Source organism: Schistocerca nitens, chromosome 2 (genome assembly GCF_023898315.1).
Source record: "Schistocerca nitens isolate TAMUIC-IGC-003100 chromosome 2, iqSchNite1.1, whole genome shotgun sequence".
Classification (NCBI taxonomy): domain Eukaryota; kingdom Metazoa; phylum Arthropoda; class Insecta; order Orthoptera; family Acrididae; genus Schistocerca; species Schistocerca nitens.
Genome location: NC_064615.1, coordinates 430786456 through 430899676, shown reverse-complemented (window position 1 = coordinate 430899676; position 113221 = coordinate 430786456). Strand labels below are relative to the sequence as shown.

At 42.8% G+C, this 113221-nt stretch overlaps 1 protein-coding gene and 1 non-coding gene across 2 annotated transcripts; one reads left to right on the top strand and one right to left on the bottom strand.

Annotated features, from left to right (window-relative positions):
• Window positions 1-6534: 6534 nt before the first annotated feature.
• LOC126236297 (macrophage mannose receptor 1-like) lies at window positions 6535-76748 on the bottom strand. The gene is made up of 6 exons (XM_049945489.1): window positions 76635-76748; window positions 60076-60234; window positions 38719-38749; window positions 32071-32322; window positions 23800-24192; window positions 6535-6856 (listed from the first exon to the last, which is right to left on the bottom strand). The coding sequence occupies exons 2-6, from the start codon at window positions 60211-60213 to the stop codon at window positions 6690-6692; spliced, it is 981 nt and encodes a 326-aa protein (XP_049801446.1). The 5' UTR covers window positions 60214-60234; window positions 76635-76748; the 3' UTR covers window positions 6535-6689.
• Window positions 76749-103914: 27166 nt separating this feature from the next.
• Window positions 103915-103989, top strand: Trnas-aga (transfer RNA serine (anticodon AGA)). The gene has a single exon. It is a non-coding gene; the product is annotated as a tRNA-Ser (tRNA).
• The last annotated feature ends 9232 nt before the right edge of the window (window positions 103990-113221 follow it).

Below are 113221 nucleotides of genomic sequence, written 5' to 3'. Positions count from 1 at the left end.
AAGAATCAGTGCTCAAAGCAGTCTTATCCTGAAGAACTAAAGAATGAAGAGATACGCTTGAAGTTCTCTGTGGTTATAGGTACTACCATAATGAATAGCTCGGTATGATGTTCAGTTGAAGAGAAACCGACATATCTAAAAAAAAGGCGATCACAGAAGTTTAAAAAAAATGTAGGTACAAGAAATTTAACTGCGAAAAAACCATGGATAACAGAAGAAATGCTTCAGTTGATCGACGAAATAACTAGGTACAAACACGTTCAGGAATGAGTAATACAGAAATACAACTCACTTAAGAACAAAATAAAGGCAAGTGTTGGGAAGCTGAGGCGAAACGGTTTCATGATAAATGTGAAGAAATCGAAAAAGAAATGATTGTCGGAAGAACTGACTCAGAATATAGAATAGTCAGAACAACCGTCGGTGAAATTAAAAGCAAGGGTGATAACATTAAGATTGGAATGAGAATTCCACTGTTAAATGCAGAGAAAGGACGCATAGGTGGCAACAACAATATTCAAGGCTTCTATGAGGGGGAGGATTTGGCTGATGTAATAGATGAAACATGAGTCTCCAGGGAAGAGATAGGGTATCCAGAATTAATCAGAATTTAAAACAGCTTTGGAAGACCTGAGATGGAATAAGGCAGAAGATATAGACAACAATAAATAGGAATTTCTAAACTCATTGGGGGAAGTGGCCACAAAATGAGAATTTACGTTGCTATGCAGAATGCGTGAGAATAGCGATATACCCTGAGACTCACTGGAAAATCTCATCCACAGAATTTCAAAGATAGCAAGAGCCGACATGTGCGAGAATTATCGCACAAACAGCTTAACAGCTCATTCATCCAAGTTGCTGAAAGAATAATACACAGAAGAATGGAAAAGAAAATTGAGGGACTGTTAGCCGGCCGAAGTGGCCGTGCGGTTAAAGGCGCTGCAGTCTGGAACCGCAAGACCGCTACGGTCGCAGGTTCGAATCCTGCCTCGGGCATGGATGTTTGTGATGTCCTTAGGTTAGTTAGGTTTAACTAGTTCTAAGTTCTAGGGGACTAATGACCTCAGCAGTTGAGTCCCATAGTGCTCAGAGCCATTTTTTAGGGACTGTTAGATAACAATCAGTTTGGTTACGGGAAGGGTAAAGGCGCACAAGAGGGACATCTGACCGAACAGTTTATAACGGAAGCAAGACGAAGAGAAAATCAAGACACGTTCATAGGATTTTTCGACCCGTTCGACAACGTAAAACTGTGTAAGATGCCCGAAATTCTGGGGAGAATAGAGGTTAGAGGAAGACACGATATGTGCAGGAACCAAGATGAAAAGATAGATTGCAAAACCAAGAGCGAAGTCCTCTGATTAGAATGAGAGTAAGGCAAGGACGTAATCAGTCGCCCTACAGTTCAATTTGTACATCGAAGAAGCAATGACGGAAGCAAAAGAAAGGTTCAAGAGTGAAAATAAAATGCAAGGTGAAAGGATATCAATGATAAGATTCGCTGATGACGTTTCTATCCTCAGAGAAAACCAAGAATAATTAGAGGATCTGCTGAATGGAATGAACAATCCAGTGAGCACAGAATATGGACTGACTAAATCGAGTAAAGACGAAAGTAATGAGAAGAATAGTATAAATTGTCTAATGAGTACTGAACATGGACTGAGAGTGAAGCGAAGAAAGAAGAAAGTAATGAGAAGTGCCAGAAATGAGAACAGCGAGGAACTTAACATCGGAACTGGAAAGCACATAGTAGAAGAAGTTAAGGGATTCTGCTACGTAGGTAGAAAAATAACCCATGATGGATAGAGCAAGGAGGACATAAAAAGAAAACCAGCTCTGTCAAAAAGGACATTCCTGACTAAGAGAAGTCCACTATAATGAAACATAGGCCTCACTTTGAGGACCATATTTCTGAAAACGTATACGTATGCAGCACAGTATTATATAGTAGTAAAGCACGGATTGTGGGGAAACCGGAAGAGAAGAATCCAAGCACATTAAACGTGGTGCTAGAGACAATTTTGAAAGTTGTGTGGACTGATTAGTGAGGAATGAGGACGTCCTCTGGAGAATCGGCGAGGAAAGGAATACGTGGAAAACCCTGTCATGGAAAAGGTAAATAACTCTCATAATACAAAACGGAGCTGTAAAGGGTAAAAATTGGAGAGAAAGACCGAGATTTAAAGACATACAGCAAATAAATAAGGACGTAGGTTGCAATTGCTACTCTGTGATGAAAAGGGTGGCGTAGGAGAGGAATTCGTGGAGGAGCGCCTCAAACCACTCAGAAGACGGATGACTCAAATAAAGTGCTAACTGCATCGAAAAGAAACTGCTACTGAAAATTTTACAACTCATTTTTATTGTAAGTCTTGTATCTGTTAACTAAAGACTATATTTCAGTAACCAACTCTGTTCGTCTACAGTGGTATCAGGAAATGGCAATGCAGATGTGTCCACTCTGTAGATGTGTGCCTCTTGCGACGATCGCCCAGAGACGGGCTTGCGTTTCGTCATCGTGCAACGAGGCCTGTTTTGTAGCCATAGCACTGCAAAAACGAATCATATCCTTCCTTGTCGCAGGTGGACAGTCAGCAAAGACCCATTTGTCCTAACATATTGAGCTGGTGTGTTTCTGGCACCAGTTTCCATCGGTCGTCATTTTGATCTTTGAGTCGACTTCAATGCTTATTTGTCTTCTGCTCATCTTTGGCGGCTCGGATTTAACGGCAGCGCGTGCGCTCTGCTGGGGAGGTGTGTCGGGATCGGCGGTGAGCGAGAGTCACGTGGGACTGTGTACGTGGGCTGGACGGCAAGAGGACTAATCGGACAACGAAGGAGCGGGGCCAGCGGCTACGGCGTGTTCAGTCGTGACGGCAGACCCACCGCCCATGGTGATTTGGTTTTCCTAGAGGTCGGAAGGACAAGCTCCTTCGAGTCTGCTACAAGCTATGCCGGCCGATTGAATTTGAGTCGCCGAGTTACTTCGGTGGGTTGCGTGCGGCTTAATTGAATGTGCCAGTATACTAAAAGTCCTTTGGAATTGTTTTCGTTGTTTATCACTTACATCGGTGTCGTGACTATAAGTGTGGCTACGCAGAACCAACAGACATGAAGCGTGGTTAAGGACGTAGCTAGAAGTGCAACGAGTAATGAGTAAGTCCGGCTCTGGCGTTTCAAGACACGCCGAGATAGTCCTCTATTCTACCTTGTAGTTCATTTGGTAGTTTGGCGTGTAAATGTGCACCGAGATAATTATTGTCATCTTAACTTTAGGGCATGATTTTTAGCGAGCTTATTAATCAAAACCGGCCTCAGTGGCCGAGCGGTTCTAGGCGCTACAGTCTGGAACTGCGCGACCGCTACGGTCGCAGGTTCAAATCCTGCCTTGGGCATGGATGTGTGTGGTGTCCTTAGGTTAGTTAATTTTAAGTAGTTCTAAGTTCTAGGGGACTGATGACCACAGCAGTTAAGTCCCATAGTGCTCAGAGCCATTTGAACCATTTTTTATTAATCAAAGCTTAAGGCCTGGCACTGGCCAAGTAACTCACGGAGGCTAATTTGTTTCTATTCGGCTGTATTGATCACCTGTTCTCTAGATAAGATTTTGTAGTTTATGTCTCAGAATATTGTCTGCCGTTGATGTGTGTTGTGTTACAGATAATTGGCAGCAGTCGACGCGAGCATACTGGGAACAGAGCACCACGGGGGCAGAGAGATATTTAAGGCCCTGTCCTCTCCTTTACATCTTGGGTTATGTTGTCACTGTTGCGTGATTCCATCTTTCCGGTGGAGAATTACAGCATCTGAAGTTCAATCGCCGTGCAAATTTGAGTACATTTCTATGTCATTTCCTGTCTCGTGGATCTCTCGTATTGATCTGAATCCTTGGTGTGCTCGCGTCTATCGCTAATGCACACGCAATATTGAAGCAACCTCATTTTAGGGGTATTGTCATATGGTCATGTTCTAGTTGTAATCATTCTAAGAATATTGCTGATTAATCAAACGAGTAAGTAAATTTGAAGATTGGTTTGGTCAATTAAACCACCTCCTTAATTGTTTTAGTCATTTGTATATACTTTTGTTTAGAAAAGTTGGCTAGCCAAACCTTAAAAGATCTGTGTTCTTACCCTTAATCTGTTCCTCAGCTGATGGGCAGTAATAAGAGTTCTGATGGGAGTTGTATGGACATTTGTACTATTTAAGTAAAGCTTTACCTAAGTATATTTACCTAGTCATATTCAAATTTCAAGTTTTATGGGTCTTGTTCCGGTTAAAGAAATTTATTTGTTATTTGTCCAAGTGATCTCTCCTTGTAAGGCAGTCTCCTGTATTATTGTGATTGTGATTTTATAATGATTTTGATTGTAATAAAATATGTAGCAACTACAACGGATTACTATTGTGATTTTGGTGTGTCACTACCATTACACATATAGCTGTATTTACACAACTACAAATTTCGTGCTGTGAAAGACTTTCGTGAAGAACTAGCCGCGCTGGATTAGCCGAGCTGTCTTAGGCGTTGCAGTCGTGGACTGTGCGGCTGGTCCCGACGGTGGTTCGAGTCCTCCCTTGGACAGGGGTGTGTGTGTTTGTCCTCAGGATAATTTAGGTTAAGTAGTGTGTAAGCTTAGGAACTGATGACCTTAGCAGTTAAGTCCCATAATATTTCACACAAATTTTAACATTTTTATTAAAATTTAAGTTTTACAGATTTTGTGCAATTTCAGGGCACACCGGAAAGCACTTCGTACAAAAATTTCACAGCAACTAAAGGTATCAGGTGCCTGGAGCTGAAGTGTTTGTGCTAAATAGGGAGATACCTGCGATTTGATAGCTCGGTAAAGGTCTCTTGAAGTCTATTCTAGTTAATCGGTATTGTCCTTGTTGTATTGTTTCTTTGTGTTTCTGATGATATGGTGATATGGGCTGTCGATTTCTTGGTTGTTAGGAAGGTTGTGTAATTGGTCGTATTCTAATTACAGTTTCACGCTTGCCTTCTCTGTGCAGCCACCTTGTAACCTGCGGTTGTCCACCGTTAATGTTCGTTCTTCCTGCTCTCAGAGAAAGTCGTAGTCCTTGAATCTATCATAGCCTTCTGTGGTTAAGGTTTTCGCCGTTGTTACCTGGTGAAACTGCTATCTTCCAGTCGGGCTGGACTGGAATATCTCGATTTGTGCACGATAATATCCAACTGGGGAAATCCTTTATCTTAGGTGCGGAGAATTGGTTATTTAGAAATTGAATAATAAGGATTGGAGGAGTGAATGTCTTCTTACAAGGGGTTTCTGAATTGTTTTTAATTATATACATCGATGGTTCCAAGAACCGGTTATTAAATGTTTTCTCAATGTTGAGCGCCGTTGCCGGCTACGAATTACGATTTGTAGCCCTCCCCAATACAGAATTTGTGCATTTAAAGTAAATATTTTTTCCATTTTGTCACTTATTAAACATTATCAGAAATCGGTGTAGTGCTTAACTAAATTTTCATATTCCCTTATGGTAAATGCGGCTCACCAAAATGATGAAATCGACTGAAATAACTAAATAATGGTACTGCCGCACATGCCTTTGTAGGAACAATAAATACACTCTCAGGAATTAATAGTTTGGCAGCACGTCGCACTTTTTTATTATTAAAAAAAAGAGAGTGAAAGCGTCGAGGACTCGTCACATTACCTCAACAACTATCGCCACTGCTGAACAGCGACAAGTGTGACTCTTAAATGGATTCTCTAAATGTGTAAGTAAGTACTTCATCTAATACTTAAGCACTTTTAATTGGCACTCAACACAACTGTTAGGCAGCAACGAACAATCGGTTTGGATATGGTCCGGCAAAAAAGTGATAGTAATTTTATGAGATGCGATTAGTAGATCTTCAGAGATGATTAAGACAAGGCTATGATAATTTACGTATCTTCACGTAGTAAATGTTAACATCATTGACAGAAATATGTTTAACATAACATCGGTGGTGACATGCAAGTTTTATAAGGAGGAAACTTAATAATGAAAAAGATGAAAGTGAATTTATTTAGTAGCCATTGTTTGTGGTAAGCAGAGACTGTATATGGTTCAAATGGCTCTGAGCACTATGGGACTTAACTTCTGAGGTCATCAGTCCCCTAGAACGTAGAACTACTTAAACCTAACTAACCTAAAGACATCACACACATCCATGCCCGAGGCAGGATTCGAACCTGCGACCGTAGCGGTCGCGCTGTTCCAGACTGTAGCGCCGGCCGGCAGACTGTATGTAAATACGTAAATCATAACTGATATGAGACAGAAAAGTCTGGATAATAGAACGTAGGTTGCATCTGACAGTTTAACACTCGATTTATTCTACGAATTTGTTAAATAAAGGAAAGGAAACAGAAATTAATAACGAAGTTCCATTGCTCATTCAATGGAAAACACTGATGACAATCATCTTGTCAGATGGAATAAATAAAGGTCAGAAACACTAGGTTAAGAGGAAAATGACAACTACTGCTGTTTACAGCGAAATCTTTATTCACATGTCACATACACGAGTTCCTCTGTGCATCAACCAGTTTAGTAATATCGGAGATTAGGTCCGTGCCTTCCGAGTAACTTTCCTTTATTCGTTGTATGGAGGGAGAGCGGCGCTTGCGCCCTCAGCGCTGTGTTCTGGCAACCTGATCGCGTCATATGGGCACTATCTCGCAGATGAAGGGCAGTTCCGAATCACAGCGTACGTCATTTAATGCGCCTATACCTTGCAGAGACAGGCAGTTCTCGGGCCTCCCTTGGTCGTTGTTGTCCGGCTGGTTAACTCCCCACGGGTGGAATTCCATGTCTTTTATGTGCCTGCCTGTAAAAAGTAAACACTACATCACTCTCAGTAGAAACAATTATTAATGCATTGTTAAAGTAAAAAGGGGGTAACATATGAAGGGGGGGGGGGGGTAATATGTAACGTAAGAATAGAAAACTTATTTACAGTAGTAGTAAACTCCATGTTGACTTGTATGCGCTTAAGATGTTCTGTGGCCATAATTCGAGCTCATCACTGGTGCTATTACAAATGACACTCTTCTTGATGATCTCTGCAATAGTGGCAGTCTAGTGTCAACAACGCAGGTACTATGGTAGTGGCTGGAAATGACTGGAAGTGTGATTAAGGAGACTTGGAACGTAAAAATACGAACTCGCCGCCGTGATTACGCTCGAAAGTGGATTTTCATATCCGAAAAGAACATATGGAAGTAGTTAACCCATAACTACAGTTAACTTCAGTCACCGAAAAAATTATTTTTTATAATTCTATCTCAGTTCATATTCCTAAATAGATTTATGTGTAATAGCAATTTCCTTGCCAATATAGCTCTAGATTTTAATACAGGTGCTAAGTGATGGCATAGAACCTGTGAAGTATTGTGACCACGTACTATTGGGAAAGTTTGTATGCGTAGGTACAAATGCATCCGCTACAAGCAAACATTTGGAATATATTATATACGTGTTCGTAGATCACTTTATATTTGGCTCGCACTTCTACGGATAGTAAAAACTCAAACCGTCATCATGTAACGACGTAGTTAGCTCAAATTAAGCATTTGTACGAAACAGAAAACACTGGAGCAAGTAAAAAACAATATTGCGGACACGGCCGAATTTAAAAGGTAAAATCAACGGCGTCGCAAGGGAACTTCAATGTTAGACGAAATTACATACATATTTAAGGCAAATGATACGCTCCAACCTGAAGTACATCCTCGGTTGTTCATCTTTGGCTGTATTCTAAATAAGAACACAGATGTTGCAGGAGGTTGCACCGAAAGTCTGTTATGAGAATTAATTCGACATTGTTCCAGAGTAGACAAAATAAAAATTTCAATATGCGTCTGAAAATATATGGGGTATAAATTCAGCATCCCCCCCCCCACCCCATGAACCATGGACCTTGCCGTTGGTGGGGAAGCGTGGGTGCCTCAGCGATACAGATGGCCGTACCGTAGGTAAAACCACAACGGAGGGGTATCTGTTGAGAGACCAGACAAACGTGTGGTTCCTGAAGAGGGGCAGCTGCCTTTTCAGTGGTTGCTGGGGCAACAGTCTGGATGATTGGCTGACCTGGCCTTGTAACACTAATCAAAACGGCCTTGCTGTGCTGCTTCTGCGAACGGCTGAAAGCAATGGGAAACTACAGCCGTAATTTTTCCCTAGGGCATGCAGCTTTACTGTATGGTTAAGTGATGATGGCGTCCTCTTGGGTAAAATATTCCGGAGGTAAAATAGTCCCCCATTCGGATCTCCGGGCGGGGACTACTCAGGAACATCGTTATCAGGAGAAAGAAAAATGGCGTTCTACGGATCGGAGCATGGAATGTCAAATTCCGTAATCGGGCAGGTAGGTTAGAATATTTAAAATGGAAATGGATAGGTTAAAGTTAGTTATAGAGGGACTAAGTGAAGTTCGGTGGCAGTAGGAACAAGACTTTTGGTCAGGTGATTACAGGGTTATAAATACAAAATCGAATACGGGTAATGCAGGAGTAGGTATAATAATGAATAAAAAAATAGGAGTGCCGGTAAGCTACTACAAACAGCATATTGAACGCATTGTTGTGGCTAAGATAGACACGAAGCCCATGTCTCCCACAGTAGTACAAGTTTATATGACAACTATCTCTGCAGATGATGAAGAAATTGATGAAATGTATGATGAGATCAAAGCAACTATTCAGGTAGTGAAGGGAGACGAAAGTTTAGTAGTCATGGGTGACTGGAATTCGAAAGTAGGAAAAGGGAGAGAAGGAAACATAGTGGGTGAATATGGATTGGGGGAGAGAAATGAAAGAGGAAGCGGTCTGGTAGAATTTTGCACAGAGCATAACTTGGTTCAAGAATCATAAAAGAAGGTTGTATACATGGAAGAATCCTGGAGATACTAGAAGGTATCAGATAGATTATATAATGGTAAGACAGAGATTTAGGAACAAGGTTTTAAATTGTAAGACATTTCCAGGGGCAGATGTGGACTCTGACAACGATCTATTGGTTGTGAACTGTAGATTAAAACTGAAGAAACTGCAAAAAGGAGATGGGACCCGGATAAACTGACTAAACCAGAGGGTGTACAGAGTTTCAGGGAGAGCATAAGGGGAGAATTGACAGAAGTGGGGGAAAGAAACACAGTAGAAGAAGAATAGGTAGCTCTGAGGGTTGAAGTAGTGAAACCAGCAGAGGATCAAGTAGGTAAAAAGACGAGGGCTAGTAGAAATCCTTGGGTAACAGAAGAAATACTGAATTTAATTGATGAAAGGAGAAAATAAAAAAACGCAGTAAATGAAGCGGGCAAAAAGGAATACGAACATCTCAAAAATGAGGTCGACAGGAAGTGCAAAATGGCTAAGTAGGGATGCCTAGAGGACAAATGTAAGGATGTAGAGGCTTATCTCACTAGGGGTAAGATAGATACTGCCTACAGAAAAATTAAAGAGACCTTTGGAGAAAAGAACACTTGAGGCAATACTGACCCTACGACTTTTCTGGGAAGATAGATTAAGGAAGAGCAAACCTACGTTTCTAGCATTTGTAGACTTAGAGAAATCTTTTGACAATGTTCACTGGAATACTCTCTTTCAAATTCTGAAGGTGGCAGTGGTAAAATACAGGGAGCGAAAGGCTATTAACAGTTTGTACAGAAACCAGCTGGCAGTTGTAAGAGTCGAGGGGCATGAAAGGGAAGCAGTGGTTGGAAAGGGAGTGAGACTGGGTTGTAGCCTCTCCCCGATGTTATTCAATCTGTATATTGAGCAAGCAGTAAAGGAAACAAAAGAAAAATTCGGAGTAGGTATTAAAATCCATGGAGAAGAAATAAAAACTTTGAGGTTCTGCCGATGACATTGTAATTCTGTCAGAGACAGCAAAGGACTTGGAAGAGCAGTTGATCGGAGTGGACATTGTCTTGAAAGGAGGATATAAGATGAACATCAACAAAAGCAAAACGAGGATAATGTCATGTAGTCGAATTAAGTCGGGTGATGTTGCGGGAATTAGATTAGGAAATGAGACACTTAAAGTAGTAAAGGAGTTTTGCTATTTGGGGAGCAAAATAACTGATGATGGTCGAAGCAGAGAGGATATAAAAAGTAGACTGGCAATGACAAGGAAAGCGTTGCTGAAGAAGAGAAATTTGTTAACATCGAGTATAGATTTAAGTGATAGGAAGTCGTTTCTGAAAGTATTTGTATGGAGTGTAGCCATGCATGGAAATGAAACTTGGACGATAAATAGTTTGGACAAGAAGAGAATAGAAGCTTTCGATATGTGGTGCTACAGAAGAATGCTGAAGATTAGATGGGTAGATCACATAAGCAATGAGGAGGTATTGAACAGAATTGGGGAGAAGAGAAATTTATGGCGCAACTTGACAAGAAGAAGGGACCGGTTGGTAGGACATGTTCTGTGGCATCAAGGGATCACAAATTTAGCATTGGAGGGCAGCGTGGAGGGTAAAAATCGTAGAGGGAGACCAAGAGATGAATACACTAAGCAGATTGGCTCTGAGTACTATGGGACTCAACTGCTGAGGTCATTAGTCCCCTAGAACTTAGAACTAGTTAAACCTAACTAACCTAAGGACATCACAAACATCCATGCCCGAGGCAGGATTCGAACCTGCGACCGTAGCGGTCTTGCGGTTCCAGACTGCAGCGCCTTTAACCGCACGGCCACTTCGGCCGGCTCTAAGCAGATTCAGAAGGATGTAGGTTGCAGTAAGTACTAGGAGATGAAGAAGCTTGCACAGGATAGAGTAGCATGGAGAGCTGCATCAAACCAGTCTCACGACTGAAGACCACAACAACAACAAATTCAGCATGTGACAGTTTTCCAAGACAGAACCAATGTGCTACGATTAAAATTGTCTAACACATTATAACGTAAAACCGGGTATGACAAGAAATACGACTCTGCAAAATGCAGACATTTGATCACACATAATTGGGTGTCAGGAGTTGTCACTAAAACAAATGGCGAATCAACCCGCTCAAAAATTCTGGTTACTCCAGAACGGGAAAGTGCTTACCCCAAGACAGCAACATTTTGCTTGGTAAATGCAAAACAAACCACGGGACCACAAAAAATAGCAGCTAACCCTAACTAGTCCACTATAGACCATGGCAAGTTAAAAGAAGACCAGGGACTATACAGACTAGAAAATAAGGACAGCTTCCAGACTGTTTAGAGGTTAGCGATTAACACATCCACAAGGGAATAAAATTTGTTGCCCTACAACTGAGCCAGCAGAATGTTACTATGGGCAGTATACCTACATCACATGAGCCGAACTATGTGACTTAATGGGGAACACCTGTAAGAGTCGCTCTGAAGAACCAGAACTCGACAAAGTGTATAAAGATCTTGTACGTGCACTTGAAAGTTCATTTCTCCCATACCAAGACAACGCCTGACTGCGATGTCTTTACAAAATGACCGTCACGAAAAAGAACACTTTATAAAAATCCGAAGAAGTAGGATAATAACCGTAGAATTAACGGAAGTAGCGGCGGAACTCACTGTCGACGTAATTTCTCTCCAAGAACCGTAACCTTATTCCAGAAATGGTCGATTCCCATGGATTCCTCCAAGAACAATATCAGTTACCGGTGACCAAATCCGAATGACTGCCGTTATATGTATAGTCTAAAAATGTTGTAGTAAGTAAAATGAGACAACACTGTAACAAGCAAATAGTAAAAAAATAAAATAGTAACAATGGCACTCTTATGGGGACATACATTTGAGTCATAGCATTATATGTAGAAACGCGGGCACATTACATTAGGAAAGTTTGCACAATCTGTGAGACACAGAAGGTTTTAGAGTGCGCGTACATTAACGCAAAAAACGGTGTAATGGCTCTCCCAACACAACCGACGATAGAGGAAGAATAGTAAACGATACACTACCTGAACAGAATCTACATGCCCTGAAGAATCTACATATTCTGAACAGGGAGGGACGGACAGCCACTAACTTTTCGAGGGAACGCTTGACGGAGACGTAATAGATATCTCTGTCGTAAATAATGAAGCCCTGACACCAATAGGAGATTTAGACCTCCCACGAAGTTTGCACATAAATTGACCACAATTGGATCACAATAAAATCACAGACAGACAACTTAATAGAAGATGTATGCAACGAGAAATTCTTACTCCACGGACCGAGATAGCGAGAAATCGTATCAAATTGTGCTCTGCAAGTCCGCCCATGGTAGCTGAGTGGTCAGCACGACGGAATGTCAAACCTAACGGCCCGGGTTCGATTCCCGGCTGGTTCGGAGATTTTCTCCGCTCAGGGACTGGGTGTTGTGTTATCCTTATCATCATCATTTCATCCCCATCGACACGCAAGTCGCCGAAGTGGTGCCAACTCGAAAGACTTGCACCAAATGAACGGTCTACTCGACGGGGGCCGCGCGTGATTAGCCGAGCAGTCTGAAACGCAACAGTCATGGACTGTGCGGCTGGTCCCGGCAGAGGTTCGAGTCCTCACTCTGGCATGGGTGTGTGTGTTGGTCCTTAGGATAATTTAGGTTAAGTAGTGTGTAAGGATAGGGGCTGTTGACCTTAGCAGTTAAGTCTCATAAGATTTCACACACTTTTTTTTTTATCCGACGGGAGGCCCTAGCCAAACGGCATTTCCATGTATCCTCTGCAAAACGTACAGGAAGCGTGGACTACACAATCCGTAAACTGACCGAAATGATACAGCCAGCACAAAGGACAGCAATACCACGAACAATAAATCAAAACTCTCAAAAATCCCATGGTCACACGAACACTCAAACCTAAGAAAAACAAGAAAAGCTGAAAAATACTACCAACTAGCAAACAATGCCAGAGAATAAGAAGGCAGACTGGATGAAGACAGAGGAATATATGTATAAACAAGTGGAGAGGCACTGTAGAATATTTACTACAAAAACACCTGATGACGCTGAATAAATAGACCATCAGATACATTTCAACCGTGAGCCGGCCGGTGTGGCCGTGCGGTTCTAGGCGCTTCAGTCTGGAACCGCGTGACCGCTACGGTCGCAGGTTCGAGTCCAGCCTCGGGCATGGATGTGTGTGATGTCCTTAGGTTAGTTAGGTTTAAGTAGTTCTAAGTTCTAGGGGACTGATGACCACAGATGTTAAGTCCCATAGTGCTCAGAGCCATTTGAACCATTTTGAACATTTCAACCTAAGCACAGTACACTACAGCTTGACTAGTGAATTGAAATAGTCACTTGCGCATTTACGTGAGAGGAGGTCACGCAAGCTATACCAAGACTAAAGAGAAACCGATGGCATCCACGTGGAGTTCCTACAACATCGTAATGTTGGAACCAGCAAATACAATAATCGTCAAGAAAGTCACGGATTAAGAACCACACTTACTGAATACACTTCCGAAAGGCAAGGAACGCTTTCTTTACGACGGACCACAGTCATCCGTGAGCTAATGTGGCTTAGCCCGCGTCAGAATCAGTTTAGGAAGAAACCAAATCGATTGACGGCGCGACAGGAAAACGTCTCCGCCTAATGGAAAACAAAGATCAGAAATATGTAACTTATAACGACAGACATCGCAGCAGTATTTGACAACCTCTGACGGCTTCAGAAATTTGCGCTTCTTAGGGAGTTGCTGATAGCGGCCACACTGTACCACAGCCTCCGGGATTACTGTAGGGACGAGATTGCTGAGTGGGCAAAAGAGAAACGGGATGGGGTCAAAAGAATTACAAAGGCACACCCACAACCCCAAGCCCATCTTCTGGGGTCTAGCAACGGAACCTCTAGTACATCTCGTGGGGAGCATTGACAGAGGTGACGGAATCCTGGCATATGCCGGCCACCTGCTGGCGGAACTGTTGGTCAACTTCGGAGTACAACTTGTGAGGAAAGCCAGTGACGTACTTCAACGCAAATTAAACTGACGACTGTCCCGGACAAAACACTTCACACGTTACTTAAAGCTAAGACTTGTGACACGATTCCAGAGAATTGCGATAAACAAAGGTCTTTCCTTCAAGACCCACAATACCAACAGTAGAAGACCAGGCTGAAAAATGCTACAGAAACTGGCAACTGCAGGTTACAGACTTCCACTAACACACCACAATAATACACCTCTATGCAACTTCTGATTCCCTTATATGCTTCGCGGTACGCAAATTGTCACAGAAATTGCTGCTGGCGACAATCATGACTGCTGTGAGGTGCAGGTAGAGAGGTGTGCTTCTGCAGCTATGAGGAGCCATTGTAACTATCTCTCTTGAGTCCTCTGCGTAGTCTTTGGCGTCTTTCCAGTGGACATCGCCATATTGAACTGTGATGCGTTTCAGGGACAAAATAAGAGCGTTCGCAGAAGAAAGTATCACCGATAAACCATATCTTAAGATAGGGCGGTTTAATATATAGCAAAGGTAGTGTGACACATGCGAAAAGCGCCGGAGAGTGTAGGATTTTGATCCGAACACCAGGGAAAGATAAGGAATAAAACACGCCACCTGAAGCCGTAGAATGATACATTTCTTAACCGCACATGGTACATTTCCGATGCACTAAGGACGGATGAACAACCGCCAGAACTTAGAACGCGCTTGTAGGAAAATTGGCTCCCTGATCATGTAGGAGTACAGAGCACTGCGCATACAAATGCCAGACGACAAAGTATGATACACAACAACTTGTACAACTCTCTCAGGAATCCAGACCAATGGGCAGACCTAGTCAGAACAATGGACACTATTTCAGTAATAATACAAGAAGAATACGCAATAGACAGGATGTATAGACTGGCACCCAGACAAAACGTAACAATAACACTAAGTGGCAGCGTGATAATAGAGAAAATGGAACATAATACAGTAATACGAAAAGAAAAGATAAACCAGACATGCGCACTAAGACAAGATAATACACAACACAAACGTAGCTAAAAAGCTATATAAACACATAAAATAATATTAGAGACTGAAATACATACAATAACAGCTGCCGGCCGAAGTGGCCGTGCGGTTAAAGGCGCTGCAGTCTGGAACCGCAAGACCGCTACGGTCGCAGGTTCGAATCCTGCCTCGGGCATGGATGTTTGTGGTGTCCTTAGGTTAGTTAGGTTTAACTAGTTCTAAGTTCTAGGGGACTAATGACCTCAGCAGTTGAGTCCCATAGTGCTTAGAGTCATTTGAACCAATAACAGCTCCAAAGACACTTGAAAATGGGGAAACTTCGGGTCAGATACACGTAACTCCATGACCCCATTCCATAATCTGCGTTCCTGACGTGCTCCACGGAGTACTGACAGTAATAATTTCTATAATAAACTACCATAATAACTGTCTTTGAAGTGTATTTGATGCAGTGACCGGCTACTGTTGCATGAGGAAAAATGTAATTGAAAGAGATAAACTAAACAAAGACATGATAATTCATTGACCAAGATATAAAGGAATCGAATAAGGGTCACTTCTTTCCATCTTGAATCCAAACTGCAAGATCTGAAAGAATCTTTGGTGAGTTATTTGTGGATACACATTTATGTGCTCACGCTTTTGAAACGTCTACATCTACTCGCACATCGATACTGCGCAAACCACCATACTGCGCGTGGCGGACAGTACCCCGTACCAGTACTAGTCATTTCCTTTCCTGTTCCACTAGCATATAAAACGAGGGAAAAAGACTGTCTCTATACCTTCGGATGAAATGGAAATGAGCGTTTGGCGTCATTGGCCAGGAGGCATATCGCGGGACAGGTCCGGCCGCCTTGCTGCAGGTCTTATTACATTCGACGCCACATTGGGCGACCTCCGCGCCGGATGGGGATGAAATGATGATGAAGACAGCACAACATCCAGTCCCGACCCAGCCGGGAATTGAACCCGGGCACGTAGGACGGCAATCCGTCACGCTGACCACTCAACTATAGGGGCAGACTATGCCTTCGGGTGAGCTCTAAATACTGGTATCTTATCTTCTTGGTCCTTGCGTGCAATGTAAGTAGGAGACAGCAGAGTCGTTCTGCAGTCAGCTTCGAATATCGTTTCTCTAAATCTTCTCAGCAGAATCCCTCAAAAAGAATATCGCCTGTTCTCCAGGGATTCCCATTTGAGTTTCCGAAGCCTCTCAGTAACACTTGCTTGATGTTAGAACTTACCAGTAACAAATACACTCCTGGAAATGGAAAAAAGAACACATTGACACCGGTGTGTCAGACCCACCATACTTGCTCCGGACACTGCGAGAGGGCTGTACAAGCAATGATCACACGCACGGCACAGCGGACACACCAGGAACCGCGGTGTTGGCCGTCGAATGGCGCTAGCTGCGCAGCATTTGTGCACCGCCGCCATCAGTGTCAGCCAGTTTGCCGTGGCATACGGAGCTACATCGCAGACTTTAACACTGGTAGCATGCCGCGACAGCGTGGACGTAAACCGTATGTGCAGTTGACGGACTTTGGGCGAGGGCGTATAGTGGGCATGCGGGAGGCCGGGTGGACGTACCGCCGAATTGCTCAACACGTGGGGCGTGAGGTCTCCACAGTACATCGATGTTGTCGCCAGTGGTCGGCGGAAGGTGCACGTGCCCGTCGACCTGGGACCGGACCGCAGCGACGCACGGATGCACGCCAAGACTGTAGGATCCTACGCAGTGCCGTAGGGGACCGCACCGCCACTTCCCAGCAAATTAGGGACACTGTTGCTCCTGGGGTATCGGCGAGGACCATTCGCAACCGTCTCCATGAAGCTGGGCTACGGTCCCGCACACCGTTAGGCCGTCTTCCGCTCACGCCCCAACATCGTGCAGCCCGCCTCCAGTGGTGTCGCGACAGGCGTGAATGGAGGGACGAATGGAGACGTGTCGTCTTCAGTGATGAGAGTCGCTTCTGCCTTGGTGCCAATGATGGTCGTATGCGTGTTTGGCGCCGTGCAGGTGAGCGCCACAATCAGGACTGCATACGACCGAGGCACATAGGGCCAACACCCGGCATCATGGTGTGGGGAGCGATCTCCTACACTGGCCGTACACCACTGGTGATCGTCGAGGGGACACTGAATAGTGCACGGTACATCCAAACCGTCATCGAACCCATCGTTCTACCATTCCTAGACCGGCAAGGGAACTTGCTGTTCCAACAGGACAATGCACGTCCGCATGTATCCCGTGCCACCCAACGTGCTCTAGAAGGTGTAAGTCAACTACCCTGGCCAGCAAGATCTCCGGATCTGTCCCCCATTGAGCATGTTTGGGACTGGATGAAGCGTCGTCTCACGCGGTCTGCACGTCCAGCACGAACGCTGGTCCAACTGAGGCGCCAGGTGGAAATGGCATGGCAAGCCGTTCCACAGGACTACATCCAGCATCTCTACGATCGTCTCCGTGGGAGAATAGCAGCCTGCATTGCTGCGAAAGGTGGATATACACTGTACTAGTGCCGACATTGTGCATGCTCTGTTGCCTGTGTCTATGTGCCTGTGGTTCTGTCAGTGTGATCATGTGATGTATCTGACCCCAGGAATGTGTCAATGAAGTTTCCCCTTCCTGGGACAATGAATTCACGGTGTTCTTATTTCAATTTCCAGGAGTGTATATCAACCCATCTCTGAGCTGCTTCGACGTCTTCCTTTGATCCAACCTAGTACGCATCCCAAACACTTGAGCAGAACTGAAGATAGGCTCGCACTGGCGTCCTACATGCGCTCTGCTTTACAGACAAACCACTAGAACAAAGTCGACAATCCTCACATGCTCGTTCCATTTCATATCACTTTGCAACGTTACGCCGAGATATTGCAATGAGGTGATTGTATCAAGCGAGACACTAATAATGCTGTATCCGAACATTACGGGTTTCATTTTCCTACTCACACGCATTAACTTACATTCTTTTACATTTAGAGCTAGCTGTCATGCATCACACCAACGAGAAACTGCGACACCTTGCCGTGCGCCGCAGCATCATCAGCATACAGCCACAGATTACTGCCCAAGCTGTCCTCCACATTATTTATGTATGTAGAGAGTAAAGTCCTGTCGCACTTCCCTAGGACTCTCCTCACGATACCCTTGTCTGTGATGAACACTCACCATCGAGACCAACATACTGGGCTCTATTATTTAAGAAATCTCTGAGCCACTCACTTATCTGTGAAGCCATTCCATAAGTGCATGCCTTCTTTAACGACCTGCGATGGGGCACCGTGTCAAACACTTCCCAAAAATCTAGAAATATGGAATCTATCGGTTTCCCTTCATCGACAGTTCGCAGTATATCATGTGAGAAAAGGGCAAACTGAGTTTCGAAGCAGTGATGCTTTCTAAACCCATGCTAATTCATGGACATAAGCTTCTGTCCCAACAAAATGTATTGTATTCGAATTGAAAGGACTCTGCAGCAGACCGATGTTAGAGATGTTGGTCTGTAATTTTGCGGCTCGGTTCTTTTGCCCTTCTTATACACAAGAGTCAACTGCTTTCTTTACCAGTCGCTTGGGATATTGCCCTGGGCGACAGATTCCCGATAAATGCAAGCTAAATAAAGAGTCAGTGCCGTAGAGTACTCTTTGAAAATTGATTTGGGATTCCATCCGTATTTGGTTACTTATTTGTTTTCAACTTCTACAGTTGTTTCTCTACGCCAGGGACGCTTATTATCATGTCGTCCGCAGCTGAGTCTGTTCGATGGTCGAACGACGGTATATTGTACGATTCTCTTGCATGAACGATTGCTTGAACGTGAAATTTAAAACTTCGGCTTTCGATTTGCTATCTTCAACTGCCACACCAGACTGGTCAACAAGTCACACTTAGCCATTTTGCATAGGACCAGAAGTTTGTCGGGTTCTCTGTCACGTCGTTTGCTAAGGTATGATGTATGCTTCACGCATAGATCTGTTCACAGATGCACGATTCTCTACTAACCTTTGCTTGTCGTCATTTGAGCGTTCTTTTTTGAGGCAAGAGTGCAACGGACTCTTGTTTCCTCAGCATTTTCCGAAACCCGTAATTAAACCAGAGTGGGAGTTTTCTCTCCCTAATCCACTTACTAGGCACATTATTCTCAAGACCACAATACACAATCTTCTTCAAGTTTTACCCATAATTCTCCTACGTCAATTTTTCTCGAACTAAGTGATCTCATTTCACTGTCCAATTGAGATGACAAACACTGCTTATCTACTTTTTCTAGAAGAAACACTCTCATAGCCTTCTTAACTGATTCATTAACTTCCGCAACAATAGTTGCTACAATGACACATTATCACTAATCCCCGTTTCTACACTGACGTTGTCGATAAAGTCCGGCCTATTTGTAGCTACAAGGTATAAGATATATACTTACCCGCTGAAAAGCACATAATTGTATTGAATTCAGCAAATATTAAGCAAGTCAGAATTTGTACAGAATCATTTACTTTGATTTCATTTCCTGCACAAGTTGGAGAGCGAGACTTTGTAGAGCTCTAAGTTCCATTTAGCCACCCACAGCGTTTCGTAAGTGCGACAGCTATGACTACGTTTGGGAACCTCTTAGAGTTGCAAAAATATCCTGGCAATCAAAGAAAGTACTCTGATTGGCCTTAAGCATTTTTCATTCCAATGCGAAGGATCAGGACGAGCCGCTCCACATCTACCTGTCTTTTTTTTCCAGGCCTCAATGAGTTAAGGGTTACGCTACAGGGAAGAGAATAATTATCATGGAACTTAAAACTCCTGCCTTTTGCCTTCAATCAGGATTAAAATCCAAAATAGGTTTTTCTACACCCTATAAAGGAACAGTCAGGGAGTTCAACAGCATCCACTACGGATGAAATTCATTTAACCTCCAAAATCCTTGGTAAAATGTCTTGTTTGTTCGGCTATATGAAATACACTATTTCACTACTACTGTACAGAGTTAAAATTTTACACAAATGGTGTTTTTTGTCAGAAAACAAAAAAGGGGAAAAACCGGTTGGACATTTCTAGTAAAACCACCAAATTAATTTTTCAGATGACATGTAATCTCAAAAATATGAGGATAGTGACGACATTGTAATCAGAAGTGTTCAGCCCGTTAATGAGGTATTATTAAACAGAAAAAGGAAATATCACTGAGGTTGACCATCCAGTGCGTATGCGCGTTATCTGACAACAATTAAAAATACAATTAATTATGTATTACAGTGTCAGAAATTCGTATTTCTGATCAGAAAGTGCGAAATCAACTCGTTATCCATTTACTTACATTGTGTTCATGAAGCCAAGTTTCACCCCATTTTGTTTACTCGAAGATGGATGAAACATTGCTTATCATTAATATTAAGTACTTTTCCTGTTTTAGCTTATTCCATTGACAAGAGAGCATCGTCTTCTGGATAATAAACAGAATGTGTAGCTAGATTACTACTTCGATAGTTGTTTAACATTATCGTCTAGTTAATACGGCTTAAAATTAATGACAAGCAGTATTTAGACACCTGATAAGAAAGTATTTCAGTTCTTTCCAGAAACAGTATTATCCCTACAGCAAGAGGAACAGTATGGTGTTGAATTAATTGACTCTTCAGCAATTCAGCCAGAAATAGGCTTTCTTTATAGTTCCTTCCTGGGCTATGCTGTGATGATTATAGATTTACTTGGTGTCACGTTAATATATATTTCATAACTTTTCTTTCTCAATCTAGATTATTCCTGTTTACGTCCTGTCAATAAATCAATGTTCCTAAGTTTTCAGAAGTGTACTTACAGCGTACACTGATCAGCCAGAACGTTATGTCCACCTAGCAGTATGTCCACCTTTGGCACGGATAACAGCAGCGACGCGTCGTGGCGCTGAAGCAACGAGCCGTTGGTAGGTCGCTGGAAAGAGATGGCATCGTATCTGCACACACAAGTCACCTAATTTCCGTAAATTCCAGAGAGGGGGTCGTGAGCTCTGACGCCACGTTCCATCACATCCAAGATGTGTTCAATCAAGTTCAAATCTGGCGAGCTGGAAGACCAGCAGATCAATTGTAATTCGCCACTGAATTACTGGAACCATTCCACCACACTCCCGGTCTTGTGATGCTGCGCAATATTTTGTTAAAAAAAGCCACTGTCGCCGGGAAACACGATCGTCATGAAGGACTGTACCTGGTGTGCAGCCAGTGTACCATACTCCTTGTCCTCCCATGGTGCCATGCATGAACTTCACTTGCCCGTTCTCCACAGTATAACGAAACCGCCGCCAGCTTGTCTCCGCCTCGCAGTACAGGTATCAAGGAATACACTCCTGGAAATGGAAAAAAGAACACATTGACACCGGTGTGTCAGACCCACCATACTTGCTCCGGACACTGCGAGAGGGCTGTACAAGCAATGATCACACGCACGGCACAGCGGACACACCAGGAACCGCGGTGTTGGCCGTCGAATGGCGCTAGCTGCGCAGCATTTGTGCACCGCCGCCGTCAGTGTCAGCCAGTTTGCCGTGGCATACGGAGCTCCATCGCAGCCTTTAACACTGGTAGCATGCCGCGACAGCGTGGACGTGAACCGTATGTGCAGTTGACGGACTTTGAGCGAGGGCGTATAGTGGGCATGCGGGAGGCCGGGTGGACGTACCGCCGAATTGCTCAACACGTGGGGCGTGAGGTCTCCACAGTACATCGATGTTGTCGCCAGTGGTCGGCGGAAGGTGCACGTGCCCGTCGACCTGGGACCGGACCGCAGCGACGCACGGATGCACGCCAAGACCGTAGGATCCTACGCAGTGCCGTAGGGGACCGCACCGCCACTTCCCAGCAAATTAGGGACACTGTTGCTCCTGGGGTATCGGCGAGGACCATTCGCAACCGTCTCCATGAAGCTGGGCTACGGTCCCGCACACCGTTAGGCCGTCTTCCGCTCACGCCCCAACATCGTGCAGCCCGCCTCCAGTGGTGTCGCGACAGGCGTGAATGGAGGGACGAATGGAGACGTGTCGTCTTCAGCGATGAGAGTCGCTTCTGCCTTGGTGCCAATGATGGTCGTATGCGTGTTTGGCGCCGTGCAGGTGAGCGCCACAATCAGGACTGCATACGACCGAGGCATACAGGGCCAACACCCGGCATCATGGTGTGGGGAGCGATCTCCTACACTGGCCGTACACCACTGGTGATCGTCGAGGGGACACTGAATAGTGCACGGTACATCCAAACCGTCATCAAACCCATCGTTCTACCATTCCTAGACAGGCAAGGGAACTTGCTGTTCCAATAGGACAATGCACGTCCGCACGTATCCCGTGCCACCCAACGTGCTCTAGAAGGTGTAAGTCAACTACCCTGGCCAGCAAGATCTCCGGATCTGTCCCCCATTGAGCATGTTTGGGACTGGATGAAGCGTCGTCTCACGCGGTCTGCACGTCCAGCACGAACGCTGGTCCAACTGAGGCGCCAGGTGGAAATGGCATGGCAAGCCGTTCCACAGGACTACATCCAGCATCTCTACGATCGTCTCCATGGGAGAATAGCAGCCTGCATTGCTGCGAAAGGTGGATATACACTGTACTAGTGCCGACATTGTGCATGCTCTGTTGCCTGTGTCTATGTGCCTGTGGTTCTGTCAGTGTGATCATGTGATGTATCTGACCCCAGGAATGTGTCAATAAAGTTTTCCCTTCCTGGGACAATGAATTCACGGTGTTCTTATTTCAATTTACAGGAGTGTAGTTCCCCTGGAAGACGACGGATTCGCGCCCTCCCATTGGCGTGATGAAGAGAGTGTCGGGATTCATCAGATCATGCAACGCTCTGCAACTGCGCTAACGTACAGCGCCGATAGTGGCGTGCCCGTAGCAGTCGTAGTTGGCGATGTCGTGGTGTATGCAATGGCACATGCATAGGCCGTCATCTGTGGACGTCCACCGTTACGAATGTTCAACACGCTGTGTGTTCAGACACACTTGTACTCCGCCCATTATGGAAAATCTGATATTAGTTTCACCACAGTTCACCGCCTGTCCTGTTTTACCAGTTTCAAATGTTCAAATGTGTGTGAAATCTTATGGGTCTTAACTGCTAAGGTCATCAGTTCCTAAGTTTACACACTACTTAACCTAAATTATCCTAAGGACAAACACACACACCCATGCCCGAGGGAGGACTCGAACCTCCGCCGGGATTTTACCAGTTTGTTCAGCCTACGACGCCCAACATCTGTAATGAGTGGTGGCTGCCCAACACGACGACGCCTGGACGTGGTTTCACATTGGTTTCGCCACGTGTTGAAAACACTCATCACAGCACTCCTCGAACACCCGGTGAGTGGTGCAGTTTCCGGGCCATCGCAGTCTGCCTTCCGTCAAACTCAGATCACGCGCCTTCCCGATTCTACAGCACTCCCATTGATACTACGTGCACCGTGCGTGTGTATGACTGACAGTCACACCTTTCCAGGTGACGCTGCTATCTCCTAGACAGGTTTATATCGATAGCGGAGCGGTAGTCATAATGTTCTGACTGGTTTCGTATTTTCGCTTCAAATTGCAACTGGTTGTTAATCATGCAGTTAGAGGGCAACCAGGGAAGATAATCCTAATATTGCATTCTCCAGACCCAAGAACAAAGGTAGTAGTGAGTTTTACTACTTCTCAGTGCAATGTCTAAAGTCGTCGGGCGCAAGAAACAACTAGTGCATTACTTTTGTAGTATTTACTCTGATCCGACAGCATTACGCCCATTGTGGATGTTATGTTTTGCGGAGCAGTCAGGAGAAATACAAAAAAAAAAAAAATATCTGTACCAACCTGTTTCAGTAACGAAGTCGCCTTCAACAGCCTCATCCTTGAAGCCCAAGAGGTAGCCATTGTAGGTCGGCTCCAAGAGACGCAACACTGTCAGACCTCGGCTCCAAGTGTCAGGTACAGCCAGCGTCGCGTTCTCGGAACGGCAAACTTGGGCTGCCGCCGCATACGCTTTTTTCTCCTCGTGGACCTTGTAGAAGCGCCCTGCTTCCTCGGACCACGTGTAGGAATTGGGTACGCCCACCGTAAGACGGCGCTCGCATAGGAATGGCTCTACACCACCGCATTTTCCGTCGTTCAGCAGTCCGTCGTTGCGGACGTCGACGCAGTCCTCGCCATCGCCGTTACCGTTGCTAGGCTCATTTGGCATCCACGGCAGGTACGACACTGGGCGACCTGATGAAGAGTAAGTGAGTCAATAAGAAACGGGATTTGGTTAACTATATACTTACGTCACGCTGGGAGTCCTGCGGCAGGTATTACAGCGGAACAAGACAAAAGAAACTTCTCGACTGACTGGTCGTAGTCTGTGAAACATTTTTGTTCCTCACGTTTCGAACAAAGCCGCCTGAAAAAAAGTTTTCCATGGACCATGGCCTTACATACCGGAAGACGAACCGGCAACTAAATCATTCGGTTGTGGAAGTCTTCATTTTATGATAGACAAATGAACTTAACCATATTCTAGGAAAAAAGTACAATAGGGCGTAAATAAAACTTCCTGGCAGATTAAAACTGTGTGCCCGACCGAGACTCGAACTCTACCATCTGAGCTACCGAAGCACAACTCACGCCCGGTCCTCACAGCTTTATATCAGCGCACACTCCGCTGCAGAGTGAAAATCTCATTCTGGAAACATCCCCCAGGCTGTGGCTAAGCCATGTCTCCGCCTTTCGCGGGCAAGTGCTCTACCATCTGAGCTACCGAAGCACGACTCACGCCCGGTCCTCACAGCTTTACTTCTGCCGGTACCTCGTCTCCTACCTTCCAAACTTAACAGAAGCTCTCCTGCGAACCTAGCAGAACTTGCACTCCTGAAAGAAAGTATACTGCGGAGACATGGCTTAGCCACAGCCTGGGGGATGTTTACAGAATGAGATTTTCACTCTGCAGCGGAGTGTGCGCTGATATGAAACTTCCTGGCAGATTAAAACTGTGTGCCCGACCAATACTCGAACTCGGGACCGTGGCCTTTCGAGGGCAAGTGCTCTACCATCTGAGCTACCGAAGCACAACTTACGCCCGGTCCTCACAGCTTTATATCAGCGCACACTCCGCTGCAGAGTGAAAATCTCAATCTAGAGCGTAAATAGTCTGAATACTTTTGAAACTAAATATTTGTTGACCGATTACTTTCTTGTCGTCATGTTCAGATTTATAGGAGTTCCATGCGTAAGCTCTGCTGGCGCTGAGCTCGTCGGCTCTGCAGTTTCCCCCTGAGTACAAATCGCCGTTATGTGTATTCTGCGTTGACGTCCGAACCTATGTTTCTGGCCGGTAATGCTGTTTTTGTGCAGTTAGCAATGGTAACGAAAACTGAATTCTTCGTTCTTAGTTTTTCCTATAAACTTAAAGTAGTAGGCCTGGTAAACAAGTGTTAGTGGATCAAGTCAGCTCGGAATATGGAGTTGGAAATGTATCAAAGTCGGACATCAAAAAGAACATTGATCCCATTACCAAATTTGTGAGTCTACTTGTCAACGAAGATGGAAGTTTGCACATAAAAACAATGAAAATATCAAAAAATCGTAATTAAGATACCACAGTTTACACATGGATTATACAGGTATGTACTCAAGGACAAGAAATAAATCGATAATTTCTCTCAATCGTCAGCGCATGGCTTGAAGGGAACAAAATACCGCATCGCTGCTGTGGTATGGGGAAATGTTATTGGAACACACAGGCCACATTTGCTCATCAGAGAAGTTCTCCGTGCAATAATGGAATAAAAATGTTGGTTGTCACAGATAAAATCTAAAGGAATTCATGAATAGAGACAAGATTTTCTATAGAATGGTATGGCACTGTACCTGTTCTCGAACTAAAAAAAGCATCATCTTGCAATCTCGAAATCATTCAAGACAGTCTGGAACAAGATGATGAATGGCAATCAAGTATTTACGGGCGATGAAATAAGTTCGTGTCGTCGGCGACATAGACCAGTGCGAATGTCCGTGATAAAAAGGGACCATCCTGCAAGGAATCACTTCATTGGCGTGAGAAGGCTACGAAGTGCTCATAACAACATGAGTAATGTGAGTCACACCGTCTTTAAAACGCTTTGCGACATTTAGCGCAAAAAGAGACTATTCTCAAGCAAAAACATTTTTTCGAATTATTTTCCTAAATTGTACTGTAACAGCAGTTTTGAACTTTTCAATCTATGTTACGCATTCAGTTGTGTTAATTGTATTATGTTACACACAAATGTATATTCATTCTTTTGTGCTTAACGTAGTATATCTGTTTCATAGCACTAGTACAACATGTTTTAGTAAATGATCGGTTACCCAAAATATCAGTTATCAGATAACCCCCGTCCCAAACTGTTTCTGATAACTGATGCTTTAATCTAATAAAAGGAAACTGGATACACACGAAAATAGTTCAGTAAATGTGTTACTTAAATAAAATATTTCATGATGTTTATTGAACAATTAAAAATACAGCGACCAAAATACCGACCCATATGCCTGACGGAAATTTAAAAGGCACATTCAAAAGAACTTGATATCTTCAGATCGTAATGAAAGGGAAACAGGGTGTCCCATGTCATTGTTAGTGCTATAATGGTGCCCAGATAAATTTTACTTGATGTCGGAAATACGGCAGTGAAACAGAATTTATTTTCAAGTTTTCTTTCGTGGTGGGATTTGTCCAACAGCTACAAAATTTTGCAACAGAATAAACTCACGTAGCGGTAGTCTACGATAAAAGCTCAAGCTCACTAAGAAGTCTCAGCAATGCTCGTAACAATATCATCTGAGGAAGACGCTTTGTATAACTGCCAACTATGAGTAACTGCACAGCCTGACAAACCGAAGCAATCAGATGGGGAGCAGGAAATGAAACGAAACTTTGCAGGTTGAAATGAAATGAACTTTCGGCGTCATAAGCCGGGAGGCCCCTGACGGAGCAGGTCCGGCCGTCTTGGTGCAGGTCCTGCTACAGTCGACGCCACATTGGGCGACCTGCGCGCCAGAGGGGGATGAAATGATGATGAAGACCACACCCAGTCCCTGAGCGGAGAAAATCCACGATCCAAACGGGAATCGAATCCGGGCGCCATAGTACGTCACTCTGTCAAGATGACCATTCAACTATCGGTGTGGATACTTTGCAGGTTGAGAGGATATGTGATCACAACGTGTCAAAGCATATGCTGTCGCATGAGAGGGAACACAGGGACCTCTCCACCATTTGACAGCATACTAGCCGACGAGTGTTGTTCGGGATAGTTAGAACCGAGATTCGTCACTGAACGCATACATCAGCAGTCACTATTCCCAAGTTACGACACCACTCCCAACGCAGCCGTTTGTTTGATGGTGTTAACGCCAGGCTACGCATGGGACTTTATTTTTTTTATATACCCCGATGTTGCCAGTCTCCAACCAATGCTGCGGTATGACGCAGAATTTTACAGGTAGTTCACTGCGTGTTCCTGGTTCGTAGGCGCAAGTGTGATGGTGCACAATACAGCGATACTGCCTTGCGGTGGTGGAACACGATCGACCAGAATCTTGACGAGGAGTATGGCTGCCGTCACGTCTCGATGCAGTTCAACATTAAATCACTCACACACCTCAAGTTCCCACAAATCCGGATATTGCGCTTTTCGACTGGAGGGCCAAACAGAGACCCACACTGACGCTACCTTCAAACCGTCTTCCGGTGCTGATAATGCTGTCTCCGACGCCTATGTGGAATCTCAGCGAGATTAAAAGTGATCGCTGGACATCTTTAGCTGTTCATACTCTTCATATACCCTGTCGGCCTAATAACAGCATTAAAGAGAAACAACATTAATGCACTCAGGTAGCTGCACACCTTTCAGAGAGAACTGCAAATCTTCTAATTTACACACTCGCCGATGGTGAGTAGTGGACGAAGTTACACTGGTCATGTTTTCTAGATGCTTCACTTTTTTTCGGGTAGAATTGTTAAGCTCAACACGTCAGACTTAAGACCACTGTAGAACACAAGATGAGGCCCAAGTAATGTCAGAGTCTCTGCAGAAGTACAGCCAGTGCTTCTTTCTCCACGTCGTCGGATTTGGAGGCCGCTATTGGTGAAGCAGTGAAGTACTGAGTGAGACAGAAAGTTTACACGCCGAAGCTCCTTGATCATCAGTATAATTATGTGTGGATTTAAGTGAACTTTGTAGAGTCTTCAAGATATTATATTCCTCCCTTCGATATTCTCGAACCAGTGGGAAGAAAGTTCCTAACAGACTGGCCATGCCACGTAATTTCTGAAGAATATCCTAGAAGGTATCGAGACGGTGGCTACATTAGTAAACAATGCGATGCATATGAATTGAGTAAGATGTTAGGAGTACATAATTTTCAGTTGTTGTTGGGAAACGAATATCCTAAACTTAACAAAGCACCTTTGTTCAGCCATATTTTCAGAACTGACTTTTCTGCTACGGACAGATTTGTGAATTCAGAAATTAATTCGTTTGCCTATGTTCAGTCAGTTTTTGAGAATCGTACGTACATGGAGAATTATTTCACAATATTCATTCTGTAGTAGGAAATATTTGTATTGTTGGTTCTAGAGCGTGTTCAATATACTCTACAGAAAACTTAACAACTGTGCCGGGATTAACACGTGTCACAGTATATATATTATGTCCATTGTCGTTATCAGTACCGCTCGGCTTTCAAAAAAGAATCTGGAGCGATGGAATATTAGTTGTTGTCGCTAGCCAACAACGCTTTCAATAGAGCTGGGGGCATTTATTACACATAGAAGGGTTTCAAATTCAGCCATGTCTATTTCAGTGGTACCAGCCAAGCATTTCTCTCGCATGATTATTAGAAAAACTGGAGCCTACATCTGGGAAGTCTTACTAGAATTTGAACCTAACTCCTCCCAAATGCGAAATGTTCAAATGTGGGGGAATTCTTAAGGGACAAACTGCTGAGGTCATCGGTCCCTACATGTACACACTACTTAAACTAACTTATGCTAAAAACAACACACACACCCGCACCCGAGGGAGGGCTCGAACCTCTGGCAGGAGGGTCCGCGTAGTCCGTGACATGCCGCCTCAAACCACGCGGCCACTCCGCGCTGCTCCCAAATACGAGTCCAATGACTTAACCACAACACTACGCCACACACACAAGGAGAAGATGAAAGGGCTATGTCTGTTAAAAAGAAAACATTGGCTACTGCCGGAAGTCGTGATAATCGAACCATGATATTATGACATGCAAAACGTGTGCGTCTAATGCCCCAGAGGAACAATTTGGAAACGCTATCTGATTCGTAACTTTAAACAGAAACAGTATCTCTCTCTCTCTCTCTCTCTCTCTCTCTCTCTCTCTCTCCACCCCACCCACCCACCCACCCACCCACACACACACACATACACACACACACACACACACACATACACACACTTTCATAAATTCAACGCGGAGGAAGAAACTGGTCTGCTCATATAGTACTTGCATACGCCACAGAGTGTATTGGTAAGTTAAGGCAATGGACTAGATTGAACGTGTGTCGGCATTCTTTTCACAGCATCCATCGGTGGCGAGGTGGCGGCAGGGCGTCCACTAAATGGTTCAAATGGCTCTGATTACTATGGGAATTAACTTCTGAGGTCATCAGTCCCCTAGAACTTAAAACTACTTAAACCTAACTAACCTAAGGACATCACACACATCCGTGCCCGAGGTAGGATTCGAACCTGCGACCGTAGCGGTCGCGAGATACCAGACTGTAGCGCCTAGAACCGCTCGGCCACTCCGGCCGGAGGCGTCTACTAAAACTTGTAATCCTAGGTCTGGTACAGAAAAACGGTTGAATCATTCGGGTGTGCATCTAAATCCTAACTGACATTCACACGTATCATCGCAGTACTAACAGACGCTACATAGGATAGTGTTTGGCAAACAGCAATCAGCATAACAGAATGCGTCCACGTAGCTGTATCAGCGTTTGAAAATTAATTGCAAAGATACAGCGCTCATTATCATTGAATTATTCGATTGGAGATCATTAACTGATTCTGACTGACTCCGCACTGCGTAGCGATCGTACAAGTTTCAACAAGATGGAGCCCTAGCCACACAACACCCACAAGAGGCTCAGTACAAATAATGGTGACATAATTTCTAGTAACTCTGACAGACTTGGGATGATAAGCAATTATATTGTAACAATATAACGAAACGACATTACAACCTCGCAGGGCCACTCAAACCAGCAGGTACATGATTTAGGTACACAACCATCAACAGTAACATCTTATTCCCATCCCAAAGTTCTTTAGTGGATGAAAACGATGCTGTACTTAAGGAGAGGACAATATCTTCTATTTTACTGTACGACGAAATGAAAAAGCTTCATACCAGACTATAACCAGATTCTATTCAATGAAGTATTTGCAACCTATGAGCTCCCATTTTATCTCGCGGAAGCACACAATTTGATTCCCACATGCGGAGTGACTGCGACTTAGCAATACTAATCTAACCCCGGTACTGAGTAACTACAGAGATAAAAATGAATGCTGCGTATTTATTTCTTGTCAATACTGGACATAACAGGAAGCAACACTTGTTTTTTCCTGTCACATACAGTCATAAGAAAACGAGAATAAAGAAGATAAACACATTCCCACTTGATAAACACACACAAAAAGAATAAAACCCTAAAAAAGATTCCTCTGCAAAGACTACAGTTCCGTCTCATTGTCATCTTGCATAACACACTGTTTATGAAGCAACTGGCTCTCTTCTTAATTGGATACACTTCTGAATGCTTGCAGGCATAATCCTTACCAAATTGTCCAGGTAAGTCTGTAGGATATTGTCTCATTCGTCCACAGCATCCTTTACAAAGCCCTTGGGTTGCACAAGATGACTGCAAACCGATTATTTTAGTATGACCCATTCATTCTCAGTAAAGTTGAGATCTGGAGAATACGGAGCCCACTCCATCCGAATGATTTTGTGCTCCACTAGGAGACTGTTCAAAAGATTGTGACGATGGGGGCATGCATTGAACTCAATTAGGATGAACCCCTCTATTCACGCCAGTCATCATCTCGTGTATCCTGCGGCCATGCAAGATTCCACAGAAAACGTATTTGAACTATCTTCATAAGGGTGGCGTTCTACGACACAGGGTGTAAATGTTGTCCTCGTTGCCTCCATACATGAATATCAGTACTTTCAGGGTGGATACTGATACGGGTCTCATCAGAAAAGAGAGTTGTATATCATTGCTGCCAAATCTACAGACAGTGGTTTCGTGCCCATGCGACAAGAGCTTGTCTCCAAGCCAGATTTAGAGGGGGAGCCTTGAGAAATGTTCCGGCATTCAATTCTTGCTCATGGAGGCTAGTTCGCACCCCTGTAGCTGTTTGGAACTGCTGCTGTTGACGTGTAGGATTGTGTCTGGGGGGGGGGGATTCTGCTTGCTCATATACACAGATATCTGTCCAGCTTGCCCGTTCCTTTGGCTTCCGCGGTCACTGTTCCTGCCTCAAGGCAGGCAAATTTATTGTAGAATCTGCATCGTAGTACGGGTCTCCGTCAGACAAATGCAATTTTCTCTCCAAACACGACTCCACCTAACAAACATCCAACCGATCCAGAATAACACAGAAGCGAATTCAGCTCAGTAATGGCGAACTCTCTTTCAAATAAGGAAGACCTATGAGCAAAAACTCGCGAATTATTTCCATTTGTCGAAAGTCAGCTGACTAACCAAGGACATAAAACTGCTTCAGTGACTGACAACAGCAGACCCCTGCGAAAGATGATAAAGATCTGCTACAAAAAAAAAAAAAATATACTTGGTCGTAATGAAAATGTGGAGTTAACAACCATCATTCAAAGTGTGGGATATTGTTTTCATTTGTGTCATTAAGAACTAATATACAAATAATTTAAGGGTTTAATTTTGAGATATGTATGCAGACAAATAATCAGCAATCTGCACACTTCTTTCCATATTTGATGTAAATAGCGTTTGTAAACTCCACAGAAACAAAAATATAAAAACTCAAATCGTAGGCATGTTACCATCCAGCCCAACGAATACTCCTTCGCTGGCTTGATCGGTGATTCCAAGGAAGGCGTACCATATCCCCTTCTCTTTTGGGAAGATCTGCTTCAGGCCGTCATAGGCGTAGCGGTCTGGTGGTACTGCCAGCTGAGCTCCCTCTTCCTCGCAGGTCTTCTTGGCTTCCAGCCACTTCTTGAAAGTGCGGTGAAGTTTGATTAGAGCGTAGCCTGGTACATAATGGTAGCCTCGTGGGATGTCCGGCACCTCGGCTGCAACAACATAGGTCAAAATCACAGCGGATCTTACGTATCACAGTAAAAAGACGTTAAAAGATGGCCGAATGATTGTTCTACTGCATAGACAAACACGTGGTTCGTGACAACGTGTATTTAAGGTGTGAACGATTCAGCAACTCCATCATCTTCCCTCTCGGTTTCCTTCTCATCTGCTAGAAAGGACTTCACAAACCCACATATGCTCTGTAATCTAGTTCTGAGACTGACTGGGCTTCTATTAACAACTTTAAATTTTAAATGTGACTTTGTTATTGAAGCTCCTACCTTATTTCTTTTAAAAGAGGGCCACAGAGGTGGTTAATTAGAGTGATCTGATACTGCTTTTTGCCTTGCGGAAAATGAGTTTATCATTAGACTCCACGTTCAGATAGACAAATGTATTAAACATTTTTTAATTGCGCAAACTGACGCTTCTGCACCGAATTGTAAAGAACCAGTCAATCGTCTTCAGAAACTCAAAGGCCAGAAAATTTTGCAGACACTATTTTATGTACCATGTGTCAACTAAGAACTTATCCCACTACCCTACTAGAAGGAAAAATATGACTATTTCGCCATCCCGGTGACATCAAGGTCATCAGAGCCTGATATTAAAATCTCTCGAATAGTAATGAGGACACCAACACTCCGTATGTCACCTTATGGTCTGAGATGCAGGGTACTTCGTGTACCACTTTCACTGCCCTCCTTTCCTGTTCCAGTCGTGTATAGTCTGCGAAAAGAAGGACGGCTGGTGAGCCACCCTGTGGGCTGTAATCGCTCTAATTATATATTCTTGGCCTTTTTGCTAGATATACGGAGAAGGAAGCAACATATTGGATGACTTCTAGGAACTTACGCTCTGGGAATTTTAACAGTACAGCTTATTATGATGCAGAATGATTCTCTTGCAGAGCATGCCATTGCAGCTGACAGCATCTCCGTGATGTTACTGCGCTTACCAAGTGAACCTGTAACAAAACGAGCTACTCTTCTTTGGACCTTTTCTACTTCCTCTATCAGTCCTATCTAGCAAGGATCCCAAACTGTATTAATCATTATACTTTACATTTGCTTTTTGTCGAGAGTTAATTGCTACTCCCTGCACCAAGCATCGACTCTCTGCAGTTCTTCCATCACTTCGCTACAGTTTTCTAGCGTTGCAATTTCTCTGTATGTAGCATCATCAGCGAGAAGCTTCATGGAACTGCAACCTTATCGACAAGGTCTTACATATAACGTGAAAAGTGATGATCTTATATCACTTACTTACGTCAGAAGACTTTTCTCTGCTGAGAATGACACACTGTCTTGGTATTATATTACGTACGCTTGATTTTGTTCATCAGGTGACAGTGCGGAACTTTATGGAACATCTTCCGTAAGCCAAGGAACACGGCATCCAGCTTGGTGCCCGTATCTTCTACTTTCTGAGTGTCGTGGACGAACGAACAGAGTTGGGTTTCGGACGATCTGTTACGAATATCAATTCCGCTAGACATATTCACTAGAACACTTCAGAATTGTTCCGACAGAGCAGCGCCGAAGCCGGTTATGATCAGGAGGCCATGCCTCAATGTTTGACAGTGATAACAACCAACAGACTTACAGACAAGGCTACGTAACCGACAGCGAGCAAAACGTTGGGCAGATCCAGGGAGGAGGTTTCCAGATGCAGTCTAATATGATAATGAAAACGTACTGCATACGTGACTAGCCCGAGCTAGTCCGTCACAGATTGTTCTGGCAACATTCCTGTGGTTGTCTACGAGCTATATAAATAGGGGCACTTCACTGTGCAGGACAGAGTAGGGAAGAGCAGTATCCAGACGGCAGTGTGTCTGTGTCACACGTCGCCGGATGTCGAACTTTGGCAGATTTGCTAGCCTCGAAACCCACGGTCGCTACCGGGGTACACTCAGAGCAGGTAATGAAAAACTGAAGGGAAGTCAGGCTTAGTGGTAGTGTCGGAGGAGCCTTCCATGTTGGTTAACAAGGTACTTAGAATTTCTATCTAGCTTCCTCAAAATATCCTCACCGTGTTCCGTACTCTGCACCACTTGTAGCTTATCTCCAGCAGCCCCTCGGTGTTCTAAATGGGACCCACAGCTACTTCCACTAATCATGAGATTCGGCTCATCATTCACAGTTTGATGGTGTGCTGCGACGATTATTGTCTTTGCTTCTCCTATAAAGGGACTGGGAGACCTTAACGCACGAATCCACTCTGCGACTGAAATACTGAACCCGCAGCCGTCTTAGTTAAACATTTTTATCATTCCTACATTACCGCTTAACACTCTGCAGTCAAGTTGGAGATCACAAATCTTTGACATAGTTTGTAAAGTGTTGCACAGTATGACACTCTAATTTGGTTTCTCAGCAATATGTGGAACAAGCCGAAACAGTGTTTCCCCGGACGTGGATTCAGTCTTGGAAAATGACAATGTTATCTTGCTGCACAAAGTAGTAAGCATTCCGCTGGCGATTCTGTGCATCCACTTTACTCTGTTGGCTGATACACTGCGAGACTGATTAGAACACCGAAAAAATCCGAAGAAGATCTGCCGCCACAGTTCTCAAACTCCGACGCCCAGAACATAGGACCTTCCAGGGAAAATATGTTGCATTACGTAATCAACGACTCTCGTGTGTCCTCCATAAGGGAGGTCTGTGCCTCTGTCATACGACAATGTGTTTCTTCATCCCTTCTGCTCAAGTGATTTCTTAAACGCGAAATATAAAACATCAACTCCCTTTTCATCGGCTTCTGTTGCCATACCAGACTGGTCAACTAGTGACTGCATAGAAGCTTTAGAACCGCTTAGCGATTTTACGTAGGACCAGAATTTTCTCCGTTTCCCAGAAAATATCTTTTGCTATGATATGCAGGTGGAAGTATCAATCTGTAACATACGCCTGAATTTGTAACTTTCTCCTGTCATCATTGGTGCTCTTTTTAATTTTTTTTTATTTTTAATTTTTAATCGGGAACGCAACAGCCTCTGCTTCCTCAGCTTTTACGGAAGTTTGCTAATTCACTTGCTCGGCACATACACTGTGCCTGCACGCTCAATTGCCGCAGGCAGAGCCTCCTTCACATCTCTGATGAGGCCTCCCAACAGACTTGCCAAATGCACTTTTGATTTATCTCCAGCTCTGGACGCTATTCCCCTAAGGGACACCAGAATGCCCCAAAGACTGGAGCACCCGGTAACTAGTAAACAGCTTATCCGTGAGTGCTTGCTCGGACCACCCTTGGGAGCGTCCACCTGTCCACTCACTTGGTAAACGGGTGAGGCTAGACAGCCAGCTTCCACACTGACTCTCCACCTCAAATGGTTCAAATGGTTCTGAGCACTATGCGACTTAACTGCTGAGGTCATCAGTCCCCTAGAACTTAGAACTACTTAAACCTAACTAACCTAAGGACATCACACACATCCATGCCCGAGGCAGGATTCGAACCTGCGACTGTAGCAGTCGCTCGGCTCCAGACTGTAGCGTCTAGAACCGCACGGCCACTTCGGCCGGCTCTCCACCTCAAGCCACGCGTTACCACCCTGCGGTGAGGGCGGATCCCTGCTTCGGTTACGATACAAAGTGCCAGACAGACGAGCCCGTGGTGAAACAAGCGACACCTGAAGTATCCCTTGCGTTGCGCCAGATTTTCATCCAACGCTACACTTCGTGGCAGCAGCCTGCTGACAGCTGACCGCATCTGCAACTTTTCTCGAACTGAGGCCAGATCCTCCAGTTTCCGCACAGAGCGTACACACGTCCTTCCTATCCAATTATTGCTAACTGGAGGTGGGCGCCTTACGGAGGTACCTACGGATTACAGTCTATGTGTACGAAAATTTTGATGTAAAGATGAGAATTATATTTAAGGGCTCAAGAGTTCGCAGTTTACTAAATATTATTAGGGCTGAAACATTTCGATTCGTATACTTGTCCTACACTGTCGTTAAGCAAGAGGTCTCTCTTAGAATAAAGTTCCGAGAGTTTCGACGTACAGTGCAGTTTTCCTCCTACGTGAAAACTCAGTATTTCAGAGAGACGGTGTTAGTAACAGAAAGCTTCATGTATAATTGTCATCAGCACTCTGATGTCCCAGTGCTAAAGTGCGCTGTTAATTTCGCAAAACAGCGGAAAATGATACCGTACATTAGAAATGCAATGTTCTGAAACAAAGTATGAGAAAATATTTTGCCTATTACACACAGTGATAGACGCAGATTCGCGTTACATTATGTTAGCAGATAATTTGTAGTTATTGTGTTTACCTTGGTATTATTAAAGTTAGCTGGCAGGATGTTTTATGACAAAATGTTTTAGTCTCAGACTGTGCTGAAAAGGGCTAAGAATAATACTCACGTGACCACTCACATAAATATTGCAATGCCCCGAAAATGATGCGGTATACAGGGTGGTCCATTGATCGTAACCGGGCCATATATCTCTGGAAATAAGCGTCAAACGAAAAAACTACAAAGAACGAAACTTGTCTAGCTTGAAGGGGGAAAACAGGTGGCGCTATGGTTGGCCCGCTACATGGCGCTGCCATAGGTCAAACGGATATCAACTGCGTTTTTTTAAAATAGGAACCCCCATTTTTATTACATATTCGTGTAGTACGTAAAGAAATATGAGTTTTAGTTGGACCACTTTTCTCGCTTTATGATAGATGGCGCTGTAATAGTCACTAACATATGGATCAAAATTATAGAGGAACAGTTGGTAAGAGGTAGGTTTTTTAAATTAAATTACAGAACGTAAGTACGTTTGATCATTTTATTTCGGTTGTTCCAATGTGATACATGTACAATTATGAACTTATAATTTTTGAGAACGCATGCTGTTACAGCGTGATTACCTTTAAATACCACATTAATGCAATAAATGCTCAAAATGATGCCCGTCAACCTCAATGCGTTTGGAAAAAATGTGTAACGACATTCCTCTCAACAGCGAGTAGTTCGCCTTCCGTAATATTCGCACATGCATTGACAAACAATGCGCCGACGCATGTTGTCAGGCGTTGTTGGTGGATCACGATAGCAAATATCCTTCAACTTACCCCACAGAAAGAAATCCGGGGACATCAGATCCGGTGAACGTGCGGGCCATGGTATGGAGTTTCGACGACCAATCCACCTGTGACGAAATATGCTATTCAATACTGCTTCAACCGCACGCGATCTATGTGCCGGACATCCATCATGTTGGAAGTACACCGCCATTCTCTCATGCAGTGAAACATCTTGTAGCAACATCGGTAGAACATTACGTAGGAAATCAGCATGCATTGCACCATTTAGATTGCCATCGATAAAGTGGGGGCCAATTATCCTTCCTCCCATAACGCTGCACCATACATTAACCCGCCAAGGTCATTGATGTTCCACTTGTCGCAGCCATCGTGGATTTTCCGTTGCCCAATAGTGCATATTATGACGGGTACGTTACCGCTGTTGGTGAATGAGCTTCGTCGCTAAATAGAACGCGTGCAAAAAATCTGTATCTGTCATCGTCCCGTAATTTCTCTTGTACACAGTGGCAGAACTGTACACGACGTTCAAAGTTGCCACCATGTAATTCCTGGTGCATAGAAATATGGTACGGTTGCAATCGATGTTGCTGTAGCATTCTCAACACCGACGTTTTTCAGATTCCCGATTTTCGCGCGATTTGTCTGCTACTGATGTGCGGATTAGCCGCGATAGCAGCTAAAACACCTACTTGGGCATCGTCATTTGTTGCAAGTCGTGGTTGACGTTTCACATGTGGCTGAACACTTCCTGTTTCCTTAAATTTCGTAACTATCTGGCGAACAGTCCGGACACTTGGATGATGTCGTCCAGGATACCGAGCAGTGTACATAGTACACGCCCATTGGTTATTTTGATTACAGTAGCCATACATCAACACGATATCGACCTTTTCCACAGTTGATAAATGGTCCATCTTAACACGGGTAATGTATCACGAAGCAAATACCGTCCGCACTGGCGGAATGTTACGTGATACCACGTACTTACACGTTTGTGACTATTACAGCGCCATCTATCACAAAGCGAAAAAAGTGGTCCAAGTAAATCATTCATATTTCTTTACATACTACACGAATATGTAATAGAAATGGGGTTTCCTATTTTTAAAAAAAAACAGTTGATATCCGTTTGACATATGGCAGCGCCATCTAGCGGGCCAACCATAGTGCCATCTGGTTTCCCCTTAAAGCTAGACGAGTTTCGTTATTTGTAGTTTTTTCGTTTGATGCTTATTTCGTGAGCTATTTGGCCCGGTCAATGTCAATGGACCACCCTCTATAGTAGCTGTAGTCGTGCGTAACGCTTATTATACTTATTCGTTCTATGAAGTACTCACCTTTCTCGCAAGAAATCCCAGCGCCACCACCCTGCAAAATTACAAATAGACATTGATACAGTTCATTTTAAACTAAATAGGTTTATATAGCTATGTCCAGTAAACATTGGATGTTTTAAATTTATATCATCCTACATTACTATCTATGGATCAAAATAAACTGAAGAACCTCAAGAAGAAAATTACTCAAAATAACATATCCACGAAAGCAGATGGAAGTAGTACTTTGTTTATCATGGACAAAAGTGATTATGCTGAGAAAGTGAAACAAATCATCACACTCAATTTCTGCCATATCCTCGCCAAAGGTTCCACCAAACCTTTAACGGAGAAAGTATAAACTTAACCAAGACCAGGTCCTGACTCTAAGTAGGCCTCTTTGATCTACATGAACCCAGAAACTCCTAAATTTTGTGGACTCCCTAAACTGCACAAGAAAGGCCAGTGTTTACGACCTCTTGTGCCAAACTACGCCTCACCAAACCACAAAATTAAGAAATAATTACATTTCCATATCAAATCCAAGACAAAATTTGTATCTAAGCTTGGAGTTGTAAATTCAATGGACCTCGTTAAGAAAATTAAAGGCAAAAAGTTACTACATGATGAAGCTCTCAGTGATATCGAATAATGGAACAGATATATGAAGTACTGTGTCTGTGGACTGGCGCTAAAAGACAACTGAACGCGTTCCTAGAACATCTAAACACAAAACACAACAACCATGGAAATTGGTGAAAAATCCGTCAACTTCTTAGACCTCAACATAAATAGAACAACAGTCACACAAATTTTCAGAATTTACGGAAAATCTACCACAATAGCCACAGTAATACTCTCCTGTTTACAATATATGTTTACAATTGTTGGACGCTTGGTAAAACTTCCATTCTCTCCTGTAATTAATGGAAATTTGTGATTCATCTGCTCCAAGACAAAAATAAAATTTTATTCCACTATTAGAAAAGGTATCTGGGTATAAACTGTATGAAAAAAAGTGTGGTTTATTCAAGTGAAGGAATTAAGATTCAGCGATGAAGTTGTTATATGTGGGAGGAGGGAAATGAATTCGACTGCATCTTGTCGAGCAGGAACCAACACGACATCTGCCTTAAGCGATTCAGGGTAACCACAGGAAACCTAAACGTGGATGGTCACTCTGGAAATTTAACGCCTTTCCTCCAGAATGCGAGTGCGGTGACAACAGTGATGCCATCAGACTCCTTGGATGGAAGTGGTTTTCTACAATGGAATAAAGTAAAAACATGATAGTCATTTATTTCAGATACAGTGGTGTATGAAGTAGTTAGCTTTAGCATATTAAATGAATTAAATTTAATCCCGCCATTTTTAAGTATAAATTTACATGTGAGGAAATTTTGAATCCTTCAGTGGCACTAGAAATAACAGCAGAAGAAATCGGTCTGATGAGAGATGCTGGGAGACAGTGCAGAGGTATTTTGAAACGAGAATACGGTTGGCTGAATCAAAGATTCAAACATGTAATAGATACATCACTTACGATCTGGTAAAACTGCTTGTAATATTATAGACATGGTACCAACAGATTCATCAAAATTCTCTAATCTAGTTTTACAATCTCAAGTGGATATAAATCTTGCCACTTAATCTGTTCATAAAATACAGGGCATTTGAAAAAGAACTCCCTAGTCTTAAGTAAAAATATAATGGGGAAATAAATGAAAAATTACATCAACGAGTACATATTATGAAAGATAATTCCGTCAAGTTTTGTTTAATGTTAGTAGACGTCAACGTGGGATCTATTTGTTGCCCCTAACATGTCTAGAGGATATTCCACTTTTCGCCACATATTCACCAACATATCAAGTGTAGCTGCCCCAACCGCCACGACGATTCTTTCCCGTAAATGACTGATGTCTCTGATATTTTCACTGAACACAATATTTTTTATTTGTCCCCAAAAGAAAAAGTCCAGTGGGGCTAAGTCTGGGCTTCGTGGTGGCCAGCCCTGCCTATCCACTTTCCCGGAAAGCCAGTGTCAAGAGCCGCACGAGCATAGTTACAGTAATGAGGTGGAAAAACACAAGCCCCTTTTTCCGCCACCATATCGTCCATTTGGGGAAAGACGTACTCTGTCAACATGTCACAGTAAGCTTCCCCGTTTGTTGTTTCTCCTACAAAAATGAAAGGACCATTCACACGTTCTTCCATCAAATTGTACGAGACATTAACCTCGGAAGAGTCACGTTGATATTGAATAACTTCACGTGGATGCTTTGCCCTCCAATTCTGCAGTTATGACTATTAACTGTTCCACTGACATGAAATGTAGCCTCATCAGAAAAGAGAATCTTTTTTAAAAAATTGACACCATCATCAATTCTGTGTAGAAAGTCAACAGCAAACTCATACCTTTCGATTTTACCATTAGGTTTTATTTCATTTAACAGTTGTAGTTTGTAGGCACGGAACTTATGTCTTTTACGCACAACATCATACACAGTACCCTTAGGCATTCATAATTGTAGACTACGCCTGGCAATGAATTCTTCGGGCTCCGAACATACGAAACACGAATCTGTTCAACAGTATCTTCAGAAGTTCTCGGTCTACCTGGTGATTTTGCTTTTAAAACGCTACCAGTTTCCTTGAAAGACTTTAGCCAATGACGGATAGTTTTTGCTGTAGGTGGTTCACCACCATACTACTACTACTACTACTACTACTACTACTACTACAAATGTCCGTCTGAACAGGTCTTGGAAGACCCAACGTTACCGACCGGCCGCCGTTCCATCCTCACCCCACTGGATGCGGATATGGAGGTGCATGTGGTCAGCACACCGCTCTCCTGGCCATTTGTCAGTTTACGAAACGTGTATATGAACATGACAAACTGCAGGTACAAATGAACCTATAACTATTAACACCTAAGCTATCGACTGCGTTTCTGAATAAGAATTTAAAAGTGGTACAGAATCTGGCTTGTGCAACGGAATTTACTGGATTAGAGTCATGGCATGTTGTCGTGTGTCAGTGTCTTCTAAGGTCATCAGTCCCCTAGAAGTTAGAACTACTTAAACCTAACTAACCTAAGGACATCACACACATCCATGCCCGAGACAGGATTCGAACCTGCGACCGTAGCGGTCGCGCGGTTCCAGACTGTAGCGCTTAGAGCCGCTCGGCCACTCCGGCCGGCCAATGATAATGACAATGACATAGGAACCAACAATGGCTGAGTGCCAGATTAACAAATGATTTCAATTTCAAAGTTACACTAACATTTAATAACCACAGCATATTTATTAATTAGATGTGGAGATTAATTATTATTATTTGGAGGATAAAGAGGCATCTTTAACTGACAAGCAAAACATGGGACTAACAATCACGAGCCTAGTCTTGCACAATTGCGCTTTACGCTATGCTTGCGAATTTTACCTTGAATTTCATCTTCAAGCGTAGTTAATTCTTCTGAATCTCTCCTTAAATCAGGCCTTGAGTGTGGTAAGATCTGCCATCACCGACGTGAGGGCAGCGTGACACGTCCTTTGTCTTCGAGCTCTCGACCGACACTACTGCTTCCACTCTCCCAAACAGACCTCGTCTCACAACAATGCTTAGAATCGCACTCCCATGTTTCACCCTCAGATTGTTACTATCGATATCTGTGTGCTTATTTATTTCGAATTTTACACAATGCGAAGAATATCGTTAAGTTGGCTATATTATTTTCAATATAATGGAGAGTTCTGACACACTCCTTACGCCTTTCAGAAGGATCATGACGGTGTGTCCTGCAAACGTGCACTGAACCATATTCATCTGTCACAGACACGTGAATGAGGCTCAAATTAGGTCAGAGAGGTAGGATAGACATCAAATGTCAACAGTCGAATTCAACCACCCCCACCGTGACTACCCTGTTGTATATCTACCTACCAAACATGTTTTCAAACGGCTGTAGCAGGGAAACGGTACGTTTACAAACACACTTTCCTATCAAAATACACTGCTGACCATTAAAATTGCTACACCACGAAGACGACGTGCTACAGACGCGAAATTTAATCGACTGGAAGAAGATGCTGTGATACGCAAATGATCATCTTTTCAGAGCATTCACACAAGGTTGGCGTCGGTGGCGACACATACACAAACAGCAGTTGACCGGCGTTGCCTGGTGAAACGTTGTGATGCCTCGTGTAAGGAGGAGAAATGCGTACCATCACGTTTCCAACATTGATAAAGATCGGATTGTAGCCTATCGCGATTGCGGTTTATCGTATCTTGACATTGCTGCTCGCTTTGGTCGAGATACAATGACTGTTAGCAGAATATGGAATCTGTGGAATCGGGAGGGTAATACGGTACGTCATGCTGGATCCCAACGGCATCGTGTCACTAGCAGTCGAGAAGACAGGCATCTTATCCGCATGGGTGTAACGGATCGTGCAGCCACGTCTCTATCCCTGAGTCGACAGATGGGGACGTTTGCAAGACAACAACCATCTGCACGAACAGTTCGATGACGTTTGCAGCAGCATGGGCTATCAGCTCGGAGACCATGGTTGCGGTTACCCTTGACGCTGCATCACAGACAGGAGCGCCTGCGATGGTGTACTCGACGACGAACCTGGGTGCACGAATGGCAAAAAGTAATTTTTTCGGATGAATACAGGTTCTGTTTACAGCATCATGATGGTCGCATCCGTGTCTGGCGACATCTCGGTGAACGCACAATGGAAGCGTTTATTCGTCATCGCCTTACTGGCGTAACACCCGGCGTGATGGTATGGGGTGCCAATGGTCACACGTCTCGGTCACCTCCTGTTCGCATTGACGGCACTTTGAACAGTGGACGCTACATTTCAGATATGTTACGACCCGTGGCTCTACCCTTCATTCGATTCCTGCGAAACCCTACATTTCAGCAGGATAATGCACGACCGCATGTTGCAGGTCCTGTACGGGCATTTCTGGATATAGAAAATGTTCGACTGCTGCCCTGGCCAGCACAATCTCCAGATCTCTCACCAATTGAAAGCGTCTGGTCAATGGTGGCCGAGCAACTGGCTCGTCACAATACGCCAGTCACTGCTCTTGATGAACTGTGGTATCGTGTTGAAGCTGCATTGACAGCTGTACCTGTACACGCCATCCAAGCTCTGTTTGACTCAATGCCCAGGCGTATCAAGGCCTTTATTACGGCCATAGGTGGTTGTTCTGGGAACTGTTTTCTCAGGATCTATGCATCCAAATTGCGTGAAATTGTAATCAAACGTCAGTTCTAGTATATTATATTTGTCCAATGAATACCCGTTTATCATCTGTATTTCTTCTTGGTGTAGCAATTTTAATGGCCAGTAGTGTATTATGTACTCACTCCCCTATAAAAGTCCTAGAAGTTCATAGCAGAAATTTCCGAACGTCGTTCACGCAAAATGAGATGTGAAAAACTGCATCCAAACATATTTGATTCATCAACCTTTTTTTTCAAATTTATTATTCCCGATGCTCAACAAAGAACTTAATCTGACTTATCTCAGCCGTGACGCTCGGTTGGAGGTATCGCTCGCCTGCTTCTTCGCGATTTTTGGCAGAGTTCAGCTGGGAAGGAGTGAGCTGTAGCTCGGGATGATCGAAAGGTACGAGAAGTGGCGAAGCAAGTGAGCCCGCTTGCAGACAGAGGGAGCTCCGCGCTGTGGGTGGAAGTCCTCTCTGGAGCGTCAAGCACGGAAGGAGGCCACGTGCGCCGAGCCGGGCAGACGCGCTGTGCTGCTGTCGGTCAGGTGCGACCTCGGAGTTGGCATGTGTTGCGTTTGTAAGCCGATATCACCGCTGTACAGGAGGGAAGTCCGGCAGCCTTCACGTTCTGCCTTTCCATCGTAGACTTCCCCGGATCACAAGTGGCCAATTCCGGCTTCTGAATCTGGAGAGGTGCTTGTCTGATAAGAGCCTGTTTTGTGTTTGTAAAAGAGGACTTCCGGATACTACTTTTGAAGTCCTAGTTGAAATTGAGGACATTGATTTGCTTACTGACGTCGTAAGCCTGCCCTTGACACGGGCAATCTTTTCGAGGCCGGACTACATTTTTGTGGTGGAAACGCTATATGATGGTACTGTTAGGGTGCTTCCAATCTCTGTATAACCCTGTTATTCTATCGATTATCCTTGTGACTTAATTAAAGATTGTGTGTCCAACTACAGTGTTACCGGAAAACCGTGCTCCACACGTGTCCATCTCTCAATTGTCTGTACATCTGTGGCCACTACAACCACGCCTCTGAGACTACCATGCGTTTCGTCATTGTGCAACGAGGCTTACTATCAACCACGTCGATGCAAGAATGATTCACATGCTTCCTTGAACCGGTGAGCATTCAGGGAAGCCAGAAAACATCAATTTACACTGATATATAGCCATATTTACAGAACTACATGTATCTCGCTGTGATAGAGTTTGGTGAACACCTGCCCTTTGCAGGCAGTACTCTTTTTACAGTTGGTGTTTGGTCAGTGATGTATTTATCGTTTTCACACCAGAACGTAAGTAAAGCAAGCTTTTAAGATACTGTTTGTAGTAGAAAAAATCATGATTAGTTTTCTGCAGAGTACTCAATATTATTGCTCGTTTGTTACAAAGCTCCTAAGGTACCTGAAAGATGAGAGTTACAGTAATTGTTCTTAAGCTATGATAAGGAGTACGATACCATTTCTAGGAGAATCTTAAATTTATCCACATAGGAATTCAGTACGAATGCCTCGCCGATATGGTTGCACTATCGCTCGGAGGATGGCACTCACGTATCGTACAGCCGTTACGGTGCCTTCCATGACCACCAGCGGCGTTCGTCGGCCCCACATAATGCCACCCTTAAACAGCAGGGAACCTCCAACTTGCTACATTCGCTGAACAGTGTGTCTAAGGCGTTCAGCCTGACCGGTTAGCCTCCAAACACGTCACCGACGATTTTCTGGTTGAAGGCATATGCGGCACTCATCGGTGAAGAGAACGTGATACCTATCCTGAGCGGTCCATCGGCATGTTGTTGGGCCCATCTGTACTGCGCTGCATGGTGTCGTGGTAGCAAAGATGCACCTCGCCATGGACGTTGGGTGTGAAGTTGCGCATCATGCAGCATACTGAGCACAGTAACACGACGTCCTGTGGCTGCATGATAAGCATCATCCAACATGGTGGCTTTGCTGTCAGGATTCCTCCTAGCCATAATCCGTAGTAGCCCTTGGGCGGCCTGAACGAGGCATGTCATCGACAGTTGCTGCCTCACTGTATCTCCTCCATGTCCGAACGACATCGCTTTGGTTCACTCCGAGACGCCTGGCCCCTTCCTTTGTTGAGAGCCCTTCCTGGCACAAAGTAACAATGTGGACGCTATCGAACAGCGGTATTGACCGTCTAGGCATGGCTGAAGTACAGACAACACGAGCCGTGTACCTCCTTCCTGGTGCAGTGAGAGAAACTGATCGGTTGTCGGTCCCCCTCCATCTAATAAGCGCTGCTCATGCATGGTTGTTTATATCTTTGATGGGTTGACAGTGACAGAAATTTAATCTCCGAGGAAGAGCTGACTGACTGTGATAGTGCACAGTGTTTTCAACCCATAGGAGGCTCCAGATAGAGCGACAAAGAAGAAACGTCTGCAGTTCACGTCTTTTGAGATGATGCTTCAGAAGCCTTGAACACTTGTGAAATTCTTTGAGAGAGCCAACAATACAACGCCTCTTAAGTTATGAGTCTGTACACTAAAGAAAATAATTTGTGTCAAAAAATAGCTCAGTCCAGAACAGAATTTAGTAGTCCTGCAACTTGTAGACAGCGCAGAAGAAAGTATCATTAAACCATCAGTGACGGATACCAGCCCGACATTTTCAACCCTCGACAGCGTTAGATATCTGTTCCACTCCTAAAGACAAGGGTTCCAATTAAACTGCACCAAATCATGCTAACGGTTTTTAATGCTTAGTTTTTTCTTAAGCTTCGCAACTCAGTGCTGGTTATTTTACTTTGTAACTGGCGTTTAAAAAAGTTAGTTATATATATTAATCTTTTCTAAAACTTTGACCCTTCAACTAATTTGACAGAGTAGTACCGTACCCGACTTTTAATTAAATTTCGTTTTTACAGGAAAGTAATACAGAAGGTAAGTCACGTAACAACCATTTCCTGAACGGTGGTAATTTGGTGAGGACTGCGTAATTTTTTGTATGGACAATGCTCTGAACTCTGGTATCAACCTAAATACTAAAATACACTCCTGGAAATTGAAATAAGAACACCGTGAATTCATTGTCCCAGGAAGGGGAAACTTTATTGACACATTCCTGGGGTCAGATACATCACATGATCACACTGACAGAACCACAGGCACATAGACACAGGCAACAGAGCATGCACAATGTCGGCACTAGTACAGTGTATATCCACCTTTCGCAGCAATGCAGGCTGCTATTCTCCCATGGAGACGATCGTAGAGATGCTGGATGTAGTCCTGTGGAACGGCTTGCCATGCCATTTCCACCTGGCGCCTCAGTTGGACCAGCGTTCGTGCTGGACGTGCAGACCGCGTGAGACGACGCTTCATCCAGTCCCAAACATGCTCAGTGGGGGACAGATCCGGAGATCTTGCTGGCCAGGGTAGTTGACTTGCACCTTCTAGAGCACGTTGGGTGGCACGGGATACATGCGGACGTGCATTGTCCCGTTGGAACAGCAAGTTCCCTTGCCGGTCTAGGAATGGTAGAACGATGGGTTCGATGACGGTTTGGATGTACCGTGCACTATTCAGTGTCCCCTCGACGATCACCAGTGGTGTACGGCCAGTGTAGGAGATCGCTCCCCACACCATGATGCCGGGTGTTGGCCCTGTGTGCCTCGGTCGTATGCAGTCCTGATTGTGGCGCTCACCTGCACGGCGCCAAACACGCATACGACCATCATTGGCACCAAGGCAGAAGCGACTCTCATCGCTGAAGACGACACGTCTCCATTCGTCCCTCCATTCACGCCTGTCGCGACACCACTGGAGGCGGGCTGCACGATGTTGGGGCGTGAGCGGAAGACGGCCTAACGGTGTGCGGGACCCTCTCGCAGTGTCCGGAGCAAGTATGGTGGGTCTGACACATCCGTGTCAATGTGTTCTTTTTTCCATTTCCAGGAGTGTATATTGCTACAGAAGGAGCAACAGTGTCCCTAATTTGCTGGGAAGTGGCGGTGCGGTCCCCTACGGCACTGTGTAGGATCCTACGGTCTTGGCGTGCATCCGTGCGTCGCTGCGGTCCGGTCCCAGGTCGACGGGCACGTGCACCTTCCGCCGACCACTGGCGACAACATCGATGTACTGTCGAGACCTCACGCCCCACGTGTTGAGCAATTCGGCGGTACGTCCACCCGGCCTCCCGCATGCCCACTATACGCCCTCGCTCAAAGTCCGTCAACTGCACATACGGTTCACGTCCACGCTGTCGCGGCATGCTACCAGTGTTAAAGACTGCGATGGAGCTCCGTATGCCACGGCAAACTGGCTGACACTGACGGCGGCGGTGCACAAATGCTGCGCAGCTAGCGCCGTTCGACGGCCAACACCACGGTTCCTGGTGTGTCCGCTGTGCCGTGCGTGTGATCATTGCTTGTACAGCCCTCTCGCAGTGTCCGTAGCAAGTATGGTGGGTCTGACACATCCGTGTCAATGTGTTCTTTTTTCCATTTCCAGGAGTGTATATTGCTACAGAAAAATGCTGAAGATTGATGGGTAAATCACGTAACTAATGTGGTGGTATTGAACATAAATGGGGAGAAAAGAAATTTGTGGCCCATCCTGACTAAAAGAAATGAGTTTATAGGCCAAATTCTGAGACAGCAAAGGCTCACCAAGAGACGAGTATAGTAAGAACATTCAAAATGATGCATGTTACAATAGCTATTCGGGGAAGATGAGAGTAGCATGGAGAGCTTCTTCAGACCAGTCTTCGGACTGAAGTTCCCAACAACAACAACAACAAGAACATGATAAAAAAGAAGCGAACTCGGGACAAGATGATTGAAGCACATAGAGGTAGATTGTGCTGTAAGTTAAGTGTTTGGCATCGTGTAGCTTTCCACTTCACAGTCATACAGCAGCCAGTTGACGTGGCGCTGCTGGGTTCCGTTAACGGCTGTAGATCTGATTTGTGCGACCATACTGCATGTTGTGACTTCTTGTTCTATTTGGTAATGGATGTTGATGGTCTATGTAGCGAGTCGATGAGTCACTGGGTAGTTCCAAAAACACTACATATTAAGAGAAGTCGCACCTTGAAAAGACACACGAGCAATATCAACCCGATACTCCAACTCGTTCCACACGCTCTGTAGCATATCAGGCGTAACAGTTTGGATAGCTGCTGTTATTTCTCGTTTCAAATCATCAATGGTGGCTGGGAGAGGTGGCCGAAACACCATATCCTTAACATACCCCTATAAGAAAAAATCGCAGGGGGTAAGATCAGGGCTTCTTGGAGGCCAGTGATGAAGTGCTCTGTCCAGAACTTTTCCCTTTGCACAAACACCCATTCTCTGTAAACTGTTTATACCAACGTTTAATACACCACCTATCAGGAGGTTTAACACCATACTTCGTTCGAAATGCACGCTGAACAACTGTCGTCGATTCACTTCTGCCGTACTCAATAACACAAAAAGCTTTCTGTTGAGCGGTCGCCATCTTAGCATCAACTTACGCTGACGCCTAGTCAACAGCGGCTCAAGCGAACAATTGTACAACTAAATGAAACTTTATAGCTCCCTTAATTCGCCGAAAGATAGTGCTTAGCTCTGCCTTTAGTCGTTGCAGAGTTTTAAATTCCTAAAGTTGTGGTATTCTTTTTGAATCACCCTGTACAGTTACCGTGATATAGCGCTTAGCTTGTTAGCATTTACGTTGAAAGCTTTCCCAAAAGAGTCCGAGATATGCCTTAAATTTAGAAGCAAGGCTCTGTAGTTATATGCAGGAAGACGGGCCTAGGCTACTAAGATTAAACTCATTTTCTATAAAACATAGACAAAGGGTCAGCTACAGTTTTTGTGTATGGGATTATGGCACATGCTAGCTTCTGGAGCATCAGGTGGTGCTTAGGAAAACTATTTAAAATGTGTGTAATTTTCTAGGTTTTTGTGGAAACAACTACAGTTTCGTCAGGCAGTTTTCCATTACCATTTCCACAGCATTCGATATTCGTTGCATGAAAGTAGCGTGTCTAACTTCTCCATATTGGTGTAAATGTCTGCATGCAACAGATGTTGAAGCAGGAATGACATGCCGATAGATAACACCGTTCCTGCTATTTCTGCAGTGGTTCAAATGGCTCTGAGCACTATGCGACTTAACTTCTGAGGTCATCAGTCGCCTAGAACTTAGAACTAATTAAACCCAACTAACCGAAGGACATCACACACATCCATGCCCGAGGCAGGATTCGAACATGCGACCGTAGCGGGCACTTGGCTCCAGACTGTAGGGCCTAGAACCGCACGGCCACTCCGGCCAGCAGTTCTGCAGTGCAAACAGGTAAACAGTCAAAAGGCTTCATACAACAACGTACACTCCCATGAGCGTGTTAATATCACAATAGCCGATTTCGCGCTATTAGATTTTCAGCTTCAGAATATTTCTCTGATTCTTCTACGAAAAGTTCCAACTTCAAAACTAATACGCATTATACCACTGTACACGTTTTTTCAAGCGCTTTTGGATGCCGTTAAAAATATATTATTCTATTTAAACATTGTTCTTGCTTTAATATACTTATCGATACTAAATATAAGATCCTTTCTTGCATATCAAAATATGTTCCTCTTAGCGTACTATTATTTGCCTAAAACCTCGCTGCAATATCTGGAGCCGTTCACGATATAAAATGGGTGACTCACACTGCATACTTCTAATTTTTTATACTGTTTTCTCTACTATTCTGATTAATAACCAACAATTACTTGCTTTGGAGGTTAAAACTATACGCTTTGCTTATATTCCTTTTAATAAAATCAGGTTTTTAAAAATGAATTTGATAATCCTGCATATATGATAATCCTTCGTTGACAGATCTTCGAGCGTCACGATTTTAGTTAGGAGTAGAAACTATAAATCCCCCGAGCCGAATATAGATTTATGACCCGATATGTATATCCCTGAACACGTGAGATTGTCAGTTTTTGATATCTATGGACATACTTTGAAAGGTGGCTACACTGAGTCACAGCGCCAGAGATCGCGCCAAAGGGTTTTATTCCGCCGCCTCCACTGGCAGTTCTTGCTCAGAAGTTGTGGTGGTTAGTGCTTTGCTGAGAGGATGTCGATAGCTGTACTAGTTGAGGCCATGTCGTGTGCAGTTATTTTGATGGGCTAGACAGCAGATGTTATTCGAATGGAGATGTTGTAATGATCAGTGTATTTTTAGTCAATATATATGAAGGTATAAAATATTTTTTTTTTATTTTATTTTAAATTTCCTAGCTAACAATGCCTCTTGGTCACAGGTTCAGTCAACGAGACTTCGTAGCCGGACATACAGCGACTAAAATTAAAAATATTTGCATTATAAATAATTAAGCCCCCATGCACGTGGCGACCGCTGCTTCGGATCGTCCCTTGGAATTCTTTTGATAGTAAAAATAGCAGGCAGTAGTATTGCTGTAGTAATTTGTAGTTTAGTTATTGTAGTCTATATTGCATGTGTAGATTTGGTAATGAACATTTGTAGTTGTCTTGTCTTTCTTCTAATGGTATTTTTGCAGAATTTAATTTCTGATGTCTTGTATACGCGTTTGACAATTTTGTGCAATTATGAAGATTTCAATTGTTCGTTATCGTGTTTTAGGGAAGAATTTCATGTGAATGGTGTTGGTGATAAAAGTGTCATATTGTGTGTAATTTTAGTATAGTGACGAGTTTTGTATGTTCTGTAAATGATTACGCGATCGATGAAAAAGGCAAAAATTGATGGATAGTGAGAATGACGAAATTGTTAACATGGCGAACTCGCCAACACAGGAGAACAGTATGATGAATAATGAAGTAGAAAACAATTTAATAAGCAGGGAAAATAGTCCAGAACCAGTTCAAAACTTTTCACAATTAAAGAATTTTCAGAATACGAGATTACCGACAGAAGATTCTGGAATAGTATCGAACACAGATAGCTTTACAGCTATGACGAAGGAAGCTGGTTTTGCGGGAAATGTTAGGGGCGAAAAGAATTTCGAACCAGTTAATATGGAGCAGTTGATGGATGCTATATTAAATTTGGGATCACTAATGGGAACAATGGAAACACAGTTAAGATCTGAATTAAAAACAGTGGGATCACAAATAAGAACAATTAAAACAGAGATGGAAACAATGGAAACACGGTTAGACTCACGAATAGGGACATGTTTCAAAAACATGAAAGATGAATTAAAGAAAGAAATTAGAGAAGACGTACAACCGATTTTGAATTCTCACAATAATAGATTAATTGCAATAGAAATTAGACAAAAGGATCAGGATAGAGAACAGGAAGAAAGAGATCGCGTGATAGTACAAAAATTTTTCAGAGTTAAATTTACAACGTGCACACGATAAGGAAGAAATATTTGAGAGAATCGAGGAATCCGTACCAAATGACAGAATAAATAACCTAACACAACAATATGAACAGTTAACTACTAAATGTGTCAATACTGAAACCCGAGTCGCGACACTTACGGAAGACGTAAATAAACAGAAAGAAAAAATAGGTGACTTATCGGAAAGAGTTGAGGAGATTTCAGATAAATTGACAAATCTTAGTTTACATGGGGACAGAGATTCAGATGATACAGCTCCATTGCCATTTGCAGAAACCGAAGAGTACCAGAACATAAATAAACATGTTGAAAATCAGGGAAAATTTAATGAACGCGTTAAAAGGGAATTTGAGGAGTTACGAAAGCAAGTCAAACAAACTGAAAGCGAAATCGTAGGAAAGGACAGTAGAAGAAATTTAGAATCACAGATAGCAGAGGGCTATGAAGAAAATAATTTATTTCATTTACGAGAAGCAACAAGAGAGCGCCAGGCGCACGAACTTGATAATCGACATTCGGCCTGGGACAGACGCGGTAGGTCTTTGTCGCCACGAGACGAAAACTTTGACTATAAACACTTTTTAACTGTTCGGAAATTTAAGATCTTTCGCAATTCTAAGAATGACATACATCCATGTTCATGGTTAGATCAATTTATGTACCCACTTCCACCAAATTGGCCAGTAAGTCACAAACTGGACTTTATGTGCGGCTATTAAAGTCCTCAGGGGATTCGATACACTAAGTGAATATGTGCCGTAGCGTGCACAGGGCCCCGAGCTGTAGTGGTGCTATTTCCCTTTAAGTTTTCTGCACCGCTGCCTACTCTTTTACTATTCTTTGTATCTATCAAAACAATTCGTCAACTATCAATATATCTAGAGAGTCGGTAAAGAATAACCGGATATGACTATTTTACCCAAAAGTGATTTCGGAAATTACCGTTTGGACTTACTGTATCTTCAGCAGCATTCATTCTTAGTTTAAACAAAATGTTACCTGTTTATCTTCGTGGCAATATTATTTCATATGTTGACGATATTCTTATTGCTAAACGTTCTGGGAGTGACCATAACAAAATTTTGGATTCATTATTACGTATTTTTGCAAGAGTTGGCATTACAGTGAACTTGGAAAAATCTGAATTTGGTCGTTCTCAGATGAAATTTCTTGGTCAAATTATTTCTGCAGAAGGTATTCTTCCTGATCCAGAGAAACTAGACGCTCTTCGTAATTATGCTGTTCCTACTACAAAACGTGATGTTCGTAGTTTCCTTGGTGTCTAATTTTCTTAGACGCTTTGTTAGATTGGACAATTTGGCCGCACCTCGTTTATGTGAACTATCTGGAAAGAATTCTAATTGGTGTTTTGATGAGGAAGCTCAGTCAGCATTTGAACAACTTCGTGATGCTTTAGTTGCTGCTCCACTTCTTTCACATCCGGATTTATCTAAAGATTTTTGTTTGGCGACGGACTCATCATACGAAGGCATAGGTGCACACTTATTTCAAGAGATAGAAGAAAACGGCGTTATAGTACAGAAAACTATTGCATTTGGAAGTCGTGTTCTCTCTAAATCAGAAAAGAATTATTCGATTACGGAACTTGAAGCTTTGTCTGTTGTATGGGATTTCACAAAATTTCGCATATTTTTGTTTGGCACACATACTAAGGTTGACACAGATCATCGAGCTCTGGAATTTCTTATGTCAACAAAATTAACTCAGGGAAGATTGTCACGATGGGCGCTGTATCTACAGGAATTTGATTTTAGTATTGTTTACATACAGGGTTCTTCAAATATTATCGCTGATGCTTTATCACGTGCACCTATGGGTTTGAAACAAAATGGTGAGGAGGACCGCAAAGAAAATAATTATTGTTTGATGTATATTCAAGGTGTTGCGTTTGAAAATTTTATTTCGTCTTCGCTCCAGGACATCGCTAAGGAGCAAAATAAGGATCCAATCTGGACGGACATTAAGGAGAAGTGGAGGAGAAAGGAAAGCGTAGCGATTAGACAGTATTATTTAGTTCGCAATGATATTCTTTTTAAACGAAAATCGGTCGACAAATCTGTTTGGTTAGTTCGCATTCCTGATGAGTGGGTTAATAAATTGATTTGGTACACACATTTCAGTTATGCACACTTTGGTCCCAGAAAATGCTTTCATAAATTACGAGAAAATTGCTGCTTCAGTAATATGGAAAAACGTATTCCATCTGTTCTTGCCAAAAGCAAATTATGTCAAAAGGCTAAGCCGCCAACTATTTCTCACAGAGCACCGTTGTTTCCTATCATTCCAGCGAAATTAAAGGACATGGCTGCAGTCGATTTGTTCGGTCCAGTGGTTCGTTCTACTAATGGTTTTGCGTACATTTTGGTAGCAGTGGAATTGACATCAAAATATGTGTTTTACACCTTTACGCAAAGCAACAGCTCGTTCAGTATCTAATGCTTTCATCAAACATTTTCTTAAAGAAGTGGGTCTTGTTGATAAGGTTATATCAGATAATGGATCACAGTTCCGCTCTAAAATTTGGCTTCATACTCTATGGCGTCGTAAGATTAAACCAATTTTCATTTCACTTTTTCACCCTCAATCTAACGCTTCAGAGAGATGGATGAAGGAAATCAGTAAACTGTGTCGACTTTATTGTCATCAGAATCATAGAACTTGGGATCAGTATCTTCATATTTTTCAAAACATTCTGAATGAACTCCCTAATGATTCAACTTCTTTACCGCCTATATTGATATTAAAAAATAAAGCACCGACGAATCGCATTTCTGAAATCGTTCCTTTTCCGCCTACACGGAAACTGCGGCATTCTGAAGTTGTGAACCTGGCTCTGCAAAATATTACATCTGCGGCTGCTAGAAGAGAGAAATCAGCTAAACGTCCTGGTCGTTTAAAAACCTTGTCAGTTGGTCAAAAGGTGTTAATTAAGTCTCATCGTTTGTCTCACAAAGGAAAAGGCTTGTGTCGCAAATTTTTTCTTCTTTATAACGGTCCATATAGGGTTCGCAAAATTATTAATGATAACACTGTCGAAGTACAAACTCTTAAATCTCGGCGCTCTAAGGGAATACATCGTATATCGAACGTTAAAAATTTTTGTGGAATGACATACTTTGAGAAACTAACCGTTATACGTAAACATGCAGAGAATACAAGGATACCGCGCCGTGTTCCGGCGGCGGCACATACTTAAAGCAACAGTCAAGTCTGCGCGCCGCACAAGGCAGTCGTTGACCGAAAACAATTACTTCCTACGTCATGCGTACCTACAGCTGATCGAGCGCTCAGTGCGAATGCACTGACAGCCGTAAACAAATATAGTCTAATTTCTCTGATTAAATTCAGTATAAAGCTATAGTGACTTGATAAATTATTCACGTTCAGTATTTTACAGGATACGGTTGTATAAAATATTTAAGGACTTCAGGTAAATTCTGTGAGTGTCCGACGTTAAGAGGACTTGCTATCGAGAAAATTTCAGGTAGAATGTAATTTCGAAGAAGAAACTAATCAACTAAAAAGGTAGCTATTAATTGAGTTTATTTTTCAGGTAACATATTTCCACTTAGGTACGTACTTTAGACGTAATTTGCTGCTCGCGATTACGTGATTTATACTTTGTGTTATCTGATTTTGACAATGTTTTATTAATGAACAGGGTTGTTACTTGTGTATATTATGCATTGCTTGGCTGCTATGCTATTTCACTGATGTCACATTTTTTTTATTATTGCCTGATGTGCCTATTTATTTAAATTATAATTGTCACATGATTAATTGTGCTGATATGGTTATGTATGTAAGTTATACTTTGTGATTTATCTGCTTTCGCCTTCATGTTTACTTATTAAGATTACATATGAACATTTATTTGCTTATGCTGATGTGATGCTAATGACCTGTTTATTATGTAAGATATATATTTGCTGCTTTGCGTATGGATTGCATGTTTACACATTTCTGTTTTGTTGTCATAACTACTCTTTAAGTTGGTATATAGAAATGCTGATATACTGGGTACGACATGGAGTTTAGGTCACACTATGGCATTAATTATAGATTATTCGCTTGGCAGAGCCTCATTGTAGGAATTGTGCTGCATCCACTTGTTGACATTATGTTCTCTACTGGTATATTGTCTCACTATTGCATGTTTTGCTTACGCTCAGTGCTTTATATTTTAAGATAAGAAAATGAAATACTGTAATGCTACGAACGACATTAGTACAAGAAACTTCATTGAAGTCACATGAGTTGGAGGTATTATGGAAGCTGCATAAATTTATGCTAATAGGAATGAAGCTAACGACATGACATATCAACACTAGGTTTAGACCATTGACAGTTATTACACTGCATTCTTCGTGAGCAATTGAAATAGCAAGTGATACTTGTCACAAGAAATACTCCAGATGTTTGCTTCTGTTTTGCCATGATTCTTGAAGTGGTGTACACACTGTGAAATATTATGATCATTCACACTCCGTACTCGTACTTACTTACTGAAAGTTATTCGAACTAAAGGCTGTTAGAGGTAATGTATGCATTTCTTTTATTTAATGATGGACAAGGTAACCAAAATGTATTTTATGATTCACAATAAGTAGAAGATATGGGTCAGATGGATTATACAGAGGTTGTGTGTGGATATTGTGTCTTCGGATTGTATGGGACGATGAATTGAAGTTTGCACTAGAATTTTATCTGTACTTGTTCGAGGAGACTGACTAGAGGAAAGAGTTGTTATAGAAGTGAAATGATATTGGCGATAAGGTTTATATGTATCGACGTATTGAAGAGGTATTATTGAGGTATTGAGATTGTGTGAAGTTGATGATTATTGGAGTTTTAGTGGACAAGAGGTAAGGTAAATGATATTGATGATAAGGTTTATATGTATCGACGTAAGAGGTATTATTGAAGTATTGAGATTATGTGATGCTGATGGTTATTGGAGTTTTGGTGGATAAGAGGTAAAGTAAGTGAGGAGCATATTTTTTTGTTGGTTTATATGGAACAAGGAGGATGAAGATGGCAGACTAGAACACTCAAGTGGAAGGAAGATTGTCTACACACACACTTTGTTAAATCACTAAGCAGTATATACTTTTTTTTGGAGAGAGAAAGCATTTGCATATCTTGGCACACTAACAGTTGTTCAGCAACCGTACATTTGATTTGGCTTGGCAAACATTGGTCTTGACATGATGACTACGACGTTGACTAACTATTATTGACTGTTATACATTGCTGCCACTACTACTTGATACACATGTCGAACATCAAATCTTTGACAGAATTGCATTTACAGAGTTAACACTATTCAATTACACAGTAGCACTTAATGTGGTTGAAAGATGAGTGAGTGTGTTTTGTGTGTTTCCCTTTCCTAATCCCAAATAATTGGTACCGACCTATCTCCTAAATATTATTTTACGTGTTTGTTGTGGCTTGCACTGACACCCACAAATATTATAGGTTTACTGTTATTTGTGTATTGTAATAGTTAATATGACCATTATCTGATACCATTTGTGTGTTTGTTATAATTTGTATGTTTAGTGTAAGAGCATTAATAATAATTTTGTAAAAGCAATTATGTGTGCGTTCAAACTGTTGTTCGTGCTTACATGTATTAACATTGGTGGGTGCCACTTGGAAATGTTTAATTACTGCTGATGAACTGCCTGATTAGTGATAGTGAATATTATGGACTGTTGGTGCCACTTGGAAATGTTTAATTTCTGCTGATAAACTCTGATGAACTGTCTGATTAGTGATAGTGAATGTTATGGACTGTTACCTGCACTTGTTCAAAATGATGGGTGCCACTTGGAAATGTTAAATTTCTGCTGATAAACTCTGATGAACTGTCTGATTAGTGATAGTGAATATTATGGACTGTTTCCTGCACTTGTTCAACATGATGGGTGCCACTTGGAAATGTTTAATTTCTGCTGATAAACTCTGATGAACTGTCTGATTAGTGATAGTGAATATTATGGACTGTTACCTGCACCTGTTCAACATTGCTGGGTGCCACTGATGGAACTGTTTCTACTGAAATAATGTCACTTGTTGCTGTCTGCACCTGTTCAACATTGCTGGGTGCCACTGATGGAACTGCTTCTACTGAAATAATGTCACTTGTTGGTGTCTGCACCTGTTTAACATTGCTGGGTGCCACTGATGGAACTGTTTCTACTGAAATGATGTCATTTGTTGGTGTCTGCACCTGTTCAACATTGCTGGGTGCCACTGTTGGAACTGTTTCTACTGATATAATGTCACTTGTTGCTGTCAGCACCTGTCAACATTACTGGGTGCCACTGATGGAACTGCTTCTACTGAAATGATGTCATGTTTTGGTGTCTGCGCCTGCTCGCCATTTTTGGGTGCCACTGTTGGAACTGTTTAATTACTGCTGATGAAATGTTATGAGACTGCTATTTGCACCTGTTGACCATTGCTGGGTGCTACTGTTGGAACTGTCAACTACTCTGAGGAGTGCTACTTGTTTATTGAACTACTGAAAGGATTTTATGTGAATATTTGTATAAACTGATTTTTTGTGTATTTACTGTTTATGAAATGTTATGAGACTCTTACCTGCACATATTCGTCATTGCTGACGCTATTGATTGAATTGTTTAACCACATGATACTTGTGTAAACTATTATGTAAAATCACATGTATGTAAGCATTTGTATTCCTTACTGTATTTTATATATTAGGTTATTGAAGGGTCAGTGCAAAGCCAAAATTTACCTCGTTATGTGATATTTACTTATTAATATTATCTTTTATTTTTGTCTGTATTTTTATTTGGACGAATTTGGTGGTATTTTCACCAACAATGCTGGCAAAAATACCATCAAATTCTAGCTCGTGGAGGAGGGGCATATGAAAGGTGGCTACACTGAGTCACAGCGCCAGAGATCGCGGCAAAGAGTTTTATTCCGCCGCCTCCACTGGCAGTGCTTGTTCAGAAGTTGTGGTGGTTAGTGCTTTGCTGACAGGATGTCGATAGCTGTACTAGTTGAGGCCATGTCGTGTGCAGTTGTTTTGATGGGCTAGACAGCAGATGTTGTTCGAATTGAGATGTTGTAATGATCAGAGTGTATTTTTAGTCAATATATATGAAGGTAAAAAACATATTTTTATTTTATTTTAAATTTCCTAACTAACAATCCCTCTTGGTCACAGGTTCAGTCAACAAAGCGTCTGGCTTGTGTTCATGTATTAGACTGTAATTCGGGTTTCTATGTGCAATTATAGTATTTCAGTTTCATTTAATTAATTCAGTGTAAATGGTATTTAAAATATATTGTCTTATTGAGGAAGAACCGTGCCAGATGTGTACGTTGAATCACACTTCCACACACAGAACAGTTACACTTGTGCTTTGTTGTTCCGTAGTTTTTGTTTCGTAGCTTTTATAGTTGCTGGGGACTTAATTAATTGTGGTAACGGAAATTTCCTTTCATTTTTTGTTGTTATTCTATGCAGTCAGATTGCGTACTAATTCTAGTCAGGGCCAACCGGTTACGAGACTTCGTAGCCGGACATACAGCAACTAAAATTAAAAATTATTTGCATTCTAAATAATTAAGCCCCCATGCAACTTGTAATATTTCAAACGATAAACGTGAGCGCGCGCAGTACATAATTGATGCATGAGCTCTTCACCTACTTACTGTTATCTATGAGGAAATAGCTGTACTGTACGGTACAGTACCTGCTCCCTGGTGCAGTGGAGGGCGTACTTCCAGTCCTGGTGGTGGTTCACTCGGCAGCCGCAGAACAGGTCCACATCGGCCAGGGCACTCCACACTGCAGCTGCCGCCAGCAACACATACAGCGCCACCAGCTGCATCTCACCCACTAATTCCTGCCGCTGCAACAGCACACGTACTCTTTATCATCTCATCTGTAATTTTACTAAACTAACAGCCAAAACCATCAACGAGTGCAAAACGCTAATTTTATTTACTTATTTAAGTTACAGCACACGGTACGGGACGAAAGCAGGTCGTATTTGTTTATATTTATAATGGGATCTAGTACCAGGAGGAGGGGAAGAGGAGCAGCCCAAGGCGCTATTGTATTGATTCGTAGACTACATACATCAAATTCTCCTCAAGATTAGGATCGTTTTATTTTTTTTTTAATTCTTGTAGATCCAATTCGCTTGCGTAACAGTTGCAATCAGAGGGTGAAGAGTGCCAAAGATGTTGCTGCCATAGGGGCAAGGCAAATATCAGTGGAAGTAAACCTGCAGTCAGGAAACCGAGCGTCCTATTTCCCATTTGCCTTAAAAGCAAACAATTCTGTTGGGAATTTTTCTACATTTGTGGACTCAAACCTTCCTATTACGTTTGATATGACATCAAGTGCTAGTTACCATGTCAACTTGATCCACTTGCACTTCAAAAACACATCACGAACGCTGATAAAAATAGTTCTCCTGCTCTCTTAGGGTAATAATCTGTCGGTGTTCATTATACTTGGTTCCATATGAAATACGATATGATGCTTTATAATCCATCTTCATTCACTGTCAACCACTGGGTGGTATGTGCTACCCGCATTTTACTCTCTGAACTGTCGTTTAATATTATGTTCACCTCTAGCCACGTTGGATACATTTCTCAGGTTCTGTGCTCTTCCCGACATATGTCTCTAACAGGGCTTCATCTCTCAGCACGTAAGTACACTACGTTTCTTAGTCCCCAAAGGTAATTGCAATAATTTTCCCTATCTTAAAATATGGTGTGCACTTGGAAAGCCACTTAATGATTGCTGTAATAGATGTTGCGTATTTCTTTGGATTCAACATTTTGATACTATGGCATTTTATTGTCTGGAAGTTTCTTCAGGTACAGACTGATTACTTACGAATCCTTAACAACGTGTAGTTTTAAGAGAAATCCAATGTAATCAGTGACTAATTACACAGCATTCACCTTTTTACCATTACTTAGAATTAGCTCACAACATGTAATAATATTTCTTGCAAGTGACAGAGTACTTCTGTATTCCGCTGCTTACAGGTGAGTCAGTTGCTATTACTCGTAAATTCACCTCCGGAAGCATTTCTTCTTGGATACATTGTAGCTTTCGCCATTCCATTAGTAAATTTTAACTCTATCCACTACTACTTTCGTATCATTTCCAGATTTTAGACTAAAGTCTGGAATTTATAATAGAAAAAATATTTTGTAAATTACAGTAATCGGGTAGTGGGGTCCTCGATTCAATTTTGATATCAAATTGATATGCAAATTAATTAAATTGATCAATTCATCACCCCCGCCCCGACCACTCCTGCCCCTGTCCCTGGATGACATAACTTGTTTTCTCAGCTGCACCTGTGCCCCAGCCCCCTCCTCCCTTCCTCCCCCTCCCCAACCAACTAACTGTTGGGAATTTTGGCGGGAATTTCTTTGTCCCAGGGCTGTGCTGACACCCCACCCCACCCCTAACCCAGGAATTGATGGGAAATTAAAAATGGCGATGCCCTTCCAGGACTCGAACCCTGACCCTCCTGCGCAGAAAGCCCATGTGCACCCCCTTACCACAATTATACCACCAGAGGTGCTTGGAATGGATGGGAAATTAATAATTGACGGTGCCCTTCTGGGACACGAAGCCTGGTGCTCCAGATGAGGGAGAGGAAGGTTGGTCCGGAAACTGACGCAAAGATCGATCCTAATTACATAATTAATCACAAAGATTGGGCCTAATTAAACAACTATATGCATAGCGCTACTCAAGGACGGCATAAAAGCGCAGTACACCACAAAAACAGACAATACCATGCAACTGGTGTTATCCTGCTGGGAAAAAAATTTCGCAATGCCACCCGAAACTAGCGACAGACACACTCAAACTCTACCACACCTACAAGCCGGTGGGAAAACGGTGCGGCGTATGGTACTATCTTATACTTTTTGGTGGGAAATACATTCAACTGACGAGATGCTGGTGTTGGACAGAGAGTAGTTTGAAAAGTGTATTACTTGTAAGCATACAGTATCTACCGCTTTTTGATGTCAGAGTTCGGTACAGATGGCTGCCCAAAAACCATCCAGCAGCCCAGGTAATCGAAGCCAATACACGCTACCACAACTGATGGAAAAAAATTGTGTCAAAGTTCTAATTACATTTCGAAATTGTCATGAAAAAACTGGCACTCGTAATGAACGGGTCATAATGCAGCACATATACTAGGGAATATCGTCGTCTTAAAAGACTGCACAGGAGGTGGTAGTTGAATGTGCATTCTCCCCGATAGACGTCCACAAACTGCCGAAAATCGAGGCCCCCTTCCTCTCTCCCTCCACCCTTCCCTCCCTCCATCCACCTATGGTGGGGGAACACATGCTCCTTCAGACGGCCAGCTGCTCCGCCGACCGCCTTACGGTGCGGGCAGGCCACCACTATCTACCGTTTGCTGCCACCCTCTGCGCTCGCTGGCCACACTTGGCTTTCCACCACCCTCGACAATACAAAAGGGAAATTAAGTAGCATAACTGCGCCCATCCGGAGGACGCTCCAGATAGCTATTTCAAAAGTTGGCTGTTTGCGAAACAGAAAGCCGCTCCCGCAGTGCCTTCAGTACAAAGCGCGACGCCGCCATCACTCAGAAGCGTGATAAATGACCGCTGTCCCGACCAAGGGAGAGCCACGGCCTCGTACAGAAGTCACCCGCGATTCTGCACTGGACTATTTAACATCATCTCGACTCTTATAATAAAGCAACTATTAAGAAAGGGAAAAACATTTGCAAATGGTTCAAATGGCTCTGAGCACTATGGGACTTAACTACTGTGGTCATCAGTCCCCTAGGACTTAGAACTACTTAAACCTAACTAACCTAAGGACATCACACACATCCATGCCAGAGGCAGGATTCGAACCTGCGACCGTAGCGGTCACGCGGTTCCAGACTGTAGCGCCTAGATCCGCACGGCCACTCCGGCCGGCGAAAAACATTTGCGTCGATAGTAAATGTCCTCTTTCCACGAAAATAGGCCAAGTCCATTTTCTTTCAGATTCGTGAGAGCAAAATAGGTATAGTTTTTACTTTCGGCTGCAGTTGCATCTCATTATTTTCTGACGTCCAGTGAAGTGTACCAACACCGATCACAATGATCAGCAGGGACATGCCTACCCTGCGTAAAATCATGGAAATAAAACTACAACTATTTTGATGCGACAACTACCGGTCACTGCAGAATGTCCTCCTTATTTCGAAACCGTCATCAGACTAAAGAAAAAACTGGAATTTAAACAACGAAAAAAAATCGATATTTAACAATTTCTTCCAGTTTGTTGAACAAATTACACGATCTGAGAGCGTCTCTCACAGTCAGTGTCTGGAAATAAACTCTCGTGCACATGTGTATTAAAACATTTGAGACAATCATATACATCATTGGCACACATATTGAAAAAAAAAAAAACACATTCATTTAGCGTTTGACAACAAGAAGCTATAATTCGAGAGCACATACCTGTTTTGTACACTACGACAGCTACACTTCTACCAATGCGATGCTATATCATACTAGCATTTACGAAACAAATCTTGAGAGCCTATTTCGCGATGTGTATAAGTGTGAGATTGAAATTTCATTAAAAGATACCTCCGCAACGAAAAAAGAGAAACACTTGGCAGGAATCATTCCATGGTGCCCTAGCCATCTCGTCCACCCACCACGCGGCACGTCATTGATATCAATTTGATAGACTAATTAATTAAATTGGTCATGAGAATCACTTTGCATGGCGAGTAATTTTTTTTCAGCAGTCGTATTACACTCGCCATGTAGGACAACTGGGAATCCATGGAGGGAAAACGATGGTATTTTCGAGGAACGCCATTGAGAAATCACATCTGAAGCTGACCACAGAGGAATTCTACAACCCACAACATACATTTCGAATAATAACCACGCTATTAAAAAACACGATCGTAACGTCTATGTTACCATCACCCTGCATAAAAAGCGGTCTTCAGTTTACAGCTACATACGGTCGCTGATAGTGTTACACTTTCAGGCAGAAATGCGGTCCGCAATTTGGAATCAAGTCTATCCAATCAATCACATATTTGCATTGGATCCTGTAGAGATTTCTTTTAATGATTACAGGCACTGGTGAATCATATTCGTGCCACTCTCGTGTCTCGAAACTGGTCACCTTTTCTTTTTTTGAACCTGTTTGCTAAGGATTCCATGGACCAAGAACTCCAGCGCTGTTTTTAGACAGTCCCCCTGCATCTTGCAAATGCTCGTAAGTCTCTGACCCGCCGCCCCTGCAGCTTAGACCATGTGATCGTCCCAATTTATATCTGATCTGTGCGGAAGTTGGAGAGCGATATATCTAACAGCTTCTGCATCCTGTGGGGAAACAGGACGAGCTGAGTTAATCCGACAGGAGCGCGTTTCGACCACTCGGTGGAAAAGGGAACGTGGTGTCACAGCTCCGCCAACCGTGTACAGTGTGTAAGGCCAACGTCAAACGAAGCTTTCCCCTGCAACATGAGGTAGTAGAAGAGGTAGTATGAGCAGTTCGGTGGGGTTTCTTGTTGGGAAAATTAGGAAGACTACACATAATACTTGGTATGGAGGAAGGACAAAGATTTTGCAACACATCTCCGAACTACGTACAGGTAGTCCAAAGAAGATCTGTGTCTCTCACGGTGCATTCATGTCTATCACCCAAACACATATGGCGATCCTATTAAATATACAGGTACTGGGTTCATTGGAGCATGTGGTTTGTGACTGAAGTCGCTTCCACAGACCGGTGTAAAGTTTCATCACCTGTACTGTAGGATGACCATATCCAACAGACTATCATCCACAAGAGAGGGTTCCCGTATTGCTCCTTCATAAGCAGTTTTTTCAGTTGTAACACACCCAATTAGTGTACACCGCCATACACTTTATCTTTGCTACCATGAGCATTGTCAGCTTCTGCTAAATCGACATTAACACGTTTCGACCCTCTGGCTGTCACAGAAAACTGAACCCGCATGGCATAAACTATACAGCAACCACACCACAGGCTGGTAGAAATAAAACACAGATGCATTGTTTCTCGTCGACAAAAATGTGGAAGACATCGCAACATTTGGAAACTGGAAGAGTTTGTGGTATTGTAGAGCGCTTCCAACAACTATTCGAAGGTGATTACATCTTCCCATCGAAAGGGTAGTGGATGTCTCGGTGCTCCGTTTCGAAAAGCATTGTTCCTTCATTTTGCAGTCATGTACATGACTTCTGTTACAGTGTTGACCATTGCCAGAAGGTGCTATTCACAACACGCGAGATGTGGCACAAATAGGAAGGGGTACTTTTATCTTATTGGTGAAAAACAAAATACAAACATGTGTAGGGTATCACAGCATATGGAAATAGGATGACTCTGTAGCAATGAGGAACACTTCCAAACAACTGTAATCCCATGTTCATCAGCGACAAGTAGCAGATATCCAGTGTTCCGTCAAGGTTGCCTCCATCTCAACGGAGTAGTGTCAGTCAATCATTATGTGGTAATCAACAGCGTACCCAGTGGATAGCCAGGACTAGAAAGACACCATTGATATGGAGCGATGTACATTAATACACACCGCAGTTGATAGGGAGATCAATTTTAGCAATTTTACCCGGAAGTAGGAGAGAGCAATATCCACCACATTCTGCAACCTGTGTAGAAACAGAGTGAGCTGAGCTAATGCTGTAGGAGCATTTTTTGGCCACTCGGTGGAAGTGGGAACATGTCGTAGCTGTACCACCAATGTAAGATGGGTAAGGTCAGCGTCAAATGAAGCCTGCTCCTGCAACACGACGACAGTACGAACAGTTACGATGGTGGTTTTTGCTAGGAAAATTAGGAAGACTCAACATCGAAGCAGATCCGTGTCCCTCAGGATGCATTCTCGTCTATCGCCCAATCATTTTATCATCGTTATTCTGTACTATCCAGCAGAGAAAAATTACGAACTACACTCCTGGAAATGGAAAAAAGAACACATTGACACCGGTGTGTCAGACCCACCATACTTGCTCCGGACACTGCGAGAGGGCTGTACAAGCAATGATCACACGCACGGCACAGCGGACACACCAGGAACCGCGGTGTTGGCCGTCGAATGGCGCTAGCTGCGCAGCATTTGTGCACCGCCGCCGTCAGTGTCAGCCAGTTTGCCGTGGCATACGGAGCTCCATCGCAGTCTTTAACACCGGTGGCATGCCGCGACAGCGTGGACGTGAACCGTATGTGCAGTTGACGGACTTTGAGCGAGGGCGTATAGTGGGCATGCGGGAGGCCGGGTGGACGTACCGCCGAATTGCTCAACACGTGGGGCGTGAGGTCTCCACAGTACATCGATGTTGTCGCCAGTGGTCGGCGGAAGGTGCACGTGCCCGTCGACCTGGGACCGGACCGCAGCGACGCACGGATGCACGCCAAGACCGTAGGATCCTACGCAGTGCCGTAGGGGACCGCACCGCCACTTCCCAGCAAATTAGGGACACTGTTGCTCCTGGGGTATCGGCGAGGACCATTCGCAACCGTCTCCATGAAGCTGGGCTACGGTCCCGCACACCGTTAGGCCGTCTTCCGCTCACGCCCCAACTTCGTGCAGCCCGCCTCCAGCGGTGTCGCGACAGGCGTGAATGGAGGGACGAATGGAGACGTGTCGTCTTCAGCGATGAGAGTCGCTTCTGCCTTGGTGCCAATGATGGTCGTAGGCGTGTTTGGCGCCGTGCAGGTGAGCGCCACAATCAGGACCGCAAACGACCGAGGCACACTGGGCCAACACCCGGCATCATGGTGTGGGGAGCGATCTCCTACACTGGCCGTACACCACTGGTGATCGTCGAGGGGACACTGAATAGTGCACGGTACATCCAAACCGTCGTCGAACCCATCGTTCTACCATTCCTAGACCGGCAAGGGAACTTGCTGTTCCAACAGGACAATGCACGTCCGCATGTATCCCGTGTCACCCAACGTGCTCTAGAAGGTGTAAGTCAACTACCCTGGCCAGCAAGATCTCCGGATCTGTCCCCCATTGAGCATGTTTGGGACTGGATGAAGCGTCGTCTCACGCGGTCTGCACGTCCAGCACGAACGCTGGTCCAACTGAGGCGCCAGGTGGAAATGGCATGGCAAGCCGTTCCACAGGACTACATCCAGCATCTCTACGATCGTCTCCATGGGAGAATAGCAGCCTGCATTGCTGCGAAAGGTGGATATACACTGTACTAGTGCCGACATTGTGCATGCTCTGTTGCCTGTGTCTACGTGCCTGTGGTTCTGTCCGTGTGATCATGTGACGTATCTGACCCCAGGAATGTGTGAATAAAGTTTCCCCTTCCTGGGACAATGAATTCACGGTGTTCTTATTTCAATTTCCAGGAGTGTATAAAAGCTTCGTTAATTTCATCCAATAGATCTTTTACCGCATCTCTCTCTTCCGATATGTCGAAAATGAATACCGTCTTCATGCCGGCATCGAGCATATGCGGTGATCCTATTGAATATACAGGAATTTATCCATTGGAGCGGGTGGCCTGTGAACGATATCGCATGCACACACCGGTGTAAAGCTTCATCCTCTGTACTGTGCGAGAACCTTCTCCCATACGTTATCAGTCACAGGAAAGGGACCCTGTTTCATTGTTTGATACACCGCTTTTTCTGCTGTAACACGCCTTGTACACTGCCATTTTTTTTTTCCTAAACGACTTCGATCGCTGTACCAGATTCTTTACTGACATTAACACGTTTGGTCCATTGACTCCCCCAGGAAACTAGGCACTGCACAATGTAAATCACATTATGTGGTAATTAACATTGTACCAGTGGACTGTTGGGATGGGAAAAACACTGTCGCTATACTGTAATAATAAGCCTCGTAGTTGATAGCGCGATCAGTTTTAGCAATTTTATCTTAATTTCAACACCGACAATGACAGCATGCTTACCAATTTCTGTATCATCACTAAACAGCCCCCCACTACTTTGCGAGTACCATCGCGATTGTAAGTAGATGACTGTGCAGTATGTTCATTCATTATTAATTCTCGAACATATACACCAAATTATACCAGACAGCGACCTACATACCTCTAGCACTTCGATCACAGTGCGTAACTTACGATGGAGTCACAGGGCATTCTCGCATTCTTAGAATAAAGTTAGAGACCGAAAGAGCTCTTCGAATTGTCTTTGACCAACGCTCCCTGCAGCTAACCAGAAGCAGATAGCTACATTCCACGTTTCGTGTACGAACAGGGCGAACCGGGGATGTAATTGCTGTCCCATGCCCATCCAAGAGCACAAGAATTCTCCAGATGCGCGAATGTCGAGGAGGTTAGCGCCCCTTATCGGTGTACAGTAGATATGAAACTGTTTTGATGATAAACAGACGGTGAAGAACAAGAAACAGGTGGCTTTTATGCGTGATGGAGCTCCAGATGGACGGAGTTTGTTGTGTTTTGCGTAAATCAAATTCGCTAGCAATTTTTAAGTATTGTTCTAGTGTCTGGGGTCATTACCAAGAAGGTACTGGTAAGAGAGAACATAAACACATGCACTCCTAAGGCTTCAATGTTGTGCACTTAAAATACGCTTTAATGTTAGATCTTTGCGGTTTCTGAACTATTAGTCGTGTGTAATGCAACACTGTTACTATCCCAATGTAAGGAACATATTTCCAGCGCATAACAAACATTAAAATGAAAAACTACCTCCTTAAAACACCGATTCCTTGTGATACACGTTCAATATAGCTTTACAGGGGTGTATAGCCCCCACTATTCACATGCGATCACGGTTCAGAAATTATACTATGCTCGTATCAGTCCTATATAAAATGATCGTTAGTAACGGGGAAGGCCTCTTACGAAGAAAGGGACAAACGCATATCAGCGGTGTCTGAAATGAGAAGTATCACGTCATTCCGCCACTAACTCCGTAAACAGGACACCTGTCAAGCAGACTGTAGTAACTCACAGACACCTATCGCTTAGAATCACCGTACTTATGAAACTTAAGACTCGAGTTTATGCCCAAGATGCGGCAGGGGAATGGAGTACGCCGCATAAATCTTCGTTCGTCTTGAGGAATGTGTCGAAACAGGTTGGAAGTCCTCTGATGACCGAGAGGTTTGCTGTTAACGATCGCAAGTAGACAGTGCTCCACGTCACACACAAAACACGCAGTTGTATGCGAGTCGAACGCAGGTTATGTCACACAACAGATGCATCCCGACAGAGCAATGGAAAAAAATGGTCAAATGACCTGCAGCGACATTTCCCTCTCTCTGGAAGGCATCATCAGTCTAGCATTAAATCCTACCTCGTTACAGCTCAATCTCACCCTATCACTCCATCCACGCTCTGTCATCCTTTAACGCATATGCAAGCAAGTTTAGAGGCAGATGGTTCTCATTTTTCCAGGAAAGCATCGAAGACAGCATTTAAATTGCGCGTTTCACTAATACCTCAATAGGCATACAATAGAATGCTGCCTCGACGAAAAATAAGAGATTGTAGCCCCGGTTCCCGGTGCTTCCATCTCCCCGTTTTCCCGCATTCCTCTTGCTGTCGTATACTCGTTCCTACGTACAAGAATTGTTCTGCAATCCGAAGACATGCAAGTACTCCTTCAATTTCCCGGCATTTCGACGTATTTTCGCTCAATTTATACGTACTTTCCGCAATTTTATCGATTTTTTTATGTCACTTCTACTCATGCGATCATGACATAACCTCTCATTCTGTGTTCTAAAACTGCTTGTAAATGTAGTACATCTGCCAACACCCAGCGCAAACGCACTATTTTTTTGGTCGGGCGGCGTAGTATAGTACTGTATTCGAATGCAACCAGTCACCTCCAACCGCATATTCTACAGTTGCAGGACGTTTGCACTGTTTTCTGTATGTCTGGGAGCCATCCGGGACACTAGCACATACACAGACATACAGAAAAGAGAGCAAATGCACTGAAAATGTGGAATATCTCGGTTAATAATTATATTTACATTTACAATAATTACATTTTGATACTTGTTACTAAAAAATGAAATTTCATCTTTAATATTATAATGCTAAACCACAGATAACTGCACAGCATATGAAGCAAACTTGCCATCAATAGTAGCTGCTTTACCACGGTAGTTAAATTCTACGTTTATCGTCTCAACAAACTGTGTACGCCACCGACACATTTTCCCTAAGTCATACGCGGCCGGCTACGATTCCATCGTCTCCTCCTGCGAAAAAGACGACACTTCATCTGACTAGACCTCCCACACTGACGCTCCGGACTACACGGGGACAGTGAGGTATCCATCTCCTCTTTCACAGATAAACAATGACCGATGTGACAATTGGCGTGAACAACGTTCAATCTTGACAAAAGAGCCTCGTCACCAATAGCCATTTCATTCGACACAAGTATTACAAGTCCGATATGTATAATTGATAGGTCTGGTTTATTTTTAACGTTTACGGTTGCAGGCCTACCTTCAACAATTCTTTTTAATGTACCAGCGTTTGATTCTACTGGTGTACCTTGGAGGAGGTATACTGGTAAAAATTCGTATCGCTTTGTCACGTATGGTAGGCAAGAGAGGTCAGTGCCTTTGGATAAAGTAACAGATTGGACAAGTACTGAGAAACAATGTGGTGCTCGTACTACTGTATTTCAGAGTAACTCATTTTATGTTGGAATACTTGTTAGTGGTAGTGACTCATGAACTGCATACACTCCTTGACAATTCATGCACGAGCAAGTTCTGGCTTGTATTACCGGACGGCTTGATTTCCTGGTATCTGACTCGGAAGCACGTATTGATATCCTCTCAAGTACCTTTTATCGAAACAAAATAAATGCGTCGGCTGCAGTTATTGTATTAGAAGAATTGTGGTTCTACAACCCTAATTTAAAACAGTTGTTTAAGACAGTTCAGGGACGCCTACAGAGAATATGTATTTATGCCTAATAATATAAGCCAGTTCTTGAAACTTTGTTAATAGACTTTCTCGGGATACGTCACGTCTATCTTCAAGAGTTTGCCAGTTCAGTTTTTTCAGCATTTCGTGACAGTCTCCCACGGATCAAGCAAACGTGTGAGTATCAGGATAGTGTCTGATGTGTTCCCAGTTTTCATAAAAAAATAATGACGCTGACATCAACTGCAACAATATACTTTTATTTAGAACGATACATTACCTCTCCTTTTACAAAATGTTAGTGTAACAATATTTTTAACCTGGTACCTGACACGAAAGCACGTATTGATATACACGCAAGGACCTTTCATCGAAACAAACTAAAAGCGTCTGCTGCAGTTACCGTATTAGAAGAAATGTGATACTACAAATCTGATTTAGAACAATTGTTAAGACAGTTTAAGGACACCTCAGAGAATATGTATTTATGTCTAATGGTATAAGATGTGCTAATAGTTATTATGATTTTAGGAGGGGTCGTTATCGACCTCTGTGGTATCCATATTAGAACCTCAATAAGTTAAAACCTCACAAGTCATATCTCAGAAGCACAGCCGTAGGCCATCCTAGAAAACTGCCTCGTGGTTAAGGATGTATCCTGTGTTATAGGACCTCAGTAAGTTAAAGGTTCCGAGGGCGGGGGTGGGTGTGGTCCAACTTCACATATCGGGAAATTGTTTGGACAACTGTAACCTGAGAAATTTTCTCATTTACAAGTTCTGTAAAATCTGTTTCGTGAATGTCCTAGAATCAAGTTTCCGTGTTTACTACTACTGTGTCAATTATTTCTAATGTTAGTTTTCTCACTTTCTGAATACTTGCTTCTGTTTCTTTAAAATTAATTTCAGATACTACTGCTTAATTTTCAAGACTCTTAGCTTCCACTATGCGTTTCAGAATAATTTCTTCACACCTTAGTCTTTCAGCAGCCTTAATGCAGTTTTCAATTTGAAGCTTACAGCGTCTTATTCCCACAGTTTTACTTTGCAAGATGTGGAACAAAATGTTTGTATTCTGAAAAATCGAACTGTGTATCTGCAGCAGCACAAGAAAAGTTTGATCATCCACTATACTTAAGGCAGTTGTAACCAATGGCTTTATGTAAATAATTGTCATCCCACTCTTCATTGTCCATCACATCATTAACTGCTGCTCTCAGGTATGTATAGTGAACAATAACGGTTTGTACAACGCGTGAATGAAAATTCCACCTCGTTTCACAAGGCCTCTGTAGTTCCCTTTCCCTCAGAAGTTCACTTCTTATACAGGAACCGCTAAAAATGTGTGAAATCCTTATAGATTGGTCACAAAAATTTTCACTTACGTAATTCTTAAATAAGCACAGATCAAGGCTAGATTCAATTGACGTGCATGGCAGTGGAGAAAGAGAGCCTGTGGATATGCTTATTTCATAATAGAATGAACACTGTAATTTTACCCTGCCATTGCACTGCAGACGCCGTATGTTCACGATAGCAATTTGTTTTTATCAATATTCCACCTGCTTAGCACTTGCAACAAAACTGTGGCTATGCCATGTGCACACTGGTCTTCGGATATATCTTAAAACCCTAAGAATCTCTCTTGTAATCCTCCTGATTCCTTGTTTGAAAAACGGAAAATTACACTGATTTGACTTCGAGTTGAGGCATCAGTTGTTTCGTGGGCTTGTCCTGAAATAAATGGACTATTATTAGCGTCACTTGAAATTTCTTGATTAATAACATTCGTAATACGAGCTACCAATTCATTCAGCGTGTCAGATATGGTGTCTAAATACTCCACCGGATGCTAAATGATTTTTTCATGTATGATTCTTCTTCTGCCAAGAAGTCCAAAAATACTAAATCATTTTCTTTGTTTACTGACACCTCAAACTCGTCATGAACTCGAACTCTTGCCGTGCTAAAATGCAGATAGTCGAAATAAGTCTCTTCATTACACTTCTGTGTCGATCAAACTTTCTGTTACCTTTCAAAGCTTCCAGGTGAGTTTGCCCGTGAAAGATCATGACTAATTCTTGTTATACTTGGTTGCATTTAACAGCTGCTGTAGTATGTGAAATGGAAAATTCTTGTTTTTTAGTTTTCGAAAGGAGATTTTGAAGACTCTCTTTGCCTACCCCCCGCTTACAGCATTCAAAACCGTCATTACCCATTCCTGACAGTACACAGTAAACATAAAAAAGTTTGTTCCTACAACACCGTCAATTAACCACCGTTCTGCATTTCTCTGTTGTGTTTGGAAATGTCTTACAAATTTTCCTAAATATTTCGTTCTTTCACCAGGAGTTTATCCCCCAAAGAAAGACGAGAGAAGCCGGCCGCGGTGGTCTTACGGTTCTAGGCGCTCAGTCCGGAACCGCGCGACTGCTACGGTCGCAGGTTCGAATCCTGCCTAGGGCATGGATGTTTGTGATGTCCTTAGGTTAGTTAGGTTTAAGTAGTTCTACGTTCTAGGGAACTGATGACCACAGAAGTTAAGTCCCATAGCGCTCAGAGCCATTTTTGAAAGACGAGAGAAGAACGTAGGGTTTTCAATCAAAAAAATCAGTCGATGTTTTGATTAAATAAACGCGTCCGTGGCAGTTAGTGGTAGTCAGCAATCAAAAAATGGTTCAAATGGCTCTGAGCACTATGCGACTTAACTTCTGAGGTCATCAGACGCCTAGAACTTAGAACCAATTAAACCTAACTAACCTAAGGTCATCACACGCATCCATACCCTAGGCAGGATTCGAACCTGCAACCGCAGCGGTCGCTCGGCTCCAGACTGTAGCGCCTAGAACCGCACAGCCACTCCGGCCGGCCAGTCAGCAATCCCATGCGCTTTAAGATGATTTAATTACACAACTTACAGTTTTCCTTTTGATAACGCAATGACAAAACAAACTGACGATGACACCTCACACGTGACAGGGCACACTGGAATATACTTCACTTGTCATTTAATCGCTACCACTACTTACTACATTTTAAATACAAAATTCTTCTTTCAGGTTTCACCATAAGTACGTCTACTACTGTTGATACGAAAATGTACAGACACGTTGCTGAACTACAAACCTTTGTAATAAGTAAGTCTACTATACTTTAATCTGAGGAACAATGAAAATACATAAGGTATTTACTATCACCCTACAACAACATCCAGACATGTATTCACATTTAATTTCTACGAATTATCAATGACTTCTTGCTCTTTGTGTTTTAAATAAACACTAAAATTAGGACTTAATGGATTCACATTCTATCTGGGTTGCTGTTGGCGTGTTAGACGATGCGAAGTAGGGATATATTTTAGGGAACTGATGAATAACTTTTCATTTTACTTATGCGTGTATCCACCTGCTGGAGAGAAGTAGAAAGAAATCAAACTCCAGCTTTTACAAACCGTATCCACGCTGTAGAATCCCCAGTTCGCTACATGAAACAAAAGAGGCTTACAGGCCATGCTCGCAACAAGCACGGAATTCCGAGCTGCTATTGGTCTCAATGCTAGAGATGAGATGCATTACATTGGCGGGTGCATATACCAATTTTTTGGGTAGACTCAACCTTAGAGCCCTAATAGACGCTTCACCACTGGGTTTTATAAACTAAAATACAACAGAAAAAGAGAAGATAGAACTAAATAATGTTTAGAACAATGGGTAAGTAATTAGGATTATGGTATAATAATATAGGGCAAGAAACGGAAATTGAACCAATAAATGCGAAGGGATCAAAAGAAATGTTCAAAATGGTTCAAATGGCTCTGAGCACTATGGGACTCAACATCTTAGGTCATAAGTCCCCTAGAACTTAGAACTACTTAAACCTAACTAACCTAAGGACATCACACACACCCATGCCCGAGGCAGGATTTGAACCTGCGACCGTAGCAGTCCCGCGGTTCCGGACTGCAGCGCCAGAACCGCACGGCCACCGCGGCCGGCAAAAGAAATGTTTCCCACGAAATAACATCCCCTTAACAGCACTTAAGAACATAAAATCGACAGGAAGAGATTGTACAACTGCTGAATTGTTAAACTATGGAAGAATGGCGCTACACCAATGACTGGCGGCTTTTAAACGAATTTTGGAAGACCAAGAATACGCCCAAATATTTAAAGTTTTCCAGAGTAATTTGAATTTAAAAAATGAAGATAAAAACCTATGTAGCAACTACGGAGGAATAAAGTTTGATGTACTCGGCGTACAAGATATGCTATGATTTTAAACACAAGACTTGAAAACATAACGGAAGAAATACTGCATGAAGAAGAAATAGGTTTTAGGAAAGGACACTCTACGATAGATGCAGTTTTTATTTTACAGTAAATAAGACAAGAACGCAGAGAGTATAATGAAGAAACACACATTCCTTTTAACGACATTAGAAGCATTTTTGACAGTGCCAATAAACGAATTTTGAAGATAATGACAAATCGCAGATATCCGAAACGTCTAATAAATGCAATAAAACGTTTATATCTGAAGACAGTCACTATAAATCTGAACGGAAAAATGAGACACCAACAAAGAAGTACGTCAAGGGTGCTGTAACTCCACAAATTTGTTCGCCATTTCAATACGTGAAAAAACGCTTAATTGAGAAACATAAATTGGAAAAGGTATATACCTAGACAGGAAAATCTAAAATAACCTACTGTATGTTGACGACGCAGTGAGGCTAGCACATACAAGGACCTTCAGAAAGGAATTTACTTCCTGAAACAAATAAATGCAAAATTTGACTTGGAGGTCTCTACAGAAAAACATAAGAAGAGATAACACAGTAGAACCAAAACAGTGACAGATACGAATATTTCAGAACAAGTATACCAATGCATTTACCTGTGATGTATGGCGACATGTGGGCACAGCAAAGATACACACCAGAAACTGAGTAAATTCTGACGGGAATGTGTAAATATTAGCAGAAACCTTAAAAACAAAACGAGGAAAGGCACTAAAATTAAGTTCTACAAAACCGCGTCAGCCACCAAACTGCTTTATGGAAGCGAGACCTGGGTGATTACTAAGAAACCAGAAGGCCGTCGTCATGCACAAGACATGAAATTCCTGAGACGTGTTAAAGGTTGCACAATATAACACAGCCAAAAGAGACAAAATACTAGAAAATAACTAAAAATTATAGTTACACGATAAAATTGTAGATTCCACTTAAAGGCTAGAAACTGTGTGTCAAAGAAGGAACGGTAGTAGAGGAAGACCCCAGCAAATGTGGCTACCGTAAAAGATAATTTAGCTAATACCTGAAGAGAAGAGCAAGACTTGTCCGTCTTCTCCTTCTGCAGCTGACATACTAGCGGGCACTCGGCATCTCAGAAGCAACTGTTCTTCTCAGACGTCAAACAGTGGAAAGCCATTTGGTGCTGATTGCGCACGGGCGAGGTTGCCACAGCTTTCACCGTACGGTGAAGCGTGTGGTGGCGTCAGCATTAGGAGAAAGTTCCATGACGATGTTGGCCTGCCACTGCCAAACGGTCGGTCGGTCTGGTTATGTGATTTGTGGTATCACTATGTTTGCATTACCACAACAATTGTCAACATCTTCACAAGTGTATGAGGTTTTTTTCTTCTTTGTGATCATAGATACCCTTCTCATATAAACTGCTTGGTTCGTAGCCGAGTCAAATCAACATTAATACTCAAACATCTAATCCCATAGCAAACAATACGCACACTGTCAAGTTTAGTCTTTGAAGGTATCTATTGGTGAACCATAGTGTTTCCAGTCTTCATGATTACGTGAATGTAGTTAGAAAGTTCGTATCATGTTTTAAAGAAACATAGAATATGCTATATCGTAGGAAATAATGCCATCTGTATAGAATTTTATACTTTGATATCGAAAAATTTGAGTTGTAAACTGATGTTTTTAAGACAGTGTTACACACGGAACGTAATGTTACCTTCTCTCCGTCGTTTCTCCCTGTAACAACCGCTCACTGAAGAAACTGCAATACAGAAAAAATATGTTTTCCCATAATACACCTGCAGCTGGTACCTGTGAACCAGATAATCGAGATGTTGGTTCCCGAATAATGACGTTATCTACATCTACATCCATACTCAGCAAGCCACCTGACGGTGTGTGGCGGAGGGTACCTGAGTACCTCTATCGGTTCTCCCTTCTATTCCAGTCTCGTATTGTTCGTGGAAAGAAGGATTGTCGGTATGCTTCTGTGTGGGCTCTAATCTCTTTGATTTTATCCTCATGGTCTCTTCGCGAGATATACGTGGGAGGGAGCAACATACTGCTTGACTCTTCGGTGAAGCTATGTTCCCGAAACTTTAACAAAAGCCATTACCGAGCTACTGACCGTCTCTCCTGCAGAGTCTTCCACTGGAGTTTATCTGTCATCTCCGTAACGCTTTCGCGATTACTAAATGATCCTGTAACGAAGTGCGCTGCTCTCCGTTGGATCTTCTCTATCTCTTCTATCAACCCTATCTGGTACGGATCCCACACTGCTGAGCAGTTTTCAAGCAGTGAGCGAACAAGCGTACTGTAACCTACTTCCTTTGTTTTCGGATTGCATTTCCTTAGGATTCTTCCAATGAATCTCAGTCTGGCATCTGCTTTACCGACGATCAACTTTATATGATCATTCCATTTTAAGTCACTCCTAATGCGTACTCCCAGATAATATATGGAATTAACTGCTTCCATTTGCTGACCTGCTATTTTGTAGCTAAATAATAATGGATCTATCTTTCTATGTATTCGCAGCACATTACACTTGTCTACATTGAGATTCAATTGCCATTCACTGCACCATGCGTCAATTCGCTGCAGATCCTCCTGCATTTCAGTACAATTTTCCATTGTTACAACCTCTCGATACACCACAGCATCATCTGCAAAAAGCCTCAGTGAACTTCCGATGTCATCCACAAGGTCATTTACGTATATTTTGAATAGCAACGGTCCTATGACACTTCCCTGCGGCACACCTGAAATCATTCTTACTTCGGAAGACTTCTCTTCACTGAGAATGACATGCTGCGTTCTGTTTATATAGGAACTCTTCAATGCAATCACACAATTGGTCTGATAGTCCATATGCTCTTACTTTGTTCATTAAACGACTGTGGGGACGTTATATGCTGTCTCTCTCTGTTATATTCTAAGTATTTCTTGTTGCCGCCATCTTGGACAGCCGCACAGATAAGTTAGTTTCACTGCTTTGGCCCGTATAATTTTGTCTATTTGTAACTGAGATTTTACCTGTTTTTAATCTTTACTACTTGTTGTCAGTAGTTTCACTTATAAGAAACGCATTAAGACGGCCGCTAGTTGTTCGCGACTAGCATCGAGAATGGCAATGTGAGGTACTAATGAGTGAGAAGCCCAATGAAACTGCGCATTTTGTTTGTCTAGAGAACATAATGACAGACTAAAGCTTAGCCCATAACATTGTTTTGTATGACTTTATCCGACTTTCAGTTCTACAGTTTTTTCCTCGTATGCGTGATCTTCGACCGTAGATTCAATTATAATGGAGAAGAAGGAACACGAAACGAAATACATTTGTGAAAACATGCAGAATTTTCTCCTGGAGTTTCATAATCTGTTGGCAATATCAGGCCATTTTGGAGGATTTAAGATCAAATAAGGCAGAAGGGATAGATAACATTCCATCAGAATTTCTAAAACCACAGAGAGAAGTGGCAACAAAACGGCTATTCACGTTGGCATACAGAATGTATGACTCTAGCGACATACCATCTGACTTTCGGAAAAATTTCATCCACACAATTATAAAGACTGCAAGAGCTGACAAGCGCGACAATCATCGCACGATTAGCTTAACAGCTCACGCATCCAAGTTTCTGACAATAATTACATACGTAGAAATGGAAAAGAAAATTGAGGATGTGTTAGATGACGATCAGTTTGGCTTTAGGAAGGGTAAAGGCACCAGAGAGGCAATTCTGAGGTTGTGGTTGATAATGGAAGTAAGACTAAAGAAAAATCAAAACAAGTTCATAGGATTTGTCGACCTGGAAAAACCGTTCGACAATGTAAAATGGTGCAAGATATTCGAAATTCTGAGAAAAATAGGGATAAGCTATAGGGAGAGGCGGATAATATGTACAAGAGCCAAGACATAATAATCTAGCAAGAACGAAATGCTCGGATTAAGGAGGGTGTAGGAAAGGGACATAGTCTTTTACCCCTACTGTTCAATCTGTATATCGAAGAAGCAATGATGGAAATATAAGAAACATTAAGTAGTGGAATTAAAATTCAAGGTGAAAGGATATTAACGATACGATTCGCTGATGACATTGTTATCTTCTGTGAAAGTAAAGAAGAATTTCAGGATCTGCTGACTGGAACGAACAGTCTAATGAGTACAGAATATGGATTGAGAGTAAATCGAAGAAAGACGAAAGTAGTGAGAAGTAGCAGAAATGAGAACCGTGAAAAACTTAACATTAGGATTGATGGTCACGAAGTAGATGAAGTTAAGGAATTCTGTTACATAGGCAACAAAATAACCAATGACGAACGGAGCAAGGAGAACATCAAAAGCAGGCTCACACTGTCAAATAGAGCATTCCTGACCCAGTGAAGTCTACTAGTTTCAAACATAGGCCTTAGTTTGAAGAATAAATTCTGAAAACGTACGTTTGGAGCACTACATTGTAAGTTAGTGAAACATGGGCTTTAGGAAAACAGGAACAGAAGAGAATCAAAGCATTTGAGATGTGGTGCTACAGACGAATGTCGAAAATTAGGTGGACTGGTAAGGTATGGAATGAGGAGGTTCTGCGTGGAATCGGAGAGGGAATGAATATGTGCAAAAACACTGACAAGAAGGGACAGGATGATAGGGCATATGTTAAGACATCAGGGAATGGCTCCCATGTATTAGAGAGAACTGTAGAGGGCAAAAGTTGTAGAAAAAGACAGACATTGGAATACATCTAGCAAATAATTGAGGACGTAGGTTGCATGTGCTACTCTGAGATGAAGAGGTTGGCACAGGAGTGGAATTGTTGGCGGGCCGCATGAAACTGATGACTCAAGATTGGTGACTCAAGAAAAAAATAAGACTGGAATTCAGGACCTGGTTATCATCAAAATAAGCTAATGAAGCCTTGGGGTAGCTTCCTACCTCGCACTTCCTTAATGAATGAAGAATTTTTTCTTCATTCTTTTAAATTTTACAAATCCTCACTCCGTAACCGCGTTACAACGAGCACTGCGCTGACACACACTGAGGTTTCGAGTGAGGATACCTTTTCATAATGCGTTCACAAGTTTAGCATCCTTCGTTATTCATTGAAAAATATTGTAAGAAAAATAACAGCGTAGCCGCTCTTGCTGCAAAATGAACATATCTTGAAACAACAAGTGCGAGAAAACCACATAAAACAATTCATATGCTTCTGTAATTCAACATTCATTCAACCCATTGTTCATGAATGAAATAAGATTCACTGAAATAGGCATCGCTTCTATCTTGTTAAAAGACGAAGAGGAATTTGGGGCGGTTGTGTGAAAACTTCGGCTGGTATACAACTATATTTGTAGACTGCGCAATAATTGTTACAAATATTGGTAATACGCGAAAATTTCATTTTGGTTATGCCTCTCTACCGACGTGTGTTGAGCAAAAAGACTAGACAGCCGAGTTGGGCATGTAATGCTTCGTTCGTACGTTTCATTGCTCGGGTCGAGAGCCGTGCATCTCTTAAAGGAGAACAGCTTACAAAGCAATACGTCGGCTTTAACTCGCAACGATTATTTGCGTGTTTGTCTCTATTATACGGTTATCCCTCTGTCTGAAGAAGGGCACTGATCGTTGGCGGAGGTAGACCAAGGCCGTAACACAAACCTCGTCTTCTGCCGCTGACATAGCCATTCACAAAACTCATGCTACGTAAATGATTGACGAAAAGTCAGTAACTCTTTCTTGTTTCTTGTTGTATTCGATTTCAGTAAGGTATGACAACATACCAGCTTTAATCTGTGAAAGCTGGCAGCCAGCGATAAAACTACAAGGGGATACACGTGCCTCTATGTCGATGAACCAAAATGCGTACTCTAGCTTCCACTACCAATCTCAACCCAGTTATTGTCATTCAGCATAACAAGAACAGAAGTATATCCCATTATGAAATGTTCAGATGACGGGCTCAAACTTTTAGCTGGACCGGAAGCGAAAACCGAGTTCCAGAGTTCCTGTCTTACTTTACCCGTTAGGCGAGTTGTGAGCCGAAAGTGGATAGCTCAGATATTAGCGATAGTGACCTCGTATAGGTCTGGTACGCGGCCAGGGAGCTTCACAGCAGCGCACGTTCCATTATGGAACGAAGGCTTTATTACAGAAATAAGTCTTTGTTACTTGGACGAAGAAGAAAAAATGCGTTGAATGTTACAATTATCGTGCAGTAATATCGGACACTGTGGTTCTGCCAGCACAGTTCCACTGTGGTAACATGTGAATCCCCGACTCATCAAAATAAACAATGAGCCAGTCTGATCCTGACGCTCAGTTCTGCTGTAGACACCAATCTAGGAACTACGTTGTGCCGTTCTCAACAGGCCACTCGTCGATACTAGATTCCAGTTGTGTATGACCGAAATTGGTTCAGTTTTTCTAAAGATGAGTTTTAATATTGATAATGATGCGTTTTTCTATATTTGATAAGAAAAATTGAGTTCATATGATAACATATTTCACAAGCACGTATTTTACGTTACGAAGCAACTCGCAGTTAGTAGAGAAACTATGTTTGGACAAAAATCACCACATAAACGTTAATTATTCATTGTGGTACACTAAAGCATCTGCCATCTTCTCATCATAGAGTCAACACTCAACATTACACTAGGACATAGTCATGTAACCCTCTGTGCATCACCTGAAGAAAACCGGTTTGTGGAATGAACAAGTATTTCAACATAGAACTGGGTCCAGTTTCCCCTATTTACATTGAAAAACCAGTTCTTAAATGTCCGTAATGGATATGCTTAATACAGGGTGATCAAAAAGTCAGTATAAATTTGAAAACTGAATAAATCACGGAATAATGTAGATAGAGAGGTACAAATTGACACAGATGCTTGGAATGACATGGGGTTTTATTAGAACCAAAAAAATACAAACGTTCAAAAAATGTCCGACGGATGGCGCCTCATCTGATCAGAATAGTAATAACTAGCATAACAAAGTAAGACAAAGCAAAGATAATGTTCTTTACAGGAAATGCTCAATATGTCCACCATCATTCTTCAACAATTGCTGTAGTCGAGGAATAATGTTGTGGACAGCACTGTAAATCGTATCCGGAGTTATGGTGAGGCTTTGGCGTCGGATGGGTTCTTTCAGCATCCCTAGAGATGTCGGTCGATCACGATACATTTGCTACTTCAGGTAACCCCAAAGCCAATAATCGCACGGACTGAGGTCTGGGGACCTGGGAGGCCAAGCACGACGAAAGTGGAGGCTGAGCACACGATCATCACAAACGACGCGCGCAAGAGATCTTTCACGCGTCTAGCAATACTTCGTTTCTTCTTTTTTGGTTCTAATAAAACCCCATGTCATTCCAAACATGTGTGTCAATTTTTACCTCTCTGTCTACATTATTCTGTGGTTTATTAAGTTTTCAAATTTATACTGATTTTTTGATCACCCGGTATATAGCATGTATTTTGTTTGCAAGTGCTTCCGGTATCTGTAAACTTGTCATCGATTTGAGTCTCGCTCTACACAATCCTCTGAGTAACGGGAACGAATAGCGCGATTTCTCCCTGAAGATGACAGTGCTACAGGAGGTAGCAACGTTGATTACTTCTACGTCAGGAAATGAAACGCAGTGGCTCTGCTTCGTGTGATTTGGTTGGGATAGTGTACTTTTCCCCCGTTGCAAGACATAGATTCTCAGATGCAATCTCTCTGAAAGATCCTTAAGTGTATGTTATTAACGTCGGCAGGTACAGCAATCGATTACGGTACCCATCATCTGAAAAAAAAACTATTTACTACTTTAGTCCGATTCTAACAGACGTAGCATCTCCACATACACAATCTGTACGAATACACGCAAGAGATTTCAGTGAGGAGACCATAAATATCCTGCAGCCGCTACGTGCTACCTGAATAAGCGACGGCAGCATACGATCAGTAGCACAGTATGGAGGCCACAAAGCATTGCGACTGCTAATGTACGCTACAGCGGCTGTACTCACGTGCCAATACAGACTGCAGGCATCTCGTTGTCATCTTCGTCGGATACAATTCCTCGATGCTGAGCCGTTCTAGGGCACTGAGTTTTTCCCCGCCGTTTCGAAAGCGCTATCTTTATCTCGTACTACGTACGTCTGGACTGTGGTCAGACAGCATCCTCCACGTGTCAGAGAAATGGCATTATTGGGAATTCGCAGTAGTGAACATTTCTTTAAGCAGCCGAAGCGTTTCGCAATGTTCTTACTCATGTTATTTCTATTTAGTAGACTGGTCACCTGTAGCGCTAGTCGCCAACACCAAATATATTTTCCCATCATGTCGGATTCCAGCGTTCCAGAGCTAAAAACCCGTATTTGGCAATTTTCGTAAGACTGTTTGCGTACTAAGAAAATGCCATATGTGTATACATTGACCTCCTAAGGGCCCATCGAAAGATCTTTTTCAATTCCTTTTTAATTTGACAGAGTTAAAATTTGGAAACGCGACGTCGATATATATCTTCAATCTATCGGTTTTTTTTTTTTTTTAGTTCGACTCAAACTATATTCTCCTTTAATCTTGTACACCACGAATCCTGCTCTGTCTCTTACATGACAATCATAAAACACCTTCAGGAAGCCCTTGCAATATGTAGAACAAGTATTCTGTTCAAGCGGAGCGGAACGATGTTCCTTCTTATTGTTTTTCTTTTAGTTGTCCAAATCTTTTTTGGAGCAGCTATGCATATCCAGGTGTTCTATGATATGAGAGATGTGACAGATGGCACTCGCATAATGTGTTATAGATTGTATGTCTTCAGTTGACTGAAAATTAATGCTAACAGAAACAGTCACAATTATGTGCGGTGATATCAGGCAATAATAGGTTCCAATTTTACATTCCTAATCCCTCCCTCACGTTTTCAACCCCTCCTCCTCCACATCTTCCACCACTGTGTCACCGTCACTCACTTTCGAAGGTTTTACTTTTTGCTTATTTCTCTTACTCTAACATTGTTGACGACTTATGTAATTGATCTAATATGTAAAAAGAAAAAATAGCACTTACATAACAAAACACCTTTCAAATTCTCCCTAAGCAAGGAAAACGCTGTATTTTATGTTATCAAGTTTTATAATGTAATTCCTTGACAAAAAGGGCTATTTTCTACAAAGGAAGGTTTTTGTTACAAGAACGTAGGGATTCATTTTATGTATTGTACATCGAGAGTGAGCATTCCTTTTTTTGCTGTCACTTCCATCAAATGGTTCAAATGGCTCTGAGCACTGTGGCACTTAACTTCTGAGGTCATCAGTCCCCTAGAACTTAGAGCCACTTAAACCTAACTAACCTAAGGACATCACACACATCCATGCACGAGGCAGGATTCGAACCTGCGACCGTAGTGGTCTCGCGGTTCCAGACTGTAGTGCCTAGAACCGCTCGGCCACCCCGGCCGGCTACTTCCAACAGACTTGGTTGTTCTCAGTACTCGTAGACATGGTTAGTATTTGAAATAGGAGAATATTAGTACTGATGTCTTCTACATGTGTCTGTTGACAATATACTGTTCATTGCGCTTTCCAGAGTGACAACAGCATCTGAGCTAGATGGAGAGAGCATTCGTAACATAAATTATGGTGTTAAACCAGACATAGTACAGTGTCAATTGTCTCTGATGACGTGCTGTGTTTGTGCACTGTATTACTCTTAATGCTTGTTCTAAGATATTTAAGTTGAGGAAATTGCTTCTACATACTTTCAAATTGAAATTAATCTGCTGCCTCATTAAATTTTCAGCATCCCAGTACAATGTAAGTCGATTATGCAGAACAGCAGCAGCAGCGAAACAACTCTTAGTGTGTGTGGTCCTTGCAAAGGGTTCAGGCACGGCAGGTGAAATGACAGAGAAGCATACCCTGCCGAGGTTGACACTGCATCTTAATGGTCGCCGGTCGGCTACTGCGATAGAGCTTAAGATCAAAGCCTATTTCCTACTGGCCTCATGAAAATCGTCAAGGTTGCCATTAAACTACTGCAGTAAGAAAGTAGTTTACTCATTACACTTTTAATGAGCAGAATACTATTCATCAAACAGGCACAGTCGATAAATGGGAAACATTTGGTTATCCTCCTTTCACAACCTCCCGCAGTGGAAAACTGTGCAGTATACGAGACCCGGTCCAGAAGACACATGGTGAATGAAGACTTCTCCGTTCATTTAAAGAAGACCTCATATAACAAGGAGTCACCAAGTGTCTTCTACCTGTATATACACTCCTGGAAATGGAAAAAAGAACACATTGACACCGGTGTGTCAGACCCACCATACTTGCTCCGGACACTTCGAGAGGGCTGTACAAGCAATGATCACACGCACGGCACAGCGGACACACCAGGAACCGCGGTGTTGGCCGTCGAATGGCGCTAGCTGCGCAGCATTTGTGCACCGCCGCCGTCAGTGTCAGCCAGTTTGCCGTGGCATACGGAGCTCCATCGCAGTCTTTAACACTGGTAGCATGCCGCGACAGCGTGGACGTGAACCGTATGTGCAGTTGACGGACTTTGAGCGAGGGCGTATAGTGGGCATGCGGGAGGCCGGGTGGACGTACCGCCGAATTGCTCAACACGTGGGGCGTGAGGTCTCCACAGTACATCGATGTTGTCGCCAGTGGTCGGCGGAAGGTGCACGTGCCCATCGACCTGGGACCGGACCGCAGCGACGCACGGATGCACGCCAAGACCGTAGGATCCTACGCAGTGCCGTAGGGGACCGCACCGCCACTTCCCAGCAAATTAGGGACACTGTTGCTCCCGGGGTATCGGCGAGGACCATTCGCAACCGTCTCCATGAAGCTGGGCTACGGTCCCGCACACCGTTAGGCCGTCTTCCGCTCACGCCCCAACATCGTGCAGCCCGCCTCCAGTGGTGTCGCGACAGGCGTGAATGGAGGGACGAATGGAGACGTGTCGTCTTCAGCGATGAGAGTCGCTTCTGCCTTGGTGCCAATGATGGTCGTATGCGTGTTTGGCGCCGTGCAGGTGAGCGCCACAATCAGGACTGCATACGACCGAGGCACACAGGGTCAACACCCGGCATCATGGTGTGGGGAGTGATCTCCTACACTGGCCGTACACCACTGGTGATCGTCGAGGGGACACTGAATAGTGCACGGTACATCCAAACCGTCATCGAACCCATCGTTCTACCATTCCTAGACCGGCAAGGGACCTTGCTGTTCCAACAGGACAATGCACGTCCGCATGTATCCCGTGCCACCCAACGTGCTCTAGAAGGTGTAAGTCAACTACCCTGGCCAGCAAGATCTCCGGATCTGTCTCCCATTGAGCATGTTTGGGACTGGATTAAGCGTCGTCTCACGCGGTCTGCACGTACAGCACGAACGCTGGTCCAACTGGGGCGCCAGGTGGAAATGGCATGGCAAGCCATTCCACAGGACTACATCCAGCATCTCTACGATCGTCTCCATGGGAGAATAGCAGCCTGCATTGCTGCGAAAGGTGGATATACACTGTACTAGTGCCGACATTGTGCATGCTCTGTTGCCTGTGTCTATGTGCCTGTGGTTCTGTCAGTGTGATCATGTGATGTATCTGACCCCAGGAATGTGTCAATAAAGTTTCCCCTTCCTGGGACAATGAATTCACGGTGTTCTTATTTCAATTTCCAGTAGTGTACTTTACATACATTAAACATATATTTATGAGTGGCCTGGTGTTGGCGATTACTGAAGGGAAATTGCTAGTTTACTTTCTAATTCAGAGGTAGTCAAACATTTTTTACCTACCACCCACTTTTCTACCTTTGGTAACAGTTAATCGTTCTAACCGTCCAACGGTTCCACTTGTATGGTGACTTACAAAATAAGATAGACGCTAAAATTTATAAAGTATGTAAAACAGAGTTACATCAAGTTAAAGGACATACTTCTTTAACGTATACTTTACGTCAAAATTTTATGAAAACCGAATGAAAATATTTTTAAAATCTTTGCTTTATTATGATTCCAATCTTGGATCACAATGTTAATTTGTGACCGTGTTATTTATTTTGGTTGGTAATGTCTATCTTCAGACGAAGAAAATTTATGTATGTAGAGGTAGTGCAATTAACAAAACACACCTAACTGTACGAATGTAAAGCAGAAAATAACTATAAACAACTATATTACATGCCATAACTAAGTAAAAACGTGTTACGTTACACATATCACGCTATTAAATGTAATGGTATATTCAAAAGCATTAGCCATTTGGGCTTCGTCAAACAAATAAGATTGTGTAAAGAGCACCACTGAAGCGCACATACCTCACATGAAGAGAAAATAAGTTACACGGACGTGCAGCGGCAAGAAACCTTGCCTCCATCCGATCCGGATGATGATGCTCTTACTTGCGATCTTGTAAAGTCATCAGATGATCAAAACCAACTGTAAAGTGCGAACTTCCAGCACGCTCGAGTAGCTGTGGGTCAGCAACTTGTGTTAATCAGTAGAACGAAACACCAGTCCAAATTTGCTAATTTTAGTTTTTCTTTTTGTTCCCTCGATGACTAGTTTTGAGCCGAGACCCATTTTGAAATCATCGTAACATAGTCGAAAATGGCATTTCCGAAGATGTCAAAGACATGTAAAAACGTGCAACGAACAGTTACAGCTCAAACAGATCCTACTAATTCTAAAATGATTTTGACCACATATCTCCATGGTGCGAAGAGTGGCAATTGACTCTACATAACGAAAAATGAGTGCCGAAAGGTATCCACTAAATCTAAAATCTGGCATTCAACTACTCGTAAATACTTCCGTATTACAATTACGAATATTCTGCAAACAGTCTAACAGTTCAGATTGTTCGCTAAATCTACTAAAGAGATCAGGAACAGCAGGGCCTTTTAAAACTTCCTTGGGGAACTCCAGATATTACATATGTTTTAGTCGTTGACTTTCCGTCAATTACCACGAAATGTGACCTTCCTGACAGGAAATCACGAATCCAGTAGTACAGCTGACACGATACTCAGTAGGCATGCTATTTGATAAGAACTCGCTTGTGACGAACGATGTTAAAAGCCCTCTGAATATCTAAAAATAGGGAATCAGTTTGACATCCCCGGTCTTAATGATAGGAAGATATTTTAGAGAATGTTCGTTTGGAGCACAGCATTGTATAGCAGTGAATGACGGAAGGTGGGAAAAGGAGTACAGTACCTTTGAGATAAGGTACTACAGTAGACTGTCGAAAATAAGGTGGACTGTTAAGGAATATGGAGGCTCTTCAAGGAATCGGTGAAGAAAGGCACATGTTTTTGGCAAGGAGAAATGACATGACGTAGGACACATGTGAAGGCATCTGCGATTAACCTCTGTGGTACTAATGTGAACCGCACAGGGTAAAAAGTGTAGGAGAAGACAGAGATTGAAATACATTCAGCAAATAATTGAGATTTGTGAAAGCGCTAGTCTGAAATGAAGTGAATGAATTGACTGGAGCAGGAGACGAATTTGTGACGGGCCGCACCAAACCAGTCACCTTCTGAGTACTTGACATTGAGGTGAAGGTATTATTTAAGCAGGATGTGCAGATGCAGTCTCATAAAATTCCGGTCCACAGAACAGTAATTGGGACCGCCCTGTCTTCCGAAAATCTGTTACAGTTTACAGACTCGATAATGTCTCATGCAAAGGCTAAATACACTGCCTGACAAAAAGAAACTGAAGCAAGCAGGAGAGCAGGAGAAACGGGAATCAAACTTACGTTTTTGAGAGTGTACCTGATATTATTTCATTGATTACAATTTATAGCCAAAATTACAAATATCTTGGCATATGAGCCCAATATTACCAGCATGACATCGCACCCTTTGTGGTCTGGATGCAAGCACTAGTTCGGTAGATAGTCATAAATTCGTTGAATCCTGTCCTGAGGCAAGCCACTCCACAACTGCGGTAACTGGTGCTTCATATTCTGGATACTGGTACTTGGACGGAGTTGACGTCCGAGGAGGTTCCACGCATGCTCTATAGGGGACAGATATGTTGATCGCGCTGGCCACGGGAGTACCTAAGACAATTCACAGACAAGCAATTCATGTGTGGACAACCACTGAAAAATTACTGCCCGACACTATCAAATGAGAGGTAATCCATGACGACGCAGGATGTCCACGAAGTACCATTGTGCCCTCACAGTTCCCTCAGTCATTGCAGCCATGACATTTATAAATCTCCATCACAACTAATCAGCATCAAAAGAACAGGTACTTCTACTCATGAGGTGGCGTGTTTTCATATCCAACATCCAATGTCATGAACATGGATCCCTGTATACTCTTTTGAAGTTCAGCCGTTCTGTTGGGGCTGTACTACTTAAATTATCTTACTGATACGACATCACATTATACGTAGACAATATATGAACTTCTATACCATGATGATGGCTATGAAACTAAACTGGTAGTAGGTCAAGAGGTACATTACTGGCATTCGAATTCAACCGATGGCGGTACTCTCATCAGGCACTTTTCCGACAGTCTTCTTAAATTATACATGTACTATAGTTATATGCAAACGACTTGCTACGTAAAAATATCCGAATTTCTTTTTGTCGAGAATTTTTATCAAGCCCATTTACAGACGTTAAAAAGGTATTGGCGTTCATATGGAGTCCTCGTAATCAAGCTAGAAGGCACGATGAAATCAACGACAGGGCCTGTTCTGGGTCTCAACGGGCTGTATAATTGGCTACATAAAGCATCAAAAACGACTACTTATGCTCCTGGAAAATCGAGAATCTTCTATAAGTTGGAGTGAAAAATTTACAGCACCTTTTATACGGCAGTTTTTTTTTTTTTGTGAAAACCAAGAAAATTGAAGCTTTTGTACAAAATCGACAATGCCGGGCAAACTATGGAGCATTAGTTACATACAAACGTCATATGTCTAAGTGATGGCTATTTTGCACAGAAGCTTTGCCGCGACTGAAAGAATCACACCTGCTGTTCAAATGGTTCAAATGGCTCTGAGCTCTATGGGACTTAACATCTGTGGTCATCAGTCCCCTAGAACTTAGAACTACTTAAACCCAACTAACTTAAGGACATCACACACATCCATGCCCGAGGCAGGATTCGAACCTGCGACCGTAGCGGCAACGCGGTTCCAGACTGAAGCGCCTAGAACCGCACGGCCACACCGGCCGGCCTCACACCTGCTGTTCAACGCAAGCACGTGCAGAACTGAGTTGTCTCCAGGCGTCTTATCGGTGCCTAACAATGGCGGTTATGTGGAATTGTGAGAAAATAAATTGACGTTTCTGTTTCAGCACAGTTCGAGAAATTTCTGCATTTCATTTTAGTGTAGGGCACAGCAAGGAAGCGTCTGCGAAGAAGAAAGCAGCGTAATTTCCACTGAACGGCGTAACAATTAAACAAAGGTTAAGTTATGCAGTGGTTGTTGTAGACATAGTACTTCTCATTGAGGGTGGCCACGTTATACTAGATCTTCCTAAACCTGCGAATCATGCACTGTTGCACTAAGAAACGTATAAATAATAACTCTGTTCTCCAGTTTCCAGTGGGAGCATAGGAAGGGGGCGGGGGGCACAAAAGCCTACTCTTCCCCATCCTCTTTTCGGACGTCCATGTCTCCAAACACTGCGATTATGTTTGGTAACAGACAATTTGATTGCTATGCATATTGTATGCTGTCTACTATGTGAATTGATAATAGTTTTACAAAAACTAAGGTGAAAAGCATCAACACCAGTGGTGCGTAAGCGGAGATCTCAGTACCGCGTCATTGTAACCCTATGGAGTAGTCGATGTCCTTACATGGCCCCAAAAGTGACGGAGTAGGGAGCGAGTTTCTGCAGGAAAAGATTCGGCTCCTATGTCCCAGCATCTACTACGGCAGCGACGGCAATAGTGCCCCCGCCGACTCGGTATCGCAGAGTGGCGACTCTTCCCATCAACTTAGCATATCTCTAATTTAAGGTTTAGATATACAGCCGTGACACCAGAGTAACATACATTACTAGCCACATTTCATGAGGCCACACTCAAACTGTTTCTGGAGTAGGGACTCTACAATTGCACAGTCAGTTAAGCTGGTTGGCACCAGGACAAGTCGAGAATATTTATCCACGCTCACCCCGCCATCCTCTCTTCTCCCGATGACACTAGTTGCCTTTCCTTGGGCGCTTGTTGAGACATTTAAAAACAAACCTAAACAGAAATAAATTTCTGAATCTTATTCTAGCTTATCTGTAAGAAAAAGCAGTTCATTTCCATCTCATGTAGTTCCTGAGATCTTTAAAAGCTTTCAGTAAAATCATAAAGAATTAGACCTCTTACGACGCTTGTTCAAAAAATTCCGGAACATTGTTCATTTCACGCCAATAGTGTGTTGGAGCGAAATGCGGTTGGAATCCCTGCAGGCGCCTAAGTTTAATGTGTAATTGTCGGGAGTTTCATTGGTGTATGTCAGGTTCAAAATGGTTCTAAGCACTATGGGACTTAACATCTGAGGTCATCAGTACCCTAGAACTTAAACCTAACTGACCTAAGGACATCACACACATCCATGCCCGAGGTAGGATTCGAACCTGCGACCGTAGCAGCCGCGCAGTTCCGGACTGAAGCGCCTAGAACCGCTCGACCACAGCGGTCGGCTTGTGTATGTCTGTTAGATATTGTTCAGTGCTGTGTTGAGTACGACGTTGTGCCGCACTGTTTGCGAATTTTGAGATGGCAGAGTTAGAGGAACAACGCGTCTGTGTTAATTTTTGCATGAAACTCAAGAAGACCTTCACAGAAACACACCAAACGAAGCAGGAAGCCTACAGTGATGAGTGATTAAGCCGTACTTGCTGTTACGAATCGTTCACCCGCGTTAAAAGTGGCCAACCGGAAAGAAGACCTTTGTTCAGGACGCCCTTCGACATGCACCGAACACACTGATGTCAGGAACGGCAACGAAACTGTGCGTCCCAATCGAAGACTGACTGTCCGAGACATTGAAGAAGAACGTAACATTTCAGTTGTATCATGTCATGAAATTCTGACCCAGCATCCTGAAATACACGTGTTGCCGCCAAGATCGTCCCACGGCTCGCAGGTCAACACTAGAAAGACCTTCGCCTCGCAATCTGTGAAGAACTTTTGCATCGCGCAAAAGAGAACGAGATGTTCCTTAACAGAAACCTGACTGGTGATGAGACTTCGGTGTACGCTTATTCTATTGAAACTAAGGTTCAGTTTCACAATCCGTCTGAAAAGGTTTCCCGAGACCAAAAAACGCTCATCAGGTCAGGTCAGGTATCAGAGCCACGTTGACTTTGAAGGATTAGTTCATCATATATTCGTGCCACAGGGACAAACTGTTAATCAGTGGTACAATCGCGACGTGTTGCGACGCCTGCGTGGAAATGTGAGAAGAAAACGGCCTGAATGTGGCGAGACAATTCATGGCTCTTGCATCACGCACCCGCACATTCATCCCTGTTGGTGAGTGACCATTGCACAAAAAACGAAATCACTGTGCTGCCTCATCCTCTATTCTCCAGACCTGCCCCCTGCGAACTCTGTTTTTATTTCTAAAGTTGAAAAAACCAATGAAAGGACAAAGATTTGCAACGATGGACGAGATAAAAGAAATTTCGCAGACGGCGCTTCGCGCGATTCAGCAACAGGAGTACCAGGACTGCTTCCGGAGCGAATGTTTAGCCTGGATGGAATGAGATTGTTTTGGAAATTGAAGCTTAGCCGCAAATTCATTTTTAGCCGTAAAAATCATTTTTAGAGGGATCACTACAGCCGATTGTTAATCTAGGGCTTATCAGCGAAGTGGAAAGGAGGACAGCTGCCCGCACACTCAAGCCAGGAAAAAATTATGATCTTCATAAACCGAAATCGCACCATCCGCCACCCCACAGTTCAGTAACAGTCTAAAGTATCTCACGCTGTCAGAACACGTAATGAATGAGGTCTGATAGCAAGCGTGTCCAGAGTAGAATTGTCATCCGTCCAGATATATGGGACCGTCACCGTTATGGATCTTTTTGTCCCGCCATTCCGACAACAAGCAATTTTTTCCCGATTTTGCAAAATATTGTTGCGAGCTTGCTCAAGTACTGAAGTAAAGCCATCAGTTAGCGCAATACGTAAATACAGCCTCAATTTTATTTAAGTCAACAAGTTTATGTTGACAAGGCCGTCTCACGTTGCATGCTGCGTATCCTGTACTGACGATGCAGTCATCTTCTAGATACAGCGCCATTCTTCGACCAAATACCAGACTTCTTCAGCTGTACGGGACTAGACTATTTAAGGGGCGAGACGTGGAAGACTCGGGCAGTTATGTTAAGTCGATTCCTTCTAAACGTAATACGAACAACGTGTACAAGTTAGTAAGGTTTGAAGTGTTTCCTGCTGGTATATAAGGCGTGATATGTACAGTGACGTGTAATGCGGTGACTAAGTGCTATTGTCAACTGTTTATCACTAAGAAATTATCATAGCTTACGAAAATGTCTGATTGAAAGAGAAAGTGTCACTTTTCGAATGATACGCAAAACAGTGGTCTTTTGTCAAGAGATGACGTACGGATCAGGAAGTGTCGTGTGTGATTTATAGTAGTTTCATCCAAGTAACTCACGGAGGTAAGGCAGATGTGAGGCATCACATTTCTGCGAAGAATACTAAAAATAGATTCACTGTAGCATCTACATGAAAGGCTATTTACACAATCATGAGTAAAGAAGATCCCCAGGAAGCACTGCTCCTTGCTGCAGCAGAACTAGCAACTTATAAATTTATCAAGCATCATCAGTCCTTCAGCTCTCTCGACTGTACCGTAAAACTGAATGCCGCAATGTATTCTGACTCCGAAGTAGTTTACTGAAGCAGACGGAATCCAACAGAAGCTGATGAAGTTTGATTCACTGAATAACGAAACATCGGAGACAACTGCAAAGTTTTCCCTACACGCTTTAAGATAACTGCAGTTTCCATTAGATGAACAGTTAAACGCTTTTCGTGGAGACAATACCAACTTCGGAGGGCTTCACAAAAATTAAAGAAGAACTAGGAAAAAATGTTGAAGAATTGGATACTCTGCCCACATTCTCCACAATAGTACACTCCTGGAAATTGAAATAAGAACACCGTGAATTCATTGTCCCAGGAAGGGGAAACTTTATTGACACATTCATGGGGTCAGATACATCACATGATCACACTGACAGAACCACAGGCACATAGACACAGGCAACAGAGCATGCACAATGTCGGCACTAGTACAGTGTATATCCACCTTTCGCAGCAATGCAGGCTGCTATTCTCCCATGGAGACGATCGTAGAGATGCTGGATGTAGTCCTGTGGAACGGCTTGCCATGCCATTTCCACCTGGCGCCTCAGTTGAACCAGCGTTCGTGCTGGACGTGCAGACCGCGTGAGACGACGCTTAATCCAGTCCCAAACATGCTCAATGGGGGACAGATCCGGAGATCTTGCTGGCCAGGGTAGTTGACTTACACCTTCTAGAGCACGTTGGGTGGAACGGGATACATGCGGACGTGCATTGTCCTGTTGGAACAGCAAGGTCCCTTGCCGGTCTAGGAATGGTAGAACGATGGGTTCGATGACGGTTTGGATGTACCGTGCACTATTCAGTGTCCCCTCGACGATCACCAGTGGTGTACGGCCAGTGTAGGAGATCGCTCCCCACACCATGATGCCGGGTGTTGGCCCTGTGTGTCTCGGTCGTATGCAGTCGTGATTGTGGCGCTCACCTGCACGGCGCCAAACACGCATACGACCATCATTGGCACCAAGGCAGAAGCGACTCTCATCGCTGAAGACGACACGTCTCCATTCGTCCCTCCATTCACGCCTGTCGCGACACCACTGGAGGCGGGCTGCACGATGTTGGGGCGTGAGCGGAAGACGGCCTAACGGTGTGCGGGACCGTAGCCCAGCTTCATGGAGACGGTTGCGAATGGTCCTCGCCGATACCCCAGGAGCAACAGTGTCCCTAATTTGCTGGGAAGTGGCGGTGCGGTCCCCTACGGCACTGCGTAGGATCCTATGGTCTTGGCGTGCATCCGTGCGTCGCTGCGGTCCGGTCCCAGGTCGACGGGCACGTGCACCTTCCGCCGACCACTGGCGACAACATCGATGTACTGTGGAGATCTCACGCCCACGTGTTGAGCAATTCGGCGGTACGTCCACCCGGCCTCCCGCATGCCCACTATACGCCCTCGCTCAAAGTCCGTCAACTGCACATACGGTTCACGTCCACGCTGTCGCGGCATGCTACCAGTGTTAAAGACTGCGATGGAGCTCCGTATGCCACGGCAAACTGGCTGACACTGACGGCGGCGGTGCACAAATGCTGCGCAGCTAGCGCCATTCGACGGCCAACACCGCGGTTCCTGATGTGTCCGCTGTGCCGTGCGTGTGATCATTGCTTGTACAGCCCTCTCGCAGTGTCCGGAGCAAGAATGGTGGGTCTGACACACCGGTGTCAATGTGTTCTTTTTTCCATTTCCAGGAGTTTATTTCACCTGTTTCAATATACGCTTGTATCATCTTTGTAGTAGTCGGTGTTATGAATCCCGACATCGTCTACAGGTGGAGAATTAAAACTGAATACAGACAGAGCATAATTTATAATCTTTTCTCGGTCTTGAGTGTCTGGAATGTTGACGTTGTATCAAATAGCTACCAAATCACATGAACATGTCTTTAAAAATACATCCAAACTGCAGTAAACTGTTTCAATCATCACAACTCTCAGCTCTTCCACCACTATAAGAAACCCCCATACTGAATTGGTTTTTCTCCAGTACAGGTGACAAAACTTAACACAGCTCTTCGATACATCTACGGAAGCGACTTCTGTCAATGACCCATACATGCAGCATGTTAGGTAAAATCCCAAGCAGTTATTCTGTGAGCTGACATATTTCCAATACACAGCACCGTTGGGCTATTTTGTGTGTTGGATCCCCAAGCAGGGACCTGCTACACCCCTCTCCCTCACTCCACTGACACCTGAGGTGTCTTCATCGTCGTCATCTGCGATGCTTGCAGCTCGCAGATGAGTGCCGAGATGGATCCGCCAATGTTATGCATGACTTTGGAAATATTTTATCTGATGGATCCGTGGGTCCACTCGGGTGAACTCTAGGGTAACAGTTGGGGTAGGTACATCTGTTCAATGATTCACAGATAATGTTTACTATTGGCCCATTCCACATATGATCCGCGGCATTGCCAGAGAAGTGGCTCCGTCAGTGTTACGTGTTCGGAAATGTGTAGCGACGAAGATCCATCTGCGTATACCCCGGGGTAAAGATTGGTATGTATCCATCTGCACGATAATTTGCGGATAATGTTTAGTCTGAATCCACCCCAGGAATGATTCAAGGTACTGAACGAAAGTTATATGCCTTTACATTTGCTCTGATGACTCAAGAACCACCACCGACAGCCTCAAGGATGTCTACACAACAGTAATATGTGCATGTAGTTCTATATTCATCGAATGTGGGATGTTATCAGGTAATCTAATTATTTCTTTGAGCTGTGTAAGTTTTTTTAATCTTCTAAACTTTTCGTTTTTATTATGCCCGCTCATGTCATTCTTTTACCACTTTTATACCCAGTATATAATGTACGAGAGTCATTCCAAAACAAATGCACACAATTTTCTTTAAAATCCATCTTTTAGTCCACATGTTTGAAAGTTTTACAATGTGTAGATACACATGCTGTGACAGCACCACTCACGGGAACAGGTTGAACTAAGTTTGAAAACAAGCGGGAAGGATGTATCTACACACTGTAAAACTTTCACACCTGCAGAATGAAAACTTTATTTTTCCAAAAATAGTGTGAATTTCTTTTGGAGTGACCCTCGTATGTATTTTCTTACTTACTGTAATATAACATGACATTCGAACATCCATCAGGCAAATTAATATAATGGTAAAATAAAAACAATAAACAAGTTGAAATTGTTGTATTAGAGAAACAGGAAATGCATAACAGTTATTTTGAAAATAAATGTATCTTAATAAGGAACATCAATTAGGCACAATTTAAGAAACACAATTTACAAAAACATAGAATCATAAGTGGACTTACATAATATAGAAATAGTTTTCGCTGAGAAAAGGGATTCATTATGAATTTTCTTCACAGCAGGTTCTTTTTTTATTTTTTATTTTTTTATTTTTTTGTACGTTGCAATGCACTAAATTTCGTAATATTAAAACAGTGTAGGTCTGAAGAACGGTGTAATGTAACGTAAGACACTGTATAAACACAGACACCGTAAGAATCAGTGATATTAAAAATTACATTCAATGTATTTTATAAACGTAAAGTTTCACAACTCATAATATGCTGCTCTTTTTGGATGACCCATGCACACCTGACAGTTGCAACGCTGAAGTGTCCCTGTTCTTGAAGCAGCCCTACAGTGAAACTGACACATCTGTCCTGAACTGGACAAACTGCGACACAAAGACGTGGTTTTTCTTGCACGTTGAGCCACTTATCATTCATTTTTCATGACAAAAATTAAAAACTGCCTGTATTTTCTTGTGTCACTTTTGTTGTAGTGATGCGGTATCGAAACATGAATCTTTGTAAGATTGTCTGAATACTTTGCTTTGGACACCTTTCATAAATTGTGCTACTCACACTTCTGACTTCAATAAGATCGACGAACACAATGAGACACTTGACTGCAGTCCACTCTCCACAACAGCTTAAGCAACTACCTGCTCATAGAGAGAAATTAGGCGACACAACGTAATTATTCTGAAATGGTTAAGTCCATATTGTGAATTCAAACGAAATAGGGGAAGAAGGTAGATATTTCTCATTTTCTAAGAAGGGAAATGGGATGCACAATACTGAGAAGTGTAACGTGGAAGGAAGAGTTCGCAACAGAAAATTATTTTACTTCTTGCAAGAGTGAAAATCTAACGGATATTACTCACTAAAATGTTATCTGTCAGAGAGAAATTCCCATATTTGCTTAAATAACAAATGGCAATTAATATTATTTTTCGTAAGAATAATTTACATGCATTTAAGGAAAACCGTATGTACTATCATAAAAATCGTAGTCGTAGTAATGAGTGTGTCAGTGATGTTTGTTGCTGGGTTCTGCGGCTTGTGCCATTCAACCTGCATAGTTGCTAGGTGCGATGTTACATTTGCTTACAGTGTGCTTGACTGTTCCTTGAGTGCATTACGTCGTGAGTGGACGATGGGACTTACCAACGCAGAAAAAGCTGACATGCTCAGGGTTCATAGGGGCTGTAGGAAGAGTGCAGTTGATTCTCGTACTGTGTATGCCGCGAGATATCCCAACAGATTTCAACCATCTAGTGAATTATATATCAACCTCTTCAACCACTTACGTTAACGTGATAATGTAACACCTCGACAAAGTAATAGAAGAAAACAAATAACGACGGAAGAGGGGGAAATTAATGTTCTTACTGCTGTTGCAGTTGATCTGCACGTTAGCTCCCGCGCGGTCGCACGGTACGAGTCAGGCAAGTGTCTCACTCATTTTCCATCGACTTATGTTCCATCCCTATCACGCCGCCGGCCAGAGTGGCCGAGCGGTTCTAGGCATTACAGTCTGGAACCGCGCGCCCGCTACGGTCGCAGGTTCGAACCCTGCCTCGGGCATGGATGTGAGTGATGTCCTTAGGTTAGTTAGGTTTAAGTAATTCTCGGGGACTGATGACCTAAGAAGTTGTCCCATAGTGCTCAGAGCGATTTGAACCTATCACGCCTCTCTCCATCGAGTGCTGCTTAGAAACTATTATGTGGTAAATGCTGTACATCCCCATCAAACTAGAACACTCCAGACGTATCACGTGTCTTGTTTAGTGATGAAGGAGATTTACTAATCATGGCCAAGTAAACCGCCGAAACATGCACTATTGGTCTGTTGACATTCCGCCTTGGCTTCTTCAGGTGTAACGTCAGAGTCCATAGAGTGTAAGCGTGTGGTATGGGATAGTGAACTATCAAGTCTTGGGCTCCTGTTTCATAGACGGAACACCGTGCGTGCACAAATATTGCAGCCTCTTAACATACCGACTTCCAAGGCTGATAGAAAACGTTCCTATGCAGGCGAGGAGGAACCTGCGCTGTCAACGTGATGGCAGCCCAGCCAATACTGCACTAAGTACTACAGCATGTCTTTACGAATGGGAAGAAGAAGACCTGTTCCTTGTGCGGCCCTTTCCCTGATTTGACACCTGTAGACATTTTTGTGGGTCAAGCTGAAGGACGCTTTCTACAAGGACATATTAACTACACGCGATGATACGCAACGTCGTATTACTGCAGCCTGCTCGGACATCTCCGTAGAAATGCTAGCACGTGTGCAGCAGTCTTCCCATGCCGGACTAGTAGTCTTTATTGCCGCTGCCGGTGGTTAATTTGAACACAGACTGTGATGGCCGATTGTCTCGTTAGCAGGGTGTATATTTGTGTTGTTCTTTAGTGTGTGCTATCACTGTTCTTATTATACCTCGAACTTTAAGGTTCTAAAAATCTTAAATTAGGTGCCTAAAATAGGTTCTATCACTTACAAAAATGGGTTATAAAAATCATAAAATATGTGACCAAAATCTGACATCTTACTGTCTAGAAAGATAAACATATAGACAAAAATCCACATTATATTATTTTCCATGTCCATAGTCACTCTAAATAACTACCACTTTCTCCTGTTTTTCCGTTGAGAAACAGCATCTCTTGTCTGTTAGTAGCACCTTATATGCCCAGAATGAGCGTTCCACGTCAACAGATGTCACTGGAGCGTATTTAAATGACAGTATTAGGCACAATTAGACCGCACATTCATGTTCTGTTGATTTACCTGATAAGATGTCAGCCACTGTGCAGAGGGTGGTCAGTCCTGAGATATTTTTGTAGGTTTTTTTTTTTTTGGTCATCAGTCTACTGACTGGTTTGATGCGGCCCGCCACGAATTCCTTTCCTGTGCCAACCTCTTCATCTCAGAGTAGCAATCGCAACCTACGTCCTCAATTATTTGCTTGACGTATTCCAATCTCTGTCTTCCTCTACAGTTTTTGCCCTCTACAGCTCCCTCTAGTACCATGGAGGTCATTCCCTCATGTCTTAGCAGATGTCCTATCGTCCTGTACCTTCTCCTTATCAGTGTTTTCCACATATTCCTTTCCTCTCCGATTCTGCGTAGAACCTCCTCATTCCTTACCTTATCAGTCCACCTAATTTTCAACATTCGTCTATAGCACCACATCTCAAATGCTTCGATTCTCTTCTGTTCCGGTTTTCCCACAGTCCATGTTTCACTACCATACAATGCTGAGCTCCAGACGTACATCCTCAGAAATTTCTTCCTCAAATTAAGGCCGGTATTTGATATTAGTAGACTTCTCTTGGCCAGAAATGCCTGTCTTTAGTTTCTCAATAACTTTCATACCAAATTGATTTTTTTCTGCCGCGCGGGATTAGCCGAGCGGTCTTGGGCGCTGCACTCATGGACTTTGCGGCTGGTCCCGGCGGAGGTTCGAGTCCTCCCTCGGGCATGGGTGTGTATGTTTGTCCTTAGGATAATTTAGGTTCAGCAGTGTGTAAGCTTAGGGACTGATGACCTTAGCAATTAAGTCCCATAAAATTTCACACACATTTGAACATTTGATTTCTTCTGTCACCTCTTTTATCAATATCATTAGCTTGTAGACTGGTTTCCCTGAACACTCTAGAGCTTTAACAGTAGGGACTAAAAATGCATAATGAGATTTTATGTATGCAATGTCGATGGAAATTGTTGGGCCCTTTAGAAGATCTTTAGTTGAATTAATGCTCACTGCTTCCTCCCGCAATTGAAGTACAATGTTCCTAATGTCTTCCAAATCCTTCCTGTAATATTCCACGGCCTCTAGCCACGTTCCCCAGCGAGTAAGTATTGGTTGTGGTGGAAGTGGTACGCTAGGAAGTTCCTCTCGAAATAACTCGATTCATGTAGTTGCTTTGATAAAAACCTTTTTGATGGTTGAAACTAGCTGATACACATGTGGAAATTCGAGACGTATCGTGTCAGCTACACGATTCATGGCATGGGCAAGAGATGTGGTATGGAGCGAGGCTGGGTAAAATACTTTCAACAATTTAACAGCGGCAATCATGTATGCAGCTGCGTCAGTGTAGACTGCAAGTACTTTATTTTCATCTAGACTGATGGGGCAAGTATTTTCAGGGATTTATTAGCAAACTGAGCAATTGTGGAAACAATTAGTCTCTAACTCCTAGCTGAAGATTAGATGAGGTACAAAGCGAGTGTCAGGATCTAACTCTCCAGCAAGCAAATCAGCCACATATCGACCTTGCCTGTCAGTTCTCTCATAGACAGAGATCCACATGTATGATTCACCTACATCGTCCCTAATCCTGCTCAATGTATTTTCGTATAAAGTATCCAAATAGTTCTTTCTCAGTGTGGATTCTGATGAAGTGGCTGGTTCAAATGGCTCTGAGCACTATGGGACTTAACATCTGAGGTCATCAGTCCCATAGAACTTAGAACTACTTAAACCTAACTAACCTAAGGACATTACACACATCCATACCCGAGGCGGGATTCGAACCTGCGACCGTAGCGGTCGCGCGGTTCCAGACTGTAGCGCCTAGAACCGCTCGGCCACCACGGCCGGCTCTGATGGAATGCTGCGGTGACAGTATTTCTCTAGAAAACTTTTGAACTGACTGTTTTCAACTGCATTGAATGGCATGTTTGCTGCAACAATGGCTAGACACAGGTCAGGATGAAATTCGTTTTTGTTTGTGGCATTTGGTTTAGTTACAAACTTTTGTTTCAAGTCTGACTTATTAAATTTGCCTGCGACATGCTGACTTAAATGCGACCTCTGTACACAACCTACATAAAAACAAAAAGAAATGAGAAATACTTTGTGGAAGAACTTACGTACGAGATCTACTTAGCAAAATTAACCTATATCAAGTGTTTAGAAACATTATTTTTAAATTCGCATGCGTCTGGTCCAAGTTAACCCGGGAAAATCAGTGGCATCACTGTTCTCTGAGTGGGCGTAGCAGATAAAAGGTTAACACTTTAGTTACGTCTTTGTAGCACACAGTGCAGTGAATAACTCTTCCTTCTGCAGAGAAATCATAAAATTCTTGTAACACTGGCGAATCAGAGGATATTCAGAGTTGGCTACCTTCGGCATGCTTGACTTTCCACAAATATACTGCCACTGTGAAATATTTCACCACATCTAAGCAGCTTGCTGCCACTGAATAGAGACAGTGCATGTGTTTTAAATAGGCTGTTCCGACAGGAGGGGAAGGCGCCGGAGTCAGATCACAAGGCTCGTCAGTGGCCTGCCGGCCCATTTGGCGGTTCACAGCGAGCGACAACGCTCTGCGCAGCTGGGCGGGCTGGAACAGCCTGGCTTATGCTGTTGTCGTCTGACGCACTATTGGCGTTCAAGCATGCAAACAAACCAGTTATCATTCCATTACTGTTTTCTTAAATAGCTGGGCCGGCCGGTGTGACCGAGCGGTTCTAGGCGCTACAGTCTGGAACCGCACGACCGCTACGGCCGCAGGTTCGAATCCTGCACCGGGCATGGATGTGTGTGATGTCCTTAGTTTAGTTAGGTTTAAGTAGTTCTAAGTTCTATGGGACTGATGACCTCAGAAGTTATGTCCCATAGTGCTCTGAGCCATTTGAACCAATCTTAAGTAGCTGGGAAGACCAGAAGAGTAGTTTTAGTCATACAAAATTTTTAAACATCCTGTCAGATTAAAACTGTGTGCCGGACCGAGACTCGAACGCGGGACCTTTGCCTTTCGCGGATAAGTGCTCTGCCAACTGAGATACCCAAGCACGACTCACGCCCCGTCCTCACAGCTTCAATTCAGCCAGTACCTCGTCTGGTACCTTCCAAACTTTACAGAGGCTTCTGTCGTGTTTGGGTAGCTCAGTTGGCAGAGCACTTGCCCGCGAAAGGCAAAGGTCCCGAGTTCGAGTCTCGGTCCGGCACACAGTTTTAATCTGCCAGGAAGTTTCATATCAGCGAACACTCCGCTGTAGAGTGAAAATTTCATTCTAGAAACAACCCCCAGGCTGTGGCTAAGCCATGTCTCCGCAATATACTTTCTTTCAGGAGTGCTAGTTCTGCAAGGTTCGCAGGAGAGCTTCTGTAAAGTTTGGAAGGTAGGAGACGAGGTACTGGCGGACTTGAAGCTGTGAGGACGGGGCGTGAGTCGTGTTTGGGTAGCTCAGTTGGTAGAGCACTTGCCCGAGAAAGGCAAAGGTCCCGAGTTCGAGTCTCGGTCCGGCACACAGTTTTAATCTGCCAGGAAATTTCATATCAGCGAACACTCCGCTGTAGAGTGAAAATTTCATTCTAGATACAAAATTTTATTTGTCTGTATTTTTAAAAATGTAATACAGTCAGGTTCTAACATGAAATTAAGTATTTTTACGATTTTAAAAAATAAGGTAAAATCAGGTTCTAACATGAAATTAAGTATTTTAGGTACTATAAAATTACAACTTTCGATGGAGTATTTGAGTAATTCTTAACTGGGAAGACGACGAGAGAAAGTTAGCCATAAAAAATTTTATTTAATTGTATTTTTAAAATTTAGATACAATCAGGTACTAACCTGATATTAGGTATTTTTATGTGCTATAAAACTAGCATTTTCGACAATAAACTGGCGTAATTGGCGTATGTACAATTTTATTGTCTTTACTTAATGAGGGCCGGTCGGGGTGGCAGAGCGGTTCTAGACGCTACAATCTGGAACCGCGCGGACGCTACTGTCGCAGGTTCGAATCGTGCCTCGGGCATGGGAGTGTATGATGTCCTTAGGTTAGTTAGGTTTAGGTAGTTCTAAGTTCTAGGGGACTGATGGCCTCAGAAGCTAAGTCCCATAGTGCTCAGAGCCATTTGAACTATTTTTTTACTTAATGAGGAACAAAATAGGTCTTTACCTTAAATCCGATGTCCAGTTGTTATTAATGTGTCGGTGTGCAATTTTTCAAAATACGGTATCTCGTAAAAGACTCGCATGCGAATACTGCAACAAACACTGATATTATAATTCACCCCACTTTTAGTTTGTCAACTTCAATAGTCATTGTACCATTTAAAATATTGTATGTTTACACAAGAAATGCACTTCCTAAGTATTATCAAAGGCTGATGATTGGCTAACAATAAGAGCCCCTGACCACCACTCATTTTGTGGAAACTGCACATCAATAGCACTTTTCATTTCTGCAATACCTGTGCAGTAAGTTTTAGGTGATTTGATTTACCCTGTGGTGTCTATTGTTTCGGACTTGTCCATGCTCGAAATCTTACAAGAATCGGCGAGATTTCCCTAATAACAAGGCTAATAAACAGGGGCAGTACATCAATAGTGTGTCGTATAATCTGAGAATTTGGGTCTGATTGGAGGCGTGCTAGGGTAGTCCATGCGATTGTGGTGACTGTGGTGTCCAGATGGTGTAGTGTTCAGAACATTTGCTAGTAAGCAGGAGAACCAGGTTCATATCCTGGTCCGCCACAAATTTTCAACTTTCCCCATTTTATAAAACAATGCCCACTGGCCGCTGGCCGTTAATGTCTTTAATTCCCTTGCATCTTTATACTTTTTCTTTTTCGTGTTTTGCTTCAAACTATTTATCGTAGTTTGCAAACAGTTCGCAAAAACTGCTCCTTAAATGTGATCCGTGGATAAATATTCCAATTAGAGTAATGGTTTATAAATGCTACGAACCTAGAAAAGTACTTCTGTTGCATCCATTTCATTTTACTTTAATAAGACTTTTCTTTAACGGCAATTTTTAATGCTTTTATTTATGTTAATATTCGAGCCACAATATACGCAGATATATCGTAAATTCACCTTTATAGTAGCGTGTACATCGATGACCTGTGATAGCGCACATTTTGTAATAGTTGGTAAATTGAGCTCATTGCTTTAATTTTTTTTCGTATTCTATTTCTCGTCAATCTGTCTACCAACTGTAACAAGTCTTGCACTATCATCTCCCTACTTCCCCTAGGTCATTTCACATATTCGTGCCCACCATCTGTTCCAGACGCATCTCTAAGAGCATTACCATTGACAGTTCCAGACTGCATCGGAGTTAGGACTAATCATAATGTCAGTTGACCTGGCATACAGCGCGTTTCCCTGTGACCACGTTTCTCACTGGAACAAGCTACCACAGCCAGCATCAATGAACGACGTTCAGATCACGTTACAATGCGAAGGAGAAAAAGGTCTCCTTCCACAGTTGAAAGTAAAAAGTTATATCAGGCATAATGGCAGCTGCTGTTAGAATACAGCTGTGCGTTTGCCTTGCGTGATGAAAGAAGTACAACGTGTAGGGGAGGAGCGGTACGATTCCCACTCCAGGATAAAGGGACACCAAGTTTGACAGTGCTGCAGGCATACATGTTGTCTGATATACCATTTTTTCACAAGCCTCGGGCTGAGCTCTCGGAAGTATTTTTTTAATTTCCTTATTTTTTATTTCGCGACCCACTTCTTTGGAGCACGTCACACAGTAACAAGGCAGAGGAGCAGAACATTTGCGTTAAACAGTACATTACGAATGAAAACGCTGAACACGTACGTTGAAATATAACAGACAAACATACTATAAAGGCAATTTGTGTCATAACATGAAATTTGCAAAATATAAGTGAAACAAGACCGCAAAAATAACAGTAAGTAAACAAAATTATCAATAACCTTAATTTAAACGCTTAGCGGTTTACGTCCTTTGGTTCAGTGGAACATCAATAAACCATTTTTAGGTGAACTTTGTTGAGAATGTGAACCCTACTGTGGCGCTAGTTCTTAACGCATCGTAGCAGTGGTCAACTGATTTAACATTATTAGTGCAGTGGGGTTGGAATAATCCAAATTCTTTCATGTGCAAATAAAAAACGATTTTTCGCAAATACTGGTTGAAATTATTAATTATATTTGGAACATATATAAATTACAAAAATTGTTGTTTTTCCAGAAGAGAATTAGTTTCTTAAAATAATAATTTGTGTTTAAATGGTTCAAATGGATCTGAGCACTATGGGACTTAACTTCTGAGGTCATCATTCCCCTAGAACTTATAACTACTTAAACCCAACTAACCTAAGGACATCACAGACACCCATGCCCGAGGCAGGATTCGAACCTGCGACCGTAGCGGTCACGCGGTTCCAGACTGTGGCGCATAGAACAGCTCGCCCACCTACACTTCTAGTATTTTGATTTTAGTTGTAATGTATAGTGTGCTTATATGCTATTAGACCGGACAATGTCCATTAGAAGCCTTCTTCGTTACCGAAGCACATTTCACCAAATGGAACAATGTATTCTAAACACAAGAATTTAGTGCACGTCTGGCACCGAGTTTAGTTTTTCTATCTACGAGTCTACGACAAGTCACAAACATGCTTTGTGCTGATCGTTACTGGAAATTTCATTGGAATATGGGAAATTGAAATATGAATTTGTAAAATTAGGGGAAACAAATTTAGATGAAAATTCAATAAACCATATAAATTTTCTCTATCAACTTTTTTGATAAGTTAGCGCTCAAAACTACTTACTGAACGACGGACTTATAAATAACCAACTCACAGGCTACATATAACACAATTCATATTACAATTTTAACTCGTCATATTTGTGAAAACAGAGAGATTCCACTACTGTGGTGTGGTTTGATAAACGCCAGCGACTAAACACGCACTTCATTCATCCGCAAATGAAGCTAACTGGCGTTAACTACAATAACGCAATCTAGAGGTTGCTAAAGTATGCTACCGAACTATGCAAGTACGAAAAATTGGCTTTCTCATGACAACGTTGAGATATACATCGACTGGGACTATGTGTAGGCCAGAAAGTGACGAAGGGTTCACAATGAACAGCAGACCACAAGTAGACCACATTCCAGTAAAAGATGTAGATACAACACTCTTTACAATTTTGATATGTAAAATATTGACTGAGGAAGTAGCATTACAACGAATTTATTCTTCGAACTTTCGTAAACATCAACTTTAATGCAAGGATGGCGGTTATCGCTGAAACATCGGGTTTTTGTTATATCTGTTTCTCTCCACGCCAATTTAACGCGACAGCTCAAAACAACCGGTTTCCGAAATAAATGATTTTCGCTTTTTTATGCCGGCCGCGGTGGCCAAACGGTTCTAGGCGCTTGAGTCCGGAACCGGGTGATTGCTTCGGTCGCAGGTTCGAATCCTGCCTCGGGCATGGATGTGTGTGATGTCCTTAGGTTAGTTAGGTTTAAGTAGTTATAAGTTATAGGGGACTGATGACCTCCGATGTTAAGTCCCATAGTGCTCAGAGCCTACTGAACCATTTTTTCACCTTTTTATTGCTAGAATTTGTCGTAGTAAACAAAGAAACTGAACAAGCGTTGAAAAATTTTGACTCTGTTTCACGATGCATAGAATTAAAATGCTGAATGAAATAGGCAAATAAAAGAGAACTTTGTGCGTCTCCTGTTGGCTGCTGCTTTTCTCGAAAAGTGATAAGTGATTGATTACTATAAAAAAAATCAACGTTATTCTCCTATTGGCTCTAATCTCTTGGAACTCCAGTCAAAAATAATTATGTACTCGGCACTCATAACACTATCGGGGCATTATTTACATTGAGTGTTAAGGAGTGAAAACTGAGGTTGAAGAACTCTGTTTTTCTTGTTACTTCGTTCTCCGTTTTCAAGGGTAACAAACAGATAAAGGCATATTATGTAGACACAAGTAGTAAGTCAGCTGCTTTCTATTTATATTGTGTACTGTTAGTGAATTGTTCTTAAGTTTTTGATTTATTAATGTCATGATAATTTCCTCTCTCTTTTATTATTTCCTAGAATTTGAGACAAATCTTTAAGCTTCTAAAGCAACTGAAGCATAGCACTTTATTGCAACGCAACTTCGTGAAGTATTTACAGTCTAGCGTTGGTGTCATCCTGCAATACAACAGATGTGCAGCAACGACAGCGTTGAAGTACCGTACAGACGGGGCGGGGCGAGTCTTCAACACTGCAAGTACACGCGTGTCTTAACACTAGAACGCCCATCCACTACAATGCCCAATGGAGGTAAATTAACTGCTGAGGTTTTTGTCACATTTTAAAGAGCTTCATTTTACAAAATGTAACAGAATTTGGCATTTCTTGTTCTTAATAATGAATTTACTATTTTTCATATAAAATTATGTGGGCACATTCTTATATGAACCTAGTAAGTTTTATTTTTATGTTACACAATACAAAAATAAGTCACACCATATTAGTGTTACGTAAAATTGCTTAAATTTTCAATGCTTGTGTGTTACTCGGTGTAACGATGGTGACAAGTGGTTCAAATGGTTCAAATGGCTCTGAGCACTATGGGACTTAACATCTGTGGTCATCAGTCCCCTATAACTTATATCTACTTAAACCTAACTAACCTAAGGACACCACACACATCCATGCCCGAGGCAGGATTCGAACCTGTGACCGTAGCAGTCTCGCGATTCCTGACTGATCGCCTAGAACCGCTAGACCACCGCGGCCGGCGGTGACAAATGTTATTATCTTAAGATAGTTTAGCTATTCACTGATTATACTTTTATTCTGTAACAGTGCTAGACAATTCAAGTGCACTTTTTGCTTATCCTCTCACTTGGACATGAACCACACACAAATTTTTTACATATAAAACAACTATCTCCAGTTTTCTTATTGTCTCACACTCCAGCCTGGTAAGTTTTGCATATAGTTCTCTTAGATGTTCCTTCCTGTCAGCAGTAGAGTCTGGGGTTGCTGAGGGAGAGAATGTCTGACTTACTACTAATTCTTCTACGACTTTCATTACAAAATACTATCGAGAGATGATACAACTAGTTATCAACACTTACAACGTGTGCGTGTTGGTCACAGTCAGGTCCAGAATGTTACAGAAGACATGTACTGGCCAGCGCCTCGTTATGGTTTTGCACTATATTTGCGTGACGTTTGATCTACAGAGTCTCTGTCGAATTTGTCATTCCAAAAATCGACTCTTTCTGGAGTGTTCGTTTCTGCAGCCTCATTGGCTGCTGCACTGGAGTGCATGGAACTAAGAACAAGCATATTTTTCTTACTCTTCCCTGGGTAAGATGTTAGGGCAATGTCGCCACATTTATAAACAACACCTGAGTGAAGTACATCTTGTCCCTTTCTCATACGTGGTGTCATTTCCCTTCCGATCCTGTTCAAGGCGCCAAAAATGCTCGTATCTTTTTCAGCTCTTTTGCCCCCTTGAGTGAAAAGTTCTCCCGTTTCGCACTAAAGGTTCCTTGTGACGTAGTGTAACATGTTCACCCAGGCTAGTACTCGCAAGTATCGTTTCATTTTTTCGCAAATAAGGAAAAACCTTTAGAACATATCGAACCTTAGCGTTATGGGCACCAATACTTCATGCCGTTATTGTCAGGTTTGTCAGTCATGTAGTGAGAAAAACGACATCGCCTTTTGGTCGTATATAACTTCTCATTCACAGTAAGGAATTCGGCTGGTTTGTAACATTCAATACAGTTATCTATAAACATGTACCAAACTTCATATGCTGAACAAAATTTGTCTGCTTCTTTACGTTGCTGACGGGTAGCTTTGATGTCACATGATTCCTAAAAATCTATTTCTTGCCATGTTTGAGCAAAACAAGTAGTACCCACTCACGACTCCACAAAACTCTTAAGACTCTGAGCAGCATTTGCCCCTCCAGCAAACAATACAGCTACAAATGCTTCCACCTCCTCCAAATTCAAGTCGGCCGATGTGGCCGAGCGGTTCTAGGCACTTCAGTCCGGAACCGTGTGACTGCTACGGTTGCAGGTTCGAATCCTGCCTCGGGCATGGATGTGTGTGATGTCCTTAGGTTAGTTAGGTTTAAGTAGTTCTAAGCTCTAGGGGACTGATGACCTCAGATGTTACGTCCCATAGTGCTCAGAGCCATTTGAACCATCCAAATTCAAGTACCACAAACTGTCGTTGAATACAATGCGTGCTTTTGTTTCAGTGCACTTTTTCAACACGCAACGTATTTTTGCTAATGAACAGACGAAGTGCACTGGCTGGGGACGTTTCCGTAACAGTACGTTTTGCATGCCTGAAGGTCCAGCAGTCTCTCGAATAACATTTTGCTGACTCTTCCCTCTTCCAGAGTTTGGAGAAGTAACGCGTGTCCGTGACGTTCCACCAGTCCCAAACTTTCGCTGACCAATGTAAGCTCTCATTCGAATATTTTTTTTTTACTGTAGCACCTGTAAAATTTTGGATGCTATGAGATAAAATCAACGTAAATACAATAAAAATACGGTTATAATTATAGGTAAGACAAAGAATAAACGCGTGTAATATTAATAAACCTTTATATTTGACAATTATTCTTACTGAAAAATTTTACTGGCCTCTTTTTCTCCTCCTGCGACGAGTAGCAGTACTTAACATTTCGCAAAGCGAAGCCACAACTATCTACAGAAGAAACTCTGGGTTGGTCTTTATCATCACTGCTTTGTGATGAGACACTAGTGAATGCACATGGGGACTATATTCATCGTCCGTTGTGCCATTTCCATTGTACTTAACCTCAAACTCTACTACTTTGGACTGTGTTGGTAATATCTGAAGAGTCTCTATAATTTCAGCTTCAGAAAAGTCGCGACTGCGATAGCAAATGTTCAAATGTGTGTGAAATCTTACGGGACTTAAATGCTAAGGTCATCAGTCCCTAAGCTTACACACTACTTAACCTAAATTATCCTAAGGACAAACTCACACACCCATGCCGAGGGAGGACTCGAACCTCCGCCGGGACCAGCCACACAGTCCATGACTGCAGCGCCTCAGACCGCTCGGCTAATCCCACGCGGCGACTGCGATAGCAAGCCATTATAGCTGCCAGTCAGTGTACCACTGACAAGAAACAGACGTGTAATACCCATTATACCCAATAATCTATGAAACTGATCAGTGTTGGCTAGGAAAAGAGCCAAATATATTGGAAATTGCATAGTCGTGAGAAGTGGTCAATTGACCGCCACTGGGAACCAAAAGTTATCTGAATAAATTGTAGTTCCAAAGCAAAAGTATCATGGAAAATTAAACAGTGTCTAAAACTATTAAAAGTCAGAAAATAACAGGAACGGAGTATTTATAAGACCGATGACATTTACATCTCAAAATTAAAAAATGGTCAACTGACCTCTGCCCGGCATTGTGAAGGTAAGCCATGACACACGGCAACAGGGACAACAATGCTGTACTAATTCTTACGCCGTGTGTTCGTTGCTCGTGTCTGTCATCATTATCTTCAAAACAGCACCGATCACTTTTCCCATTTTTTTATAATAACACCATATTTCAAGTTACTGCAAATTTTATGAAAAAAATTTACTCCTTTTTTCAAAAATAAGGCTTTTTAGAATGAAAATTGAAGCACTACTGCTATGGCTAATTGATATTTCGTTTCTTTACTCGGTTATTACTAAAAACTACCTGTTGAAATACTAAAAAACACCGCTCATTCAGAATTAAAGTATGGGTTCGGTTTTAACTGGTCGGTCTTTCTCATTCCTACGTCAATGTCGATAGTATATTATTACTTCCAGTGCCTTAAAAGTAGCTCATACACATACAATCGTTAACAATGTTATTATTATCGGTCACAGAGACCGAATTATTGTTTCTATCGAATAGAATCCGTCAACTGTACAGTATTAGTTTTTTCCCTGTTTTTCATGATCAAAAATGGCCCGAACGATTTCAGAACTGTTATAAAGCAGAAGTTATTTTTCACATTTTATTTTGGTTGATAGAGGTCCCCATAATGTAACCAAGAAGGAAACATTTAAAAAGATAACATCGAACATTGACTGAGATACCTTTCTAGAAAAAATAAAGATATGTTCAGGCATTAAACTTTTCTTAATTCGTCACGTTGGATTCACGGTAGTTTAATAACTATTTTCTGTGCTATAGTGCAAACATTTGATCATTCGTAGAATTCTCTTAATAGCTAAGGACATATTTCATCGACCCGCACAAGTGCATTTATTTCATGTACACGACGCAACTATACACCTCGCAACTGCTAAACAATACTGAGGTATCTCTTTGTTGATACTGCCGTCGGAGAAAATTTATAATAGTATTACGAGATCGTATCAATATGTTTATTTCGGACAAAAAAATGGCTCTGAGCACTATGGGACTCAACTGCCGAGGTCATTAGTCCCCTAGAACTTAGAACTAGTTAAACCTAACTAACCTAAGGACATCACAAACATCCATGCCCGAGGCAGGATTCGAACCTGCCACCGTAGCGGTCTTGCGGTTCTAGACTGCAGCGCCTTTAACCGCATGGCCACTTCGGCCGGCTTACTTCGGACATACAAATGTTAATACAAGAGTGATAGTTCACAAACATCTAGAAGTAAAATAACATGTAGTAAACAGCAACAATGTTGAAAACAATTTGCTTGACATA

Coding starts and splice junctions, on each gene's coding strand:
- LOC126236297 (XM_049945489.1), bottom strand. CDS start 60,213: ATGCAGCTGGTGGCGCTGTATGTGTTGCTGGCGGCAGCTGCAGTGTGG. Junction 32,323..38,718: donor TGGGATTTCTTGCGAGAAAG/GTGAGTACTTCA, acceptor ATGTTGTTGCAG/CCGAGGTGCCGGACATCCCA. Junction 6,857..23,799: donor CGACTTCGTTACTGAAACAG/GTTGGTACAGAT, acceptor TACTTTTTACAG/GCAGGCACATAAAAGACATG.